We start from the raw sequence: 144,179 nt of genomic DNA, 5'->3' as shown, positions 1-144,179 counted from the left end.
CAATAACACATATCAGTATCAAATTCTACATCCACATATGATCACATGATCTTTTTTTATTTGGATAAAAGTCTATACATGAATATTCATTATGTTTTTTTTACAATGAAATCTAAGGTTTTACAGTGAACATAGCAAATACGTGAAAATAATGAATTCTGGTATTGTTTGCTCATTCAGACCAATCATATTACAGCATTCGCAGTGAAAATATCCATAGTTCTAGTATGTGTTGTGTTACTAGGTTTTTTTAAGGAAAGACAACTCCTGTAAAGACTTAAGAGATATCTCTATAATATGGTAGAAAACCTATTATATTCACATCATTTTAAGATCATCATATTTTTTTGTAAAAATTTATTATCTAATAAAGCATGCCGATAAATCACAACAAATTCAAACTGGTGTTTAACGAAATATAGGGGAAAAGTAAGGAATTCTATATTCTGCTTTTCTTGATGAATAAAATGTCTGCTGTTTATGATCTGCCCTGGACCAAGTCTTTTTAGTGAATTATCTGGATTACCCCTGTGAGGCCTTTTGTTTACAGTTTTATCCATGGTAGTCAAGACTGTCAAGATTGCAATGATTTAGACATCCAGGGACACTACACCTCCAACTCCAATTCCCTACATCCAGGGACACTCCACCTCCAATTCCCTACATCCAGGGACACTCCACCTCCAATTCCCTACATCCAGGGACACTCCACCTCCAATTCCCTACATCCAGGGACACTACACCTCCAATTCCCTACATCCAGGGACACTACACCTCCAATTCCCTACATCCAGGGACACTCCACCTCCAATTCCCTACATCCAGGGACACTACACCTCCAATTCCCCACATCCAGGGACACTCTACCTCCAATTCCCCACATCCAGGGACACTCCACCTCCAATTCCCCACATCCAGGGACACTACACCTCCAATTCCCCACATCCATGGACACTACACCTCCAATTCCCTACATCCAGGGACACTATACCTCCAATTCCCCACATCCAGGGACACTCTACCTCCAATTCCCCACATTAAGGGACACTATACCACCAATTCCCCACATTGAGGGACACAGTACCTCCAATTCCCCACATTGAAGGGCACTACATCTCCAATTACCCACATTGAGGGACACTTTACCTCCAATTCCCCACATCAAGGGACATTACACCTCTAATTCCCCACATCCAGGGACACTATACCTCCAATGCTCCACATCCAGGGACACTCTACCTCCAATTCCCCACATTAAGGGACACTATACCACCAATTGCCCACATTGAGGGACACAGTACCTCCAATTCCCCACATTGAAGGGCACTACATCTCCAATTCCCCACATTGAGGGACACTTTACCTCCAATTCCCCACATCAAGGGACATTACACCTCTAATTCCCCACATCCAGGGACACTATACCTCCAATGCCCCACATCTAGGGGCACTACACCTCCCATTCCACACACTGAGGGGCACTATACCACCAATTCCCCACATCCAGGAACACTGTACCTCCAATTCCCCACAATGAGGGACACTGTACTTCCAATTTCCCACATCCAGGGACACTATACTACTCCCCTATCCAGTTAATTCCACAACAAAGGTCTGGAATTTCCATCAGAAATCCGTGCTATTGACAAGCTTTACAATGTTTGCTGCAATCAAAGTGGTAGAAATCACCATAATTATCAGTAGGCATTATTACATCTACAAGTTAAAATGTGCTGCGTAAAATAAGACCTTGCTGAAGAATGTGCATGTATGCAAACCAAGCATTTCTAGCCTCTAAATGTTTCCCTAATAAAGTTCTAGAAAAATATGGAGTGGAACAATGGATGTTCAAAGAAATATCTATGATTTATTGTATAAAAACTGGTACAAATATACAAATATACAAATGATGAGTCAAAACGTCAAGAGAAAAAACAAGTTTCAAAGAAATTAAATGAAACCTGAGGAAAGACATTTTGACAAAATAAGATATAAATGTAGGGGTGCGGGCGGCTTGGGGGTGACTTGCCTTGCTCCATGGTATGCTTGTGGCTTGTGATTAAATCTAGCCTATTACTTTTAATGAAAATGTCAAAAAAAAACAGTTTTCATACTGAAGACAGCAAACACTGCACAGCAATGGAAGGAACACGATGAAATTACATCATGTTGACCCTACAAGTCGGATGATCTAAAAATCAAAGGGCAATAACTCCTTAAATATTGTTGAATCTAAATGCAGTATAAAAACAGAACATCATTTCAGAGTTATAGACAGTACAAGGGGAGTTTATCCTGGACAGATCTAACATCTGACAGTACAAGAGGAGTTTATCCTGGACAGATCTAACATCTGACAGTACAAGGGGAGTTTATCCTGGACAGATCTAACATCTGACAGTACAAGGGGAGTTTATCCTGGACAGATCTAACATCTGACAGTACAAGGGGAGTTTATCATGGACAGATCTAACATCTGACAGTGCAAGAGGACAGATCTAACATCTGACAGTACAAGGGGAGTTTATCCTGGACAGATCTAACATCTGTCAGTGCAAGAGGACAGATATATCATTAAAAAGGAACAGCGTTTTGAAGCAAAATATTACCACACTTACCCTTTTGGGGCTCTGCCCTTTACCCATCTGCAATAACATTTCAGACAAACTTTGGTTAAATCTACCCTGGCATTAAGAAGGAATAGCATTTCGAAGCAAAATATTGTCTAACTTCCTCTTTTTGAGCCCCGCCTCGTAGTCCCTAAGGGCCGAATTAACTTTCTGAATTTGAGAGTTAATTGCCAATCCCTACTGATATTTCAGCAAACATTTGAATAAAACCATTCATGTATTAAGGAAGAGCAGTGTTTTGAAGCAAAACATTATTGAACAACCCTTTTGAGGTCCCATCCCCAAGTCCTTAGAGGTCCAATGGGGTCCCCCAAGTCATTAGGGGTCCAATCAACTTTCTAAATTTAGGATTCCCCACTCCCAATGATGTTTCAGATCAAATTATGCCATGGTATTAGGCAGCAGTAATATCTAAAGAAAAAGTTTACAGCTAGCGGACAACGACGGATGATGCACGACAGGAACACTTCATTTTGACCCCTTCAGTCACATGACATATCAAGAGGGCCAAGGCCCTTAACAGTCATTCAACAACTGGTGGTTGGTTGGACAAACCACAAAATTCGCTACTGGTGGTCTTACAAATCTAATGAATTCAAATTCTGAACATCTTTTGAAATACATGGTAGGAGTTGTGCAATCATGTTACAAAATGGCTCCTGTGGTTACCATGTTGAAGTTTTGATCAGTCTGAAAATTAAAAATTTATCTCTTTCTTTTTTCTTGACAAATCCAACCCCAAATATTTTTCTCACTGATGTGAATTGAGGAGTTCAGACAATTTGTTCTAGATGATTTAGTTTGGATTTTGGACCAAAGTGAAAAAGTAATACCTGTTTGGTCAGGACAATCTCAGGATCATTCACGTTTGATATCATTGCCACTCCCTAATAATGTTGCAGGCAAAATTTAGTTGAAATCTACTCAGGCATTGAAAAGGAGTTGTATTTTTGAGCAAAATATTGTCTAACTTCCCCTGTTGGCCCCCATCCCCAAGTCCTTAGGGGTCAAATCAATCCTCTGAATTTAAGAATTAACTGACCATCCATACTGATGTCACAGACAAAACATTTTTCTTTTAAATGAATTCAACTTTCTGAATTTAAGAAAGGATTCCCCATCCAATGATGTTTCAGACAAAATTTGGTTGACATCCGAGAAATTAAGCAGGAGTAGCGTTTTAAAGGAAAAGTTTACAGACAGAGCACCACGCATGAGGTTGGACGATGCTCGCTAGCAATAGGTCAGATGACCTAAAAATGTATCCATTGAAATCAATATTCATAAGTTTTTGTTAAAAAGGTGCTAGACAGTGCTATATCGTTTTCAATCCCTCAGGAACAGATATTGTCATTAAATAAACACCACCAAATGCCACCAGTAGAGCATTTGTCCATATTTTATCAATTCATATTGATACCCTAAGTGAAAAGAATTCACTTTAACCAGACACACTTGTACAGTGTCTATTAAGGAAAATGGCATGTGTATGTATGGGGCTGAAAGAAAAATAGGTATGATGGGGATTTTTCAAATTTGATTCTAAAACTATGAATAAAAAGACTAAGAAGGAAATGAGATAATAAAACAGAAACAAAGAGTAAACATTTAATATAGCGTAAAAAAAAAATCTAAAAGTGGCTGATATATAAATACTAGTGAAAGAAACCACTTCCAAAAACAGATATTACAGAGAAACAAATTTTCAAAATAGATTATAGCAAAAACCCAACAGGTAACTATAGATAATTGGTGATAGTAAGAGGGCTAGCCTTGCCTGTTGTTCAGTGTTCTGATTAGCAGGGCTACGTGGGTTGTAATCCGTGTGAAGTGCAGCCGTACAACTGTCCAGATCGCGGATGGCCTCCTCCAAGTTAAGACGGAACAAGGACTAGTGTATATGTGTAACCAAGGTAACAATTGTAGCCATCCAGCCGTAAGCAAGGCATAAAAAACAGAAATGGCCAGAATTTGTTAATTTGAGAAACCTTATTCAATAAAACATGCTTTAAATAGTCAAGCAATTTTGCTACAACGCTGTAATAGTTAAGTTAGTGACAAACAATGTCTTGCTTTCTTACATCACATCAATCAACTTTAAAGTTCCATTTCCAAGTATGCTGACTTTGAGAAATGAAATGTGACTGGTGTTATTCACCTTTCACATTACTGTGATGATTTATACTGAATCATCCCAACGATGCTTCACATTAGATTTCATCAAATCCCTTTATCCTAACCCAAACAGAAGATTACGAAGGTGTTGAACTTGATTATGTCATGTTATGATGTAACCCTGGCAGATACAATAATTTACATATTCTTTAATTCTGACCTGGAATTACAAATTTCTCTATACATTTATCATTTCATTGTCAAGCCAAAATTTCTTACATTACATTTTAGTGACCTGGTTACCAAGGCAACCAATATTTTTGCAAAAAAAAAAAAAAAAAAAAAGGCAACCTTACCAAAAGTTACCAACTTTAGGAGTCTTGACATTTAAACCTGTTAAATCTATCAATTTTAAACTTTGACAAGTTACACCATTAGATAATTTTTTTTCAATAAAGTTCATCCAATAACTGAAGAGATATCAGTCATTTCACAAAAGCCTTTATATAGAGACTTGGTTACCATGGCAACCAAACCTGCATGCACATCTACACATGCTCCCTAACCAACATTCCTATTCAGATTCACTGTAAGTGATGAGCAGGGTTAGGCGGAGTTGTACAAACAATTTTTTTTTACGGACTGACAGACAAGCTGATTACAGTGTTAACTTCCTCATTCCCCCCTCCCCCCCATCCTTTACCCCAAAGGTGGGATGGGTATAATTAATCAATACAAATTGTTAGCATTTTAACTGTTCCATCTGTAGTGAATGTTTTTACTTATCAGTACAAGTAAGTTTCAATCACAACATACACTTAGCATCACCAATAAGTGGGATATTTATTGGTCTTTTACTAATTTAAGTTTTGTCGTTTGTGAATTTTTCACTAATTAATGGACAGGTTGGTGATCTACCTGATGAAACATAGTAGTAGGGGGGCTCCTCTCTGTGGGGGTTGTGTCACTGTCAGTGACTGCTTCCTTCTGCTGTTCCACTGCCATGTTAGCAAGGTCTGTCAGATTCACATAAAGTGCCTGGGTGTCTCCTGCTTAAACATAAAAATACAAGCTGAAGAACTGGCTGTCACAGAAACACAAACCTCTAAATATCAACAAGAAGTATAACATTGCCGCGGAGGAATACCACGTGGATATAGGAGTCTAACTTACTAAATTACTATTGAAATACTGCTGCATAGCTAAAAGGCACTTCCTCCTTCAGCAAAACTATAAACTCCAACTAAAGAATTTCTACCTTCGAATTTAATCACACAGAGGTAAATAGCCTAGATTGGCTGTCCAGGTAGCTTGCTATACTCTCACTAAAATAGTTGCCATGTTGCATACAAGGAGATTGGCTGCACATCACAATACTGTATCAGCCATTAACTGAATATTGTGTCAATATTTTATGTACCTTAGGGATAGAGAAATGATGTATTTTGTCTTGAAGAAGCTATTTAACAGACGAAACCAATCAACCAACACTGAAGACATTAAAGAACCTACTCTGATGCTGTTATTATTGGTAGTTCTTACTTGATGTTCTCTACTGCTCAATCACCCTTCATACCTGCGGGTATCCAGTTGGAGAGAAAAGGAACCCAACATCCATGCAATCACAGCGTTGGTTCTACTCTCTGTACCTCACTAAGATATCTAAGTATTTTGCCAAATCTCACCTGCACTTGGCACCTTAGGGGGAGCCACAGCACGTGACTTCGGTTTAGGAGCCAGCGGTGGCAGCATGGGCTGCAGCTTGTTGATTGTGGCTGACTGGGGACGTGAATTCGCTGAACTAGACGTACTGTTTGACCTCTCATTTCTTATAACTGGTTGTTCCTTCAGCTGGTCCTCTCCCTCCTGTAGCAGTGGCTCAAACAGTTTGGATGAAAGTGCTGGGCGTTTCTGAGACTTTTCATATGCTGAGGATATCGTGTGAGGACGTTGAGCCTCAGATTTGCCTTCCTGGTTAGGCGGGTTTGGCCACGTTGTCCATGTGGAGCAGGCAGAGGGCGTATTGTCTGAAGGTGTAGCATCCTCAGGAGTTTCTGCCCCAATGCTGCGACTATCTACATCCTGTAACATTCAGAAACATATCACAATGTAGGCATTACATACAATCAGGGTGTGATGACCTGATAGTAAAAATAAGAGCACTATAGGTATTGTGGGATAGAAGGATATATATCTGTCCCACACTATAGAAATATCTATAAATTGTTGTATCGAAAAGAATACAAATATGGAAACCGTAAAAATGAGTAAAAAAAAATGAGGAAAAACAGTGCTACATGTTTTAATGGTAAATTAGAGCATGCAGAGTTTTAAAGAGATGGGTGGAAAACAAAGAAATATCTGGACAAGATTAAAATGCTGAAAAGAACAAAGGGAAGTAACTTATTTGAAATAATGTTTAATTAAAATGTTATTCACAAGAACACAATATAATGTTTTTCAAGCCTACCAAGTTTGTAAGAGATCGATGAACACTGAGAGGAGATACTTGACAATAAACAAAAATAAAAGTAACGAGATACAGTAACTCTTTAAAATAGTCAAATCACATTTCCATTCAGGAAAAACATAACTTTATGTCAAGGTAATTAAGTCTATAAAGTTTGAAAGAAATCTGTTGAAAACTAAGAAAGTAGTTCTCCAGACAAGAAAAATATTATGAAAACAACAAGGGGCAGTAACTCATGCATGCAAATCCCACTACCACTCAGGATTGGAATATTGAAGCTAGAACGACATTAAAACTAAACAATGTATAAATGAATGACAACAATAACTCATTTTAGCTTGTTTTCCAATCCCCAATAGGTAAAACCCCTTTAGGAATAGGATTTTACATTTTCCCCTTTTGAACCCCACCACTCCCATCCCAGGGGGCTGATACCTTTCCTTTATTCAAAATTGATTCCCTTTACAAAAGAAACGTGCAGACCAAATCTCAGCAATATCCAATAATTCTTACAGGATTTTCAAGAATTTGGTCTATTTATCCTATTAGGCCCTGCCCCTCCCGCCCCAGGGCGACCATCCAAGACCTACCAATTATTGACACTGCTTCATACCTAATTTGGTTAAAATGCAATCATTCTACAGGAAGAGTAGGCTTATAAAAAAAATTGCTCTACTTTCCCTATTGGGCCCCACCTCTCCCACCACATGGGGTCAAGAACTGCCTTGTACACAAAACTTGTTTTTCTTTTCCCAAGGATGCTTTTGACTAAATTTCCTAAAAATCCTGTAAGTTGTTTTATGACAAGTAGTAGACACTTCATAGAAAGTGACAGATTGACAACAAGCGCCGCGGTGTGCCATAAGCTCACTTGGACCTTCAGGCAAGGTGAGCTAAAACACTTCCAAATACTTATCCCTCTCAATTTTTGAATACCCAACAGATTCATGGAAATATATTGAAAATTACTTCAGTAAAGTAGTGATCAAGACTCAAACTCCAAGGAGCGGACTGCGAAATCAAACAAAGGTCCATAGTGACAGTTGAAAGCTTTGTGCCCTGGCACATACCTGTCATGGGTAGGCTTTGTACACAATAACTACCCTGATTGGGTGGTTATAATAAACAGTACAAATAGTTGTCTCCAAATGAAACCATATCACAAGAATCTATCAACTGTTTCAATGAAGCTAGAAAAGTGAAAATAAGTACTGATACAGAGCTGGAAATCCACAATTTCGCTAAGTTCAGCCGAATGTAACACAAGTTTCGAGGTGACAGAGCAATGCAAGCAGATTGTATACGAGTTTTCTTCTGTATTCAGTTGGACATGTACAATGTACATACTGAAACGTTGATGTATTTACAGAACTCTATCAATTCTATTGGATTCTGAACTGGTTAGTTTGTTCATTTCTACAAACCCTTCCTTAACCAGCCAAATATCCATGTCCACATGTATGGTTCGTTTGGAGAAGTTCCACTAGATTAGTTTTCCATGAATTTACATCAGCATGATATACATCAATCAACGATATTTTGACGTTATCATGGCCATCTTTTCTTTGTTGTTACATGTCAGGTGACCCTGTATAACCACTGTTCTGTCAGATAATCTCTTTATTGTCTTTGCTATGAGTGTTCTTGTGGAGTCTAATAATGATTATAAGTATTTTGAAATAACTTTACAATGTTTTTCAAATTTTTTGACATGTTTGGGATTTAGACTATTTTGGGTTAAAGTTTTGGAGCGGGCCACTTAAATCTGATATGTAATGACTTTAGTGTTAATTTATGGTTACTTAATGATTTAACTGAGGAAAATAATCTGAGCTTTTTTTTTCAGGTAAAGATTTTTTTTCTTCAGTGGTCCAAGTTTCAGGCACATAATGTGTTAGTCTGGCAATGACGTTATGGATTTTGTAACAAGGTAATATTAATGAATAAAAACATTTTGTAATAATTATGATGAACATGTATATGACTTACACTAATGCTAATTGATGTATATTCAATTGTCAGTACAATAATACTAAGTGTAAAATAATTTCTACTTTCACTTTCAGTTCCGTTTCAAAGAACTGAATTAAACTGTTGTTTTTTTTTATTCTTTTAAATTATCTTACACAATAGTGACCAATAACATTTCAGTACATAGCTTGCTAAGTACTGCACATTAGTAGTTTTTTTAAATACAAAGTGTTTTAAAATTATGAGTCCTAGTGATACTAGAAAAGTTTAGGACACTCATGGAGGTAAAGCTTACAAAAATCACATTCTAATCAGACAAAAAAAAAAAACAGGAAAAAAAAATCAATAGCCAATATTTCATGTTGGACGATATAATGCACATTCGTCATTACTTATGTAGGGAATATTTGGTACATAGAAAGAATAAGTGAGATATAAGTAGGTTTGTACTGTATATATTACATGCACAACCCATTCCTCCACCATTACACTAATCTAATACATGCAATACATACTAAAATATCTACATTAGCAAACACATACAAAGTTAATATACAAACAGCTAACTTGATAATAAAGATACAAGATACTGTTTGTAACATGGTCCTTCACGGTTATATGACAGTCAAACCATTCCATCAGAAATTTCTTCTTTTCTCTTGACATGTTTCAAGCAAACTGGTTGAAATTCATTTGAGCATTGAGGAATATATCATTTGAAAAACAAAATTTTTGTTGAAAAGAAAACCTGTCCCTAGGGGTCAAATCACCTTTATGAATTTAAGAAATGATTTCCCACCCCAGGTGATCTTTCAGACCTAAAATCCACCCATCTTAAATCAAAATTTTGTCTAACTTCCCCTTTTTGGCCCTGCCCCTAATTTCCTTGCTTGGGATTGAAAATACTTTTTTAATTAAACACCCCTAATAACATTTCAGACACAATTTGAATGAAATCCACCGAAGAATTAAGGTAGTGTAGCATTTTATAACAAAACATTATCTAGTGTTTTATAACAAAACATTACCTAACTTCCCTTGTGAGATCTCGCCCGCAAGTCCTATGGGTTCGAACCAACTTTCTGAATGAAAGTAATGATTGCCCACCTCTAATGGTGTTTCAGACCAAATCTGGTTGAAATCTACCCAGGCATTAAGGAAGGGTAGCTTTTTAAAGCTAAATACTGTATAAGTATGGGGGCCCAATGTCCAGGTCCCTAGGGGTTAAATAAACTTTCTGAATATAAGAAATGATTGCTCTTACCCACTAGACTAGATTGGGATAAAAAAAAATACAACCTAATATGCTGACACAAGAGGCCACTGGCTCTTAACGTCCATCTGACTGTAAAACCTATTCAAAAGTTCAAAATATTTCAGCAGTAAAGGCAAAAAAACACCCCTTATTTCAGTTTCTTAACATTCCCATAAAATTTCATGGCAGACATATTGAAATATGGATCTGGAAATCAACTCTTTGTCAGGATAATTTCTGGTGAGTTTCAGCTGAATCCCACTAGTGAAAGGTTCTCAACTGTCATCTGAGTGAATTCATTCACAGAAAAAATTGGAATGAATGTGTAGTGTAGAGAAAATGAAAAATTCTATTTGTACAGGGACAGAAGACTTCTCACATTTAAGACCTATCCACCGATGAAGAGTATCTGATTCTAACATTTTTTGGATATTAAGAAAAAAAAAGGTTTACAGACAGGTGCTGGAAAACGCTGGTCAAAAGGGTATCACAATAGGTCACCATCATAACCTAAATATTTTGGTGGGTGGCAAAAGACAACAGAAGAAAAAATGATGGTTAAGAAAAATTGACTGACAGATCCACAAAATGGCAGTGAGCTTAAGTTGATCGAAGCGAGCTGGATGCCAAGGCATTGCATGAGTTCACCCTGGGTTCTTTGCACCAGGTAAGGTAAGATGTTTGAGAACACACAACAGATGTACAGAAGACAAACCCAGACCATGCCAGATGTTCACTTACCCTTTGTATCAAGTGAGATAAAAACATGGGGGTAAAGTTGATAAGAAAAGATGCCCCTAGGGCCTGTATCGCTCACCTTGTTTAACTTTCTGAAATTGATTTATCTAAACAAAAGTAAAAGTATTCAAAACACTTGTATTTATTTCCTTGTAACAGATTCGCCCCCTCCTCTGAAAGGGGATACAGGTTTGTCAAAAAACTTGATTCTCTTCACTAAAGACCTTATCAGTCCCAACATAAGGAAGATTTTACAGAATGTATTCTATTTCTGCTATTTGTCTCCCACCCTCCCATCCTGTAGGCCGGAACCCACTGTTAATACAAAATTGATCCCTTTTGACCCAAGTATGTCTCAGACCAAATTGGGACAGAATCCAGGCATTCCTGCATAAGAAGAAGGATTTTACAGAATTTGTTCTCTTTCCCCTATTGGGTCCTGCCCTTCCCATCGGCAAGGCCTGAAACCAAAAGTTAATACAAAATTGATTTCTCTTCAACAAAGGATGCTTCAGACCAATTTTGATTCAAATCTGCTCAGTCACTCATGACTAGTTGTGATTTATAGAAAAAGTTGAAAGACGACGGACGCCATGGTATCTAACTTGGCCTTCCGCACAGATGAGATAATAAATGATTTAGGGTAAATGTGTAGGTTGTAATACATAAGGTTATAAATAGTGCCAGGGGTTTGTCATAGACTAGCATGCTGCATGGTGCCCAATCCCTGCTACAGGGGACACCTACCTTCTGTCGGATACTTAAAGAGTTTGGGGTAGTTGGTCGCAGGAACAATGTATCTTGAGATGTAAACCCGGAATCTTGTGATGATACACTTGTCAGGCGTACAATGCCACTTACTTCTGGATGCTGTTGGACATGAATAAAATGGAGACATGCATGTATAACAGTTCTGAATATCATCAAAGATATAACACTACATGCAAAGCTGACACTTTGGTCATCAGGACTTGGAGAAAGGGGATGTGGGTTTATCAGGAGAAAGGGGATGTACCTTTATCAGGAGACAGGGATGTGGGTAGTATCAGGAGAAAGGGCATGAATCTTTATTAAGCGACAGGGATGTAGGTAGTATCAGGAGAAAGGGCATGAATCTCCATCAGGAGACAGGGATGTGGGTTTATCAGGTGAAAGGGCATGAATCTTTATACGAAGACAGGGATGTGGGTTTATCAGAAGACAGGGATGTGGGTTTATCAGGAGACAGAGATGTGGGTTTATCAGGAGAAAGGGCATGATTCTTTATCAAGAGTCAGGGATATGGGTAGAATCAGGAGAAAGGGCATGAATCTTTATCAGGAGATAGGGATATGGGTAGTATCAGGAGAAAGGGCATGAATCTTCATCAGGAGACAGGGATATGGGTAGTATCAGGAGAAAGGGCATGAATCTTCATCAGGAGACAGGGATATGGGTAGTATCAGGAGAAAGGGCATGAATCTTTATCAGTAGACAGGGATGTGGGTAGTATCAGGAGAATGGACATGAATCTTCATCAGGAGACAGGGATATGGGTTTATCAGGGAGGTGGGTAGTATCAGGGAGGTGGTAGTATCAATGAGTATCAATGAGGTGGGTAGTATCAGTGAGGTGGGTAGTATCAATGAGGTGGGTGGGTAGTATCAGTGAGGTGGGTAGTATCAATGAGGTGGGTAGTATCAGGAAGGTAGGTAGTATCAGGGAGGTCGGTAGTATCAGGGAGGTGGGTAGTATCAGGAAGGTAGGTAGTATCAGTGAGGTGGGTAGTATCAGGAAGGTAGGTAGTATCAGAGATGTGGGTAGTATCAGGGATGTGTGTAGTATCAGTGAGGTGGGTAGTATCAGGAAGGTAGGTAGTATCAGTGAGGTGGGTAGTATCAGGAAGGTAGGTAGTATCAGAGATGTGGGTAGTATCAGGGATGTGTGTAGTATCAGTGAGGTGGGTAGTATCAGTGAGGTGGGTAGTATCAGGAAGGTAGGTAGTATCAGAGAAGTGGGTAGTATCAGGAAGGTAGGTAGTATCAGAGAAGTGGGTAGTATCAGAGAAGTGGGTAGTATCAGGAAGGTAGGTAGTATCAGAGATGTGGGTAGTATTAGAGATGTGGGTAGTATTAGAGATGTGGGTAGTATTAGAGATGTGGGTAGTATTAGAGATGTGGGTAGTATTAGAGATGTGGGTGCTGCTTTTTGGTTTTTTTTTTTTAAATTGATCTTTAAAATATTGTACATGAAGGTCCAGTATATGTACCTCTAAGGCATCAATGTAAATGTCGTTTTCTTGCTGAAAATTTTATTTTTATTTCATTACTGAAAATGTTTCGTAAATAAGTAGAGATCCCAGAAGAAGCATCAACCATTGTTTGTTTCCATCTTTTCTTTTCTTTGTTCTTGCTCTTAATTACAGAAGACAGAAAAAATCATCCTATAAAAAAAAAGATATATTCTTTCATTGTCAAACTTAACATGTCAGCCATTTTGTTTTTCTGATCAGTCTCAAAATCAAAAGGCACATACAAGGTCAAGGTGGTAAAATGGTAACAGGTAGGAGGGTGGTGGGGTGGTGGTAAAGTGGTAACAGGTAGGAGGGTGGTGGTAGAGTGGTAACAGGTAGGAGGATGATGGTAAAGTGGTAACAGGTAGGAGGGTGGTGGTAGAGTGGTTACAGGTAGAAGGGTGGGGGTAGAGTGGTAACAGGTAGGAGGGTGGTGGTAAAGTGGTAACAGGTAGGAGGGTGGTAGTAACAGGTAGGAGGGTGGTGGTAACAGGTAGGAGGGTGGTGGTAAAGTGGTAACAGGTAGGAGGGTGGTGGTAAAATGGTAACAGGTAGGAGGGTGGTGGTAAAGTGGTAACAGGTAGGAGGGTGGTGGTAACAGGTAGGAGGGTGGTGGTCAAGTGGTAACAGGTAGGAGGGTGGTGGTAGAGTGGTAACAGGTAGGAGGGTGATGGTAAAGGGGTAACAGGTAGGAGGGTGGTGATAAAGTGGTAACAGGTAGGAGGGTGGTGGTAGAGTGGTAACAGGTAGGAGGGTGGTGGTTAAGGGGTAACAGGTAGGAGGGTGGTGGTAAAGTGGTAACAGGTAGGAGGGTGGTGGTAATAGGTAGGAGGGTGATGGTAACAGGTAGGAGGGTGATGGTAACAGGTAGGAGGGTGGTGGTAAAGGGATAATAGGTAGGAGGGTGATGGTTAAGTGGTAACAGTTAGGAGGGTGGTGGTAGAGTAGTAACAGGTAGGAGGGTGGTGGTAAAATCATAACAGGGGGTTGTGATGTTACAGGGTTGTTGAGGTGGTGATAAAATGGTATAAGGTAGGTTGGTTGGATGTTAACATGGTAAATGGTGACCTCATTGATGAGGTAATCTGTCCCTGGGTTCTTGTGAAAGTCTGACTACAAGTCCTCATTTTACAAACTGATTAAATCATAGATCATCATTATACACTATAAAGATGTGACAGTGACCGGTAAGGGATGTATACATCATTATACACTATAAAGATGTGACAGTGAGGGATGTATCCACCATTATGCACTATAAAGATGTGACAGTGACCGGTAAGGGATGTATACATCATTATACACTATAAAGATGTGACAGTGACCGGTAAGGGATGTATACATCATTATACACTATAAAGATGTGACAGTGACCGGTAAGGGATGTATACATCATTATACACTATAAAGATCTGACAGTGACCGGTAAGGGATGTATACATCATTATACACTATAAAGATGTGACAGTGACCGGTAAGGGATGTATACATCATTATACACTATAAAGACCTGACAGTGACTGGTAAGGGATGTATACATCATTATACACTATAAAGATGTGACAGTGACCGGTAAGGGATGTATACATCATTATACACTATAAAGATCTGACAGTGAGGGATGTATACATCATTATACACTATAAAGATGTGACAGTGACTGGTAAGGGATGTATACATCATTATACACTATAAAGATGTGACAGTGACCGGTAAGGGATGTATACATCATTATACACTATAAAGATGTGACAGTGAGGGATGTATACATCATTATACACTATAAAGATCTGACAGTGAGGGATGTATCCACCATTATACACTATAAAGATCTGACAGTGAGGGATGTATACATCATTATACACTATAAAGATGTGACAGTGACCGGTAAGGGATGTATACATCATTATACACTATAAAGATGTGACAGTGACCGGTAAGGGATGTATACATCATTATACACTATAAAGATGTGACAGTGACCGGTAAGGGATGTATACATCATTATACACTATAAAGACCTGACAGTGACCGGTAAGGGATGTATACATCATTATACACTATAAAGATCTGACAGTGAGGGATGTATACATCATTATACACTATAAAGATGTGACAGTGAGGGATGTATACATCATTATACACTATAAAGATGTGACAGTGAGGGATGTATACATCATTATACACTATAAAGATGTGACAGTGACCGGTAAGGGATGTATACATCATTATACACTATAAAGATGTGACAGTGACCGGTAAGGGATGTATACATCATTATACACTATAAAGATGTGACAGTGAGGGATGTATACATCATTATACACTATAAAGATCTGACAGTGAGGGATGTATCCACCATTATACACTATAAAGATCTGACAGTGAGGGATGTATACATCATTATACACTATAAAGATGTGACAGTGACCGGTAAGGGATGTATACATCATTATACACTATAAAGATCTGACAGTGAGGGATGTATACATCATTATACACTATAAAGATGTGACAGTGACTGGTAAGGGATGTATACATCATTATACACTATAAAGATGTGACAGTGACCGGTAAGGGATGTATACATCATTATACACTATAAAGATGTGACAGTGAGGGATGTATACATCATTATACACTATAAAGATCTGACAGTGAGGGATGTATCCACCATTATACACTATAAAGATCTGACAGTGAGGGATGTATACATCATTATACACTATAAAGATGTGACAGTGACCGGTAAGGGATGTATACATCATTATACACTATAAAGATGTGACAGTGACCGGTAAGGGATGTATACATCATTATACACTATAAAGATGTGACAGTGACCGGTAAGGGATGTATACATCATTATACACTATAAAGACCTGACAGTGACCGGTAAGGGATGTATACATCATTATACACTATAAAGATCTGACAGTGAGGGATGTATACATCATTATACACTATAAAGATGTGACAGTGAGGGATGTATACATCATTATACACTATAAAGATGTGACAGTGAGGGATGTATACATCATTATACACTATAAAGATGTGACAGTGACCGGTAAGGGATGTATACATCATTATACACTATAAAGATGTGACAGTGACCGGTAAGGGATGTATACATCATTATACACTATAAAGATGTGACAGTGAGGGATGTATACATCATTATACACTATAAAGATCTGACAGTGAGGGATGTATCCACCATTATACACTATAAAGATCTGACAGTGAGGGATGTATACATCATTATACACTATAAAGATGTGACAGTGACCGGTAAGGGATGTATACATCATTATACACTATAAAGATGTGACAGTGACCGGTAAGGGATGTATACATCATTATACACTATAAAGATGTGACAGTGACCGGTAAGGGATGTATACATCATTATACACTATAAAGATGTGACAGTGACTGGTAAGGGATGTATACATCATTATACACTATAAAGACCTGACAGTGAGGGATGTATACATCATTATACACTATAAAGATGTGACAGTGACTGGTAAGGGATGTATACATCATTATACACTATAAAGACCTGACAGTGAGGGATGTATACATCAGTATTTAGATTACCTTTGATTTAATCAGTTTGGACATGAGAAGTTGATACAAGACAACTGTTTGTTAATTGTTAAAAACAAATTAAGTTAACATTTCTATAGTTTTTTCATGACAGAATTTTAGCACCAAGATTTCTTCTTGTCCATTCTTTCAAATTACTAACCAGCCAGAAAAAAAAACTTCCCAGCAAACCTTGCAAGAATTAAAGATTACTGATGTGGTGACATCTACAATAACTATTCTAAGGTGTTGTACTATCAAGATGCATTCAATTCATAATCCAATAAAGCAAACATGCTAATACAAATAAAAACCATCCACTCCTTGTAATATCTAGGATATAAAACCACACCACGCAATTTTTCTTTTATTTCAAATTCAAACTCTACAAAAAATAGTGTCATGAAACACATTTTTTCTTCAATCCCCGATATACGCATGAGTTGCAAAGTTGTTAATATTACATCATTATTTCTGCCACTAGCCCAAATATGTCAGCCATATTTTTCGTTGAGGAAAATGATCAATGACCATTGTAGAAATATATGATAATGATATGCTCAAACACGTCATTAGATAAGAGATGGAGAGTATGATGATAATTTTCTTAAAGCTTATTAAAATTCAATTTACTCTGATTTGCCAGTAATGACAGACTGTCCAGGAATAAAATTAAGACATACAGTTGGTAGTAATTTCAAATCAGGGATTAATTTCAGTTATAATATCACAACTATCTTAAATCATATTACGTCGTATTTTCGTCTACCTTTACTGTATAAACCTGTACAGAATGATACATTAATCCCAAACTTCATTGTAAAAAAAAACCGTTGACATCTGGGTAGGAATCTTCCATCATTGGTCGATGTTCGTTGTTTTACCAATATCAATCTACTTTATTGAATACCATTCAGAGATAGACATGATAAATGTTGGGTATGTAGACTAGCAATCAATATAAACAATAATTGTGGCAAATAATCCATGCAGACAAACTCTGAAAGTATTTGGTACACCTCTCCCTACAATAGTTGAAAAGAGTGATTTGCTTGGCTAAGAACATGTGAAAGACTGTTTCAAATAAAATAGTGCAGATCTTAGCTTTTGTTGAATGTCGTTGATATTATGTAATTTCATCACTTTTACAGTAAAATTTTGGTGCACCTTTGGCAATGGAAGTTTTCTGTTAACCTTCATTGAAATTGGTACAGGAGTTTTCCAGAGGAAGTCAAAATGTTAAAAAGGTATCACAACAGGCCACATCGAGACTTGCCTGATCTAAAAATGAATCTCAATAGTACATGTAGATTTCACATACAGAGATAATCTACATTATTTGTGTAATATAAGCTTACAGAAAAGTTTTACCCGAGTTTTGATTAATAACAGTCCAAGATCAGGGATTTGGATCTCTCTCTCTCTCTCTCTGACAAACTTTTCATTGATGCCTGTGAGGTCTGTGCTATATTTCAGTTAAAACAAGAGGCCCCTTCGGCCTGTACTGCTCACCTAGTTTCACTTGGCTGAAATTGCTTTATCCAAACAAAAAAAAAAGAACTTCTAAATACCCAAGCATACAAAACACACCATATCTTCCATAATTACCTATTGGGCCCCACCCCTCTGTACCTAGGGGGTCAGTCAAATCATTCATGCTTCAGACCAAGTTTAGACAAAATCCTGCTATCCTATAGGATAAGAATTTTCTAGAACTGGTTTTATTTCACAAAATGGGCTTGACCTATCTTGACCTAGGGAGCCATGAAACCCACAACTTATCCCCACCAATCCCCATGACCTAGGGGGCCATGGAACCCACGACTTATCCCCACCAATCCCCATGACCTAGGGAGCCAGGAAACCCACAATTTATCCCCACCAATCCCCATGACCTAGGGAGCCATGAAACCCACAACTTATCCCCACCAATCCCCATGACATAGGGGGCCATGGAACCCACAACTTATCCCCACCAATCCCCATGACCTAGGGGGCCATGGAACCCACAATGTATCCTCACCAATCCCCATGACCTACGGGGCCATGGAACCCACAACTTATCCCCACCAATCCCCATGACCTAGGGAGCCATGAAACCCACAATTTATCCCCACCAATCCCTATGACCTAGGGAGCCATGAAACCCACAACTTATCCCCACCAATCCCCATGACCTAGGGGGCCATGGAACCCACAACTTATCCCCACCAATCCCCATGACATAGGGGGCCATGAAACCCACAACTTATCCCCAATCCCCATGACCTAGGGGGCCATGGAACCCACAACTTATCCCCACCAATCCCTATGACCTAGGGGGTCATGGAACCCACAACTTATCCCCACCAATCCCCATGACCTAGGGAGCCATGAAACCCACAATTTATCCCCACCAATCCCTATGACCTAGGGAGCCATGAAACCCACAACTTATCCCCACCAATACCCATGACCTAGGGGGCCATGGAACCCACAACTTATCCCCACCAATCGCCATGACATAGGGGGCCATGAAACCCACAACTTATCCCCAATCCCCATGACCTAGGGGGCCATGGAACCCACAACATATCCCCACCAATCCCTATGACCTAGGGAGCCATGAAACCCACAACTTATCCCCACCAATCCCCATGACCTAGGGGGCCATGGAACCCACAATGTATCCCCACCAATCCCCATGACCTAGGGAGCCATGAAACCCACAACTTATCCCCACCAATCCCCATGACCTAGGGGGCCATGGAACCCACAACTTATCCCCACCAATCCCTATGACCTAGGGAGCCATGAAACCACAACTTATCCCCAATCCCCATGACCTAGGGGGCCATGGAACCCACAACTTATCCCCACGAATTCCCTTTCATCCTAGGAGACAATGGTAAGATTGTTTAAAGAATAAGTTCTATTTCCCATATTGGACCTCAACCTGGATAAAAATCAACCGTCTATACAAAATTGATTCCCTTTCATCAAAAGATGCTTAGGGCCAAGATTTATTGTTTATATAAAACTGATTTCCCCAAAAATGCTTAAGAAAAATTTAGAGGTAATCAAATCATTCAAACAGGAAGAGAATTTGCTCGGTTTGCTTTATCTGAGCACCACCATGCCCCTCCCCTTATAAACCACCATTTATACATCAATGATTCCCCCTCCCCCAGGAACGTTTCTGACCAAATGTTGACAAAATCATTACTTCTGCTACTGACCAAATTTGGTTAAAATCCTCTCAGTCATTCATGAGGATGGGCACCACATCACTAAGCCCTTTTCAGGCCAGGGCAGCTAATAAATAGGATGCATATAATAAATTACTTACATTGATGCTAGGCACATATTTAAGAAAGTGATATTAGGTTTTGAGAGATAACCACTCAAAATATATTGCTTATAACAGGTCTTCACCTACACATTCCTGGTAGAAATACAGTGTTTTAACATGTTTGGTGGACCAAGAGGTGTACCTCTTATGACATGCAGTGAAAGGTCAAATTTCTGTTGTTCAAGGTCATTCATTTGAACAAACTTTGATGCCTTTCATCCCAGCATGCAATTGGCCACATACTATTACCCTAAGCCTCTCAGTTATTGAGTAGTCATTTTAATGACGGACGTATGGACAGATAAACACAATTACACTGCATCAGTACACTTGCAGGACATCAACAAACAGGGTAATGGTGAGACACCAATACAGAGGTCTTTAGGGGTAATGGTGAGACATAAATATGGAGATTTTAGGGGTAATGGTGAGACATCAATACAGAGATTTTAGGGGTAATGGTGAGACATCAATACAGAGATTTTAGGGGTAATGGTGAGACATCAATATAGAGATATTTAGGGGAAATGGTGAGACATCAATACAGAGATTTTAGGGGTAAGGGTGAGACATCAATATAGAGATATTTAGGGGTAATGGTGAGACATCAATAGAGATCTTAAGGGGTAATGATAAAACACCAATAGAGATCTTAAGGGGTAATGGTGAGACATCAATATAGAGATATTTAGGGGTAATGGTGAGACATCAATAGAGATCTTAAGGGGTAATGATAAGACACCAATAGAGATCTTAAGGGGTAATGGTGAGACATCATTACAGAGATATTTAGGGGTAATGGTGAGACATCAATGCAAAGATCTTAAGGGGTAATGATAAGACACCAATAGAGATCTTAAGGGGTAATGATAAGACACCAATAGAGATCTTAAGGGGTAATGATAAGACACCAATAGAGATCTTAAAGAGTAATGATAAGACACCAATAGAGATCTTAAGGGGTAATGATAAGACACCAATAGAGATCTTAAGGGGTAATGATAAGACACCAATAGAGATCTTAAGGGGTAATGATAAGACACCAATAGAGATCTTAAGGGGTAATGATAAGACACCAATAGAGATCTTAAGGGGTAATGGTGAGACATCAATACAGAGATATTTATGGGTAATGGTGAGACATCAATGCAAAGATCTTAAGGGGTAATGATAAGACACCAATAGAGATCTTAAGGGGTAATGGTGAGACATCAATACAGAGATATTTAGGGGTAATGGCGAGACATCAATGCAAAGATCTTAAGGGGGTGGGTTATTAGATGATGAGAAATATTTGGGGAGTGTAACGGCAACTCACATCCACACAGACATATGGGGAGTGATAAAGCTTTCTGTCATTTGAGGAAAAATTGGCAGCTCCTCAACACAGACATCTTGAAGAAAGTAGGATTATGGTGCCTGACTTATCTGAAGTGTCTACTCACATGTGCACGATTCTTTGTAAGGTGACTAGGAGAGTGTGACTTGAGGGAGCCACTTGAAGAACTGTTGATACTGTTGATGCTACACATGCTGGATTTCCTTGAGCCTAGAGAGCTTGGAGAACTTGGTGGAGACTGTTGCTGCAAACAAAATATTGAGAAAGAATCATGCAGGGTGGAGTGTATTCCACGCAGAAATATCTAAATACGAGATAACTGCAACTTCACACTGAACCACCAGCTCAATAGTCAGAGATCACTACAACTTCACACTGAACCACCAGCTCAATAGTCAGAGATCACTACAACTTCACACTGAACCACCAGCTCAATAGTCAGAGATCACTACAACTTCAGACTTCAGAAATGGCCATTTTGTTTTTCTGATCAGTCCCAAAATCAATCGGGCACATCTAGGGACCAAGGGGACCTACATATGCAACTTGAAAAAGATCCCTCCCATCCTTCTCAAGAAATAGCGTTAACAAAATTTGTTTTCAGGTGGACAGACCAACAGATGTCGGACAGACGTAGGGCTAATAAAGCTATATTTTTCACTTATGCATATATATTCTGTCATACTTGTAAAATATGATATATTTATTACGAAATCATTTTCTACATTTTCACAAGTAAAAATAAATAAATGGTTTAGCTGACACAAGAGATGATTACTAATACTAATTATAAAACCACAGGACTGTCGGACTGTAAGATCCCCTCACTGCTCACTAGTCTAATTACCTGGAAATTCCAGGAGGAGGAGTCCTGTCCCTTGATGTCAATGATGCACTGCTCACTGGAGGTTGGAAGTTTCTCTGGCTCACTTGCCCCCAAACATAAGCTGTCCATGATTTCCTGTAGGTGTGTGATCTCTGTTAGCAGGCCTATCTCGTGTTCCTGTAATTAATACCACAAAAGATAAAACAAGGGTACACACAGTTATATCTGTGTCCTCTTTAACAAGATACATTTCAGAAAAACTACTTCCAGTAGGGGAGGCTGTTCATGAAGACTAGGCAAATACAAGGGCTAGGACATTCAACTGAAAGGCTTTTTTGCAATATGTAAATGGTAAAGGTAAAAAAAATTTGTATCCAGTGAAATAACTGATGCCTACTAAGTTTGATCTTCAGAAACTGTGTGAGGGGATGCCATACTGATACATTAAAGACAGACAACAACCCCATACCATGTTTTAACCAAATTACTGACAGGCATATAAAAATGAAAGTTATCTCAAAACTGAAATGATGTATTTTAACATGTTTAAAGCCCTGAAAATACTGGAAACATTGACAAAATTTGACCAGTATCATTCAATATCTCACTGATACACTGACCAAACTTCAAATCTGACGGTAAAAATTTAAGTTACTTGACAGAAATGAAGAAATCCTCTATTTTCAGTCCTTTAACTCTGGCACATCATATCATAAACGTTCACAGATTTTGATCAAACTTAGGCGAGACCCTATTAATGCAAAGCAATAAACAAATTTGGTTCAAAGCTAACAATAAAATTTAAGTTATTTAATGAGAAGAAAAAAATATGAAGATTTTGAAGATTTTAAAGTCATCCAGTTGATAATGGATTTTGACCAATGTCATCCAAGATCTTATTGATGCATTATACCAAATTTGGTTTAAATCTCATCAAAACATCATCAAGAATCATTTTATTATCTTTCGTCTGTTTTTACTCAAAATTGCATAAATATGGCAAGTTCTAAGGATGGTTGCATGTCATCCATTTTGTTTTTCTGATCAGTCCAAAAATCAAAACAGCACAGCCAACTGTGAAGTGTAACCTACATATGAAATTTGAGACAGATCCATTCAGTAGTATTGAAGAAAAAGTCACAACAAAACTTTCATACATCAAAATCCAAGACATAGTGCAATCTGAACAGCAAACAATCTGAGGAGAGCTAAAAATACATTTAAAATTTGTTGCTGCAGACCCTGTATCTACACAGCCAAGATGTATACATACAGATGTTCTACTGGCCCATTATTATAATCCTCCACCTCTTAGTTACTAAGAAAGCTTCAATTAAAAAATTGCATCTTGAAATATGTAAAAAGTAAAAAAAAAAAAAAAAAAAAAAAAAAACCGACCCCTGTGACAATATTGACCTTGAAAAATTGTCATGGTCATTCATTTAGAGTAGGCTTAGTAACTCTCCATCCAAGCATGCAACCGGTCCAATATCAACACCCTGGGTCTTAAGGTCATTGAGAAGAAGTCTTTTAAACATTTTGACATATTTGACACCTGTGACCTTGAAAGTGGGTCAAAGTCATTCATTTTGACTAATCTGGTAGCCCTTTATCCCAGCATGCTACAGGCCCAATATCAGCACCCTGGTGGCCCTTTATCCCAGCATGCTACAGGCCCAATATCAGCACCCTAGGTCTTTTGATTCATTTGAATAGAAAGTTTATGTATGTATCTTTTGGTTATTCAGAAGTTGTTTGAAGATTTCTTTAGACATTTGACCCTTGAGATATTAAGAAAAGGTCAATAACATTCATTTGAACAAACTAAGTAGTCAGCCACCCAGGGTACTAATGGTCTAATATTAGTAACCAGGGACCCTTGGTTATCAAAAATAAGATTTTTTAAACTTTAAAATTTAGTTTTTTAGCTAATATCCAATTTTGATGGATGGATGAGAGATGGACGACACAAGAGTGATGTGAACTATCTGATGAAATGAAAATGATTTGCCAGTTTCACTCTGAAACCTTAATGTTAACTTCTTAAAGAACTCCTATGTAAAGTATTGGTATCAGTGGACACCATTAAGAACCTATACCAAAGGCTTTAGATTTACCTACAGGAGGTTATAGCCAACATCAAAATTTATCAGTAGGGAACTCAAAACTTCTAAAAATAGACTTATACTGTACACTTAGGGAACTCAAAACTTCTAAAAATAGACTTATACTGTACTCTTAAGTGTAATTTGGAAATAATTACCACAAACGGCCGCAAACAACTGATGAAGAGGCAGAAGCGCCCTCGCTCCTCAATGAGAGCCGTCCGTACAGCATTTTTTTCTGTCTCCTCTAACAGCAAGTATTTGTCATTCACATCTTGCATGGCACTGTCAAGCTTCAGTTGCATTTCATTTTTCACTGAAAATAAAAGTGAAAATAAAAATAACAGACACAATTCCCTTCACTGTTAACACTGTAACATAGACACAATACCCTTCACTGTCCCCACTATAACATAGACACAATACCCTTCACTGTCCCCAACATAACATAGACACAATACCCTTCACTGTCCCCACTATAACATAGACACAATACCCTTCACTGTACACACTATAACATAGACACAATACCGTTCACTGTCAACACTATAACATAGACACAATACCCTTCACTGTACACACTATAACATAGACACAATATCCTTCACTGTACACACTATAACATAGACACAATACCCTTCACTGTCAACACTATAACATAGACACAATACCCTTCACTGTACACACTATAACATAGACACAATACCCTTCACTTTCAACACTATAACATAGACACAATATCGTTCACTGTCCCCACTATAACATAGCCACTCCACTACCCTTCACTGTCCCCACTATAACATAGACACAATACCCTTCACTGTCCCCACTATAACATAGACACAATACCCTTCACTGTACACACTATAATACAGACACAATACCCTTCACTGTACACACTATAACATAGACACAATACCCTTCACTGTACACACTATAACATACACACAATACCCTTCACTGTCAACACTATAACATAGACACAATACCCTTCACTGTCCCCACTATAACATAGACACAATACCCTTCACTGTCCCCACTATAACATAGACACAATACCCTTCACTGTACACACTATAACATAGACACAATACCGTTCACTGTCAACACTATAACATAGACACAATACCCTTCACTGTACACACTATAACATAGACACAATATCCTTCACTGTACACACTATAACATAGACACAATACCCTTCACTGTCAACACTATAACATAGACACAATACCCTTCACTGTACACACTATAACATAGACACAATACCCTTCACTTTCAACACTATAACATAGACACAATATCGTTCACTGTCCCCACTATAACATAGCCACTCCACTACCCTTCACTGTCCCCACTATAACATAGACACAATACCCTTCACTGTCCCCACTATAACATAGACACAATACCCTTCACTGTACACACTATAATACAGACACAATACCCTTCACTGTACACACTATAACATAGACACAATACCCTTCACTGTACACACTATAACATTGACACAATACCCTTCACTGTCAACACTATAACATAGACACAATACCCTTCACTGTCCCCACTATAACATAGACACAATACCCTTCACTGTCCCCACTATAACACAGACACAATACCCTTCACTGTCAACACTATAACATAGATACAATACCCTTCACTGTCCCCACTATAACATAGACACAATACCCTTCACTGTCCCCACTATAACATAGACACAATACCCTTCACTGTACACACTATAACATAGCCACTCCACTACCCTTCACTGTGGTACATATATTAAAGAAAAATTAATTCTGAACTTTATCTGCTCTATATTACATAATTAAGGAATTCTAAGCTATATCTGGTCTATATTACAGAATTAAGGAATTCTTAGCTATATCTGGTCTATATTACAGAATTAAGGAATTCTAAGCTATATCTGGTCTATATTACAGAATTAAGGGAATTCTAAGCTATATCTGGTCTATATTATAGAATTAAGGAATTCTAAGCTATATCTGGTCTATATTACAGAATTAAGGAATCTATATTTCTGGTCTATATTACAGAATTAAGGAATTCTAAGCTATATCTGGTCTATATTACAGAATTAAGGAATACTAAGCTATATCTGGTCTACATTACAAAATTAAGGGAATTCTAAGCTATATCTGGTCTATATTACAGAATTAAGGAATTCTAAGCTATATCTGGTCTATATCAGAATTAAGGAATTCTATTATTACAGAATTAAGGAATACTAAGCTATATCTGGTCTATATCACAGAATTAAGGAATTCTTAGCTATATCTGGTCTATGTCACAGAATTAAGGAATTCTAAGCTATATCTGGTCTATATTACAGAATTAAGGAATACTAAGCTATATCTGCTATATTACAGAATGGTCTATATCTGGTCTTACAGAATTAAGGAATTCTAAGCTATATCTGGTCTATATTACAGAATTAAGGGAATTCTAGCTATATCTGGTCTATATTACAGAATTAAGGAATACTAAGCTATATCTGGTCTATATTACAGAATTAAGGAATTCTAAGCTATATCTGGTCTATATTACAGAATTAAGGAATTCTAAGCTATATCTGGTCTATATTACAGAATTAAGGAATTCTAAGCTATATCTGGTCTATATTACAGAATTAAGGAATTCTTAGCTATATCTGGTCTATATTACAGAATTAAGGAATTCTAAGCTATATCTGGTCTATATTACAGAATTAAGGAATTCTAAGCTATATCTGGTCTATATTACAGAATTAAGGAATTCTAAGCTATATATGGTCTATGTCACAGAATTAAGGAATACTAAGCTATATCTGGTCTATATTACAGAATTAAGGAATTCTAAGCTATATCTGGTCTATATTACAGAATTAAGGAATTCTAAGCTATATCTGGTCTATATTACAGAATTAAGGAATACTAAGCTATATCTGGTCTGTATTACAGAATTAAGGAATACTAAGCTATATCTGGTCTATACTACAGAATTAAGGAATTCCTAGTTAGTTACCTGTACTCTTTTTCACTTTTTTCTGTAATCGCATTGTGTCTGAGGCAGCCTTCTTTATTTCTTGTCTGGCACGTTTGTATTCTGGAGTCAAAAACAAATTCATTAATGACATATAATGTAAGTAAAGATTCAGGAAAACAAGAGGTCCATTAGGCCTGTATAACTTGATATTGAAGCACATTTCTGTCAACTTTCAGAAATCAGAACATTGGGAGAAATGAGTGTGACCAACTTTGTCAACACTACACAATAATTATGTGACTTGTTAAATATGTATTACACTAAAAACTTTGTATCTAATTCCATCAAAATAGATCCCAAGTATGGTTTCTTCTTCATGATATCCAACATGATGAAGAAAATGTGATCGAAAAAATTAGATGAAAGTGGTTCACAGGTTTGAGAAGTTAAAAATGTCAATTGTTTACCAACAGACATAATGTATCCACACTTCCTGATGCTTCCTTCTAGGGGACCTAAATGTGAACCAGAAAAAGGATGAACTTTTGGGTAAAGCAAAAACATCTCTACTAGGAGAGTTCTCTGTACTACCCCAAAGCTAGTTCCTATCAATGCTGGTCACCTTTTAATCCTACCTACCCTTCGCATGTTCTTTATCTAGTTGTGCAACTGTTTTCTTCCAGTCTTCACCTTTTTCCTGCAGAGGGTTCACCAAGTTGTCGATAATTGACCTGCAGAGTATTAAAATTCTTACTTAGATATCTAGCAATAAAACAAACACACACTTTTATAATTAAAGATTCTCAAAATTACAGAAAAAACTACAAAAATTCAAGACAGTACTCACAGTCAGTTAAACAACAAGGATTCTAGTCAGTACTCACAATCAGTTAAACAACAACAAGGATTCTAGTCAGTACTCACAATCAGTTAAACAACAACAAGGATTCTTGTCAGTACTCACAATCAGTTAAACAACAAGGATTCTAGTCAGTACTCACAATCAGTTAAACAACAAGGATTCTAGTCAGTACTCACAATCAGTTAAACAACAACAAGGATTCTAGTCAGTACTCACAATCAGTTAAACAACAACAAGGATTCTAGTCAGTACTCACAATCAGTTAAACAACAACAAGGATTCTAGCCAGTACTCACAATCAGTTAAACAACAAGGATTTTAGTCAGTACTCACAATCAGTTAAACAACAAGGATTTTAGTCAGTACTCACAATCAGTTAAACAACAAGGATTCTAGTCAGTACTCACAATCAGTTAAACAACAACAAGGATTCTAGTCAGTACTCACAATCAGTTAAACAACAACAAGGATTCTAGTCAGTACTCACAATCAGTTAAACAACAAGGATTCTAGTCAGTACTCACAATCAGTTAAACAACAAGGATTCTAGTCAGTACTCACAATCAGTTAAACAACAACAAGGATTCTAGTCAGTACTCACAATCAGTTAAACAACAAGGATTCTAGTCAGTACTCACAATCAGTTAAACAACAAGGATTCTAGTCAGTACTCACAATCAGTTAAACAACAAGGATTCTAGTCAGTACTCACAATCAGTTAAACAACAAGGATTCTAGTCAGTACTCACAATCAGTTAAACAACAACAAGGATTCTAGTCAGTGCTCACAATCAGTTAAACAACAACAAGGATTCAATCAGTTAAACAACAACAAGGATTCTAGTCAGTACTCACAATCAGTTAAACAACAACAAGGATTCTAGTCAGTACTCACAATCAGTTAAACAACAAGGATTCTAGTCAGTACTCACAATCAGTTAAACAACAACAAGGATTCTAGTCAGTACTCACAATCAGTTAAACAACAACAAGGATTCTAGTCAGTACTCACAATCAGTTAAACGACAAGGATTCTAGTCAGTACTCACAATCAGTTAAACAACAAGGATTCTAGTCAGTGCTCACAATCAGTTAAACAACAACAAGGATTCAAGTCAGAACACACAATCAGTTAAACAACAAGGATTCTAGTCAGTACTCACAATCAGTTAAACAACAAGGATTCTAGGTACTCACAATCAGTTAAACAACAACAAGGGTTCTAGTACTCACAATCAGTTAAACAACAACAAGGATTCTTGTCAGTACTCACAATCAGTTAAACAACAACAAGGATTCTAGTCAGTACTCACAATCAGTTAAACAACAACAAGGATTCTAGTCAGTACTCACAATCAGTTAAACAACAACAAGGATTCTAGTCAGTACTCACAATCAGTTAAACAACAACAAGGATTCTAGTCAGTACTCACAATCAGTTAAACAACAACAAGGATTCTAGTCAGTACTCACAATCAGTTAAACAACAAAAATTCTAGTCAGTACTCACAATCAGATAAACAACAAGGATTCTAGTCAGGATTCTAGCCAGTACTCACAATCAGTTAAACAACAACAAGGATTCTAGTCAGTACTCACAATCAGTTAAACAACAACAAGGATTCTAGTCAGTACTCACAATCAGTTAAACAACAACAAGGATTCTAGTCAGTACTCACAATCAGTTAAACAACAACAAGGATTCTAGTCAGTACTCACAATCAGTTAAACAACAACAAGGATTCTAGTCAGTACTCACAATCAGTTAAACAACAAGGATTCTAGTCAGTACTTAAACAACAACAAGGATTCTAGTCAGTAAACAATCAGTTAAACAACAAGGATTCTAGTCAGTACTCACAATCAGTTAAACAACAACAAGGATTCTAGTCAGTACTCACAATCAGTTAAACAACAAGGATTCTAGTCAGTACTCACAATCAGTTAAACAACAACAAGGATTCTAGTCAGTACTCACAATCAGTTAAACAACAAGGATTCTAGTCAGTACTCACAATCAGTTAAACAACAACAAGGATTCTAGTCAGTACTCACAATCAGTTAAACAACAACAAGGATTCTAGTCAGTATTCACAATCAGTTAAACAACAAGGATTCAACAAGGATTCTAGTCAGTACTCACAATCAGTTAAACAACAAGGATTCTAGTCAGTACTCACAATCAGTTAAACAACAAGGATTCTAGTCAGTACTCACAATCAGTTAAACAACAAGGATTCTAGTCAGTACTCACAATCAGTTAAACAACAAGGATTCTAGTCAGTGCTCACAATCAGTTAAACAACAACAAGGATTCTAGTCAGTACTCACAATCAGTTAAACAACAAGGATTCTAGTCAGTACTCACAATCAGTTAAACAACAACAAGGATTCTAGTCAGTACTCACAATCAGTTAAACAACAAGGATTCTAGTCAGTACTCACAATCAGTTAAACAACAACAAGGATTCTAGTCAGTACTCACAATCAGTTAAACAACAACAAGGATTCTAGTCAGTACTCACAATCAGTTAAACAACAACAAGGATTCTAGTCAGTACTCACAATCAGTTAAACAACAACAAGGATTCTAGTCAGTACTCACAATCAGTTAAACAACAACAAGGATTCTAGTCAGTACTCACAATCAGTTAAACAACAACAAGGATTCTAGCCAGTACTCACAATCAGTTAAACAACAACAAGGATTCTAGTCAGTACTCACAATCAGTTAAACAACAACAAGGATTCTAGTCAGTACTCACAATCAGTTAAACAACATCAAGGATTCTAGTCAGTACTCACAATCAGTTAAACAACAACAAGGATTCTAGTCAGTACTCACAATCAGTTAAACAACAACAAGGATTCTAGTCAGTACTCACAATCAGTTAAACAACAACAAGGATTCTAGTCAGTACTCACAATCAGTTAAACAACAACAAGGATTCTAGTCAGTACTCACAATCAGTTAAACAACAAGGATTCTAGTCAGTACTCACAATCAGTTAAACAACAACAAGGATTCTAGTCAGTACTCACAATCAGTTAAACAACAACAAGGATTCTAGTCAGTACTCACAATCAGTTAAACAACAACAAGGATTCTAGTCAGTATTCACAATCAGTTAAACAACAAGGATTCTAGTCAGTACTCACAATCAGTTAAACAACAAGGATTCTAGCCAGTACTCACAATCAGTTAAACAACAACAAGGATTCTAGTCAGTACTCACAATCAGTTAAACAACAACAAGGATTCTAGTCAGTACTCACAATCAGTTAAACAACATCAAGGATTCTAGTCAGTACTCACAATCAGTTAAACAACATCAAGGATTCTAGTCAGTACTCACAATCAGTTAAACAACAACAAGGATTCTAGTCAGTACTCACAATCAGTTAAACAACAACAAGGATTCTAGTCAGTACTCACAATCAGTTAAACAACAACAAGGATTCTAGTCAGTACTCACAATCAGTTAAACAACAACAAGGATTCTAGTCAGTACTCACAATCAGTTAAACAACAACAAGGATTCTAGTCAGTACTCACAATCAGTTAAACAACAACAAGGATTCTAGTCAGTACTCACAATCAGTTAAACAACAACAAGGATTCTAGTCAGTACTCACAATCAGTTAAACAACAACAAGGATTCTAGTCAGTACTCACAATCAGTTAAACAACAACAAGGATTCTAGTCAGTACTCACAATCAGTTAAACAACAACAAGGATTCTAGTCAGTACTCACAATCAGTTAAACAACAACAAGGATTCTAGTCAGTACTCACAATCAGTTAAACAACAAGGATTCTAGTCAGTACTCACAATCAGTTAAACAACAACAAGGATTCTAGTCAGTACTCACAATCAGTTAAACAACAACAAGGATTCTAGTCAGTACTCACAATCAGTTAAACAACAACAAGGATTCTAGTCAGTACTCACAATCAGTTAAACAACAACAAGGATTCTAGTCAGTACTCACAATCAGTTAAACAACAACAAGGATTCTAGTCAGTACTCACAATCAGTTAAACAACAACAAGGATTCTAGTCAGTACTCACAATCAGTTAAACGACAAGGATTCTAGTCAGTACTCACAATCAGTTAAACAACAAGGATTCTAGTCAGTACTCACAATCAGTTAAACAACAACAAGGATTCTAGTCAGTACTCACAATCAGTTAAACAACAACAAGGATTCTTGTCAGTACTCACAATCAGTTAAACAACAACAAGGATTCTAGTCAGTACTCACAATCAGTTAAACAACAAAAATTCTAGTCAGTACTCACAATCAGTTAAACAACAACAAGGATTCTAGTCAGTACTCACAATCAGTTAAACAACAACAAGGATTCTAGTCAGTACTCACAATCAGTTAAACAACAAGGATTCTAGTCAGTACTCACAATCAGTTAAACAACAAAAATTCTAGTCAGTACTCACAATCAGTTAAACAACAAGGATTCTTGTCAGTACTCACAATCAGTTAAACAACAAAAATTCTAGTCAGTACTCACAATCAGTTAAACAACAACAAAACCACCAGATACTAGAGAGTAGTTACAATCAGGTCAACACCAACACAAGAATTCCACAGAAGTAAATGTGTCGCCTGCCCAGCGAGGTTTCTGGAGTTTCATGGAACAATAGCCATAGATATTCATTGTTTTTATCCCATTTATGTAATCTGTTCATTTGTTTGGGATGTGAGGAGTAAACTTGCGGAGTAAATGTGTAGCATTGGAGGGACCTGATTTTCCATATTAACACAACATAATGTTTTTATTTAAATTCTGATTTTTAAAGATAGTAACAGATATTAACACATTTATTTGAAATGATTTCAAAATACAGTGTATATATACCAATATTTGTTATGTGTAGATGTAAAAGCAGGAAAATAAATGTCATTTGCAGTATATCATTTGATTGTCCAACGAAAACCTTTGACCTTTTGATGTGAAAAGCAATTCCAAGAAAGTATCTTTAGCAAGATTATTGTACGAAAATAAATTTTCTATTTGCAGTTAGTGACCTTGACCTTTGACCTTCAAATCTGAAAAGCAATCCCAAGCAAGCCCGTTTGGTGAGGAAGCACTGTATGAAGTTTGAGTGAAATTGTCCAAAAGAAACCTCAATTATCACATGAAAACCAATCTCCTTTATATGGTAACACTGTCCTCAACCTTTGACCTAAAAACCTCAAAAGCAATCACAAAAGCACTTTTGGTTAGGAAGCACTGTATGAAGTTTGATGTTGATTGGCCAAAGATTGGGAACTAAGTTACCATGAAAAAAATAAATTCCTATTTATAGTAACAGTGACCTTGACCTTTGGCATCTGAACCAAAAAAGCAATCTCCCAAGCAAGCATTTATGATAAGTAAGTTTGAGATTGATCGGACAAAGGGAACTGAATTTAATTGCAAAAAACAAATTTTCTATTTATATAACAGTGACCTTGACCTTTGACAATCAGTGCTGAAAGCAATCATCACAAAAACACTTTTGGTGAGGAAGCACTGTATGAAGTTTGAGATTGCCATAATACCTATATGTTGCCTTTGGCAGGCCACACAAAAACCCACAGATACTCGAAGGTGATCACATTCAGATCAACACCAACAAAACTAAATGCCAAGAACAGTTAAAGAAATAAGAAGTAATGCCAAAAGACATGTCACCAAACATTGGATATGAATATTCCTTGACACTCACATAGTCAGACTCCTAAGCTTTGTCTCTATCGTTCTGTGGCGCATACAAAGTCTTGTCAAAGCTGAGCCAATATCCTTGGTAGCTCCTGAAAAGACACAAAGAGAAAAATATAACAATCCTATACAATGGCTAGCAACCTTTACTTACAGCTATGATAACAAGTATACCTTGAAATCAGAAATAGGCCTTAACATCAACTTAATACAAAGACATATGACTAAAACAGCTCCTGTATTGTAACAGTTGAGGTAACAAAAACAGAAACATAGCTTAATTCAGTTCCTAAACATTTTCGAAAAAATTTCAGCTCAACATACAGCACTTATGGAACTAAAGATGAGGTTCGAAATGTCTTTTTTAAGATGGTAGCCATCTTGGATTCCTAATGAGTTTCAACTGAATAACATCAGTAAAAGTATTACCGGAGAAGTTATATATCAGAAAAGTTAAAATGAATGTGCAGAATGAGGGATGAAACATGACGGTCATTTCGACCAAAGAGCCCTTGAGCCGCCTTGACAGTCACATGAGATAAACAATATTGAATATAAAGGTTAAAGCATAGATTTCAAGTGTCATGAAACAGAAATTGTGACATTGATGATAGTAAGCCAGTGTCAATACCTACATACCATCAAAACTGTCATCTTAATGTAAGAATTTTTACCAAGTTATTTCCAATGGAAAATAAGCATTATGCTCAAAACTGCAATTTTTCTATAAAATCTTTAGTAAACTTCACCTGTTCAGGATGAAATATGAGACCCTGTGGCCTTGGAATTCACAATTTTGGTAAAACACCTAATGGTACTTCCATCCATTAAAATCATTTGATTCTACCATATTTTATTAAGGACTGCTAGATCACCATACACAATTCACTTGATGGTAAAAGTATTATCTCAATAGTCTTCGATAGCAGGATGGTAATAAGATTATGGTTGCCATGGTAACATCTTGACTGTGAAATGGTTCCTTATTTAGTTAAATCTCTGTCAAGGGATACTAAAGGCACCCAGCATTGTTTGATCTGTATTTGTTTATTAAAAGCTGCACTACATTCTCTATATTATATAAAATTTGTTTGATCTGTATTTGTTTATTAAAAACTGTTCTATATTCTCTATATTATATAAAACTGATAAGTAATAGCACTGGATATCTTTTAGTCTCAAATCAAAGATGGTTGCCTCTCAGCCATTTTGTTGTTCTGATCAGTCCAAAACTCAAAATCCAGGGACCAAGGGGAAATTTTAAATGAAATCTAAAAAAAAACCATATTTCAAGAAATAGCACTAACAATATGTCTTATTTAGAGATACCGCCAGTCAGCCATTATGTTTTTTCCTGATCAATCCCAAAATCAAAAGTACAGATGCTTGGCTAAAATATCAAAATGTATATCATGCCTTCTGATTACTTTCTAACATGTACTGTTTAACACATAGTTGTTTTTTAATGTAACTATAATTGATTGATGATTTATAAGGATTGGGCATCATCTAATATATATACAGCAACAACATGCCTTTATAACTTACAGGAAAAACCAGATTTAGGAAGTTAAAAAAAGTTGAAATTTATTGAGTTACCTCTTGATCCTGTTGCCATGTCAGCGACCTTCTGGAAGGCATCCAGAAATGCACCAATAGCTCCTAGTGTGGCTCTGTAAACAGAACAAGATATCTGTAACAGTCAGAACAAGATATCTGTAACAGTCAGAACAAGATATCTGTAACAGTCAGAACAAGATATCTGTAACAGTCAGAACAGAACAAGATATCTGTAACAGTCAGAACAGAACAAGATATCTGTAACAGTCAGAACAAGATATCTGTAACAGTCAGAACAGAACAAGATATCTGTAACAGTCAGAACAAGATATCTGTAACAGTCAGAACAGAACAAGATATCTGTAACAGTCAGAACAAGATATCTGTAACAGTCAGAACAAGATATCTGTAACAGTCAGAACAAGATATCTGTAACAGTCAGAACAAGATATCTGTAACAGTCAGAACAGAACAAGATATCTGTAACAGTCAGAACAGAACAAGATATCTGTAACAGTCAGAACAAGATATCTGTAACAATCAGAACAGAACAAGATATCTGTAACAGTCAGAACAGAACAAGATATCTGTAACAGTCAGAACAAGATATCTGTAACAGTCAGAACAAGATATCTGTAACAGTCAGAACAAGATATCTGTAACAGTCATAACAAGATATCTGTAACAGTCAGATCAGAACAAGATATCTGTAACAGTCAGAACAAGATATCTGTAACAGTCAGAACAAGATATCTGTAACAGTCAACAGATATCTGTAACAGTCAGAACAAGATATCTGTAACAGTCAGAACAAGATATCTGTAACAGTCAGAACAAGATATCTGTTACAGTCAGAACAGAACAAGTCAGAACAAGATATCTGTAACAGTCAGAACATAACAAGATATCTGTAAAAGTCAGACCAGAACAAGATATCTGTAACAGTCAGAACAGAACAAGATATCAGTAACAGTCAGAACAAGATATCTGTAACAGTCAGAACAAGATATCTGTAACAGTCAGAACAAGATATCTGTAACAGTCAGAACAAGATATCAGTAACAGTCAGAACAGAACAAGATATCAGTAACAGTCAGAACAAGATATCTGTAACAGTCAGAACGAGATATCTGTAACAGTCAGAACAAGATATCAGTAACAGTCAGAACAAGATATCTGTAACAGTCAGAACAGAACAAGATATCCGTAACAGTCAGAACAAGATATCTGTAACAGTCAGAACAAGATATCTGTAACAGATATCTGTAACAGTCAGAACAGAACAAGATATCTGTAACAGTCAGAACAGAACAAGATATCTGTAACAGTCAGAACAAGATATCTGTAACAGTCAGAACAAGATATCTGTAACAGTCAGAACAAGATATCAGTAACAGTCAGAACAAGATATCTGTAACAGTCAGAACGAGTAACAGTCAGAACAAGATATCAGTAACAGTCAGAACAAGATATCTGTAACAGTCAGAACAGAACAAGATATCCGTAACAGTCAGAACAAGATATCTGTAACAGTCAGAACAGGATATCTGTAACAGTCAGAACAAGATATCTGTAACAGTCAGAACAGAACAAGATATCTGTAACAGTCAGAACAAGATATCTGTAACAGTCAGAACAGAACAAGATATCTGTAACAGTCAGCAGAACAAGTAACAGTCATATCTGTAACAGTCAGAACAAGATATCTGTAACAGTCAGAACAAGATATCTGTAACAGTCAGAACAGAACAAGATATCTGTAACAGTCAGAACAGTCAGAACAAGATATCTGTAACAGTCATATCTGTAACAGTCAGAACAAGATATCTGTAACAATCAGAACAGAACAAGATATCTGTAACAGTCAGAACAAGATATCTGTAACAGTCAGAACAAGATATCTGTAACAGTCAGAACAAGATATCTGTAACAGTCAGAACAAGATATCTGTTACAGTCATAACAAGATATCTGTAACATTCAGAACAATTTATCTGTAACAGTCAGAACAAGATATCTGTAACAGTCAGAACAAGATATCTGTAACAGTCAGAACAAGATATCTGTAACAGTCAGAACAAGATATCTGTTACAGTCATAACAAGATATCTGTAACAGTCAGAACAAGATATCTGTAACAGTCAGAACAAGATATCTGTAACAGTCAGAACAAGATATCTGTAACAGTCAGAACAAGATATCTGTAACAGTCAGAACAGAACAAGATATCTGTAACAGTCAGAACAAGATATCTGAACAGTCAAAACAAGATATCTGTAACAGTCAGAACAAGATATCTGTAACAGTCAGAATATCAACAGAGAACAAGATATCTGTAACAGTCAGCACAAGATATCAGTAACAGTCAGAACAAGATATCTGTAACAGTCAGAACGAGATATCTGTAACAGTCAGAACAAGATATCAGTAACAGTCAGAACAGAACAAGATATCCGTAACAGTCAGAACAAGATATCTGTAACAGTCAGAACAGAACAAGATATCTGTAACAGTCAGAACAAGATATCTGTAACAGTCAGAACAAGATATCTGTAACAGTCAGAACAAGATATCTGTAACAGTCAGAACAAGATATCTGTAACAGTCAGAACAGTCAGATATCTGTAACAGATATCTGTAACAGTCAGTAACAGATATCTGTAACAGAACAAACAAGATATCTGTAACAGTCAGAATAACAGTCAGAACAAGATATCTGTAACAGTCAGAACAAGATATCTGTAACAGTCAGAACAAGATATCTGTAACAGTCAGAACAGAACAAGATATCTGTAACAGTCAGAACAAGATATCTGTAACAGTCAGAACAAGATATCTGTAACAGTCAGAACAAGATATCTGTAACAGTCAGAACAAGATATCAGTAACAGTCAGAACAGAACAAGATATCTGTAACAGTCAGAACAAGATATCTGTAACAGTCAAGAGATATCTGTAACAGTCAGAACAAGATATCTGTAACAGTCAGAACAAGATATCTGTAACAGTCAGAACAAGATATCTGTAACAGTCAGAACAAGATATCTGTAACAGTCAGAACAAGATATCTGTAACAGTCAGAACAAGATATCTGTAACATATCTGTAACAGTCAGAACAAGATATCTGTAACAGTCAGAACAAGATATCTGTAACAGTCAGAACAGAACAAGATATCTGTATATATCTGTAACAGTCAGAACAAGATATCTGTAACAGTCAAACAGTATCTGTAACAGTATCTGTAGAACAAGATATCTGTAACAGTCAGAACAAGATATCTGTAACAGTCAGAACAAGATATCTGTAACAGTCAGAACAAGATATCTGTAACAGTCAGAACAAGATATCTGTAACAGTCAGAACAAGATATCTGTAACAGTCAGAACAAGATATCTGTAACAGTCAGAACAAGATATATGTAACAGTCAGAACAAGATATCTGTAACAGTCAGAACAAGATATCTGTAACAGTCAGAACACGATATCAGAGAACAGAAGATATCTGTAACAGTCAGAACAGTAAGATATCTGTAACAGTCAGAACAAGATATCTGTAACAGTCAGAACAAGATATCTGTAACAGTCATAACAAGATATCAGTAGCAGTCAGAACAGCACAAGATATCAGTAACAGTCAGAACAAGATATCAGTAACAGTCAGAACAAGATATCTGTAACAGTCAGAACAAGATATCTGTAACAGTCAGAACAGAACAAGATATCTGTAACAGTCAGAACAGAACAAGATATCTGTAACAGTCAGAACAAGATATCTGTAACAGTCAGAACAAGATATCTGTAACAGTCAGAACAGAACAAGATATCTGTAACAGTCAGAACAAGATATCTGTAACAGTCAGAACAAGATATCAGTAACAGTCAGAACAAGATATCTGTAACAGTCAGAACAAGATATCTGTAACAGTCAGAACAAGATATCTGTAACAGTCAGTATCTGTAACAGTCAGAACAGAACAAGATATCTGTAACAGTCAGAACAAGATATCTGTAACAGTCAGAACAAGATATCTGTAACAGTCAGAACAGAACAAGATATCTGTAACAGTCAGAACAAGATATCTGTAACAGTCACAACAAGATATCTGTAACAGTCACAACAAGATATCTGTAACAGTCAGAACAAGATATCTGTAACAGTCAGAACAGAACAAGATATCTGTAACAGTCAGAACAGAACAAGATATCTGTAACAGTCAGAACAAGATATATGTAACAGTCAGAACAGGATATCTGTAACAGTCAGAACAAGATATCTGTAACAGTCAGAACAGAACAAGATATCTGTAACAGTCAGAACAAGATATCTGTAACAGTCAGAACAAGATATCTGTAACAGTCAGAACAAGATATCTGTAACAGTCAGAACAAGATATCTGTAACAGTCATAACAAGATATCAGTAGCAGTCAGAACAGCACAAGATATCAGTAACAGTCAGAACAAGATATCTGTAACAGTCAGAACGAGATATCTGTAACAGTCAGAACAAGATATCTGTAACAGTCAGAACAAGATATCTGTAACAGTCAGAACAAGATATCTGTAACAGTCAGAACAAGATATCTGTAACAGTCAGAACAGAACAACAGAACAAGATATCTGTAACAGTCAGAACAAGATATATGTAACAGTCAGAACAGGATATCTGTAACAGTCAGAACAAGATATCTGTAACAGTCAGAACAGAACAAGATATCTGTAACAGTCAGAACAAGATATCTGTAACAGTCATAACAAGATATCAGTAGCAGTCAGAACAGCACAAGATATCAGTAACAGTCAGAACAAGATATCAGTAACAGTCAGAACAGAACAAGATATCTGTAACAGTCAGAACAAGATATCTGTAACAGTCAGAACAAGATATCTGTAACAGTCAGAACAAGATATCTGTAACAGTCAGAACAAGATATCTGTAACAGTCAGAACAAGATATCTGTAACAGTCAGAACAAGATATCTGTAACAGTCACAACAAGATATCTGTAACAGTCAGAACAGAACAAGATATATGTAACAGTCAGAACAAGATATCTGTAACAGTCAGAACAAGATATCTGTAACAGTCAGAACAAGATATCTGTAACAGTCAGAACAAGATATCAGTAACAGTCAGAACAAGATATCTGTAACAGTCAGAACAAGATATCTGTAACAGTCAGAACAGAACAAGATATATGTAACAGTCAGAACAAGATATCTGTAACAGTCAGAACAAGATATCTGTAACAGTCAGTGAGATTAGCAGTATGGATAGTGATAATAGTTTGACAGGAGTCAACGGTCTTATGTAACTTACTTAAGGGAAGAGTGCAGCTTGGCTGCTTTACTGGTGAAGTCTTCCCAGATGAAGCTGCTACCCTGAAACATAAATAAAAAGACCCCGGTAATAACAAAGTTTTATTTATATATGTAATCTAATAAAAAGACTATTGGTCAGATGGCTCAGTCGCCTTTCACCTAGATGTGCGGAGTTTGATTACCGCACAGACGTGAAAAGATATGGGTATGGGTTTTCCCTTCCCCTTTGTACTCCGGTTTTCCCCTTTGTACTCTGGTTTTCCCTTTGTACTCTGGTTTCCCCCTACAGTAAGACCCCTCCCACGCTTCCATAAGTTGGAGGAACTTGTTTTGCAATTGTTGTAAAAATAATAAAGTTTAGTGTTGAAATGTTGGTATCAGTTTACTGCAAATTTTAGTTTTTTTTAAATCAAAGTTCTTGAAGTACTGCAGACAGATTTTATAATGCTACAGTGTATCTTTGGTCTCTGTGCAGCTATATTAGACGCCCTGTACTGTAAAGAATGGTCACCATATCAGCAGTAGGCAGTGTTCTCCTTCTCACAGACACACACATGAATCACATTCTCTGTAAATCACACATTTTCTGATCTTGACAAGAACTACAGATGCAGATTTCTGGTTTTTGGTGTTATAGATATCTCCAAACACCTTTGATTTCAATGTAATATCCTTGCCAACTGGTGAAAGAAAACAACAAAACATCTGGGGTTTTTTTTTCATTCTGTAACAATAGATTTAAAATATCATTTCATCTGGATCATACTTGAAGCCTTTTGAATCCTAGAATCATCAACCATTCATTGGAATTTTAAAATGGTAAAATCATATCAAATAACACTACCAGGTCTTTGGGCATGCATCATGATTCCACTATTTTTCAAATAGTGCCACCGGCAGATGCTTGAAATTTTTTTTAAATCATAAGTTTGGTATTGATTCAACAAGTATATTGAAAGTTCAAGGTCTTTATTTCCATAACACAACTGTTATATTGATCCAAGCACTTCAAAATATGTAAATGATGTTCAGGATATATATATGTATTCAACATTCAGTCTGGATGATGTTACACATTTTTAAAATCTGATACTCCGATACTTACAATGTCATAAATATTCTTGAATCTAGAAGTCTTTTACAACCCAAGTGTGACTTGTACTAGTTTATACAGAATATGTAGAACATTTGTTGGCATGTTAAAAGTTGTACAATAACACAAACGATGACAGATTTTACATCACTGTATTATTTTGTATCAAATACATCCCTGACTTGACTATAAAAAAACACTTTGTTTCTTTTTTTGATCCGGTTACTACAGATGCTCAACGTAAAAAGCTCCGGCCCATTGTTTTTAGGTGAATCAGGCAGATCAGGCCTGGACACTGCCAAAAACTGATGTCTGTTCTCTGGATTGACTGAGGAATATTGACTAGAAGAGTCCTTGGAAATGTTGGCAGTATCATATCGTGTGAAAATGCTTGTATTTCTAGGACTTTTCAGCCATAGGTATAAATAATCCCCCGATTGCACTACAAGACAGCCATAACTACTGAACACTTCACAAGTTACAGAAAGTCTAAGGCGACCTACTACAATGAAAATTCATATAAAGAGTATACCGACAGATGGTTTTAACCATCTTTAATAAAATGTGAAATTGAGCTAACAATCAAATCGGCATACCACAATATCAGTGGCCCAGACGTCCGGAACAAATCAAGTCACATCAAGAGCTGGCTGCTATACAACCATTACTAGTGAGAAAATATTTAGTAACTTCTTTTTGTCAAATGTCATAAACATCATCATACCTGTGTTATAACTACAGTGATAGAGACCCCTGTGTTATAACTATAGTGATAGAGACCTCTGTGTTATAACTACAGAGATAGAAACTTCTGTGTTATAACTACAGAGATAGAAACTTCTGTGTTATAACTACAGTGATAGAGACCTCTGTGTTATAACTACAGTGATAGAGACCCCTGTGTTATAACTATAGTGATAGAGACCTCTGTGTTATAACTACAGTGATAGAGACCCCTGTGTTATAACTACAGTGATAGAGACCTCTGTGTTATAACTACAGTGATAGAGACCCCTGTGTTATAACTACAGTGATAGAGACCCCTGTGTTATAACTACAGTGATAGAGACCCCTGTGTTATAACTACAGTGATAGAGACCCCTGTGTTATAACTACAGTGATAGAGTGATACCCTCTGTGTTATAACTACAGTGATAGAGACCTCTGTGTTATAACTACAGTGATAGAGACCTCTGTGTTATAACTACAGTGATAGAGACCCCTGTGTTATAACTACAGTGATAGAGACCTCTGTGTTATAACTACAGTGATAGAGACCTCTGTGTTATAACTACAGTGATAGAGACCTCTGTGTTATAACTACAGTGATAGAGACCTCTGTGTTATAACTACAGTGATAGAGACCTCTGTGTTATAACTACAGTGATAGAGACCCCTGTGTTATAACTACAGTGATAGAGACCTCTGTGTTATAACTACAGTGATAGAGACCTCTGTGTTATAACTACAGTGATAGAGACCTCTGTGTTATAACTACAGTGATAGAGACCTCTGTGTTATAACTACAGTGATAGAGACCTGTGTTATAACTACAGTGATAGAGACCCCTGTGTTATAACTACAGTGATAGAGACCCCTGTGTTATAACTACAGTGATAGAGACCCCTGTGTTATAACTACAGTGATAGAGACCTCTGTGTTATAACTACAGTGATAGAGACCTCTGTGTTATAACTACAGTGATAGAGACCCCTGTGTTATAACTATAGTGATAGAGACCTCTGTGTTATAACTACAGTGATAGAGACCCCTGTGTTATAACTACAGTGATAGAGACCTCTGTGTTATAACTACAGTGATAGAGACCCCTGTGTTATAACTACAGTGATAGAGACCTCTGTGTTATAACTACAGTGATAGAGACCCCTGTGTTATAACTACAGTGATAGAGACCTCTGTGTTATAACTGTGATAGAGACCCCTGTGTTATAACTACAGTGATAGAGACCTCTGTGTTATAACTACAGTGATAGAGACCTCTGTGTTATAACTACAGTGATAGAGACCTCTGTGTTATAACTACAGTGATAGAGACCTCTGTGTTATAACTACAGTGATAGAGACCTCTGTGTTATAACTACAGTGATAGAGACCTCTGTGTTATAACTACAGTGATAGAAACTTCTGTGTTATAACTACAGTGATAGAGACCCCTGTGTTATAACTACAGTGATAGAGACCCCTGTGTTATAACTATAGTGATAGAGACCCCTGTGTTATAACTACAGTGATAGAGACCCCTGTGTTATAACTACAGTGATAGAGACCTCTGTGTTATAACTATAGTGATAGAGACCTCTGTGTTATAACTACAGTGATAGAGACCCCTGTGTTATAACTACAGTGTTATAGTGATAGAGACCTCTGTGTTATAACTACTGTGATAGAGACCACTGTGTTATAACTACAGTGATAGAGACCTCTGTGTTATAACTACAGTGATAGAGACCTCTGTGTTATAACTACAGTGATAGAGACCTCTGTGTTATAACTACAGTGATAGAGACCTCTGTGTTATAACTACAGTGATAGAGACCCCTGTGTTATAACTACAGTGATAGAGACCTCTGTGTTATAACTACAGTGATAGAGACCCCTGTGTTATAACTACAGTGATAGAGACCTCTGTGTTATAACTACAGTGATAGAGACCTCTGTGTTATAACTACTACAGTGATATAAACTTCTGTGTTATAACTACAGTGATAGAGACCTCTGTGTTATAACTACAGTGATAGAGACCCCTGTGTAATAACTACAGTTTAGTGCTATATTTGTAATCATACACACTTCGGCACTTGGATGGTGCTTTAATACTTTACATTAGTAAATGATTCATATCCTTGGCCGGTGGTTTTGTTCCTGTTGATAAGTTTATCAACATTCCTCATCAGTTCTCCTTATGCATACACATCAGCCAATGTGAGAGCCTTCTGTTCGTAGTCACAGATGTCAGTTGTATACAGGAAAAAAGGCTAATTCATTGTTGAAAACTTTGTGTACTTATATCGTGTGGCCTGCTGAACCATGTCTACTACTGTTGCTGTCTGTACTGTGCAGCAAAAAAATCCTGTCTGGTCATATTTTGTACTAATTAAAGCTTTAGTTTTTTAATTATGCCTGTATTACCTGTGTTGTCTGTAAGGAATATCATCAGATGTTGTACATCGTACTTACATCCTAACCACAGTTGTTAGTAATGATCAATTACTGGAAAAATAAGACAAATATTCTATTTCTTGTAAAATGTAAGGTCAAACAGTCGAGACTGAGGCACAATTTTATCAAAATGATAGATCTCCCGAGTGTATCTGAAGAAATACACCTCGTGTATGAACTCCTGCCAGTGACCACTTTAAACAGCTGTCACAACTACGCTTGACATCTTTGTTCACCTGGTACATGTGCACACATTCAATTAATACCTATTATTTTCACATCAGTCCTGACCTCGCAAAAGAGCTCTAACTAACTACATTGACTGTGCTATTGTGTAATGTTTTCAGGCAACCTCACCTATTCCTTCAGCTAGTTTAATAAGAGCTATCATCACAGCTTAAATGCTATGATAACACCATAATTTGAGCATGCCATGTTCATAAAAAAGAATTATCTAAATTCCTGGGGTTTGTGGGAGATGTAATCTCTATCCTAACCATGCCATCCCTGAGCCATATAACCTAATTATCGAACTACAGGAATTAAATTTGATCTTGAATTAAAATCAAATGATTAGTTACTTCAAATTTTCTACATATAAGTTAAACTCTGCTAATTAAAACTCCTCAGTATCCAGTCGATAGTATTCACGTAATCAGAGGTTGGTCATAGACCGTCAGGTAGCAACCATGTGTGACCATCCAGTGTGTGTTAATACCCAATGTCTGTGACCACCCAGTGTCTGTGAACTCACAGTGTCCGTGAACACACAGTGTCCATGACTGCCCAGTGTCCCTGAACGCACGGTGTCTGTGACTGCCAAGTGTCTGTGACCACCAAGTGTCCATGAACACACAGTGTCCGTGACTGCCCAGTGTCCGTGAACGCATGGTGTCTGTGACCGCCAAGTGTCCGTGAACACACAGCGCCTGTGACCACCCAGTGTCTGTGACCACCCAGTGTCCATGAACGCACTGTGTCTGTGACCACCCAGTGTCTGTGAACACAGAGTGTCAATGATCGCCCAGTGTCCGTGAACACACAGTGTCTGTGACCGCCCAGTGTCCATGAATGCACGGTGTCTGTGACCACCAAGTGTACATGAACGCACAGCGTCTGTGACCACCCAGTGTCCATGAACGCACTGTGTCTGTGACCACCCAGTGTCCGTGAACACAGAGTGTCAATAATCACCCAGTGCCCATGAACGCACGGTGTCTGTGACCGCCCAGTGTCCGTGAATGCACGGTGTCTGTGACCGCCAAGTGTAAGTGAACGCACAGCGTCTGTGACCACCCAGTGTCCATGAACGCACTGTGTCTGTGACCACCCAGTGTCCATGAACGCACTGTGTCTATGACCACCCAGTGTCCATGAACGCAGTGTCTGTGACTACCCAGTGTCCATGAACACAGGGTGCGTGTGACTGCCCAGAGTCCATGAATGCACTGTGTCTGTGACCGCCCAGAGTCTGTGAACACAGGGTGTCTGTGACTGCCCAGCGTCCGTGAACACACGGTGTCTTTGAAAGTCCAGTGTCTGTGAATGCACGGTGTCTGTGACTGCCTAGCGTCCGTGAACACAGGGTGTCTGTGATAGCCCAGTGTCCATAAATGCACAGCATCTGTGACCACCCAGTGTCCATGAACGCACAACGTCTGTGACCACCCAATGTCTGTGACTGCAAATTTATGTGAACACACAGGGTCTGTGACCATCTAGTGTCCGTGAATACAGTGTCTGTTACCGTCCAGTTTCCGTAAATGCACCGTGTTTGTGAAAGTCCAGTGTCTGTGACCGTCCAGTGTCCATGAACGACGGTGTCTGTGACCACCCAGTGTCTGTGACTAACCAATGTCTGTGACCACACAGTGTCTGTGACCGCCCAGTGTCTGTGAACACACAGTGTCTGTGACCAACCAGTGTCTGTGACCACCCAGTGTCTGTGACCAAGCAATGTCTGTGACCACCCAGTGTCTGTGACTGCCCAGTGATTATTGCATTGAAGTTTTGACTAACCAAAAAATTGCAATGTCATAAATTTTAAAATTGATCCAACATGGCACTTGTTCATTTTAATAACAAAATCTTGCATGCAACATGTGTTGCTGACAATGATGATAGAATAATGCATGGTGTGTATTGTCTTATTTCAACATCTTCACATGACAATTAATAAAATGTTGATTCCATGTCTAATGTACATTGGTTATTTATTAACCTCATCTACTAATTCAAATCAGTAAATGTAAAGGGAGAGAATAAAGCTTCTTCATTCATACCTTCCCACTAAATATGTGCCATTCTGTTGTTTTTTGTTTTCACTAAACAACTGAACTATGATGTCATAACTATATTGATACAAAATACATTTCATGAAGAGTATACAATGTATACATTCAGAACTAATTATAGATTTACTTTTCATTTGAGATAGAAGTGCTCATAACAACAACAATACAATATTGTGTTGCTGGTAGGACAGGTCCGTGGTGGTACTTGATGTGACAACAAGAACTTAAGAGCGTGCATATTTACTGTCCCTTACTCTAGTAGAAGTCCTTCATAGTGTATGTATTTTTGAAAACATAATTATTCAGCTTAATAAATGCAAACTTAATGTCCATGTGCATTCAGGTAGCTGCTTCTGTAAGACCACTTCACTACAACAAATATCTAGCTGTCAGTGACATGGTTCTCACTTCGATCCTTCAGCAGCTGTTTATGAACTTCCGGTATCCAAGCTCCTAGCCTTTCAGGAATCTTTTCCTTTCGAGACTTGGCTCATTTTCATTTGCAGCATACACTCACACATACATAAGTAAGAATTTCGAAACATTTCAGATATATCTCTGAATCCTTCACACTGTTTGTGACGGAAACTGATGAAGTTTTTAATATTTTTTGATGCCTCATTAACCACAGGGGAGTTAAGTACGTCTTATAAGTGCTAAAATCAACTCTTAATTATTGGTTTAGAACCAGTGGCTTTGAAACATCTTTGTTCAATATCGCTTCCTAAAAACGATTCTCCCCTCCCCATCCAACTCCCAGAATAGGCGACCCCTCTGAAAAGGGGCGGCACCCTGTGCAGTCAATCCCCCCGCTGTGCCAGAAGCCCCGTACTATGCATGGTTATACTAGAGGTTACGTAGTACATACCCTCATGTCGTTGACTATGGTTTGGAACAGTCCTCCAAGAGCTGTGCAGTCCTTGTCTATACCATCCATGGTAACTGTTATCAAATGAATGCTATAACGAAATCTTAAAGAAACTGTTGAGCCCCGTACGTTGGGTTAGTTGAATCCGTGATTATCTACACTTCCGTTCTAAACAAAGATGAAGACAACGGTGATTTTAAGTAATAATCCACTCCGAACCAGATAGGTATTTCATCTGCTAAGGGTTAGCATCACCCCAAGGTACTACTTCGCCAACACCGACAGAGTGACAGATCGGCCATATCTTCATGTACAAATAATCCACATTTTCTGAACAATCAGCGGTTCGTGTTCCTCCGTTTCCGCTGTGAGAAAAATTACACACACGACTAGATACCACGTGATACCGTCATGACGTTTTGATTGGCCGAGTCTAACAGTGACGTCTAGACAGACCCATTCATCGTGGCCTACTTTTCTCTAGACATGTTCGCGAGAAGCTCTGTGTTGGTGTGGCTGCGTTGTTGGCCCTGTTATAAATCATAAAATAAAACAATGATAATAGTAAGTAAGGAAGGACAACAGTAAAGTAGCAACAGGACATAAGACTGACTCTAAAAGTGTGCGGATAAGATCGAACGGCAGGAATCTCAAGGATATGCTAATAGAAATGAAAGTAAAAAAAAATCTATTTTTAATAGATAAAACACATGACCAGTACCTGCGGATTCTGAGAGAATGCAAATATTTTTAATCCACTATAACAATGGCGGATCCAGGGAGGGTGGGGCGCACCCTCTTAAATAACACATGAACTGGGTGGAGGGACGCACCCTCTTAAATCACAAACGAACTGGGTGGAGGGGCGCACCCTCTTATATCACAAACGAACTGGGTGGAGGGGCGCACCCTCTCATATCACAAACGAACCGGGTGGAGGGGCGCACCCTCTCAAATCACACACGAACTGGGTGGAGGGGCGCACCCTCTCATATCACACACGAACTGGGTGGAGGGGCGCACCCTCTCAAATCACACACGAACTGGGTGGAGGGACGCACCCTCTTAAATCACAAACGAACTGGGTGGAGGGGCGCACCCTCTTAAATCACAAACGAACTGGGTGGAGGGGCGCACCCTCTTAAATCAAAAACGAACTGGGTGGAGGGGCGCACCCTCTTAAATAAAAAATGAACTGGGTGGAGGGACGCACCCTCTTAAATAACACACGAACTGGGTGGAGGGGCGCACCCTCTTATATCACAAACAAACTGGGTGGAGGGGCGCACCCTCTCATATCACAAACGAACTGGGTGGAGGGGCGCACCCTTTCAAATCACACACGAACTGGGTGGAGGGACGCACCCTCTTAAATCACAAACGAACTGGGCGGAGGGGCGCACCCTCTTAAATCAAAAACGAACTGGGTGGAGGGGCGCACCCTCTTAAATCAAAAACGAACTGGGTGGAGGGACGCACCCTCTTAAATCACACACGAACTGGGTGGAGGGGCGCACCCTCTTAAATCACACACGAACTGGGGACACTATTTGTTAGTATTCATGAAAAAAATTGGACCCTGATTATCTGATACTTTGCAATTTCATCGACAAATTTCTTTACTGTTACTACCTTAAGATGCGCTTTAGCTTTCACTCTTTTAAGTAGGAAAGAACGGGCCTGAATATTGATTAATCATTCATATGTGGAGCACGGTCCCTTGTTATTTTCAATTGTTTCAATTTAGAACATGAAGTAGCGACCACAAGTTGCCTTTCCGGTTAGTCTCCAAATCAGACATGGATAAAAAAAGCTTCGACGAAAATCTAGCCTTTGAAATTTTGTTAGATCATTGGTCGAAATCCAAGATAATATGTATTCTATTGTAGATGTTTTTTTTTTTTTTTCAATTCACAATACCCAAAACTGAAAACCAAATACTCTGTACCAAGGAAAACCGAAGCGTACACATTTTTGAAAAGAATCCATACGTTTCTATCAAGATATAGCAGCAAAAAGCCTTTTCATTCAAAATCCAAGAAGCGATTTTATCTTATCAGATGTCGCAGTTTTAAAATTGCATTTGCCCAGCTACGGACAGAGGAAAATCTACAAATGATGAGAATTATCTCTAGAGCTCCTAGCAAGAAACAGCAATAAGAGATTTCGAGGGATATCGTTTTGAATGATATCAAAGGCAGACGAGGGGTCTCCAGGCGCGTAGTTGCCTTTACGCAAATACACTGCTGTATAACATCATTTTCAGAAAACAAACTATATATTACGCTATCCTGATTTCTGTCCATGATCAACCTCCCAAACCCTCTCCCGGGGCTTCACCCCTGGATCCTACAACCCCGATTGGCTACAAGTCCAGTTCAGGAATAGAGGTAAAATTGGAGCTGAAAGCGTGAAAAAAGAGGAAGGGAGTTTTCGAGTAAAAAAATGCCCCCCTCCCCCGACGAAATCCTGAATCCGCCCCTTGATTATTACCTTGATCGCTTGAAAAAGGGCCAACATCACACCATATGTTTAATGACATATACATATCATCAAAATAGTACATAGGCCTGCAGACCAATCAGTCTGCGGTAACAAAATGTGGAGTTTTTAAGGGGTTATGTATCAGTAGAAAGATAACTATATTCTGGGTACTCATACATATCAGAAGCCTGAATGATATAACAGGGTATTTACTACACATGTTACATGCTGACGCTGTCTCACATAACAAACTCGCCACGAAACGTAAGTCGGTCACAGGAGTGGGTAAATTTACGTATATTCTTGGAAAAAACTGGAATGAATAAATCGATATTCTATATGAGACCAAAAATTACCTGTCTGTGTTTCCTGTTTCTGCCTGAAAATATAGGGTCGATAAGATAGGGATTTTGTTTAAAAAATATGTTTGGTTGTTTTTTATACTAATTCTCATGTATAGCGCACCCTGATAAGAGAATGGTTTATACCCAGGTGTCATGTCAGGAATGTGTAAGTGCCGTGTTTGATTTAGACATATTTTATTGAACAATTTCAAGTGGATTGGGCACAAGTTTTCCAACTTATATCAAGCCGTTTCCCCCATAAAATGTGACAAAATACAAGTTGACAATACAAAACGACATGTATAAATACAAAATTACACATAGAGAGAGAGAGAGAGAGAGAGAGAGAGAGAGAGAGAGAGAGAGAGAGAGAGAGAGAGAGAGAGAGAGAGAGAGAGAGAGAGAGAGAGAGAGAGAGAGAGAGAGAGACAGAGAGAGAGAGAGAGAGAGAGAGAGAGAGAGAGAGAGAGAGAGAGAGAGAGAGAGAGAGAGAGAGAGAGAGAGAGAGAGAGTCATTCATACAATGTATGTTTTGTAAACTCTTCAATGCATTCGAGCTATTCTAAAGTCAATCACATCCAGTGCCTTATCCCACTTTCTCCTGTCATCCGGGTCCTTGGAATACTCACCACTAGTGGGTCGGAGTGAGTAGAGACATTTAACATTTTATTTTAGGTTACCATGTATTAGTAACTGCAGGTCTAGTGGGTTAGCTTTCAGTAAAGAATTACTCTCTGATCTCGCATAATTATTACAAGTGAAGAAGTAGTGATAAGTGTCTTCAAGAGGATGTCCGCATTGTAGTGACGGTAATCTATTAAATTGGACATGAAAAACGTCATTTTTTAAAGTACTATAATTATTCTTAGTCGAGCATGCAGTGTATTAGCTTTCTAATTACCAATTAAATAATAAGTTGGAACTATTACAGGGGTTCGAATGGAATTTCAAAAAACTGAATAAGAAACACATCGTCTAATTTCAAGGTCAAATTGGTTCCAAAGTCGGATAGTAGAAAAGTAAAAAAAAGTTCGGTAGATGTAGACGGAAATTTGACAAAGAATATTTTTGAACATCGCGGAGGTTAAACTGTGAATTTTCTGACACTAACTGAAGAAATAAAGAGGAGAGATGATTAGGTGTGAGTTTGCTACTTATTTTGTAGAATAGCTGAAGTTTTCTTCTAGAGCCTCGTTCTGATAGCGGTTCTAAATCACTTTCGATATAGAGAGATTCTCTGCTGCTATATGCTGATGAACCTGTAAACATTCGAGCGGATTCTATCTGAAGTTTTTCCAGTTTGTCCGCGTCACTGAGAGAACATCCATCCCGTACAACAATATTCTAATAATGGTAATATGAATGTTTCATAGATTTTGACTAAAGTTAGTCTATTCAACATGTGTTTATGTTTAAAGAGAATACTTACCTGTTTGGATGCATTATTACAAATATTTTCTAATCCATTTACAATTTTCATCTAAAATTACTCCTTTGTGCTTATGATGACCAACAAAGTCAACACCCACATAATTGGATTAGATATCAAGGACACGATCATGTTCAATGTTAGAAATAAGCAAAGCTTCCGTTTTAAAGGGATTAAATTTGATGAGCCACTTTTATTCAGTTATTCAGTTATCAATTTCAGTTATCAAGTTCAAAAGGGAACTTCCGGAACACAATAATGAAGTACCGTCGGTAAACAGTTTGGAGAGGCTTTCGAGGTAATCGGATATATCGTTAATAAAAAACCGACTAATCCGACCGTCCGTCGAGCGGCCGACCATGAGTTACCTCTCCTCGTAAAGACTGTCTAATCCGACCGTCCGACGAGCGGCCGACCACGAGTTAGCACTCCTCGTAAAGACCTACTAATCCGAAAGACCAAAGAGCGGCCGACCACGAGTTACCACTCCTCGTAAAGACTGTCTCATCCGACCGTCCGACGAGCGGCCGACCACGAGTTACCTCTCCTCGTAAAAAACCGACTAATCCGACCGTCCGTCAAGCGGCCGACCATGAGTTACCTCTCCTCGTAAAGACTGTCTAATCCGACTGTCCGACGAGCGGCCGACCACGAGTTACCACTTCTCGTAAAGACTGTCTAATCCGACCGTCCTGCGAGCGGCCGACCACGAGTTACCACTCCTCGTAAAAACCGATTCATCCGACAGTCTGAAGAGCGGCCGACCATGAGTTACCACTCCTCGTAAAAACCGACTAATACGACCGTCCGACGAGCGGCCGAACACTGTGGCGAGTTAAAACTTCTCGTAAAGACTGTCTAATCCGACCGTCCGACGAGCTTCCGACTACGAGTTACCACTCCTCGTAAAGACTGTCTAATGTGACTGTGGAATAAGACTGTGGAATAAGACTCCAGAATATACATTTGATAAAGCCGATATTTTACACATAAAGTTAATACCAGTTATATACCCGGTTACTTTTCATCGAATGGCGACCGCCATGTTGCCACATACATGAAGGTGACGATCTCGTGAAAATGATGTCAAACGTTTATGTGAATCAGTTGCCTCAAAGTACGTCAGCAAACAAAACACGAGTAAAATCAACACAGATCTAAACTTTCTTTGCCAAAACCTTGAGAAAAAATATGATCGGTAGATAGAAAAAGTAAAGATTGAAAACTACATCAAATTTCTGATGTATTTATGCATAACTCGCGATGATATAGCCCAATTGGTGTGACGTCACAAGTTCAAAGACGGAAGCAGTCACGTGCATGGAGGGTTACGCGAGCTCGAGAACAGCCATAAATATTTTTTCAAGTTTTAGGAATCAGATTAAACTGAAAATTACACTATGCATGCAGAACCGTCGGTATCCAGCCTTATGAACTTTACCAGTGTTTTCAGGCATTAAGCTTATATATCTAAGTAAATGATGGAAAAATAAGTTTGCAATCATTTTACTTATTAGCGACACCTCGTGCCCGTTTTTCTTTTGCAAAGTTATAAGATATAGAGAATTATCAGTGAAAATTAGAATAACTTAAACGTTGGTTTCTGTTGCTTTTAGACGAAGTATATCACATATTTACATGTATCATTACAAATTAACGACATTCTTAATGATTCACCAGCAATTCAAATACACAACAACATACATACAGTTATACATCTATTCTATGTTATAATCAGATGCTATTTTTTTCCCATGTTTATAGTTATCTCGTAAATATCAATTTACGTGAAATTCCATATTTTTTCTCCATATCATTAGATTTTTATGTGATATACACAAGTTGTGACTTATCATCGTTCAATTATGAAATCAGGTGTGTTACGGATAAATGTATTTTATTAACACACGAAATTAGGTGTGCGCCGTACCTTTTGTCTAGGTATGACATCAGCGGGACGTCAACAGGTGGGTAAGGTGTAACATGAACTTAAGGTAAGTATGTGGGTTGGTGTAAATACAACACCATCCTCAGGTATGATAACGAGGATAGGTATGGACTTTCAAGAAACATAAAAATTAATAAAATATGTAAGTCTGATCGTTCATCGACTACTTATTTTTGTGAGACTTGAGTGATGAAGCAGTAGAGTCACAAATCTTCTCAAATATCCCAGACAACTGACAAGGCAATTTGTGTCACAACTACTACATCGTGTCGGGCTTGTATAACAGGTATAAAACATGGGGTGCTGCTCATTATAAATACAGGTTATTGTCCTGTGCATTCTCTCTATCATAAAGCTGAAAGGGATGGGCTGAGCTTTCGTTTATTTCACTCATCCGGTTTCTTACAGTTGTATGTACTGAAGACCATTTAAAATTAAAAAAGTATCATATTTACAGTCACTAGAAAAACAAATATGAAAAAGAAACACACGGATTCATTTAGAAAGCAGCCACACACCATCACACCTACACCTACACACACACACACACACACACACACACAACCCAACGCTCCCGTAACCCCATCCACTCACCCACAAACACATGTAAATAGATATATGATCAATGATGAAGTAAAAACGACAGGTCGGACAGTGAATCGTCAAACCTGCCTGTTTATCAAGACACAAACATAAATTACATCACATACACAAAACATAAAACAAATACAAAGTTATCAACTAAAATCAAGTGCGGTAGGTGTCTCGATTATTCATGCAGGTCATCCTCAATACACCAGAGGTTACGATCTCTACACCTCTGTAACATGTCCTTGATACACCAGAGGTTACGATCTCTACACCTCTGTAACATGTCCTCGATACACCAGAGGTTACGATCTCTACACCTCTGTAACATGTCCTCGATACTCCAGAGGTTACGATCTCTACACCTCTGTAACATGGCCTCGATACTCCAGAGGTTACGATCTCTACACCTCTGTAACATGGCCTCGATACTCCAGAGGTTACAATCTCTACACCTCTGTAACATGGCCTCGATACTCCAGAGGTTACGGTCACTTTCTTTCTCTATACCTCTGTAACATGGCCTCGATACTCCAGAGGTTACGGTCACTTTCGTTCTCTATACCTCTGTAACATGGCCTCGATACTCCAGAGGTTACGGTCACTTTCGATATCTACACCTCTGTAACATGGCCTCGATACTCCAGGGGTTACGATCTCTACACCTCTGTAACATGGCCTCGATACTCCAGAAGTTACGGTCACTTTCTTTCTCTTTACCTCTGTAACATGGCCTCGATATTCCAGAGGTTACGATCTCTACACCTCTGTAACATGTCCTCAATACACCAGAGGTTACGATCTCTACACCTCTGTAACATGTCCTCGATACTCCAGGGGTTACGGTCACTTTCGATCTTTACACCTGTGTAACATGGCCTCGATACTCCAGAGGTTACGGTCACTTTCTTTCTCTATACCTCTGTAACATGGCCTCGATACTCCAGAGGTTACGGTCACTTTCGATATCTACACCTCTGTAACATGGCCTCGATACTCCAGGGGTTACGATCTCTACACCTCTGTAACATGTCCTCGATACTCCAGAGGTTACGATCTCTACACCTCTGTAACATGGCCTCGATACTCCAGAGGTTACGATCTCTACACCTCTGTAACATGTCCTTGATACACCAGAGGTTACGATCTCTACACCTCTGTAACATGTCCTTGATACACCAGAGGTTACGATCTCTACACCTCTGTAACATGTCCTACGAGGTTACTCTCTACACCTCTGTAACATGGAGGTTACGATCTCTACACCTCTGTAACATGGCCTCGATACTCCAGAGGTTACAATCTCTACACCTCTGTAACATGGCCTCGATACTCCAGAGGTTACGGTCACTTTCTTTCTCTATACCTCTGTAACATGGCCTCGATACTCCAGAGGTTACGGTCACTTTATTTCTCTTGCAGTTCCTACGTTGGCATCTATTATCCAGAGGTTACGATCTCTACACTTCTGTAACATGTCCTCGATACTCCAGAGGTTACGGTAACACTTACTCACCTGTGTAACATGAGGTTACGGTCACTTTCTTTCTCTATACCTCTGTAACTATCTCTACCTCTGTAACATGGCCTCGATACTCCAAAGGTTACGGTCACTTTCGATATCTACACCTCTGTAACATGGCCTCGATACTCCAGGGGTTACGATCTCTACACCTCTGTAACATGTCCTCGATACTCCAGAGGTTACGGTCTCTTCTGTAACTCTCTGCAATCTCTACATAGTAACATGGCCTCGATACTCCAGAGGTTACGGTCATTTCTTTCTCTATACCTCTGTAACATGGCCTCGATACTCCAGAGGTTACGGTCACTTTCGACCTCTGTAACATGGCAAAGAGGTTACACTTTCGATATCACTGGCCTCGATACTCCAGGGGTTACAATCTCTACACCTCTGTAACATGGCCTCGATACTCCAGAAGTTAACTTTCTCACACACATATAATTACACACACTTCTGTAACATGTCAACACAAATATAAAGTAAGTACACAACGACACAAAAACTATACACTACGATAACAAGGGGCAGATAATTCATACACAATAATACAGACAACACAAATACAATACACTAACAAAGGGCAGATAATTCACACACAATAATCACAATAATACAGACAACACAAATATAATACACTAACAAGGGGCAGATAATTCATACACAATAATACAGACAACACAAATACAATACACTAACAAAGGGCAGATAATTCATACACAATAATCACAATAATACAGACAACACAAATATAATACACTAACAAGGGGCAGGTAATTCATACACAATAATACAGACAACACAAAAAAATACACTAACAAAGGGCAGATAATCTATACATAATAATACAGACAACACAAACACAATACACTAACAAGGGCAGATAATTCATACACAATAATACAGACAACACAAATACAATACACTAACAATGGGGAAGATAATTCATACATAGTAATACAGACAACACAAATATAATACATTAACAAAGGGCAGATAATTCATACATAGTAATACAGACAATACAAATACAAAACACTAACAAAGGGCAGATAATCTATACACAATAATACAGACAACACAAATATAATACACTTACAAAGGGCAGATAAATCATACACAGTAATACAGACAACACAAATACAATACACTAACAAGGGGCAGATAATTCATACATAGTAATACAGACAATACAAATATAAAACACTAACAAAGGGCAGATAATCTATACACAATAATACAGACAACACAAATATAATACACTTACAAAGGGCAGATAAATCATACACAGTAATACAGACAACACAAATACAATACACTAACAAGGGGCAGATAATTCATACAAAAATAAGAAAACAATTATCAATAGTCATTTATACAATTTATTAACTCAATATTGCACATTTAAAATGAGGATCAAACACATTTAGATTCTTAAGACATATACCCAGTTAATTGTTTGCTGTGTTAATTTCATGAGGAAATCCCACCTTTCAGAATTTTTTTTATATATTGTAGGTAACAGAATGTTTCAGTAGATAACACATATCAATCAAATTGTTAGACATGATTTTAGCTTCACCTATAAAGAAGTGAAAATACTTTTACAGAAGTGATAGCCATGTGTAATTATAACATTTCATGTTAATAAAGTTTTTGTCTTTTGTTCTCTTACTTATTAAGTATACATCTAACTTTAACCCAACTTCGTTAGATTGTGAACACAACACATACACTATTTACGAAATATCTTCCAGATTTCATGATCCAGTAACTGAAAATTTGGGATGCTTGAAAGCTGGACTTTAATGTTTTATGTTTTCTTTAGTTTCTCATTAAATAAGTTTTTTTGTCACTGCAATCAAAACTGGAATACACTTACATTGTATTTCAGACATTAACAACCACTAAATATGTTATATTTTAGACATTAACAACCAATAAATATGTTACGTGAATTTTATCTTTTGGTGTAGTTTGGGACAAACTCAGATTTTTAGACATGACTACAATGTTGTATTTCACTTCAGAATGACAAGAGGCAAGTACTGTAAATTATCAGTTTTCTTTCCTCAAGGAGAGTGACACTTTTGCAGCAGAACTGTCATATTTGAGTGAATTTTGAAAACAGAATTGATCGAGTTTTAAGATTTTCAATACTATAGTAAATGGTCATATTTGTGTTGTTTATATAATATTGATTATCATTCATTAGGAAATGTGCTACGGTGGGAGACATAGAATTTAGAGTGCTCTACATTAAGAGGACATCACACTGAATTTTTTTTCTTTCTTTTTCTTTAATTCTTCTTTAACAAATGTTGTACTGGTCTATATGGTGAATAGTGAACTTTGTTGATAAATAAAGCAAATATTTAATACTTAGTTAAATAACACGGGAATTCTTTTTCATCAACCAACAATTTATAATAGGACCTTCCATTAAATCAAAGTTGACAAGTAAGCTAAAGGAGAAACTGAGATGCTAAAATGACAAATGTTATAAAATGTATAATTAAGGTTAAATTGTTATATACTGTGTATAAAGTTCTTAAGAAAATAATGTTCCATACCAAACTAGCATTTACAGTTTTTATCACTGCAGGCGATGCAAATTCCTTCTCTCGCCCACTGCCTCGTTTTCAAATTTATTATTTGCTATGAATATTTTTGGGGCTACATATTGGCATTTCCTGTCTAATTTGAGCAATCAAACTGGACATATATGATGGACAGTGAAAATTGTGATAACATCTACACATAATTAGGAGGGTAAACAATAATTTCTGATAATAGGTTTTTACCACGATGTCGATTCAAAAATGACCATACTGACAAAAGAGGAGAAATTTGACTTGTCTGATGTTAAGATGTGAGGGAGCAGTGTGTTTTTGTAGTTTTATGTTCTATACTTCTCCATACAACAATAGTCTATGATTAACATGATATATAACACAATCTGATAACATTAAGAAATTCTGTCTTTTTGTAAAATGAATTTTTTTGATACCAGGATTTCACTTGTATTTTTATGTAACGATACATGTTTGATTGAAGTACACCTGAAGTCTTTTTTGTGAAACTTTTGTTATAAATCAAATCCAGATATCAACACTCTAGCTACCAGTTTCATTTGATCAGTCAGGATTACAATGTCCTATCCATTGTCCTTGAATTCTCAAACCAATCACTTTGTATGGATCATTCGTCCTCTGAAAGCCATCTTATGGCGTGCTTCTCGATGCTTTTCCTGGACTTTTTGAAAATGTCTAAGGAGATCTGGAAAGTTAATTTTTGACACCAGAGGTCGCTGATCTTGAAGGTTCTTCCCTCTGTGCCTGTAAAAATATAGATACAAGTTACTATTTTTAGACATGTAAATTTGCTCATTTTCTTCAAAATTATAAAAGATTCAGGGCAGTTTTGTGTAAAAGTAAGTCTTTATGTATAAACATCACTGAATGAACTGAGTAAAAAACCAGCCACAGGGTCCACAGCCCCTGTAAGGCTAGCCTTTCTGTATTTACGTCAAAATCAAAATATTTGTGTAGGAGGTATTGCCTGGAAAAGAGAGTAAAAGGATGGAAGGACATATGGACAGACACAGCACACAACTTTAGTCCCCTCCAGTTGTAATGGTTGGCCGCCATCTCTCAATATGTCGTCACATTTGATATAAACATGATACAGGTATTCTCAGTTTGTATGTAAAAAAATGAGGGGAAAACAAGTTTTCAGAAAAATTCATATTACAGTATTTTATAGCTATCAAATGCAGTGATTATCTACACAGTTAATGGACTCGCTTGATTCTAACATGACGCCCAGAGGGCCTGTATCGCTCACCTGGATCTTTATGATCAACAGTACTATATCTGTACATATTCCAAGTTTAAAACATTTGACCCTGAGACCTTGATTATGGGTCATGGTCATTTTTTTTTGCAAACTTTCTTGGATTTCATAAAAGGAACATACTGGCCAAATATAATAATTCTAGGCTTTTCGATATTTCAGAAGAAATTGTTCAAACGTTTTAAGACATTTGACCCCTGTGACCTTGAATATGGGTCAAGGTCATTTCTTTTTTGTAGGAAACCAAACTTTGCTATTTGGAAAGAAGTTGTTTAAAGGTTTATACACATTTGACTTCTGCAACCTTGAATATAGGTCAAGGTCATTTCTTTTTGCAAACTTTGTTGTACTTCAACAAAGAAACCTTCCAGCCATATATAATGATTCTAGGCTTTCAGGTATTTTGGAAGAAGTCGTTTAAAGGTTTTAACACATTTGACCTGTGACCTTGAATATGGATCAAGGTCATTTCTTTATGCGAAATTTGTTGGGCTTCATCAAAGGATCCTTCCAGCCGAATATGATAACTCTACACCTTTCGGTATTTCAGAAAAAGTTGTTTAAATGAAAAGTTGAAAAACACAGGACGAACAGACGACGGACACTAAAAACAGTGCTTGTGATGTTCACAAAGCATGGTTTATTAAATGTAAAATGGGAAACATCACTACCGATACTGAGGAGAATAAATCATCTGTGATTTTGGACTTCAATCATTAACAGCAACTTTCACTGCCAAAATTTTGATTTGTATATAATTATTCATATTTACATAGACAGTAAAAGATATTCAATGATACTTGTATTCACAGTAAATACTATATAGACTGTCAATAATAAGAGTATCATATCAATTCTATAGTCATGTGATCAATAGTGATCAGGTGAGGTCCTGGTAACCTAGGCTTGTAGGGTTCGACAACAAACACACCTGAAAAGGTATTGGGTCACCTGCCTGACCCATGGGTTTTCCTCGGGTATTCTGGTTTCCTAAAACAGTTAAACCCTCATCATCTTCCATCAGCACCAAGAAGAGTGATTAATATAAGCTTAAAGCTTGTTCCACAGTTCATGCAAAATAAATTGAGTTTATTTATAAGGGAGATAACTCCTGTTAGTTTACGAAACAATGCAGCCTGGAAAACCATCATATGGACGATTTCAGCCGGAAACAAAAGTGTCTGGATTATAGAGGGTCCACTGTATTACTGTAGGACTTACTTTTCACTGATGGTGGCTAATTGATAGTGGGGTATACAATCAAGACGATACCGCAGTAGTTTGAATGCTTCCGACTGTGGCAGCAACATTAGCAGGCCATACAGACTCTTGATGAGCTCTTGGTTGTTGTGGACATCTAGCAGCTGCAGTCGTAGGTCTGATCATGTAACACATTCAATAACATTAGTGTGATGAGTCAAAAATTCTTTTGAAAATATGAAGTTACATATCACTAGATGTTTCAGATGAGTGAGAATCCCCTAGCATTACTACAGAAGAAGAATTTGCTCATTTTTCTGATTGGGCCCTACCCTGCCCCTCCAAACCCAACTCTTCTCACCTACTGTATGCCACAAGCTGACTTGGCATTCGGGCGCAGTGAGCAAAACATGAAAAAAATTCAAGACGGGGCTGAACTTGACGATTTATGAAGCTGCCCCTTTCTGTGATCCGTCTGATGTTCCATTATGGTACATTTCTGACTACTTTGGGTTTCACTATATAATGTATAATGTAGTATAGTTATAAGCTTGTTGTAACCATGGCAATGCATGAATCTAGAATGGTCAATACTTACATGCAAATATAGGAGATTCTATCAGCTGGACCAACTTGTCGATCTCTTTCAGGAAGTCAACTGTCACCTCAAGGTCACCACTAATCATGAGTCAAGGATACTAATCCAAAATAGTTTTATCTGAGTATATAGACCAAGCATGCCTTACTGGACCTAACAGACTGTAGTGGACATCTTATACTGTAAACAAGAGGTCTAATGAGCCTTCACTGCTCACCTGGCTAAATCAAATATTCAGTCATTTAAGAAAGAATTTGAAATATGACAAATGTGGTAATTTCTGAAATAACTTCCCTAATGGGTCCCCGCTTTGTAATCAAATAGAAGTCAGATTCACCATTCATAAAGACTCCTACAGACCAAACTAACACAATATTCTTGTATGGAAAAAGAATTTGAAGAACTTATATACATTTTCCGATTATCAGATTCCTGGTTGATAAAAATTTTCCTTTCAACTAAGTTTACTTCAGACCAGATTGGGACAGAATCAAGTCATTCCCACAAAAGAAGGATTTTGCAATATTTCCTCTATTTCCACTATTTGGCTTCACCCCAGAGGGTCAAGGCCCTTCATATATACAAAATTGATCCCATTTCACCTAAGTATGCTTCAGATCAAATCAGGACAGCATCCTGATACTTTACAGAGAAAAATGGATATTAAAGAACTTGCTCTGTTTCCCCGTATTGGGCCCTGCCTTTCCTACCCCAAGGTGCAGAGGCCGATCTTTTATGCAGATTGAATCCCCTTCCCCGAAGAATACTTCAGGCAAAATTTAGGCAATATCCATTGATTTCTACAGAAGTAGGACTTTAAAAATTTGCTACAATCCCCTTTTTGGGTCCCGCCCCATCGGCCCCTTGGGCTTAGAAACAATATTTATGTATACTTTGTCCCCTTCCCCTTAAGGACGCTTCTGGTCAAAATCTGTTTAGTAGTTCATGATGAGTAGTGATTTTCAGTAAAAATTCAGACCCTGGACACTGCACCATAGCATTAAAAAATAGGTAAGCTAAAAACCCCCTAAAAACTTTTAAAACACTCAGTTACAGAATAAACTTTGCGTAATGAGGACCTCGACTGGTTGTGACTTCATTAACACCATGTGGCTATACAAACCCAGGCTGTTAGAAGTATTGATGTAGATGTCAAAAAAAGATACAAAGACAGGAGAAGATCACAGGCATGGCGGTAGTTTTGAGATAAGTAGCACAATGACACTGTGGCGACCGGGCTGTGACACCAGGACTGGTACAAACAGCAGAACAAAACACAGCTTTCCTACAACATATCATACTATCATAGTTTTAACTCCTTATCTTACAATGTGCTAGGAAACTTCAAACTTATCAACATTAACAGATGATGAATTTTCTGGGAGGTGGAAATCTGAGAATCTAAAGGTGGTGACTTACCTGAGTACTGAGAGATTTGAGCTGATTCCTCATATCAAACAGTTCTGTAGACGTTAGGAGAATGGTGTTTAGGCTTTGTACCATCTTACAAGCAAAGTTTACGTCTACCTCCTCTACTAGAATCTTGGAAAATGACTGGAACACATCTACGGCATTCAACAACTGAGACAACTGTCTGAAAAATTCAACACTTAATACTGATAAAAGTTGAATCAAGGAGCCAAATGGTCATTCAAACTTGAGGCACTTTCCATAAAGATACTTCAGACCAAAATGGAAATAAATCCTGACATTTCTACAGAGGAACAATGATTTTAAAGAATTGGCTCTATTTCCTTTACTGAACCCCAACATTCTGGCTCAGACCCTCCATTTATACAAAATTAATTCCCTTTTCTCCAAGGATGTTTCAGACAAAACTGGTACAGAATTCTGACATTCAAACAGAAAAAGGATTTGAACACCTTCAGGAAGTGTCAAAATCAGTCCAAATATTCAATTCTGTTTTCTGTATTGTCAGCTTTATCAGTATTTACATGTATTTTATTTTTGAATACATTTCCACAGCTTACCTGATGATGAAGTAACCCCTCTCCTCTGGCTCGAGCAAATTCTGGTCTTTTTTAAACAAATCCAACAAAGCCTTCATGAATTTTGTGAAGAATCTGTTAAGTCCTGATTTACTGGGTTTTTCCTCTTTGGTCGTTTGTTCTCCTTTTGACACTTGATTTTGATCTGTGTGAACAAAATGTCCTGCAGGATTTGATGAAATTTCAGCAAGGGTTTCTAAATCGAGGAGCACAACCTGAAAGTAGATATGATATTCTGAGGGACCATAACAAGAGTCCCACAGGGCCTGTATAGCTCACTTGGCTTTGTTTGGTCATGATATCTTCAGATTTAACAGAAGGAGAAGGATTTTAAATAGTCTTCACTGGAGAGTTAAATCCTTAATTTATACAATCACATTAAATACAATGATACTTCAGACCAAAACTGGTCAAAATGAACCTTCCTTACAACACTAGAGACTGACTTCCAACCTACCTGATTCTTTATTTGTACAAATTCTGACTTCCAACCGACCTGATTCTTCATTTGTACAAATTCTGACTTCCAGCCTACCTGACTCTTCATTTGTACAAATTCTGACTTCCAACCGACCTGACTCTTCATTTGTATAAATTCTGACTTCCAGCCTACCTGACTCTTCATTTGTACAAATTCTGACTTCCAACCGACCTGACTCTTCATTTGTATAAATTCTGACTTCCAGCCTACCTGACTCTTCATTTGTACAAATTCTGACTTCCAGCCAACCTGACTCTTCATTTGTACAAATTCTGACTTCCAACCAACCTGATTCTTCATTTGTACAAATTCTGACTTCCAACCGACCTGATTCTTCATTTGTACAAATTCTGACTTCCAACCAACCTGACTCTTCATTTGTATAAATTCTGACTTCCAACCTTCCTGACTCTTCATTTGTATAAATTCTGACTTTCAACCTACCTGACTCTTCATTTGTATAAATTCTGACTTCCAACCGACCTGACTCTTCATTTGTACAAATTCTGACTTCCAACCGACCTGATTCTTCATTTGTACAAATTCTGACTTCCAACCAACCTGACTCTTCATTTGTATAAATTCTGACTTCCAACCTTCCTGACTCTTCATTTGTATAAATTCTGACTTTCAACCTACCTGACTCTTCATTTGTATAAATTCTGACTTCCAACCGACCTGATTCTTCATTTGTACAAATTCAAGTCCACATTACCTAAAAATACTTCAGATCAAATCTGGACAAAGTTCTATTATATAATAAGAGGGAGGATTTCAAAGAACTGCTCCAATTTCCCTGTTGGGTCCAACCCTCACACTCCATAGGGCTGAGATACATCCTTTTTAAACAATTTAACTTTCATTTACCCAAGGATATTTCAAACAAAATTTAGACAAAACTTTATCATTCCGACAGCAGCACTTTTAAAGAATTTGCCTCATTTTCCCATGCTCCATCCAATGCAGAACCTGGAATCACTGTTTTATACAATCTGGTTTGCCTTCACCTAAGCATCTACTCTATTTTTCCTATTGGTTTCAAGTCCTCCTGTTCCAAGGGACTGAGACTCATGCTTACAAAAAACTTATTCTTCTTCATCCAAGGATGCATCAGACCAAGTTTGAGCAAAATCAAATCAATCCTACAGGAAAAGAAGTATCCCATAATTTACCCTATTTGAGCCCCTGGGGATCCACCTTTTATACAAAATTTGTTCCCTTACCCCCCTAAAGGATGCTTCTGACAAAATTTGGTCAAAATCCTCTTAGTCATTTATGACAAGAAGCAATATTCAGAAAAAGTTGATCAAGGATAGCTGCATAGTGAAGTATGTCATAACCTCTCCTGTAATTCAGACCAATAAGCTGGAAACTGCAGTATGACATAAGCTCAACTGTCATTCAGACCGTTTAAGCTACCATAACCTTTGAAATATACTTAAATATATAACAGACTTAATTTGTTTTCACCAAGTCTGAAAAATAATTTGTCAAATTCATCACAGTGTCATTCTAGATCAAACTAAGGCATGAGTTTACTTCCCCTAAGGCAGGTGAGCAAAAATAATTTGCACAATTATGATAATGTGATGGTTACCCCAGTTATCATGTACAACACAGCATATCTACATACATATACAAGTTACATTACCTCTGTTGATGTGTCAGAAAGTGTGGCCAGAAGTACGGGGAAAAACCTGTCCACATGCTGGAATGTCTGTAGGAAAAGAAAAAAAAGTAGTAAAACAACAAATTTCCTGACAGAACTGGTCATCTACTGGTCACAGGGTGTTTATCCCTGATCTATAACCAGAGTTCCTGACAGAACTGGTCATCCACTGGTCAGAGGGTGTTTATCCCTGATCTATAACCAGAGTTCCTGACAGAACTGGTCATCCACTGGTCAGAGGGTGTTTATCTCTGATCTATAAACTGGTCATCTACTAGTCGAAGATTGTTAATTGGTTTTCACTAACTTTATTATTATGGGTATAATTCAGTACCATACTACAGTGTATGTACCATATATGGGAAGTCTCCCCACACTTCTACACCCTCACAGGTACATCAGTAACGCATTTTTACCTTATTTGGTACTTTGAGTAAGAGATGTGACAGCCACTCTAAGGCAGCTATCCTGGTCCTAAGGCTCTGATGTTGTATCATCCGGCATAGAACAGAGATCACATTGGCTATGTTTAGTCTGATTGTACTGGGGAAAAAAATAAAACACAAAAAATAGACTGAGAAAATGTGAATACCACTAAAAATATCAGGAGTACATACCTGAAGATTTCAAACAAAATGAACATCAAAGTGATCACAATAAGGGTCACCTTCCATCTTTGCTCAGTCTTTGTCAAAAACCCTTAATATTTCCATTTCCTTAGCAGGTAAGAGATAAGGAATGACTTTCAACAAATACAAACTCAGTCTGAGTTACATTCTAATATAATAAAACATCACGATTGTGATTGGAATCATGGAGTTCAACTTCCAGTGAAACCAAATTAATTGTTCTAAATAGATGTTAACAATAATTAAATGTTCAGAATTTGGTTACTTGAAGTCCAGCCTTATTGGTTCTGGCAAGTGAAAGATGTAACTAGGTTTGAAATTAGACTGGTTTACTATGATGCAAATGCTTTAACTACTAAAATGCAATGTGCATAGCATACATTTCAACCAGGACAACACGTACGCTGAACAACGCTGAAAAAGAGACCAAAGAGATCAGTATGACTTATCTGGATATTTCAGCTTTCACATCAAAGCACATCTATTCATAATTCTATTGTAATTATATTCCAATTTTATTTTCCTAACCTTCTGTCCTCAGTCAAACCTAACATCAATACAAAGATGACTCCCTTTTCCCAAAGGATGCTTTAGACTAAATTTGATCAGAATGCTTTCCCAAGTATGTTAGAAGTTGTTTTAAAGCTTTAATAAATTTGACCCCAGCAATCTTGGATAAGGGTCAAGGTCTTTTATTTTGGCACACATTGTTCAGTTTCATCCTAGAAACATATAAGTCGAATACCATGCTTCTGTGCTTTTTTGGGTAGACAGAAGAAGTTGTTTAAATATTTAGCAAATTCTGCTCCTGTGACCTACAATAAGGGTCAAGGTCATTTCTTTTTACAAAATCTGTTGGACTTCTGCAAAAATGAGTCCCCTGTTTCCAAGGATGTTTCAAACCAAATTTTGGCAAAAGACAATAAACGAGGAAGGACACCAGGGTAAGGCATAAGCTACCTTGATCCTTCAGACCAGGTGAGCGAAAAAGCAATTTACAGTCCCTAAGGACCTTCTACATTTCACAAAGAAATTATATATTGAGGTTGGTGTAATCTAAAAATTCTGCAAAGTTTTCAAATAGTTGGAGGGTGGTGGGTTTTGGAACCCCATCATTAAGAAAAAGAGACAACAACCTTTAACCTGTCAAGAATAGAAAATGCACAACAAGCATCCAAGAGGAATATTTTTTTAAGAAATTTGAGAATGATCCATCAAGAACTGCTTTAGAAATAGACTATCTGGCAAAGTACAGTCCAGCACCAATTTGAAAATATGTGTCAAAAATTAACTGCAAGTGAACCCTTCCTCCAAGTGTGACAAGTAGTGTAGGAGATAAATATTTCTTTGATGTAGGTCAAAGTTCAAAATATAGATAAAAGTAACCTACTGTTGATACACAACACAGCACCTCACAAAGGTGAATGTAAACCCCAAATTTGAAGTTCTAGTGACTGGAAGTGTAAGAGTAGAAGCCAAGACAAAATTTGTCTTCGATGTAAGTCTAAGGTCAAAATGTAGGTCAGTGATATGACATTTCACCTGCTCTCAAGCCCTGGGGGATTCATACTGACCATTTATATGAAAAGTTGTTTCCTCAAAGGATGCTTCTGACCAATTTTGTGAAAATCAACTTAGTCCATCAGAACTAGTAGTGATATTTAGGAAAAAGATAGAGATAGATCAAGGGAATAGTATTTTACTTCCTGGTTACAAATAACTATCACCACAAAATATTTTTTTGATTGGTTTAGCCATGAAATTGATTATTAACATAGCATCTACATAATCTTATTGATTAAAATTTACCAATTGCATTTAGACAATAGGCTCACTGATCAAAGTTCACTGTGATATAAGTCTCTAATCAAAATCCCCTTAGGCAATGAATAACTGCAGTCAATGCTTCTCAAGAGGTTTCAGATGGAATGCTTTAGTAAACAACCTGCTTGCTGTTGAAGTATTGTCTGGCTTGTGTTCCTGTGAAGATGGACTATCTGGTATACTGTTGACAGGACTTCCTAGTGTAGGCGTGGGCAGGTCGTCCTCCTCACAGATCAGGTTCAGTAGAGCAAGGTTTAAGTGTTTGGCAGCCTCACTGACACTTAAAAAGTTAAGATCATTTTATGTGACAGAAAACAAGAGGCCTACAAGGCCTGAGAGCTGGTTTTAGCAGACTCATGGGGATAATAGTGTTTATATTCAATCCAAAGATTTGTTTATATGTGGTAAATTGGTGAGATTGTTTGAAATTACTACTTTTTGTTTCACACTTACTGTCCAATGATATCTTGTTTGTTAAATTTATACAGATGAGGATGAAATTTTATCATTTTTCCACCTGAACTCTATATGTGGCAATACTTTGGGTTGGAGATTATTTTCCAATCCGCTGTGTTTGTTTTGAGTTACAATTGGCCAGTTATCTGTAAGTGTGGACTCCATTATTATATGTTGTCAGTAATGTTACAGGCTGCTGGGGTATAATGTATAACAACTCAGTTAGAACCTGGGTCAGTCCATACGCAACAAACCGTACACATCTGTAGAGAGGGTGAACATGTGAGTACACCCCTCCCATTACACAATAATATCTTTCAACATGTAAAAGTTTTTGTTATGTCCTATGTCAAAAATTGGGCCCAAGAGAATTACATAAGAGGAAAATCACAAGAGGTTATTATCTGTTCTATAAATAGATTACAGAGAATTTAACCAATCAAAACAGAATCTCCAACCAGGTTCAACAAATGCAAATGTCCTTTTAGGCATTAAAGCTATGAATGAATCTTTAGCAAGGATGTTCCTGGAAGGGACCAAGGAACAGGGATATTCCTGGAGAAGACCAGAGGGCAGGGATGTTCCTGGAGAGAACAGAAAGGCAGGGATGTTCCTGGAGGGGACCAGGGGGCAGGGATATTCCTGGAGGGGACCAGGGGGCAGGGATATTCTTGGAGGGAACAGAAAGGTAGGGATATTCCTGGAGGGGACCTTGAGGCAAGGATATTTCTTTAAGGGACCAAGAGGCAGGGATATTCCTTGAGGGGACCAAGGGGCAGGGATGTTCCTGGAGGGGACCAAGGGGCAGGGATATTCCTTGAGGTGACCAAGGGGCAGGGATATTTCTGGAGGGGACCAAGAGGCAGGGATATTCCTGAATGGGACCACGGGGCAGGGATATTCCTTAATGGAACAAAGAGGAAGGGATATTCCTGGAAGGGACCAAGGGGCAGGGATATTCCTTGAGGGGACCAAGGGGCAGGGATGTACCTGGAGGGGACCAAGGGGCATGTATATTCCTTAAGGGAACAGAGAGGCAAGAATGTTCCTGGAAGGGACCAAGGGGCAGGGATATTCCTTGAGGGGACCAAGGGGCAGAGATATTCCTTGAGGGGACCAAGGGGCAGGGATGTTCCTGGAAGGGACCAAGGGGCAGGGATATTCCTGAATGGAACAGAAAGGCAGGGATGTTCCTGGAAGGGACCAAGGGTCAGGGATATTCCTGGAGGGAACCAAGGGGCAGGGATATTCCTTGAGGGAACAGAGAGGTAGGGATGTTCCTGGAAGGGACCAAGGAGCAGGGATATTCCTGGATGGAATCAAGGAACAGGAATATTCCTTGAGGGAACAGAGAGGCAGGGATGTTCCTGGAGGGGACCAAGGGGAAGTGATATTCCTGGAGGGGACCAAGGGGAAAGGGGCCAAGGATATTACTGGAGGGAACAGAAATGCAGAGATATTCCTAAAGGGGACCAAGGAGCAGGGATTTTCCTGCAGGAAACCAAAGGATCCTAGGACACAGAAGACTGAATCTGACCCTTCCATTTTTCGATCTTTTAAATTTTACATAAGATGGCCCATCTGATAATTGAAGTATATTGCAAAGGAAGCTAAAGATAGCTTCCATTGAGGAACCTTCTATTTTCTGACAAGAGGAGTCTGGAAGGATCTTTAAATTGTTTCCCCTTCATAACAGATGAGTAGAAATAGTAAACAAAACATTTATTAGTCTTATTTCAAAATCTCAAAATAGACATTTTTATCAAAAACACAAAAGATGATCAGAATGAAATAAACAATTCCATTTGATCAAAGAATCTCTGGTCACATGTCAGGTCAATTTTAAAAACATTGACAGTAAAGTACTGTGACTGGTAAAGGATACGAGCGAGATATGTGACCCTCAGTAGCCAGACATGGCAGCACTGCATCTATGATACCAGAGGTATACTGTAACATGGTCCTTCCAGCCTGGGCAACAAACTCCTGGAGCCAACAGATGGCTGTGTACTGAATTAAAGCATCTGAAAAATGAATAAGTACATAAAGGTAATAGAATATTAAAGATACTGATACCCAGAGGACCACAAAAATACATCAACAACAGAGGAAAAATTATCATTTAACTACCATAGGGAGTAATGACATCAAGTACAACCAGAGATCTCACAGGGATCTTGTCATCAACCTTTTTCGGCATTTACAAGCTGGATCTTTTTCCTTTTATTTTCCTTCCCCCACCCAACCCTCTTTTTTGTGCTCTGAATTATATCAAAGATGAAAATTCCTTTTAGAAATAGTGGAAATAGTATTTAATTGTCGAATCCAAGATGGCCACCTTTGTTTTACAAATCAGTCTGAAACTCTACAGAGTATGATTAGGGACTGAGGGAAACCTATTTATAAAATTTTAGGAAGATCCATCAAGAACTCCTGAAGAAATAGTGATAACAAACTTTCGTAGTCAAATCCAAGATGGCCACCTACCAGCAATTTTCATTTTCTGATCAGTTCCAAATTCACAAAAGCACAACACATAAACAAAGGAAAGAAATATTAATCTAAAATTTTAGAAAGATCCATCTTGTACTTTTCCAAGAATGGTGAGTACAAATTATGACTGTCACAAAAAAAGATGGCCACCTGTCAGCCATGTTTCTTTTTACCCATCAGTTTCAAAATGATCTATATATAAAAAAAAAACAATGGGAAGCTACAGATGAAATTTGTGACAGATTCATCCAGCACTTCTCCAGAAATATCATTAACAAGAGTTGTTTAAGGATAGGCTGATTGACAAAGAAAGAGACAACAGACAGACATAAGGCCAATTAATTAGCCCAGAACCTGATGGATGTCGGCTTGACGTACTTGTTATACAACTTACACCAACAACAGTATTATCTCTCCGTCCAACAAACAACACATGAGCTGAAACCAAATTAGGACTAAATATCACGACACAAAATGGCCATACTTCATATTATAGTACAACCATTTCATGTCATCAGAACTATGACAGAATGCTATATACATCAAAGTACCTACTATCAGAAAGACTGTGAGTGATGAGGATGTTGGCCATTCCTTCATAGTTAACACCAGTCCTTGTCTTCTTTATACTATTCAGGAACTCCTGTAGAACATCTTGGCACCTTCACACAAAAACAAACAAGACAATAAAAATGTTTCTTATAATCCAGCATATCAAAAATAAACTTTTAACATCATGCCTACCATTCATTTTTGAATGCAGTTGTATAACAGATAGATTTCCAGTATCGTATAACAGATAGATTTCCAGTATTGTGAAAATTTTGAAGTCAATTTTTGATAGTTTAAAAGTCCATTCCCTATGCATGTTACTTCAACAATTATCATGACCAATTGGTTATTGAAAGGAAGAAAAAAATTATTTTTTAACATATTTGACCGTCTGACCCTAAAAGGTTATTTATATGAACAACTTCATGGCTCTTCATCCAAGTATGCTACAAGCCTTTTGGTAAATGAGATATTTTTTAAGGAAAAAGTTCATAACACCACAGGCACCACATCATGGCTAAAGTTCACATTCCCTAAGGCAGATGTGTAAAAATCACAGGTGGGACTGACAGACAGATGGACAGACAGATGAAAAGGAAATTGTCCATCCCCTCAGCCACCAGTAGGAGATTTATATACTTACATTTTGCTGATTTCGGTGTTAGAGTCTCCAAGGATCTCAAACAAGCCGTGTAGTATTTCGGGTAGCAGTACAAGCATATTAATATCAGGTACAGCATCTAGTACTGCAATCTACAAAATAACATCATGTGTTTGTGTTTACCAGGATAACACAAATCCCCTTCATCCCACCCCCCATTCCCTATTGATGCCAACTGTCAACCCCCCACCCATTCCCTATTGATGCTGACCGTCACCCCCCACCCATTCCCTATTGATGCCGACCGTCCCCCCCCCCATTCCCTATTGATACCGACCGTCACCCCCCAATTCCCTATTGATGCCGACCGTCACCCCCCATTCCCTATTCATGCCGACTGTCACCCCCCCATTCACTATTGATGCCGACCGTCACCCCCCCCCCATTCCCTATTGATGCCGACCGTCAACCCCCCCCCCCACCATTCCCTATTGATGCTGACCGTCACCCCAATCCCCCCATTCCATATTGATAATGACCAACTCCCCCTCAAATCATTTGTTAATGCATTTACGTGCAACAGTAAAATGGCTATACTGAATAGCTGAGCTGATAACAATTAGGTTACTTCTGAAGGAAAACTACGGCCTATATATTCTTTAAACATTTGATATATTCTGAAGGCCTTTCCTCAACTGTTTGATTTACTAAGTAATAACTAACTGTGTACTGTGTGATAGAATAAGCTGTTGTTCATGATTCTCATCATTTATTTAAAATTATTTTTGAATGAGATAAATCCATACACCAGTTAAGAAAGACGTCCCACAACCAATACTTTGATTTTGATTAACCTGGTTTATAAGGTTATAAAAATGTATTAACCATGTTAACTATTTTATCTCCACCTTCAGTCTCATAACTTTTGGTAAATCAGCACATCTCTGGTTACTATGTTTTTTAATGTTTGAACAAAATATTTACCAGTAAAGGAACAGAAGATGTGACTTTTATTTGAAATTGCTGACCTTGAACTTCAGGGACACAGCTACATATGGTACTAGTACTTCACATGAATTCTAAGAAATTCATTGAAAAAGAGCAATGCATAGTTGGAAAAATTTTGTCTACAGACAAAGACAGTGAGGCTGAAACCTGTAAACCCCCTCCCTAATCCAAATTAATTTCCTTGTGGGGCGACAGGAGGGGGAATTCACTGGAGTCAGCTCGTCTGTCTGTCTGTTAACATAATGTGTGTATTGAATTAGCAAGGATACATACCCAGGATACAATGAACTGACGTGGATACTGTTCTTTCACATACAATTTTTCCCTCAAAATTGGAATAAACGCACGTAGGTCAAAGGCTGAACTTTCTGTTACAATGTCCTGTGGACATAAATTATTAGATATCTCAGAGAAGTTACAATGTCCTGTGGACATAAATTATTAGATATCTCAGAGAAGTTACAATGTCCTGTGGACATAAATCAGGAGATATCTCAGAGAAGTTACAACATCCTGTGGACATAAATTAGGAGATATCTCAGAGAAGTTACAAGGTCCTGTGGACATAAATTAGGAGATATCTCAGAGAAGTTACAATGTCCTGTGGACATAAATTAGGAGATATCTCAGAGAAGTTACAAGGTCCTGTGGACATAAATTTGGAGATATCTCAGAGAAGTTACAATGTCCTGTGGACATAAATTAGGAGATATCTCAGAGAAGTTAAAATGTCCTGTGGACATAAATTAGTAGATATCTCAGAGAAGTTACAATGTCCTGTGGACATAAATTATTAGATATCTCAGAGAAGTTACAAGGTCCTGTGGACATAAATTAGGAGATATCTCAGAGAAGTTACATTATTAGATATCTCAGAGAAGTTACAGTGTCCTGTGGACATGAATTAGGAGATATCTCAGAGAAGTTACATTATTAGATATCTCAGAGAAGTTACAATGTCCTGTGGACATGAATTAGGAGATATCTTTACTTGAAATGACAAATTAAAAGAAATTACCTTGATAAGTCTATCGAGAAGCTCAGTTCCATTCTTAACATTCTGGTCTGTATCGGATGATAGCTGTCAAACAGTCAATGTTATCAATACTTCATACATTCATGTATTTCACTTCATTTTCAACCATTTTTCCAAAAGAGAGCTTTTTGTAATAGAAAATAGAAGTTTTAGTGCTCTGCATGCAAAATTGTATAGGATGTAGCTTTAAGCATGAGGGATTGGAAACATTAAATTTGTAAGCTCATCTTACCAAATTAAGCTCGGTAAGTAGTACAAATATACTTGTAGATAAAAAGCAGCCCAATAGCATGAATCATCCACTGTTTTGCAGCTTAAAAAGATTTTGTCACCTAAGTCCATTTTCTGACATGATAGCCCATTTCCCAAGCCTGTCACTACACAGAAAATGTAGCACAGGGCTTATTGGCTAGTGAAAAATTGATCTTCTTCATACATTTTACCCCTGTGACCTTGAAAGTAAGTCAAGATCATTCATTTAATCAGACTTTGGAGCCTTCATCCTCGCACAATACTGACCAAATATCAATCGCCCAATTGGTAAATGTGAAAAAACTTTAACTGATTTTGATCCCTGGGGCCTCAAAGGTCAATCAAGGTCACCCAATTGACCAGACCTTAACCGTAGGATACTACAAACAGATATTAATACTTTGGGCTTCTTTGTTCGAAGGGAAAAGGTAATGATAAACAGATAAGCAATTCCACACAATAGGGCACTGGTCAATTTTTTTTTTGTGTGAAACTACTGTGCATTTGGAGAAGTGTAACAGAGATCCCAGAGAGATCTTTGATCTACACTCACCAATGAATAATCCTCATTGTTTATTTGTAAGTCATGGGAAAGGGAACCATATAATTTTCAGTTTTGGTTCACCTTTGGCCATGAAATAATCCTGCAAATTTCCATTTAGATAAGTCAGAGGGTTTTTCAAAAGTAAATAATGATTCACAACGCAGGAGAAAATGTGATTGGAATAGGCTGCCACAAGACATTGGTGGCCCTAGTTGTATACCTTACTCAATCCATCGAAGATCTCGTTGAAGTATGGAAGCACAAAACCACGACAGACTTTGGAGATATTGTAGAGAGCTTCACAGGCATAGTACCGCACCCTGCTGTCCTGGTCAGTGAAGGAATCCAACACAGGTTTCACCAGTTCACCTACATAATTTGTTGACTCCTGTGAAAGGTAATAAGTTCTCAATTAAAGGCAGATTTGAATCTGCTCTATTTTCCATATTGGGCCATGCCTCTCCCATATAAGGAGATAAGAGTCAAGGTCCTTTCTTTTCACAAACTTTGTTGGGCCTCATCCTAGGAACCTATCAGATAGATATCATGCTTCTGCATCTTTTGGTCAGTCAGATGTATTATTTGAAAGTTTTAACAAATTTTGATTGGTCAAGGTCATTCATTTTAACAAACTTTATAGCCCTTCTTCCTATCATGCTACAAACCAAATATAAGAGCTCTCAGTCTTTTGGTTATTGTTAAGAAGTCATTTGAATGGAAAGTTAAAGACAACAGAAAACTTGGTTAAGGGGCTGTATGTATACCTGGTGATATATCGTTAATGTCAATGTTCATCATTAGAAAAAAAGCTGAAGTTACCAATTTGCTGTAGGAAAACACATGTCATACCGTCTGGTTGATTCCTACTCTGGGTGCTTTCATCCCTGTAACATACCTTTCCAAGAGCAATAGCCGTGGCTGCCAAACCAATGACACCTCCTTTCCTTGAGTTGGGGTTATGAGACAATGCAAGATCTTCACCAAGAACTTTAAGGATCCGCTGAATCTGGACAGTTTGACCAGATGAAGAGAAGTCTCTCACCATCCTGAAAGTAAACACAGATATACATGCATGAGTGACTTTCTGGCAGATTTCTCAGTACAGACTTCTAATCACAGCTTTGTTATGAATGCACTTCAATTGTCCTATATGAATAATAAAAATTTTGGAAAACAGTTTTAAAACTAAAATCTGCTTTCTAAGCTATTTCAGAACACATACAAGTGCATATGTGAATGAAAACTTGTTCATGTTTTATAGTTGGGTTGTCAACAATTAAAAAAAATCACATTGGTTTCTCTGTTGGAAGAGCAAAATCTGGATACAATATTCAACAACAGGCCCATTGGCTTTAAAGGCCTTCTAACAATAAAGACCTATATATAACAGCAGTTATCAAATGATTAAAAATATTCACATGTTTTAAAATGTCTTCACAAAATGAAGTCCCTATGAAATATGGTCCTTTCTTTGTCTAACTACCATAAATTACCGTATTAGGGTTTTCGTAGATGGATCTTACGAGAAAAAGTGATTGAACTTTTTTAGTTAGAAAGTGATAAATGAGTATTTGAAATCTTTAAAAAGTGTATTTTACTTCATCGTAGTGGTATTAGAAAGTCTGAAACAATAGACTGTTCCATGATGGCAGTTTTTAGACTGCCACATGGAATGTATCTGTTATTTTGTGTCTGTAAATTGATAAAAATATAATTGTATTTTCATGAAGAAAATTAACTTGAAAATATATGGATTACCGGCCAAAGGAAGGTAAAGCCCTTCATGCAAATGTAGACAAATGAGAAATACCTGGTAGTAAAACTCATGTGCACACTGCAAAAATTGGACAACAAATTTAGTGAGTTGATTACATGAAAGATTTTAGTCAAAAGACAAAATTTGTAGTTTTAAGTATTGCATTTTTTCATCCCTTTGCTGAGACACCAAATTTTTCTTATTTTATTAACAAAATACCACAGCTCACTTTTGTTTTCAGTCACACAATTCCCATTCATTGCAATATAATTTTTTGCATGGAAACATCACACACCTGAGGCCCAATTCTGCATCAAAGGGATCCTTATCTGCAGACAACACCATGATTGACTGCTCCTGTATATATAGTTAGTGTATGTGGATACCAAATACATGAAATTTTTGAAAATTGACTGAAATGGAATTAATCGGCCAAAAATTCCTTCCACTGACTCACTTGATAGGTCATTCATTTTTTCAAACTAGACAAGAAAAATGTGGCTGGACCTCACCTGTTCTTTTATATTCAATTTACCTAGTGTAGGTATAGTTAGATTGGACATTTATGTTGTACATACCAGGCATGACCAAATCTGCCTACATAAAGCCAGGACCCATTAACATTGCTGATGAAATAATCAAAATAAATTCTCACTTTTGACATAAATCATTAATTAAAGAACAGGATATACAGTAATTTTCCTAGAATATGATTGGTTTAAATCCAATCTTCTCAAAATTTCTATCAACATTTTGCTTTATTGCAATTTTTTAAAGCAATACTATCAGCTGATATCAATATATATGTATCGTCTAGACATTGGTTCCAGCTTGCTATATTTTTCAGTACAGCCATTTTGTTGACCTGTATTACATAAACTATTCATTAGAACCCGTGTGATTTTGGATACTGTAACATGTGACACTTCCCACAGGAAATAAATCTGTGATTAAATCCATCAAAATAAAAATTTTATGAATATTTGTTTCATTGGCAAATTTGGGTACTTTTTCTTAACATACATTTTGTCTCGTTAAACATCCTCCAAGATATCACAAAATATGCAATCAATCAATCCTCAGAACTCTGTATTTTGTTGTCGTCTATTCAAATCAATAAAAACTGACCATGAATAAAAGAATAGGCCAAGTTGCCTCCATGCATTTTTCAGAATTTCTTAGCCATAGAATTCAAAACATTCAAACATGCACATCTTATATTGGAAAAATAATGATTTCTGACTTGAATTAACAAGGAAGTTGTAAACTGGTATATAAGAAAATAACCTTATTTGAAAAGTTTGTGGTACAAAAAAAGTTCAGGAAGAAATTTGGCTCATTTGAAAGGAAAAAATGTAAACAATAAAAACTTTCATCTCACTATTTAGAAATGGTGCACACAGACACATACAGCCACCATTTCCCTTACATTATTTTATTTTGAGTTTTTTCATTGAAATATCATTCCCGTCCTAAGTGATGGTCTTATGTAAATTTGTGCATTTCTGGGTCACTGTTAGGTTAACTCAAGCGTCCCTGTGATTCAATGATGTCACACACGGAAGTATAGACAAGTTTCCTATACACATGTCTGTCATTTCAGGTGAGCAAATTTGAGGTCGTATTTGCGGATATCTTTCAGAAAAATGCTAGTGTTCACTGATCACTTTAATGAATAAATTGCAAAACATAAACATGTTTCAATACATTTTTGTATTTGTTTGGTTGTAAATAATCGACAGAGCGATGCTGTCGAGATATGATTAATAACAAGCGCAGCAAGCGCTTTATGGTATTGTGTGTGTGTGATAACTCAACTCCAACAACCTGCCCATACCATCAACTTTAAACGGAAGTGTGGCTGGAACTTCATTACCCACAATACACTTGCCACAGCACGCAATGAAAACTACCAAGCTGTTGAATGGATTAAAATGATTTTGACCGACAAAATATCTTTTTAAGCTTCTGTGTGAAAGTGAAATCATACTAAAAGTCTTAAATAGTTCTAAAGCATTTTATGATTTGTTGATTAACAGAACGAAAACTCTCAATAGCAAAGAGAAAAGAAAAGGATGGGAGAGAACATTCTGATTTTAAAAATGAAAACTTGTTAAACATATAAGCACCGCCTTTACAAATCTGACTAAAACTATAATATATTATCTTTCACCATATTTTGACAACAAAATCCTTTCTATTTTAAAGCAAATATGATAGATAGTCCTCTCTGCAATATCTATAACTCTAAAAAGGAAACTCTTGTGCATTTATCTTTTTTATCAATTTTTATAGTCTAGATATGTTTATTAATACATTCATTGTTACCAATGAAACCGATAACCATCACAAATTTCAGTTTTTCTGAGCCAGTACTCTGACAAGGTAATTGCTTAAAACTTTTCACAATTATTAAGCTAGTAGTATCTTTTGCTATGGGGAAGTTCTCTATTTAAATACTTTTTATGTTACCATGGAAACAGATAGGCCAAATCACAAAGTTCAGTTTTTTCAGACCAGTTCTCTTAAACCATTCAAGGTAATTACCTGTTACTCAAAGCTTTGTACAGGCATCAAGCTAGTATTATAGCAGAAGTTCTCAATTTCAATACTTTGTATGGAACAATTAGAAAAATCAAATAGAAATTAACTTGTTGTGTGTTTGTGTGTGTGTGCGTATGTGCATGCGTGGGTGCATGTGTGCGTGTGTGCCTTTCTTTTAAACAGCTGGGCAAAGGGAAAATACCACATTTTGCGTTATCTTGGCGTCTTTTGTTTTATTTTTCTTTGTCTGCCTTCATGGTGTGTGATTGTATGTGCATGACTTACTACACATATGGAAACTTTATTATTTCAACTTATGAAAATCACACTTGTTGTAAGCATGAGAAGGTTCTAATTTTTGGTGGAAATCTGCATCTTCGGGAAATCGAACCCCAAACGGCTAGGTGAAAGACAAATGTGTTACAACTGGTGCACCAAACCATCGCCTGATCACGGTGATGCATTATTTTCTAGAAGAAGAAGACGTGTTGTTGCTGCTGATAATGATATATTCGTACATTTGTATGTGCCGATGTTTTGTTAAAATCTTGCGAAATATATAACAAATTAAAAAAAAACACGCTTCAGTGCAAACATGGATCAAGCTGTATAAAATGTGCATCTTGTTGGCCAGTGCCTATTTCATATTAAGAGGTCTTAAAGATGCGAATTACCAATGCGCCAAGGATGAACCATAGGCGAATTGGTGTCAGTTGACTAGTAGCCTACCTTTCTACTTCCAGGGCCCCCATTTTGCGCTTCTCGTATAACTTGTCGTTCAGATTTCGAACACATATTGCTGTCAAAGGGGCAAAATCTCTATCGTTTCCACTCATAGTCCTTTTTACACCATATCTCGTCGCTTCCACCTATTTTGTGATGACAGTTAAGCGTCAATATTTTGACTCATGGAGGCAGCCATTTTGAATATCACGTGATTAATCGAGCCGATAGCTCATTGAAAATAAATTACTGTACCCTGTTTTAAAAGACAGAAATAAAATAAAATGAAATTTCACAATAAATAATTTACTAAATTGGTAGAATATGTACTTACTAAACGAATAAAGTGAAGTGTCAATTCAAAAACGATAATCATTGTGTACTTAAGCGACGCATGACGGCCAGGATGAATTGCTGCGGAAGCTGAGCATGTGAATTACATACGTGAGCTTGGGAATATGGTAAAAGGTGTGCATAGGCTAGTGAGTTTATAAACAGCAGTGATTTGTGTGTGTGTGTGTGTGTATTTATTTGGCTTTATCTTAACATCGTCCGATTTGTCCGGCTCACTGATCCCCGATGGCTTAATTTTTTACTTAAATATGAATATACATTAAATTACAAATCAAATTCACAGAAAAGATTTATCAAATACCAGCAGATTTCTTTTAGTTATTCTTGTTCTATGTCTAACGTGTAGATTGAGTCTAATTTTTGTGTTAAAACCAGGAAAAGGCAACAAGGACTGAGGGGAAATAACTCAATTGTAATGTAAAGGGGAGTAGTATAATGGAGAATACAGTAATTATAAGGTTATACAGTTGTACCTGTAACCCTGTATCCTCAAATTCTACAGCAGTACCATTGATTCACAACAAAATCTTATCAAATAACTAAATAATATGAAATAAATCTTGTTTTATGTAAAGGGATAGAGCATTTCTAATTTTTATGCATTTAGGTCTATAGGCATCTGCATATTGATGCTGTCCTGCTGGCCAAGACTATTTTCTGATTGGTTGGAAATTTGAAAGATTACTCATTCTCCATCTCTTGGCAGTGTATGGAACGAAAATCAATAAGTTTTTCAATCTGATATTTGGTTTATACTCGGACTGATGATTAATGACTAACATCAATACGATTTACATACTGTACATTTGTGTCATTAAGTGAACAAAATCTGTCTTAAATGTGACCAATAATGGCTGCCGATTTTACTTCTTTTTCGAACATCCTGTAGTTTCTCTTATTTGCCTTTGAAAGCTCATAATCACCAACATTCAGTGTTGAACGACAAAATGCGCTATGGAAAACAGCTGACTTTCATATACTTTGTTTCCATCTTTCAAGACTTGAAAAGACTTAAACAATCTTTACTTGTTTAAGGAATATATATATATATAATGAATATATCTGTCTCAGAACATAGAAATTAAATCCATTTTTTTCTATTATCTAACTGATGCACAACTTTACTGGTTAAACATATATGTGTTGGATTACCTGACTGATAAGAATTGTTTATATTCTATTTTAGGTTACTTTATTAAGTCTAAGAAGATGCATAGATTTGAGAAAATGAAGCGATAAAAAATGAAGAGAAGCTTGATATTATCACACTGTCAGTAATACTAATTTACACAGGTAAGTGTTGATACCTTTAAACTAGTCATATGATTTATTCAAATGTTAGCATTATGTATGACTAACAGTGTTCTATAAATAACAGACCAATGTTATATATTTTATTGTGTTACTGTTTCACAGCTCATACTACTTGTATATACTTGAGCAGTGACAAAATTCAACATGTTACTGGGTTCAATACATATCAGCACCATAGGTAGAAATTGCCTGTGCTGAAATTGGTTCACCATCCTCACCTGATGGATTGTTGGTGAGGTCATCGGGCAATTTTCCAAATACGAAAGCAAAATTTTCAAATGTAAAGGAATTTTGTAAAAAAATATTCCCTGTAAAATTTCCCATTGGAAAGAAAATTTACTTTAATCTAATAGCTAGAAAGACTGGATTTCCACTAATTTTGATCTGAAACAACATTGAGGTAGAGCAGTCATTTCTTAAAAGATAAGGTTGGTTTGTTTCTGTGGGAAAGAAGGTAGAGTTCAAAGAAAAAAACTGTCTAACATATGCTAAACCTTCATAAAACCTTAATGGATTTCAACAAAGTTTGGTGAGAAACATAATTTGATCAATATTGCTTTGTGAATAAATAACAGCTTGACCTGTTTCAGATTCTAAAGTTACGGAAACTTTCTTTTTCAGATAAACATGGATGTCAATGATCTTGATTTGAGCCCTGTACAGGAACGGACAAGTCTGTGTGACTCTGAGTCATCTAGTGTTGCTAACATGAACTATTCTGGCCCAGACTCCCCCAACAAGGCAGTCAGATCTCACTCCAGGGGAGGCTACCACAGTAAATCCGATCAGAACAAACCTCCAGAGTCTACAGAGGTGGTGTTCATCTTCTGTAACAAGCCATTCATTAAATCCTGTACAGGAATGCTTCGTATACTTCAGATTGTAAGTGTCTCTTATCATCAGATGTTAGGTTCTTCTTCTGTTCCCGCTTGGAGATCAACAATCCATTATTATTGGTTAGCATATGTAAAAATCTTAATCAGAACACATCTCCATTTACTTATACCATACATCCATGAGACCTTTTTCTTTCAATCAAATAAAAATCCTCACTGTTTGGTCAAAGGTCTAGAATTTTTAATCCTTTTCAGAAAAATGTTGTCATTAATTGCTTGAGAAGGGTCAGAGTTACCTATAGCCATTATGTTGTGTCTGTCATTGTGTGCCGTGCGCCTTCTGCTATTCATTAACTGTCTGCATGTTTAAATTATTCTCACATCCTGTCTGTGGGATTCCAACTTACCAGAAATGATCTTGAGATGACCCAAGTCTTGTTATTTGTCCCCAAATCATTTCTAACATGTTTGAAGTAGGTATTGTGTGCAGAAAAATTGTGATCATGCAATCACTTTGCAAAATTACCTCTGAGGTTACCCTGTCAAAGTTCCAAACTATCAATGTAGCAGCCATAGTGGCCATTTTTTAAGGTGATTGCACAATCATGGCTTTCTTGAACAATACTTTTTTTAAACTCAAGTTTCACTGGTGAGATCCAGCTCATCCTTAACTGAAATGATCATAAGATCGCTCAGACCATGTGTTGCTATTTTTCACATCTGTGAAAAATCTCATATTGCCACCATGGAAGAAAACTACAATTTTGAGTATAATTTGCTTAAAGTCCATTGACAATCATTAAAATCTTGTTAGAAAGATTTGCATAGGATGACATTTGGATGATATGCACATATATAAATCTGGATGATCCCCAGGGGCTGATGGGCATGGTCAAAAAGGATGAAATTGAAAAAAGACAAGTATAGTTTACTCAGAAAACTTCATTTTTGAGCAAAATAAATTCAGACATGGTTAGACTCCTTTACAGGGATTGCAGTTAATGTTATGCACAGTCGACATTAGTTTGTAAATATTGTAGATGTCGTCTTTGTTTTATCTTGACCATGTGTAAGACAAACTATATGCTCAACATGTTATGAAGTATAAAATAAAGCCAATTATTCTTATTAACACACATGCAATATGGCTCAAGTTATATTACTTTGTTATCAAGTTATGTTACAAGAACAACATTTATAGAACTCATGTGACGAATGAGGCACATCTTGTTATATCACTGGTGAGGCTGGGCTGGAAAAGGAAATTAAAAACTAATTCTTTGAAATTCATCTGTAGAAATGACTAGATTTTGTTTAAGTGTGTATGAGCACATCCTTGGATGAAGGCAACTTGATTTGTATAAATTATGGCAGAGGTGCTAGGTGCAGTTCATTCTTCATTGGTATAGTCTAGAGCAAATTTTGGTAAAGAATTAATTTTGTATAAGTATAAACAGTGTATGGGGACAGAAGGACAGGACTCTTGTATGCAGTATGTAAATGAAAGATAAAGCTTTGAAATCCTCCCTCTTAAGAAGGAAGGATTTTTGACCAAAGTTGTCCTAAAACATCATTAGGTTGAGGGAATTCAACTTGGTATAAATCAATGGTCTGGCCCCCCTTGGGACAGAAAGAATAGGTCAGATAAATGAGATACTGGGTAAAATATCTTTTCCTTCCGTTTGTACAGAGCAATTGTGACCAAACCTAACAAGGCAAGTGATAAAAGCCCATTGATCCTCTTCATTTCTTAGCTTCAGTTAATTTAATTAAGACCATATTTGGAAGTCAACTCAACCCAATGCTGTGAGATGTCAATGAGCAAAATGATGTATTTATGAAAAACCGTTAATACATGTACCAAGTGAGAGGTGCATACAGATCCATTGGACCTCTTGTTTATTTACTTTCCTGCACTCCTTATTAAATTTATCACCAGATTTTATCATCGGTGTCCATGGTGGGCTTGACCTCTTCTTTTGGACATGAGGATGTAGACTTTCTCCGGTTACCCCTCAGTTGGCACTTTCGTGTGATGTTGTTTGTCCTCGTCCTCAGCCTCACCACCACCATTTTCATTTGGCTCATCCACAGCACAGGACTAAGCTACATGTTACCAGTCAACTGGTACTTCATAGTGAGTATGTGATATCAAGTAGTAAGACATTTGTATTACAAATAGACCATTTACCACAGTATATAAGATTTGTGGAATATTTAGAAAATCATCAAAATTTACCATTTGCCATCGAGGAGTTTTGGTTTTTCAAATCGTCCTCTGTCTGTGGTCAGTTTTCTGTAGTCCCTTTTTCAGTCCTTAAACTATTCTTGTTATCACTATTTTTTGAGAAGGACTGGATTAATTTTTTCAAATGTCATAAATAGATACCTCTTGTTCAGACTGATTTCAGGAAGAACATGGCCTACAGACCACTATCTTGGATTTCAACTTGTTATTGATATTTCTGGAGAAGTACTGGATGGATCATGTGCCCATTTGATTTTATGGCGGATGAGAAAAGCAAAATGGCTGACAGACAGCCATCTTGGATTTTATTATAGTTTCTTATTGCTATTACTAGAGAAGTTTGATATATTTAAGGTCCCATTGGCCATTGATCAGATCAACAACATGGCCAACAGGCAACCATCTTAGTTAGATGGGAGAAACAAAATGGCTGACAGGGGGCTTGTTGGATTTGTGACGTTTAAAGTTTGCTCTGGTTATTTTTTGAGAATGAATGGATATTTTTATACACCATCAAAAGATGAGATGTCCACTAAATAACTTGAATTATTTTCTACTGATCAACTTCAAACTTCATAGCGAGATTCATCATCATGATAGCTTGCACAAGTTTTATCACCATAATTTTCTGACCATAATTCATGGAGTTATGGCCCTTACTTAAGTACTAAAACAGTGTCCACGTGATATCTTCAACAGTTTCCAACGGATACACTTATAATTTCAGTGGGATGTTCATTACCACCAGACAAGTATGATAACCAACAGTATTCCCTTGTTATTTATTGAGTGATGACCTTTGGAAGACAGATCATCTCAGACTGTTATTACCATTGACGCTTGGTGATTTACTCAAGTTTCTTCCACCATGACACAACTGACACTGTCTGTAAATGACCTAAATGTGTTGATCAGACATCAAACATCACTGTCCTCCCACACCTTGTTGCAAAATGCTCATGTAACCTTTGATGGGCATATTATGCCGCGCCTCACAGAACTATATAGGTTTCGCTTGGCCTCTTTTTGTGCCCTTTTGATTTTGGTACCATTAGATATGGAAAATGGGCAACCATCTTAAATTTGACAGTTTGTATGGCCATGTGATCTCATTCTGTTTCTCTGGTGTCTATCTCCAGCTTTCCACTGCGTACAACTTCTTCTGAATAAACCAAAGGCGAAGTGTAATGTTATTTGTTTGGAAGGAGCTTTAGATGAAACTGAACAAAGTTTACAAAACATGAAAAAGACCATGAATTATTTTTTTGGGTCAGATTTGTAAAATATATCAAATGCCTTCTTCTGATTAATCAAAAGTACTTGAATCAAGACTTTTGGCTGGTTGGTTTCTGGGATGAAGCCTAACAAATCTTGCGAAAATAAATGACCTTGACCAATATTTAGTGTCACAGGAGTCAGTGTTTATTAAAGGATTTCAAGGACATCTTTATAGTAATAAAAAAGGCCTAGTATTATTACATTTGGCTTGTAGGAAGGAACTAGATCAGGATTGTGAAGAGAAATGACTTCAACCCAAATTAAAGGTTACAGGTGTCAAATTTGTTAAAACATTCAAACAACCTCATCTGATCAACCAACAGGTCTAGAATTACATTTGGCAGTTAGACTCCAGGCAAACCTGACAGAGTTTGCAAAAAGAAATGACCTGGACTCATATTTGACATCACAGAAGTTAAATTTCTGAAAACAACTCCTTTCCATTATCTAAATGGTATTTGACTGGACAGTTACTAGGATGAAATTCAACAAAGTTTGCAAAAAGAAATCACCTTGGCCATACAAAGGTCTTGGGAGTCAAATATGTTGAAACATACATGCAACTTTTTCTCAATAACCAAAAAGCCTAGAATTATTATGTTCAGTTTGATGAAGCCTGACAAAGTCAGCAAAATAGTGCCCTTGAGCCACATTGAAGGTCACATGGGTCAAATATGTTATGATCTTCAAAAGTCTTCTTTTTACCACACGGCCTATTGCTAGTATCATGTTTCTTAGCTGGTATATTCCTGGTATGAAGTTCAACAAAGCTTGGGAAAAGGAAGGATTTTGACCCATATTCAAGGTTACAGGGGTCATATTGTTTAAAACCTTCTCTATATGATATGAAATGTAAATGCTTGATTTTTCTTTTTTAGGTCATCATGTTTCATTAATTATGCACTGTCTGTCATATCAATTTTTCTTACTTTTAAACTTCTTTCTATTTCCATGAGTAGGAATCAGCTTAAACTAACAGGAATAGTCCTGGGATGGTCACCATCAAGTGTTCTTAATTTTGTGGTTAGTCTGAAATCCAATATGGCCACTCTGGCTGTCATCTTGAAAATTTTTTTTTTAAACTTCTTATCATGTTCCACTGGTGAGGAACTCAAATATGTATTTTAAGTAAGTAAAACAAGTGTTTTTGTCGTTGCTGCTTAAATAATCATAACCATTTTAATACCTTAATAACTACAGCTGCTGTTATATCATAGGTGTTTATAGTCAAATGACAGTTCAGGCTTCTTGTTAACTTTTTCATGTTCCATTCATGGTGCCACTCAGCTGACCATTAGTAGGGATGTTAAGGACAGCTGAATCTCAGATGGTCCTGAACTAGTGTTATTTTTCTGATCAGTTTGAAAATCAATATGGCTGCCTTGACTGCCATCTTGAAAAACATTCTACCAATTTGTACCATTGAGCTGAAAATTGGTGGAGATGTCAAAGAGAGGGAGCTAAGAAAGTATTGTTTTTTTTTCAATCTCATCAAAAAATCACCAGAAATTTAGCTGAAACTTACTTTAAATGATCCTGAGATGGTCCTGTCCAAGTGTTCCTTTTTTTTGCTACTTTTGTTCGAAATTCTTCATGTTTTTACATCTTGAATCACACATGTTCAAATTGACTTCAGTTCCACTGGTGTAACTGTACTGAAATTTTGTAGAAATGTTGAATTGAAGAGTGTTGTTTTCTCTGTAGCCTTTACTGCTGAAGTATTCAGAACTGCCATAATCATTTAATTCCCTCTACTACTATACAGCTGTTATAGCCAGATGACATTATCATTTTGAGACTTTTTAACTGTTTTATTCCAACAAAAGATATATATTATGTCAAGGAATATATATATAGCTTGGACAAAGTGAGACAAAATTATTCCTGGGGTCAGAAGGGTCGGATCTAATAATAGGGGATGTAGAGAAAATGCTTGAAAAATCTGTTTTTGATTAGGAATTCCAGGTTTCTGTCCCCATTATTATTGGATTATCTTAGATGACTCGTGTCACTTAGTTTACTTTAAACAGATGAATGATGAATTATCTTAGATGACTCCTGTCACTTAGTTTACATTAAACAGATGAATGATGGATTATCTTAGATGACTCCTGTCACTTAGTTTACATTAAACAGATGAATGATGGATTATCTTAGATGACTCCTGTCACTTAGTTTACATTAAACAGATGAATGATGGATTATCTTAGAACACTCCTGTCACTTAGTTTACTTTAAACAGATGAATGATGAATTATCTTAGATGACTCCTGTCACTTAGTTTACATTAAACAGATGAATGATGAATTATCTTAGATGACTCCTGTCACTTTGTTTACATTAAACAGATGAATGATGGATTATCTTAGAACACTCATGTCACTTATTTTAATGTGGTACCTTGTTACTCAGTGATACTTGGCTCTTAGATTTATTTATCTGTGAAAGAATGGGAGGTATGACAAAATTTTGGCACAAGAACTTGCCAGCAATATGAACCATGTCAGATGCTGTTTTCATGTTACTGATAATGATGTGATTTTCTCCAACTCATCAGAAATACAAGGGAGACAATCCAAATATTAATCAACCAATTTTCATCAACCAATTTTCAAGTTTCCAATAATAGTTTGTGAGTCACAAGTAGGTTGGAAATATCCAAAAAATAAACCACTGTTGACCGCTCCAAATCAGATCCTAATGATCAACACATGCTATGATAAAGCTTTGGAAATGCAAACCGTACACTAGGAGGACGCTATGATAGTATAATGATGGGAAAATGTAAAGAAAGTACTCCAGGTGACATATAATGATTGGAAAATGTAAAGAAAGTACTCCAGGTGACCATTTTTTTGCTATGAGAAAAAAATGAGGTTTTGAAAGAGAAACCAATTTTCATGATGTAATACTTACCATAACTTAAGTATGCAAATACAGTACCTGCATACATCTTTGTAGCCCAAAGAACAAAGATTCAAATATCCTGCCCTCCTACCATCATATGACACATATTTTGATGAGAGAGCCAAAGAGTGATCTCCCTTCCTCAAAACATTTATGGAGCTGAAAAGGGCAGTCAAGATGAGGAGTAAAGGGGAGGAATAAATTGTGGGACTTCGTAAAGTTATGGTAAGTATTACATCATGAAAATTGGTTTTACATAAAAAAAACTAACTAAAAAAAAACTATTGTAATGAAATTATTTTGACCAAATGAATTTTGTTTGGGATATCCTTTAGTGAAGGAGACACAATGACCTCATGTAGGCTGATGTAGGAACCAATATTTGAAATAAAGGTAAACATAACAAAATCACTCTGTTTGGATGAATGTATTGTGGTGAAATTTTGTTTGGTTCTTTAAAGTATCTTATCTCTAGGGGAAAAAAAATACAATTGTGAATAAAAATGTGGAAGCTAAAAAAATCAGATGCACGATGCAGGCCATATGGGCCTCTTGTTGTAGTGGATGTGTTTTGATTTTACTTTAAATGACTACTCTCAGGCTGCTGTAGCTGTTTGATGTTATAGACCAGAATAATATCTAATATATGTAATGATTATTGAATCAATATACAGGTTGCCAGAGACGTCTTTTTTAACTGTTTCCACTTAATATTATTTATTCTTACTGCATATTTCACACCTTCACAATACAACAGTGTGGGTAATAAATCAGTCCACTGTACATCTCATCCCCTTTAATAGGAAATCAGGATTACATGGCCATGAAAAGGGACTGTGTGCAGTGGACCATGGTAACACACCTGTAAGAAAAGGGGAGATAATCAATAAGTTAATGATCCAGTCGCAGATACAAATGAATTCATCAATTTGAATTGTACTATATATACATGTACACTCATCACTATGCCTTACAGTTTGTTGGATTTTCACATATTTCACATCCACAGTTGGCAACACGTCATTTTTTACAAATTCTGTGTTGGGGAATGTTAAATATCCTCTTCTTTTTCTGCGAAAGTCTGCGATCTCTTCAAAATTATTTCTTTGTTCACCAAATGACATTCTTTGATAGATTTTTACAGGAAGTAATTGAACAGGTGTAATTAATTCTTTGTTACTGGAAAACACAACTGAACACTGATACATGTCCTTGACCCCTTTATCTCACTGAACACTGATACATGTACTTGACCCCTCCATCTCACTGAACACTGATACATGTCCTTGACCCCTCCGTCTTACGAAACACTGATACATGTACTTGACCCCTCTATCTCGCTGAACACTGATACATGTCCTTGACCCCTCCGTCTTACTGAACACTGATACATGTCCTTGACCCCTCTATCTCACTGAACACTGATACTTGTCCTTGACCCCTCCATCTCACTGAACACTGATACATGTCCTTGACCCCTCCATTTCACTGAACACTGATACATGTCCTTGACCCCTCCATTTCACTGAACACTGATACATGTCCTTGACCCCTCCATTTCTCTGAACACTGATACATGTCCTTGACCCCTCCATTTCTCTGAACACTGATACATGTCCTTGACCCCTCCATCTCACTGAACACTGATACATGTACTTGACCCCTCCATCTCTGACTGGTAGTTATATATAGAGTGGAACCTCAGTCATCCGGACACCCATCATTCATCTGGATGATGAGTTTTTGGACTGCCAAGTTTAGTCAACCAGTGAATCTGATCAGAGTGACCTCCCTTGGTTATATAATAGCGAAGTTGTACGTAGGATGATGCGGATTTTTTTATGAATTTCTCTGTCGTATTGACTGTAAACACATTGTTTTATTACATGTTTCATTTTTATAAATAATCACATACATGTATGCATTAAAATCACTGGAGTTAAAGTTGTGTTATTAAAGTCCAATATTGTAGGCAATTCATTGAATATAAAATGTGAATGTTATTTTTTCTCAGAAGCTCTAAAAGTCCATGCTTTCTGAATAAGACAGGCATTGTATATGTGTTTACATGTCTTTTAGTTGTTGGTTGTTGGTTTCTCAATCAATATTATGATTTTGCATTTGTCTGGAATTATTCTTTTTTTTTTAAACCATGAAGATAAGATGGTTGGCTTTTCAGATTGCCCTTTATCAATGGTAGGTCCATCAGTAAACTTACTGACTTCGCTGTTTTTGAAAAATACTACATGGATATTTCTCAAACTTCATGTTGAGGTTTCCCTTGGTACCTAGTTCTGCCCATTGCTTTCTGGGGCTGATTAGAAAAACAAAATGGCTAACAGGTTGCCATCTTGGATTTTAGCAGTTGAAGTTTGTCATCACTAGATCTCAAAAAGTACTGGAAGGATCAAACTTCATAGTCACGTTTACTTTGGTCCCTGTTTTGAACCCATTGAAATTTGTTATCTAATCGATTCAAATATTTTTCTGATACAATCACAAATCTGAAACACATTTTCCTTAAAGAAGGAATTCCACAAATTTTATTAAGATTTGATGGGTAAAGTTTTCAGCTGAACATTTTACAAACACTGTTTTTTGGACACAGGAGACAGAAGAGTTTCAGATTAAACTGTTTGTAAATGGTACGGAAATTTGTAAATGGTACGGAAATTTGTAAATGGTACGGAAATTTGTAAATGGTACGGAAATCGGAAATTTGTAAATGGTACGGAAATTTGTAAGTGGTACGGAAATTTGTAAATGGTACAGAAATTTGTAAGTGGTACGGAAATTTGTAAATGGTACGGAAATTTGTAAATGGTACGGAAATTTGTAAGTGGTACGGAAATTTGTAAATGGTACGGAAATTTGTAAATGGTACGGAAATTTGTAAGTGGTACGGAAATTTGTAACTGGTACGGAAATTTGTAAGTGGTACGGAAATTTGTAAATGGTGCAGAAATTTGTAACTGGTACGGAAATTTGTAAGTGATACGGAAATTTGTAAATGGTACGGAAATTTGTAAGTGGTACAGAAATATTTCTGAAGCTACTACCAGAGAAATGCTTGAAACATTTAAACTGAAATAGAAAAAATTGTAACAAGTTTGTAGTTTAAGGGTTATGTGTGTCACAAATGAAACAATGTATCCATTTTATTTATATGTGAATTGACAGTATTCTTGTATAATGTGTTTGTCAACAGGACATGGTTGTGTACTCGGTGCTTTCCTTCCTGTATCTCGTCGGATCCTCACTGGTGGCCAGTGCTTTTGACTTTTATCAGAAAATGGGCAGTGATGTTCCTAGCTCCACCATCCACAAACTCATACTATGTGTGGTACGTTCTCACGCAATCATCTACAACCTTCTGTATCATCACTTTCTTTAAGTGTTTGAAATTTAATAAAAATCGATATTTTCATCCCTGGTTTATTTATTCAGCTTTATAATTCTTTATTTCTTTCATCATGACTGAGTTATGATTAAGCAAGATGTTTTTGTATCAAAACTGCAGTAAAATTGACAGTTTCTTCACTGTTTTTGGCACAGAGTTGCTCACTTAAGTAGAGGTTATGTGACTGGGATGTATAAAGCAGGATACAAACCCTTCAGATCCCATCTTATAAAGGTCAAAGGACACACATTATTGTTCCCATCAAGGGAGTTTAAAGGGAAACAGATGAAACTCCGGAACCATTCATGATGACAAAATTTCATGTGATCATTGAAATGTAAAACAGCCTTTCTCTAAAATGTGATGTTTATTTTGTGTATTTACATAAGCCATCATATCATGTGTTTCTTTGTCATCTATTTGTGATTCTTCAAACTTCTAACTCACCTGGTTCAAATGACTGATGAGCTTATCTAATATCGTACAAGGTGTGTTTAAGTATCACTACAGGTCATGAATGACACAGGAGATTTTGACCAAATTTGGTTGCATCCTTTGGGAAAAAGGGAACAATTTTGTATAAATGGAGGGTTTATAACCATCAGAAATACTTTGATCACTTTTGCTATAGAAGTCAAGGGATTTTGACAAATTTGGGTATTGAAGTGTCATTGTGTAGACAGAATACAGTATTTCTATAAACTATTGATATGGGTTAGACAAAGGGGCAGGGCCCAATGGGGAAAAGAGAGGTCGAACCTTTTACATCCTTCTGTTTCAACAAACCAAACCAGGTTAGAAATATAGGTCCATTGGCCTCTTATTTTTAAATGAAGGGTTCTGGCACCTTTTAAGGTTCAAAGGTGGGGTACATTAGGGGAAATAGAAGGAAAAGTGGGGCACATTAGGGGAAATAGAAGGAAAAGTGGGGCACATTAGGGGAAATAGAAGGAAAAGTGGGGCACATTAGGGGAAATAGAAGGAAAAGTGGGGCACATTAGGGGAAATAGAAGGAAACATTTAAAATTATTCATCATTATGGGAGTTTGAACCGTTTGATTACTTAGGTATTTGTAGTCAGATGTTCTTATGTGAGGGTTGATAGAAATTACACTTCACATGATGTTTGATAACCAGTGTCATCCATCAGAATTTGCAAGAGTTATGGGACTTTGAATGCAGAAAATATACCATACAGTCAGATTTTCACCAAATTTGGTTTGTGTGTTTCTGTACATGAGATATCACTTTGATTCAATAACCATTGGATAATGCTGTAAATCTACTACTTAATTACTTTCAGCACACTGTGTGTTTGTAATCAGATTTGTTCATATCCACAAGAGTTAAGGGGTTTGAATGCTGGTACAAAGGACATTTTCTCAAGAACAGCTGGTGCGATTGATTTCTAACTTGGTATAAATTATTCTTATGGATTTTTGGGACAAAGTTACCCTTATTAAGTCAGTACCATGCAGTTCCACTTTTCATGTTGCACTGGTGTATGAAACCTTTTGTGTGCTAGCTTATAGACAGGGCCGTTCCATCATGATGGTCTTGTTGACTTTTTACCATTTCAAGGTCACAGGGATTGAATTTTTTAAGCTTCTTAAACAACTTCGAACAAAAATAAAAAATCTCAGAATTCAGATTTATATATAAATGACCTTGGCCCACTCTGGAGGTCACAGAGATTAAATGTATTAAGAAGTTAATGTTTCTTGTTGGTCATGGTATTTTTGCATGCTTGGGAAAAAGGCTTTCAAGTTTTCTGATGTTGACTTAACTAACAAACTGATAAAGTTCCTGTTAAAGCTGCAGAACAGCTGAGCAACTCAGTAATTCAGTAATTTCAGTAATGTTAGGCCTGTGCATTTCTAGGTTGAATAGGTAAGCAATTGATAAAATTGACCCAGGAATGCTATCATTGAAAACTTTAATACAAAAAACCAAAGGTCCAACTAAAAATCTTCAAAAATTCCCCAAGTTACCAGCAAGGGGCACCATTTCCCTGCAAAATAACTGTACAAAGTCATGTGTCAAATAAACCTGATAATTAACAAACCGTGATTGTATGATGATCTGTTTCAGGTGGTTGGCTATGTCTGTATGTTTATATACGGTCTCACAGCTCTGATTGGATACAGACGATGGAGAATACAGCAAAGATTGTTCAAAAGAAAACGCTTGCTAGATGATGAGGAAGATATGGAGATTTAGCCATAGAAATCCTTGGAGGAAAAGAACGGAACAGATGAGGTTTCAAGATCTAGCCATGAAATTAACTCTCCCTCAAACGAAGTTGGGTGGATTTCTTATTTTTTTGTTCCATTCCCCTCAAATGAAGTGGACAACAACACATATGTTACAATTAGGGTGAATACTGTTTCCGGGACGATGCAATATTTGAAAGATAAAAACAATGGAAAACGGCACTGTGATGTGAATATCAGTTTTGTAAGCAGATATTTTTCTGTGGTAAACAACAGAAAAGCATGTAAGTCATGCCACTTTTGTAAAGACTGTGGCGATTTGGTTGCTGGTCATCCAAGTTAGATGTCCATACCTGCCTTTACAGACTTACTGAGAGCTGCGAGAAAATCAATGTAACAGCTGGATTATCTATTGCTAAAATCTTCTTCTTATGAACCAAAAGTCTTTTCTGATGGTAAACATATCATTACTACTTTCAGACACTCAAATGCATTTCATGCACCAGAAGCACTGTTTGTTTAATCATGAAATGCTAACATTTCCAGGGTTTGTACAAGTTAACCAATTCAAGCAAAGTACATGTGATTGCTTGAACTGAGAATACACATCCATTTTTTAGGATTTGTTTCAGACAGGTCCACTTGTGTTGGTATTTAATATTTTTCTAGCACAAAAACAAAACAGATATTTGCAGAAATGCAGAACAGATTGTCAAATTGTGCATAAAAAAATAAAATTCCTATATGGAATATACTTGTTTGGTTTTTATTTTACCCAGCAACTATATTTGTGTATTGAATTGAATAATTCCCAAAATTTTCAGTTTTTCAGTTTTAGCTCATTTGATTCATATTGTTTCTGGCTGACAATATCTTTGTCGAGATTGTTGTTAGGATCTTCCAACAGACTATTGGCATACCTAACTATGCCCCTTTGTTTGCTGACTTGTTTTTAGATCACCTGAGAGGAAGTCTCAAGTGATGTATTGCAATCAGGTCATCTGTCCTAAACAATATACATTTTCAACTTCTTATCAATAACCAGAAAGCCCAAGGTCATGGTGTAGGCCAGTAGCAGGCTGGGATGATGGGATAGTAAGTTTGTTCAAAGGAATGACCTTGACATATTTTCAAGGTCACATGGGTCAAATGTGTTAAAACCTATAAACAACTTCCTCTCAATAACAAAATGACCTAGTGTCATGATATTGGACTAGTAGCATACTAGTGATGAAGGGCTATCAAGTTTGTTCAAATTAATGGCTTTGACCTATTTTCTTCTCAATAACTGGAAGGCCCAGAATCACCATATTGGTCAGGTTTGTTCAAATGAATGACACTGACTTTCATTCAAGGTCACAGGGGTCAAATATGCCAAACTACAACAAACGTCAGTCCTGTTTAATTGAACATTAAGACCTTAAAAACAATAAAAACTTAAAGTATGGGTATATAAGTTCTGTTCTGTCAGTCCCAAAGCTGGGACTGATGGACAGGTTCTAAATCTGCCCAAAGACCTGAAGACCTCAGGGGACTGTTAAGGCCACGGGCCTCTTGTTGTTTTCTTTTGAGGCCCAATTTAACGAAAAGCTAACGAAACAAGTCACAAAGACCTTGCCAAGACACTGATTTTCACTTTCAGATATATGAATGTCGCCTTGTCTTCAGATACGAAATTGATTTACCTTGTCCATCGTATATACCTACCAGAAATGTGAATCAAAGACAGGTCAGACTTTTCTACATCAGCCGCTTATCTCGATCTTTTCCTACAACGAAACCAACTTTGACATCTTTCCGCCAAGCTGTATGAGACGCATGATGATTTCAATTTCCCTATTGTGAATTTTCCATTTCTGGGTTGCAACATTCCTTCTTCCCCAACCTATGATATTCAAGAGCCTGTTTCCATTATCACAATTTCAGGACAAGAAATTTCTAACTGACGGATAAACTCATAACACAGGGTTTCAAAAGATGCAGATTGATGAAAATTATAGGGAAATTTTAAGGTCGTTATAGTGATGTCATTGAGAAATATGCTATTTCTTGTTCCGATATGAAGCTGGACCTGTCCAGTGCTCATTGGTTTGACTGATGGTTCCGTTGTTCTTTACCTTGTTCTCATTTGAGAACGCGGCATTACTTACTTAGACTAACCAAGGTTTATATGGCGGGTGTAAGCGGTGAAACAGAAGACGCTCGCTCTTCCGAACACATAGTCTTATTTTAATTGTAATTTTTAAGGAGTCTTCGTGTAAACTTTTTTTGTTCATATTTTGCCCGAGGTTTGTTGAATTTGGGTTTGGATTATAATTAAGTTATCATGTTGTATTTCCATGTGTTTTAGTCTCTGGTGACCAGGCTTCAAAAAGTGGTGTTAAACAGGAATTGAGTAAAGACTAGGGTACATTTTGATGTATCAGCTCCAAACCTCTATAAAGTATAATGATAACCTTAAGTATTTGAATGCTGTTTTAACTGCATTGAAATTAAAGCCGTCATCCTGAGGTTAACTAATGCCCCCTCCCCCGGTGATCTGTCACCATGGCAACCAAATTTTTTTCATGTCTAATGTTTTGAATATAATACGGTTAATATTTTAATTACCATCTTCAGAGGCCTTATATATCAATTTTCAGCATAATCAGACAATATTTCAATTTCAACCAATCAGAAGCCTCCATTACACATAATGTGTCACGTGACAGGCTTTAATTACTCCATTTGATCAAGTTTCATTAAAATTGAGCTAAGTTAATTACTCAAAATCCTGTGTATAGCGACGTGGTTGCCATTGACTTGGACCATTATTTTTTTAAGCTAGTGCCCAGCACAGTCAGAAACACTGAATCTTTGGGTTCTTCTTCATGTTGGTTGTTTATAAATAACGGAAGATCAGCCTTTGGAATGTCCTCTTTTAACTCAAAACGACCTGCCTATTGCGAGGACGTGAACATTATTAGCAGGGATGTCGACAGTACGGTAATTTTCCCCCCGAGACACACCCTTTACGATAATCTATCCTAGTTTGAGACGCATGGGACCCTTCCATTTGTCCTACCTTTTGAACCATGACATTGTGTGCCCACGACCTATTTTTTAGAGACATGTTAACGAATTTCGCACACGTGCTTTTGAATTAAGGGTTTGCTACTATGTCTGGTCTAGTAGTTTTTAGAAGCGGTGTACTAGCATCTCATAGGCACGACTCATGCCGCCCATCCTTCTCTTCATTGGTTTTAGATGATTTACATATTTATTAACCGTACTTCGTTTGTCCCCCCGTCCTTCTCTAGCTTGGTTTTAGATGATTTACATATTTATTAACCGTACTTCGTTTGTCCGCCCGTCCTTCTCTACATTGGTTTTAGGTGATTTACATATTTATTAACCGTACTTCGTTTGTCCGACCGTCCATCTCTGCATTGTTTTTAGGTGATTTACAGGGTTTATTAAGCGTACTTTGTTTGCCCGTCCGTCCATATCTACCTTGGTTTTGGATGATGCCTGGAAGTTTTCATCGGTCATACATCAAAACTGTAGTAAAATTGTGAATTATGACATATCAATGTATTTTAACCAGATAATAAGAAGCATTTTGTAATATAATGTTGAAAATAAGAATGACAGTGTGAAAAACTGTGTTTTGAAGAAATAAAGTTGGAAACCAATTTTGTCTTAAAATGAGTTTTTAATGCAAGACCAGTGTATACATCCGGTGTGTAAATGAGGAGTGACAAATATACGCCTGGCATAGATCTCTTTTATTCTGTAGTTGGGTGACAGCATACAGAGGTTAGATAAAGTGTAACATTTTAACCTAGGTCTAAGGACACGTATAGGTACATAGAACAGTATTTCTCTACTAATAACATAGGCTGACCTGTGTACTACAAATGAACTATAATGTTATGCATAAAAGATTGCTGACCATGTGTAAGGATGGTGTGTAAGTTAATATCTGGTCACTGAGGACCTAAGGTTGGTATACACGTGTGAATGTTAATATCTGGTCACTGAGGACATAAGGTTGGTATACACGTGTGTAAGTTAATATCTGGTCACTGAGGATCTAAGTTGGTATACACGTGTGTAGGTTCATATCTGGTCACTGAGGACCTAAGGTTGGTATACATGTAAGTTAATATCTGGTCACTGAGGACCTAAGGTTGGTATACACGTGTGTATGTTAATATCTGGTCACTGAGGACCTAAGTTGGCATACACGTGTGTTGGTTAATATCTGGTCACTGAGGACCCAAGGTTGGTATACACGTGTGTAAGTTAATATCTGGTCACTGAGGACCTAAGTTGGTATACACGTGTGTAGGTTCATATCTGGTCACTGAGGACCTAAGGTTGGTATACATGAAAGTTAATATCTGGTCACTGAGGACCTAAGGTTGGTATACACATGTGTATGTTAATATCTGGTCACTGAGGACATAAGGATGTTATACACGTGTGTAAGTTAATATCTGGTCACTGAAGACCTAAGGTTGGTATACACGGGTGATATTTAATATCTGATCACTGAGGACCTAAGGTTGGTATACACGTGTGTTGGTTACTATCTGGTCACTGAGGACCTAAGGTTGGTATACACGTGTGCAAGTTAATATCACTGTGTGTAGGTTCATATCTGGTTGAGGACCTAAGGTTGGTATACATGTAAGTTAATATCTGGTCACTGAGGACCTAAGGTTGGTATACACATGTGTATGTTAATATCTGGTCACTGAGGACCTAAGGTTGGTATACACGTGTGTTGGTTACTATCTGGTCACTGAGGACCTAAGTATACACTTGTGTTAGATAATATCTGGTGATTGAGGACCTAAGGTTGGTATACACGTGTGTTAGATAATATCTGGTGATTGAGGACCTAAGGTTGGTATACACGTGTGTTAGATAATATCTGAGGACCTAAGGTTGATATACATGTGTGTAAATAAATATCTGGTCACTGAAGACCTAAGGTTGGTATAAGGTTGGTATACACGTGTGTTAGATAATATCTGGTGATTGAGGACCTAAGGTTGGTATACACGTGTGTTAGATAATATCTGGTCACGGAGGACCTACGGTTGGTATACACGTGTGTTGGTTAATATCTGGTAACTGAGGACCTAAGGTTGATATACATGTGTGTAAATAAATATCTGGTCACTGAAGACCTAAGGTTGATATACACGTGTGTTGGTTAATACCTGGTCACTGAGGACCTAAGGTTGGTATACACGTGTGTAAGTGAATATCTGGTCACTGAGGACCTAAGGTTGATATACACGTGTGTAAGTTAATATCTGGTCACTGAAGACCTAAGGTTGATATACACGTGTGTAAGTTAATATCTGGTCACTGAGGACACACGTGTGTGGAAAAATCCCGTATATAATGTGATCGATTGTTTATGTTTGATTACAGTTGCATACTATTCACAACAACATGTCAACAATTACATATCAGTTATAAAATATGTCACCTGATCAACATTGTAAGAGTTCGTAGGCGACATGTTATATATTGAAGTTCGCTCCAGTTCACATCACGACACTCAACCACAGTTCGTAACACTGGTTGGTTTCATTACTTTTGAATGTCTTTGAAATAAAACATATCTTTTCCTAACCGTCTCGTGTTTCCATCCAAACCGTCAATGATTTTAATAATATACATAAATCTCTTGTTCTTTCTTGAAAGTTTCATCCATAATGCTCCTCTTGAAATGACATCGATCTGGTAGTGTACACACGAATCAATTACATTTTTTATATTTATTTTTGACACAATGTTATTCACCACATATATACCGTAATATTATGTATTTGTCAGCACGTAACAATCATGCATATGATGATATTTACATATATGGTTTGCTAGTTCTCACGATCAGGATAATCAAAAGGATTTATCTCTGGAGGTGGTACATAAATAAATATTAACTAGACTTCATAAAAAACATTATTTAACAACAAAGACTTCAATCAGTTCCACCTACAGCTTAGATATCAGTTCCTCCTACAGCTAAGATGCTTGTTCCACCTACAGCTGTCAGTTCCACCTACAGCTGTCAGTTCCACCTACAGCTGTCAGTTCCACCTACAGCTGTCAGTTCCACCTACAACCGTCAGTTCAACCTACAACCGTCAGTTCCACCTACAGCTGTCAGTTCCAACTACAATTATCAGTTCCACCTACTGCTAAAATTTTGTTCCACCTACAGCTATGCTGCTAGTTCCTCACACAGCTAAATTTTTAGTTTCTCCTACAGCTAAGATGTCAGTTATGCATTTTTAATGTAAATGCTAGCTTCTAAATATTTACCAAACAAGTTTGTAAAAACCATTGGTAGTAAACCCACAAAGAAACTGATCATGGTTTGCTATCTGTCTTAATAATCGTAGTGATCTGACCATACTGTATCTAATCAACCCGCGATCAAACTAATCACATTATTACAGGTGTGATACCATAAAACAATTACATTGTAACACCTGTGCGTGGTATTACATAACATGACACCTGTAGTCAAGCGTGTGAGGACCTGAACGTCAACATAGTCTATTGACATCATTTGATATGTGATCGGCCTAACCTCAACAGCGGTCTCTTTTCGTGAACATAGTCTACTGACATCATCTGATATGTTATCAACCTAACCCGAACAGCGGTCTCTTTTCGTGAACATAGTCTATTGACATCATCTGATATGTGATCGGCCTAACCTCAACAGCGGTCTCTTTTCGTGAACATAGTCTACAGACATCATCTGATATGTGTCGACCTAACCCCAACAGCGGTCTCTTTTCGTGAACATAGTCTATTGACATCATCTGATATGTGTGGACCTAACCTCAACAGCGGTCTCTTTTCGTGAACATAGTCTACAGACATCGTCTGATATGTGATCAACCTAACCCCAACAGCGGTCTCTTTTCGTGAACATAGTCTATTGACATCATCTGATATGTGAATGACCTAACCCCAACAGCGGTCTCTTTTCGTGAACATAGTCTATTGACATCATCTGATATGTGAATGACCTAACCCCAACAGCGGTCTCTTTTCGTGAACATAGTCTATTGCCATCATCTGATATGTGTCGACCTAACCCCAACAGCGGTCTCTTTTCGTGAACATAGTCTATTGACATCATCTGATATGTGTCGACCTAACCCCAACAGCGGTCTCTTTTCGTGAACATAGTCTATTGACATCATCTGATATGTGTCGACCTAACCCCAACAGCGGTCTCTTTTCGTGAACATAGTCTATTGACATCATCTGATATGTGAATGACCTAACCCCAACAGCGGTCTCTTTTCGTGAACATAGTCTATTGACATCATCTGATATGTGTCGACCTAACCCCAACAGCGGTCTCTTTTCGTGAACATAGTCTATTGACATCATCTGATATGTGTCGACCTAACCCCAACAGCGGTCTCTTTTCGTGAACATAGTCTACAGACATCGTCTGATGTGTGTCGACCTAACCCCAACAGCGGTCTTTGCTTTTCGTGAACATAGTCTATTGACATCATCTGATATGTGTCGACCTAACCCCAACAGCGGTCTCTTTTCGTGAACATAGTCTATTGACATCATCTGATATGTGTCGACCTAACCCCAACAGCGGTCTCTTTTCGTGAACATAGTCTATTGACATCATCTGATATGTGAATGACCTAACCCCAACAGCGGTCTCTTTTCGTGAACATAGTCTATTGACATCATCTGATATGTGTCGACCTAACCCCAACAGCGGTCTCTTTTCGTGAACATAGTCTATTGACATCATCTGATATGTGTCGACCTAACCCCAACAGCGGTCTCTTTTCGTGAACATAGTCTACAGACATCGTCTGATGTGTGTCGACCTAACCCCAACAGCGGTCTTTGCTTTTCGTGAACATAGTCTATTGACATCATCTGATATGTGTCGACCTAACCCCAACAGCGGTCTCTTTTCGTGAACATAGTCTATTGACATCATCTGATATGTGTCGACCTAACCCCAACAGCGGTCTCTTTTCGTGAACATAGTCTATTGACATCATCTGATATGTGAATGACCTAACCCCAACAGCGGTCTCTTTTCGTGAACATAGTCTATTGACATCATCTGATATGTGTCGACCTAACCCCAACAGCGGTCTCTTTTCGTGAACATAGTCTATTGACATCATCTGATATGTGTCGACCTAACCCCAACAGCGGTCTCTTTTCGTGAACATAGTCTACAGACATCGTCTGATGTGTGTCGACCTAACCCCAACAGCGGTCTTTGCTTTTCGTGAACATAGTCTATTGACATCATCTGATATGTGTCGACCTAACCTCAACAGCGGTCTCTTTTCGTGATTTACATACATCCAATAGGCAGAGCAGGTTGGTACTCTGAAAGGCTGGTGTTGATATTGTCAATATCATTAATAAAAAGCAAATAAAACTACATTCATCACCACCTATTCCGATTAATAAAAAGAGGTACGTTAAAAGTAACAACAGATAAACAACAATACTTCACAATTTTCAGTCAAATCTTAAAAAATATCCGTCGTAAAACTATTAATTCAAAACTGGACTTCATATTCGCAAAGACTGAAAACGCCAAAACGAGTTGGAATCAATGACACTCTGAAACGTTATTATGGTAGTATTCTCAATATTGGACAGTGCACGGAGTGAAATGGCTTGCATGACTGGCTCGTGGTTATTGCTTAGACAGAAGAGGGTGGCGTCGTATCTCTTTTGTACACAACTTTATAATTAATACGCAAACCAATAGTCTCAGTCGTGTCGAATGTTCTTTTCCTTGTCATAGCTGTTTCGCCGCTTTGGGCGAAGACAGAACAACAGTAAAAAGAAAATAGGGAAAATATTTGACGCCTAAATTTCCGACCGGAGATACAATAAAGAAAGAAGTTGATTGTATGGTTGAGATACATTAACAATTCTGATACTGTCTTTGCCAGGTAAAACGCTGCCTTTTGCTGCTGATTCTGTTCATTCCAGGACTTAGTCATGATGAGAATGATATTCATCGGCAGGGTCGTAAGTAAAAATGTAAAGGATACCATCAGAAGCATTATGGTTAATTTCCTGTTTACTTCACATGAGGAATGTTTCATTTTCGAATTACATCCAATGTCGGTTCTTTCTTTACTTAGTAAAAGTGTACGTTCATTTTTAGCTATGCACACTTTCTGAATTATACGTCCGTTGAGCAATGATAAAATTACAAATGGAACAAACGAATATATACCGGCATCCACCCATACCCACACATCGTTGACCAAGTCCGTGAAACTCTGTCCGGCATCACAGATATAGACTGTATTTGTTGTGTTTGTTTTTTCGTGTCGCAATTGTACGGTCCAAAAAAAGTGCGAATTTACAATGCAAAGTGACAGAATTGGTATAAGCACGGTGAACCGCGCTTTTTTGAGTCGACAAAGATTAGAGGCTTGCAAAGGGTAGCAAACTGCGATGTACCGTTCTACTGTAACTGCTACTATGAGCCATACGGACGAATCGCTGCACACGTAACCCAGGAAAGCTACAAGCTTGCAAGTCCAGTTAGTTTGGTCCTTTATGTCAAAAGAAGAAAGCTGAGCAATCCAAAGTCGCAGCAAGCCTATGTAGATTACAAGAAGGTCCATCATAGCCAGCGCCCCCAGGTAGGTATATGTTGATACCTTACCACTGTAAGCACGAAAGACAACGAAAGACAGGATGTTCCCGATGGTACCAATGAAGATCATCACCGGCGGGACATAGAGAAGTAAATACTTGTGAATACGGAAGGCTGTGAAGTCTTCCAGTGGAATACTCGGCACGCTAAAGTAGTTGAGAAGTTGTTCCTCACTGGACAAGTTGAGGCTGGATAAGAGGAGGCTGCGTTCGTCCTGATTCATCTGCTGAATCTGGTATAAAATGTGCTGAATGTCCAGCTCCGGCTTTGTCATTTCGTCTCTGTTGATGAGAAAACATAAATTACATCAGTTTATATCAATTTTATCAGTAAGGAGTGATCGGTGTTGACGCTGGTGTTAAGTTATCAGTAAAATTCCCATAATTCCGAGAGAATGCCCAGCAATAGAATCCACAAAAATATAGCCAAGTGAACGAGAACAAAAATAGTTTTAGGGACCCCCAGAGACTTGTGTGTGCACCTACCCCAAGGGACTTGTATGTGTCTTACCCCTAGTGACTCATGTGTGCCCCCACCCCTCGGGAATTGTGTGTTCCTCCCCCACCCCTACTGACTCGTGTGTGCCCTCGCTCCTAAGTACTTAGTCTCTGGCTTATATCTTTGAATAGTTGAGCTTTCCACCCAATACCCATTATAATACTGTAGAATCATGTATTATCATAAGGTTCAATTTTCACAATCATGATGTCTGGCACAACGCTATTTACTCGGCAACATCTGTGAAACAGTTGAGAACCCCACCCTATAATTATATATAGCATTGCTAGGCATCAATAAATAACACAATCGTAATGTCAAAATTTGCCCTGGGGTGTGCCCCACCCCTCGGAACCTTGTTTCTGGATTATATCTTTGAAACGGTTGAGATCCTTACCCCATAACCGTATATAGCAATGATGGGCATCAAGAGACAGAACTGGTCCTTGTGTGTGTCTACACCCCTCTTGACGTAACATCTGAGTTATGCCTTGCAAATGGTTGAGACTCCTACCCCATAACCATATATAGCATTTCTAGTCGTCAAAAGATAGATTCAATCAATGTTACAATTTGCCATGGGTGTACGGAATTAATATCTTGGTTATTACTTGGAAACAACTGAGATCCCCAAACCATAACTTTATATAGCATTGCTAGGCAGCAAGAGATAAACTCAACAGTGATGTAAAGAGTGACCTTGGGGTGTGGCCCCACCCCGCGGGGCTTAGTTTCTTGGGTTGCGGTGTGGCCCTCCCCTCGGGTCTTAGTTTCTCGGGTTTGGGTGTGGCCCCACCCCTCGGGGCTTAGTTTCTTGGGTTGGGGTGTGGCCCCACCCCTCGGGGCTTAGTTTCTTGGGTTGCGGTGTGGCCCTCCCCTCAGGGCTTAGTTTCTCGGGTTGGGGTGTGGGGTGTGGCCCCACCACTCGGGGCTTAGTTTCTTGGGTTGGGGTGTGGCCCCCACCCCTCGGGGCTTAGTTTCTTGGGTTACATCTGCTAGGCAGCAAGTGGTAAACATATCTGTGATGTAAGAATCGACCCTGGAGTGTGGCACACCTCCAGGGACTTAAGGTCTGGGTCATAACAATTGAGATCTTAACCGATAACCATATAAAGACAATGGTGATATAAGAATCTACCCGTCCTCGCCTACCAAAGAGGTAACAATATCCGTTTTAATTTGATTCCAGCTGTCAATATTGGCTTTTATTTATTTTTAATATTCACTCTTTCTGTTATTAGAAGCAAAATAACAATTAGGATCTGTTGGCGAAGAATTTGAATGGCTTTTCACGTATACACAACTTCTCAACTAAAGGTCAGTCATTTCCACAAACATGATGGCTAACCGTTCAAGCAATTTAAGACTCTAGACAACGTCAGATGTTTTTATTTGTGCTACCCGTAAAAGAACTTTCTTAATGATCCTAAAAGTTGACATTAGACACAATATTTTCTTACTATCAATATCAATTGAACGCAATATACAATTACCAAACATGATCACCGTGTACCTCCTAATACTGAAAAGAATCTACATGTATTTTAAAATTCTAACAAAATTGACCCCTGTGACCTATAAAATGGGTGGTCAATGTCATTATCAAACCTGATAGCTAACGACCGGGACATGCGAACTTTCAAGACTCTAGACCCGGTGGAACTTAAAAAGAAGCTTGTTACCCAAAATAGCACATCTGAATTTTAACTCCAATCGAAAACTGGAAGTTGACCAAGTACAACTCTTTTACTTACAATTTTCGATAGCAATTGGTTGTAGTCTGCGACTTATCAAACAGCAGGATCCTGGGACTCTTGGTTATTTCGAAGAAAATATTTAAATATTTTATTAAAAAAAGACCGTTTTGATCTTGAAAGAGAGTCAAGGTCATTTATATTAACAAACTTGATAGTCAATGACTAGAACTTCCTGTCTATTAAATATCAAGACCTTAGACCTTAAATAAACTTGAGAAGATTTTTTTCACTTTGACACCTATCGATAACCAGTAGTTGACGAAATACATGTTTTTCTTATCATTGTTGATAGCAATTTGTCTCAGTATTCAACTGATCAAATATTGTCATCCTATGCTTCATGGGCACAGGTCGGAAGACATTTCAAGATTTTAATATAGAGGACCCGTTTGACCTCCAAAGTGGGTCGAGGTAATTTACATCGACAAGCTTGATATTCAAGGACCAGTCCTTCCCATACATGAAACATCAAGGCTCTAGACTTTAAAGAACTTGAGAAGGTTTAAAAAAAATGTTACCCAAAATAGCAATTTTCAAATTTAACCCATGCCAAAAAACCGGAAGTTGAATATTCAGGCATGCATTCATTAATACACTCAGTAGCAATCGATCACAGCATGCTACTGTGAAAGTTTCATCACTGTATGCCTCTTGGTTATTGAGAAAATGCTAGTGAAGTTTTTGACAAAATTGACCCCTGTGAAAGTGTGCCAAGGTCATATATACATATTAACAAACTCGATAATCAAGGTCAAGAGCTTCCTAAATATAAAATATCAAGGCTCTAGATCTTGTACAAAATGGGTTGGTTAACCAAAACAGCAATTTTCACAACAATTTTGAATAAAAACACAAAAATAACCATATCAGTAGATTTTAAGTTCTTATACCACAACCTGTAGAAAATCTAAGTGTGATGTAATTACAACACTGGCATCTTGGAAGGCAACAATGTTGTCGAAACGTCACACTTAAATCTTCTACATAATGTGTTATAAGAACTTCTAGCTATATCATGAAGAATTTATGATAAAAAGTGTTTGATTTCAACATAAACTTTTATACAATTTTATCGATTATTTTACTGTTTTCTTTTAAACTTTTTGTATTTCTGTTTTATTTGGTGATATTTTGGTAAGCTAGAACTGTTTAAGCTACATTTACAGGCCTAAATTTGTGATTTCCTGTGTAGTCTTATGGATTCATTATTGTCAGTATAAGTTTTGTACGAACCAAATCCATTACAGCTAATACATTTTAAAACCTACCGCTCCTAAGGAAAGAGGATGTAAGACATCGTATCTAGTCTCAGCAGAATGGCAGATTAATTGCCTAACCTGTATTTGTTGTTAGCCCCACAAAATGTCACTAGAAAAGTTTTACGTGTCACCTGTCAGTCTAACTTAATTTTTAATCGTAAATGTAAACATGTAAAAAAAATTAATAAAACCAATCACACTGGAGTTCGGCGTGAGCGATAGTGTTGTAGGTTTATACCAGAGACCAATTAGCGGCCTAGAAATCGTCAGTAGATTCATATCTAGACGTTTTATACAATTTCCGGTGGCATTTATATAACTATATATACATATGTAACCGAACACCGCCAGAACACTGACTGCATCGGTGAGAAACTACCCGGACACGGGAGGAGTCACGGAGACGTGAAACCAACACCGAACACCGCCAGAACACTGACTGCATCGGTGAGACGATACCCGGACACGGGAGGAGTCATGGAGACGTGAAACCAACACCGAACACCGCCAGAACACTGACTCCGTCGGTGAGACGATACCCGGACACGGGAGGAGTCACGGAGACGTGAAACCAACACCGAACACCGCCAGAACACTGACTCCGTCGGTGAGACGATACCCGGACACAGGAGGAGTCACGGAGGCGTGAAACCAACACCGAACACCGCCAGAACACTGACTCCGTCGGTGAGACGATACCCGGACACGGGAGGAGTCATGGAGACGGGAAACCAACACCGAACTCTTAAAAGATTGATGTTATGATTTGGTGGAGTTAATACCCAAATTTTTACAGGCTTCGAATCGAACAATGAATACGTTTTATCATCAAACTCCTCAGGGTTTCTAAATACCACCGTAATAGGAAGAAAAAGCTGAATATTACAGACAAAGAGAAACAGCACTCGATGCGACTACATCTCTAACTACGGTCAACGTAGCGTCCCGCACTACCAGCATAGTATGGTACGTAAGTATTGGACACTTTTATAGATTCTGTTTCTCGTGAAACTTACTTCGTACACAAGAAGTCGATAAAGCATACATTAGTCATGATGCTACCTAGTAACCAGTCACAAATACTCAGGTAACATGTCCATGTCAAATCTCAAGCGCCATTCAGTGACATCATGGCAACCAGGGAAACAGAAAAGTGAAAGAAAATGTAAATCCCAAAAGAAGGATTGACAAAGAAAGAATATCAGCGTTCAAGGAAGAAAAACATCTCCAACAATTTCCACGATTTTCTATCATTACGGATAACGAAATACCCAAACCTTATGTCACAACTATATTCACACAAGAGCAAGTTCATTACAACGATTGAACAGAAAAAAATTGGACCTAACCAAGGAAATCGAACTACAATGGGGCGAAGTATAAAGTGTCTCCAAATAGCCGAAAGACCAGAAGTGTTGAGAAAAGACATCGCCAGCTTACACGTAGAAGAAAATCTGAAAGATTACGAATAAACGAACACAGCACGAGCTTCAGTGAATGAAGCTAGAGAGATGAAAAATCATTCTTCACGAAAAAGTGGAAATAGAAAAAAAATGGAAACCGCAAAACTACTAGGAATAGAACTTTGTACTCAAGTTACTCTCGGATCTAAACGAAAAACTTAAAAACTAGCAATCTGACATGAAGAAAAGGTTAGTACAGATCCACCCACACCACCAGCTCTTAATCGCGGGGTTATAAACAACAACACTATACCAACGTAGTCACAATCCAAACCCAAATTCAATAAAAAGAGGGCAACCTATGAACAAAAGAGAGATGTACATGGTGATACATAGTTTATACCGGCGATCAGCATTGTAGAGGGGTGGATATTTGAATGCAGCACTCAAACGTGAAATTGTAAAGAATTTATTCAAAGGCTTCTAGAATATTGAAATAGCTTATTAAGGAAAATTGTTAATTGATGTGTGTGTTTTGTTGTTTTTGTTTTTTGTTTTTATTATCATTTTCAGATATTAATTACTTATAATCCTAGACTGAGTTTTGGGATCCACACTGAAACGGCATACTCCAGTACAACATAAGAGAAAACATGATGGTTAAAGGTTAGAAAAAGAACGGCGTGATGTATATTTGGAAATTCTACAACCTACGACACATGACAATATTAAAGGTCACGCCATGTGGACAAGGTCATGGTACCAAGCGTAAATTTAGCGATTTCGGCATAGTTATTGATGTACCAATTAGAGACGTAATTCCACGGATAGGGTAATGTCTACCTTGCCATGTGTACCAATATATCCTGATTCGTCAAGTCATGATTTGCTTTATGCTTGGTTAATACTTGGTCAGTTTCGTTCATCAAACACTCATGGGAAAGATTTCTCTTTAATGTCAAGTATGTGTTACTGCAGCCTAAGATCTAGTTAAGCCTTTCTTGTTATAATACACATATATCGATCGTGGGTCGAGAACTCATGCCGAATCCCTGTACACGGAGACTCCTGAATAAGTACAAGGAGAATAAGACCATACGTTGCAGAAAAATAAGCGTCTTCTGCTTCATCCACGACATCATCTATGTAAACATTGGTCAATCTAAGTAAGTAATGGCACGTTCTCAAAATGAGATACAAGGTATACAAGAACGGAACCAACAGGCACACTAACGAGCACGTCCAGCTTCATATCACACAAAGAAATCGAATATTTCTCAATGAGATCACTATGACAACCGTAAAACTTTCCCATAATTTTCACCAACCTTCATCTATTGATACCTTGTGTTACGCGATTGTCTGTCAGTTAACGACTTCTTGCACGAAAATCATGATAATGGGAACAGGCCCTTGAATACGGAATAAACTGCGACATGTAAACCCTATAGGATGAGGATGCAGGGATAACTATGGAAATCACGAACTCGGCAGGTATTATTATTGAAAATAGCCGCGGGACATGTCTTTACTGGAGCCGGACCAATTATCATAGAGAAGTTTGTAGAAAAAAATTGTGCTGGATTTTGACATTTAATTTCATTTTATTGATTATTTCCTTTTTCTAGCATCCTTAGTTAGCTTAGCGACATTTCAATGATTTTGTACCTTTTTAGTTACAGCCCTGTATTTGTACCGTAGCAGATCAAGTTCTGGTGTAAAAAAATCGTTACAGCAGACGATACAGATCTCACTGTCTGATGGGGAGGCCATCGTTACAGCAGACAGATCTCACTCTCTGATAGGGAGGTCATCGTTACAGCAGACAGATCTCACTGTCTGATGGGAAGGTCATCGTTACAGCAGACGATACAGATCTCACTGTCTGATGGGGTGGCCATCGTTACAGCAGACGATACAGATCTCACTGTCTGATGGGAAGGTCATCGTTACAGCAGACGATACAGATCTCACTGTCTGATGGGAAGGTCATCGTTACAGCAGACAGATCTCACTGTCTGATGAGGAGGTCATCGTTACAGCAGACAGATTTCACTGTCTGATGGGGAGGTCATCGTTACAGCAGACAGATCTCACTGTCTGATGGGGAGGTCATCGTTACAGCAGACAGAGATCGTTACAGTAGACGATACAGATCTCACCGTCTGATGGGAGGTCATCGTTACAGCAGACAGATCTCACTGTCTGATGGGAAGGTCATCGTTACAGCAGACGATACAGATCTCACTGTCTGATGGGAAGGTCATCGTTACAGCAGACAGATCTCACTGTCTGATGGGGTGGCCATCGTTACAGCAGACGATACAGATCTCACTGTCTGATGGGGTGGCCATCGTTACAGCAGACATATCTCACTGTCTGATAGGGAGGTCATCGTTACAGCAGACAGATCTCACTGTCTGATGGGAAGGTCATCGTTACAGCAAACAGATCTCACTGTCTGATGGGAAGGTCATCGTTACAGCAGGCGGTACAGATCTCACCGTCTAATGGGAGGCCATCGTTACAGTAGACGATACAGATCTCACCGTCTGATGGGAGGTCATCGTTACAGCAGACGTTACTGATCTCACTGTCTGATTGGAACGTCATCGTTACAGTAGACGATACAGATCTCACCGTCTAATGGGAGGCCATCGTTACAGCAGATCTCACTGTCTGATCTCACTGTCTGATGGGAGGTCATCGTTACAGCAGGAAGGCCACAGATCTCACTCTCTGATGGGAGGTCATCGTTACAGCAGACGATACAGATCTCACTGTCTGATGGGATCTCACTGTCTGAGGGGAGGTCATCGTTACAGCAGACAGATTTCACTGTCTGATGGGGAGGTCATCGTTACAGCAGATGATACAGATCTCACTGTCTGATGGGGAGGCCATCGTTACAGCAGACAGATCTCACTGTCTGGTGGGGTGGCCATCGTTACAGCAGACGATACAGATCTCACTGTCTGATGGGAAGGTCATCGTTACAGCAGACGATACAGATCTCACTGTCTGATGGGAAGGTCATCGTTACAGCAGACGATACAGATCTCACTGTCTGATGGGAGGCCATCGTTACAGTAGCATACAGATCTCACTCTAATGGGAGGCCATCTGATGGGTCTGATGGGAGACCATCGGCCATCGTTACAGCAGACATATCTCACTGTCTGATAGGGAGGTCATCGTTACAGCAGACAGATCTCACTGTCTGATGGGGAGGTCATCGTTACAGCAGACAGATCTCACTGTCTGATGGGAAGGTCATCGTTACAGCAGACGATACAGATCTCACTGTCTGATGGGGTGGCCATCGTTACAGTAGACGATACAGATCTCACCGTCTAATGGGAGGCCATCGTTACAGCAGACGATACAGATCTCACTGTCTGATGGGGAGGCCATCGTTACAGCAGACAGATCTCACCGTCTAATGGGAGGCCATCGTTACAGTAGACGATACAGATCTCACTGTCTGATGGGGAGGTCATCGTTACAGCAGACAGATCTCACTGTCTGATGGGAAGGTCATCGTTACAGTAGACGATACAGATCTCACTGTCTGATGGGAAGGTCATCGTTACAGCAGACAGATCTCACTGTCTGATGGGGTGGCCATCGTTACAGCAGACGATACAGATCTCACTGTCTGATGGGGAGGCCATCGTTACAGCAGACAGATCTCACTGTCTGATGGGGTGGCCATCGTTACAGTAGACGATACAGATCTCACTGTCTGATGGGGTGGCCATCGTTACAGTAGACGATACAGATCTCACCGTCTGATGGGAGGTCATCGTTACAGCAGACGTTACTGATCTCACTGTCTGATGGGAAGGTCATCGTTACAGCAGGCGGTACAGATCTCACCGTCTGATGGGAGGTCATCGTTACAGCAGACGTTACTGATCTCACTGTCTGATTGGAACGTCATCGTTACAGTAGACGATACAGATCTCACCGTCTAATGGGAGGCCATCGTTACAGCAGACAGATCTCACTGTCTGATGGGGTGGCCATCGTTACAGCAGACAGATCTCACTGTCTGATAGGGAGGTCATCGTTACAGCAGACAGATCTCACTGTCTGATGGGGTGGCCATCGTTACAGTAGACGATACAGATCTCACTGTCTGATGGGGAGGTCATCGTTACAGCAGACAGATCTCACTCTCTGATAGGGAGGTCATCGTTACAGCAGACAGATCTCACTGTCTGATGGGGTGGCCATCGTTACAGTAGACGATACAGATCTCACTGTCTGATGGGGAGGTCATCGTTACAGCAGACGATACAGATCTCACTGTCTGATGGGGTGGCCATCGTTACAGTAGACGATACAGATCTCACTGTCTGATGGGGAGGTCATCGTTACAGCAGACAGATCTCACTGTCTGATGGGAAGGTCATCGTTACAGCAGGCGGTACAGATCTCACCGTCTAATGGGAGGCCATCGTTACAGTAGACGATACAGATCTCACCATCTAATGGGAGGCCATCGTTACAGCAGACGATACAGATCTCACTGTCTGATGGGGAGGCCATCGTTACAGCAGACGATACAGATCTCACTGTCTGATGGGGAGGTCATCGTTACAGCAGACGATACAGATCTCACCGTCTGATGGGGAGGCCATCGTTACAGCAGACGATACAGATCTCACTGTCTGATGGGGACGTCATCGTTTCAGCAGACGATACAGATCTCATTGAGGACTATCATATATGTATCATCCTATATGTGTGATAAATATTGTTCTCCCCGGTATACTTTTCTGACTGCCATAAATAGTCATATAATGAAGAACATGTAATTAAAAAATGAGCAAAACACTTGTATTTATAGAGATGTTGGTGTGTCTTTTTGTACACGGTGTTGTAGTTTAGCCCTATCTCCTCGATGCTAGACCAGGTATAATGAACTAATTACCTATCTAATAGTATTCTATGGCTATTTTTGTGACATTCTTCATAAAATTTCAAATGTGAATGAAAACAAAGATGTTGAGGGGGTGTACAAATACCATAGATTAGGGGAAAGGGGCTGTGTACTTTCGTGGTGGCCAGTAAAAGTATCCGGGTCCGGATAGGGGGTACAAATTTGATGTGACACCGGTACTCCAATATAATCTTATCTTTACTTACCGTTTCCTTTCGACTTTTTTTTTATGAGTACAAAGTTAACAGTTTAGTTTGAGGTATCCTCCTTCATGTACACCGTTATTAATGTGACATGCAACATAGTTGGCATTCACTGACGCCATGTTTTAGATTGGAAGTCAGTAATAATTCCGTTGTGCTACCTACGCGAGGCTGTTTCTGAGAAAACAAAGCGTATCACGCTATGTTTCTTCCAGCCAACAGGATAATTGTAGCTCTCATCAACATCACACTAACATGCTCAGTCCTGTTCCTGTGGATATGGAGTGGCATGTTTCCATTTCGTGGCTATTTGATGATGGCAGGTCTTGCTGTGACACGCGATATGTTTTTATAATTGCCTACCAACAGCTAATAGTCTCCATTAAAATACTTTTTTTTCTCTCTCCAAGCATTTGTCTTTGGTTCCACATACACAATATTCTAACATCGAACATTTGGTGTCAATGTACATACTACAATAAAGGGTGTGTCACGAAAAAATGCTTATTATTACCAAAATTTCTATCAATACTGTACGCGACATAGGATGAAAAAATTGAAAATTAAGTATTTATGCCATAGATTATATTTACCTCGCAATATAAGACTGAAAATAAAGCAGACATATGATATCAAGTGCCTTGTATGAAGTGGATGCAAGTTTGAAATACATATATTTCCGATGAATATCTACAAACAACATCAACATCTTTAAATCAACAATGTCATTATTTTTTGCTTCACTTACCTTTTTCTGACTTTTTCAATGCTTAAATAACATAAAATATTTCGCTCTTGCACTGAAATTACTGACACACAGCACTCAAATAAGTACTGTTTCTCCGATACAAAGGGTCCTTAAATTGAGCTGAATGCCATCAGAATGAAATGTTATGTCATTTCGTCAACTTCTACTCATATTTGATCAGCCATGAAGAACTCCAATAACGATTTAGAAGGAAGCGTAAAATGTCCTTTGCCATGTTGTTCGTCTGATGGCAGCACACGTATCTAACATCATAGCACACACGCGCTCAGGACTACACTCACGCTTACAGGGAAGGAAGGCTTACAAGGTTTATCGTCACTGTTCTTTTGTATAACGACACAAAATAAATAAATGTAAGTAGATAGATCAGGCAAATAATGTGATAAGTCAAAAACTGAATAATGAGTAAACAAAGAGAGTGAATAATGAGTAAACAAACAAAGAGAGTGAATAATGAGTAAACAAACAAAGAGAGTGAGTAATGAGTAAACTAAGAAAGTTTATAATGAGTAAACAAAGAGAGTGAATAATGAGTAAACAAAGAGAGTGAATAATGAGTAAACAAACAAAGAGAGTTAATAATGAGTAAACTAAGAAAGTTTATAATGAGTAAACAAAGAGAGTGAATAATGAGTAAACAAAGAGAGTGAATAATGAGTAAACAAAGAGAGTGAATAATGAGTAAACAAACAAAGAGAGAGAGAGTGAATAATGAGTAAACAAACAAAGAGAGTGAATAATGAGTAAACAAACAAAGAGAGTGAATAATGAGTAAACAAACAAAGAGAGTGAATAATGAGTAAACAAACATAGAGAGTGAATAATGAGTAAACAAACATAGAGAGTTAATAATGAGTAAACAAACAAAGAGAGTGAATAATGAGTAAACAAAGAGAGTGAATAATGAGTAAACAAACATAGAGAGTGAATAATGAGTAAACAAACAAAGAGGGTGAATAATGAGTAAACAAAGAGAGTGAATAATGAGTAAACAAAGAGAGTGAATAATGAGTAAACAAACAAAGAGAGTGAATAATGAGTAAACAAACAAAGAGAGTGAATAATGATGAGTAAACAAAGAGAGTGAATAATGAATAAACAAAGAGAGTGAATAATGAGTAAACAAAAAAAGAGAGTAAATAATGAGTAAACAAAGAGAGTGAATAATGAGTAAACAAAGAGAGTGAATAATGAGTAAACAAACAAAGAGAGTGAATACTGAGTTAACAAACAAAGAGAGTGAATAATGAGTAAACAAAGAGGGTGAATAATGAGTAAACAAAGTGAGTGAATAATGAGTAAACAAAGAGAGTGAATAATGAGTAAACAAAGAGAGTGAATAATGAGTAAACAAAGAGAGTGAATAATGAATAAACAAAGAGAGTGAATAATGAGTAAACAAACAAAGAGAGTGAATAATGAGTAAACAAACAAATAGAGTGAATAATGAGTAAACAAAGAGAGTGAATAATGAATAAACAAAGAGAGTGAATAATGAGTAAACAAAGAGAGTGAATAATGAGTAAACAAACAAAGAGAGTGAATAATGAGTAAACAAACAAAGAGGGTGAATAATGAGTAAACAAAGAGGGTGAATAATGAGTAAACAAAGAGAGTGAATAATGAGTAAACAAAGAGAGTGAATAATGAGTAAACAAACAAAGACAGTGAATAATGAGTAAACAAACAAAGAGAGTGAATAATTAGTAAACAAACAAAGAGAGTGAATAATGAGTAAACAAAGAGAGTGAATAATGAGAGAGTGAATAATGAGTAAACAAACAAAGAGAGTGAATAATGAGTAAACAAAGAGAGTGAATAATGAGTAAACAAAGAGAGTGAATAATGAGTAAACAAAGAGAGTGAGAGAGTAAACAAAGAGAGTGAATAATGAGTAAACAAAGAGAGTGAATAATGAGTAAACAAAGAGAGTGAATAATGAGTAAACAAAGAGAGTGAATAATGAGTAAACAAACAAAGAGAGTGAATAATGAATAAACAAAGAGAGTGAATAATGAGTAAACAAAGAGAGTGAATAATGAGTAAACAAACAAAGAGAGTGAATAATGAGTAGGCAAACAAAGAGGGTGAATAATGAGTTAACAAACAAAGAGAGTGAATAATGAGTAAACAAAGAGAGAGAGTGAATAATGAGTAAATGAGTAACAAAGAGAGTGAATAATGAGTAAACAAACAAAGAGAGTGAATAATGAGTAAACAAACAAAGAGAGTGAATAATGAGTAAACAAACAAAGAGAGGTGAATAATGAGTAAACAAAGAGAGTGAATAATGAGTAAACAAAGAGAGTGAATAATGAGTAAACAAACAAAGAGAGTGAATAATGAGTAAACAAACAAAGAGGGTGAATAATGAGTAAACAAACAAAGAGAGTGAATAATGAGTAAACAAACAAAGAGAGTGAATAATGAGTAAACAAACAAAGAGAGTGAATAATGAGTAAACAAAGAGAGTGAATAATGAGTAAACAAAGAGAGTGAATAATGAGTAAACAAACAAAGAGAGTGAATAATGAGTAAACAAACATAGAGAGTGAATAATGAGTAAACAAACAAAGAGAGTGAATAATGAGTAGACAAAGAGAGTGAATAATGAGTAAACAAAGTGGGCGAATAATGAGTAAACAAACAAAGAGAGTGAATAATGAGTAAACAAACAAAGAGAGTGAATAATGAGTAAACAAAGAGAGTGAATAATGAGTAAACAAACATAGAGAGTGAATAATGAGTAAACAAACAAAGAGGGTGAATAATGAGTAAACAAAGAGAGTGAATAATGAGTAAACAAAAAAAAAGAGTGAATAATGAGTAAACAAAGAGAGTGAATAATGAGTAAACAAACAAAGAGAGTGAATAATGAGTTAACAAACAAAGACAGTGAATAATGAGTAAACAAAGAGAGTGAGTAATGAGTAAACAAACAAAGAGAGTGAATAATAAGTAAACAAACAAAGAGAGTGAATAATGAGTTAACAAACAACGAGGGTAACGAATAAGCAGACAAACACAAAAGCTGAGAGTGGGACCGATCGCCAATTCCAAACAGAACTTTTTAAAAAATTAATGACGTACACTTGTTTGTGTGAAGTACTTGCAATATAAAAAAAACTTCATCTGCGACAAGAAATCTGTGACGGCATACAACAATGAGACGGCTAGATTTAGCTGTGACTACTGATTCTATACATCAGAATAGTATTGGCTTTCTCCTATAATATTTATTCGTAATTATAGTGAAATAGACAATATGCTGAACAATTTTACACTAAACAGCTACAAGTAGATACAGTACGTAAAAACGTATCTCATGTTTCGATAAACGACATAAAACCTAAAGGCTTCAATCCTGTATTTTATTAAGAAGATAGAGAGGAGTACAGGTAAATTTGTGTGTTTTCGCCCTCGAACCTAAAAAATTATGCGCGAAACTCAAACTGTAACGATTTATTTGTCTATTTTATTTCTGTGAAAAAATGGCCAACGTCTCTGTATTATTGTGCACAAATAAAATGTCAAGCTTTCAAGGTATGGGACAGAGACCAAGGTTCCAACTATACTTCAAACCTGAACCCTTCTGCTAAGCACGAACACTTCACCCGCATCTCATACCATTACAAATTCATAATTTACTTTAAATATCATAGTCGATTTTGCTTTGATGCCATTAAAAGTGGCGTGGGAACAATTCACCCGATTCGATCAAGTTACAAAAATATAGGGGTGCCCAGTAACACTGATGATGAAACACTTTTTATTCAGGTGCTGTGTCCTACACAGAAAGTATGCATCCAAGTACATAGCATTGTTACAGGCAAGCGGCAGTCTCGTCTCTTTCAGAGTTGAAAATGGCAGACCCGTTTGCTTACAACAAAATACATGTAGATTCACAGAAGCTAAGGACGTGTTGAAATTGAAAATGATAACTCGGATAAACGGTTGGTAATCAGAAAATCTCCAAAGTTCTTAAAAAAAAACTATTTTCCGACATGATATCAAGTATTTTGAATGGTGATTTTATCACTGTTATGGTTGAGTGCCTGTATACCTACAGTCACACCTCTTTAATGGGGAGGGGGACATAATTACCGACTCTATGTTTATATCTTGAGATTAACAATTTGGACTGGATCTTCATTTGCCATTTCATGTTTTGTATATACATATTAATTTCGACATTAAAATCTACAGTTATTTTGTTGTAAGTGAAAGAATCTGTCACAATCTCCACAATTTTACTATAGAGAGATATATGAATACTGACGAATTTCAGATAACGTGTAATTTCTTTTTTTCATGTGAAATCTTCAGTAGACCAATGGAACGCACGCTACTTAGCGTTATTAAGCCTCCTGAGAAAAAATCTATTTCTGGATTCATAATCCGTTTAAAGCTATTCTGCCTGAAACTCGCCATATAGGCTGTTTTTGCGAAAGCAATAAGCTTCATATGAACATGTTCGTTTATATCATGTCCGTTTAATCGGTCAATGTGTTACGACAAGAGCCATCGACAAAGATGACGTCACATGAAGAGTTCAATTAAAGATGACGTGACTTGAAGAGTTCCATCACTGCAACTTTTGACTGTCGATTTTCAAATTCGCTGTATCTTGAAACCGCATCGTATGGTATTTCAAATTATGATTTTTTTACCAATTAAAATGTATATCCGTCAGGTTTTTAGCTTGCCTATGGACATAAACGCTTCGAAGTTGTGCACTGTATTACGCCATTAACTACAGGTTTCCGCTGAATGGACTCATTCAGACGTCTGAAGAGCTGTTTACAGCGGGAGTCCTTGCGAAGCTGACTTTTTGTGTATATATATATCTCCAATTCCATTTTCCAGCAATATTTTGTTGAGTGACGGTGATCTGTACATATACGTGTAGTTCTACTTGAAACAAATGAGAGGCGGTCTGATAGGCATCCTGTTTTCCAATTGATGAGTTCGTCACGTAATATAATACAAGTATATCGATGGTGTTGACAACACAGTGATTTATTGATGATTTTGATATCATATGGTTACGTGTTTTTGATTTCAATCAATCTAAATTTGATGTTTCTAGATTTCATAAACGATTTGCCATTAAATGTGAAGGCTGATACAGATATGTGAGCAGACGACACTACTTTATCTTCTGCTGGAAAATCATTAGACGATATTAAAAGCAATTACATTCTGATTTAACCAATGTTCATATATGGTGTGTTGAAAAGAAGATAATTTGAAATGCAAAGAAAAAAAAACAAACAAAAATGCAAAAAAAAAAAAAATGTATATTTGTATAGGTTCTAAACAGAAAGTAGAAATCGTTTAATTCTAGATCTTACACTGTGTAATGAATCTCCGGAACAGGTTGTAAGAGGTTAAGTACTGGGTTATTGATAATTCTTTGACATTGTCAGATCATAATTCGTCTATTTTGGGCCTGTTGCGTCGTATAAGTCCATATCTACCCATGGAAGGAAAACTCGGATTTTTCCAGGCTTGTATTTTCCCTCATTATATATACATTGTAGTACAGTACGGTCAGGGCGCTTTGATTTTTAAAGGGTAAGCTCCTGAAGGCTCAGAAACAGGTAGCCACAATGATTCTTAACGTACATTGGAAATTTTACAGTGGACGCCTATCGATAATTACTTTAAATTTAGAAAACTATGTATGATTTTAAACGTCTTCACGAAGAATTCACGGACTACTTATCCAGCAATGTATTTTAGTTAGAAGTAGTCACAGTAGAGCTACAAGATATGTCTGTGATGACAACTTTTTAGTGCCAAAACACAAAACTGTTCTTTTACTCAAACCAGTTTTTACATTTAGTGTTAAAGACTGGAATGTTTTACCTCTTGAATTTAAGGAGATCAACTATTTTTACCGCTTTTAAAAGAAAATTGGTCAAATATTTACTTGAATTTAAGACAATTTCCTAGATTCTGTTTTGATCACATCTTTCAAATAGATAATAATGTATGTTTGTGTATATAAAATTAAATATCTATATATTCTTATTATTTTTATCCATATCTGTTGTTTTTGCATATCCATTTATGTATATGTATGTTTTACTAATAAGAGGACCGTGTTCTTATTATTATTATCATTATTATTATTATTATTAATCAAGTTAAATTTACGACAAATTGGTGACGGTTTCAATACAAGATTTTCCGTTATTATGAAACATTAGAACAATGGTAATTTGTCGTTAAGTGGACAGGGTACACATACCTGGACATCAAGTGTACATACAAACTGTATGATATTACCGAAGCCATATGTTTGACAATTCTGCGTCATTTATACCGAAAAACCTTACCTGAGGTTATCAAGGTACACACGGCCCAAGAGAACTGTAGGGATCGTGACGGACTGACGGGTTTACTACTAGCCCTCCAGGGCTCTACCTTATTGTTTGCCGTCGTCAGTCTTCTGTCTGATGGAGAATCGTACATCTCAATGGTAAGTTGACTTTGTTTTCTTGTCATAATTAAGATAAAAGATAAGACAAACTGATATTAGATAAAAAAATATCAAATTATCGTGAAAATGTATTTGTGTTACGTAAACAGTGTACAATGAACGTGAGTCATTAAACACCAACCGTAGCCTTGGCCACAGCCCAGGTGTTACACAACGATTGATATACTACAGACTATTTCGGCCACTGGAGTGGTCATGCACTGGTCAACATATTGTTAACCGGACTGTACAGGTCAATTACTAGTCACAGGTCACTTACTGGTCATTCTACAGATCTCTTCACAGTTAACCGGACTGTACAGGTCAATTACTAGTCACAGGTCACTTATTGGTCATTCTACAGATCACTTCACAGTTAACCGGACTGTACAGGTCAATTACTAGTCACAGGTCACTTATTGGTCATTCTACAGATCACTTCACAGTTAACCGGACTGTACAGGTCATTTACTAGTCACAGGTCACTTCTGGTCATTCTACAGATCACTTCACAGTTAACCGGACTGTACAGGTCATTTACTAGTCACAGGTCACTTATTGGTCATTCTACAGATCACTTCACAGTTCAGTGATTATCATTGTAAGGATCATTCTGATTACTTTCCAGCTTACTGGTCGCTACACTGGTCACTACACTGGTCACTGTACTGGTCACTGTACTGGTCACTACACTGGTCACTACACTGGTCACTGTACTGGTCACTGTGCTGGTCACTACACTGGTCACTACACTGGTCACTGTGCTGGTCACTGTACTGGTCACTACACTGGTCACTGTACTGGTCACTGTACTGGTCACTGTACTGGGCACTTCTGGTCACTGTACTGGTCACTACACTGGTCACTGTACTGGTCACTACACTGGTCACTGTTATGTTCACTGTATTGGTTTCTGTACTGGTCACTGTTGGGTCACTGTTGTGGTCAGTGTTGTGTTCACTCTATTGGTTTCTGTACTGGTCACTGTACTGGTCACTACACTGGTCACTGTACTGGTCACTACACTGGTCAGTGTTGTGTCTAGTCACTACACTAGTCACTGTACTGGTCACTGTTGTGGTCACTGCAATGGTCACTACACTGGTCACTACACTGGTCACTGTACTGGTCACTGTACTGGTCACTACACTGGTCACTACACTGGTCACTGTACTGGTCACTGTGCTGGTCACTACACTGGTCACTACACTGGTCACTGTGCTGGTCACTGTACTGGTCACTACACTGGTCACTGTACTGGTCACTGTACTGGTCACTACACTGGTCACTGTACTAGTCACTACACTGGTCCCTGTTATGTCTAGTCACTACACTAGTCACTGTACTGGTCACTACACTGGTCACTGTACTGGTCACTGTACTGGTCACTACACTGGTCACTGTACTAGTCACTACACTGGTCCCTGTTATGTCTAGTCACTACACTAGTCACTGTACTGGTCAATACACTGGTCACTGTTATGTTCACTCTACTTGTCACATAATTCGTCGCTACACTGGTCACTACACTGGTCGCTGTACTGGTCACTGTACTGGTCACTACACTGGTCACTACACTGGTCACTACACTGGTCGCTGTACTGGTCACTGTACTGGTCACTGTACTGGTCACTACACTGGTCACTGTTATGTTCACTCTACTTGTCACATAATTCGTCGCTACACTGGTCACTACACTGGTCGCTGTGCTGGTCACTGTACTGGTCACTACACTGGTCACTACACTGGTCACTACACTGGTCACTACACTGGTCACTGTGCTGGTCACTGTACTGGTCACTACACTGGTCACTGTACTGGTCACTGTACTGGTCACTACACTGGTCACTGTACTAGTCACTACACTGGTCCCTGTTATGTCTAGTCACTACACTAGTCACTGTACTGGTCAATACACTGGTCACTGTTATGTTCACTCTACTTGTCATATAATTTTTCGCTACACTGGTCACTACACTGGTCACTGTACTGGTCACTGTTGTGGTCAGTGTCGTGGTCACTGTTGTGGTTACTGTACTGGTCACTGTACTGGTCACTGTACTTGTTACTGTACTGGTCACTTTCGTGGTCACTGTCGTGGTTACTGTCGTGGTCACTGTTGTGGTCACTCTTGTGGTCACTGTACTGGTCACTGTACTTGTTACTGTACTGGTCACTGTCGTGGTCACTGTTGTGGTCACTGTACTGCTCAATGTACAGAATATAGTAATGTTTACTGTGCTTTGTAGTGCTCACTTCAGAAATATGGATTATCAATCAAACTACAAAATAATGAAGTGTTGATACAATGATCTATACAAAGATTGAGTGAATAAATTTTGATGGTAATTTTTTCTGTTGAAATGTATTAACTGTTTTACTGATACAAGTAACATCAATTAGCTAGATAGTTTACAACCATGCCAATTATCACTTGAAAGCGTTCAACATGTAAGTACTTGTTTTCATCTTTCAGTGATAACACTGAGGATGTTGTCGGTGGTAGTAAGAGTCGTCACTGCTCTGGTCCTGTTAACTCTAGCAGCGCAAGGCAAAATAGAGGAAATTAACATTGACGAGAAAATTCTGCAGTGTTACGACACCTACCGGCGGACGTCGGAAATCACTCGTTCTGTCGGATATAATATACACTGGAAATGTATGCAAATGTATATATGGAATCTCATAGAACAGGACAGTCTAAATATAACTCTCGCAGATCAGCACTGGATAGAGAGCATTACGTCACTTCCTGCCTTAAAAGGAAGAACAAAGCGACAGAGTCCTATGCCACGCGTACGTCGTGAATACAGACGGATGAGCAATCCGGAGCGGGAAAACTACCATCGAGCTGTGAACTTACTGAAACAAATACCTGTAGGTTTTCAATCAAATACAAAGTCCAACGTTAGAATTAGTACGTATATGAAGTCAAATATAAAGTCAGGAAATCTGTTGTAGATATAGGAGTCACGGAACCCTTTAGTAGGTAAAGGAGTCACGGAACCTTTAGTAGGTATAGGAGTCAGGGAACCTTTAGTAGATATAGGAGTCACGGAACCTTTAGTAGATATAGAAGTCACGGAACCTTTAGTAGGTATAGGAGTCACGGAACCTTTAGTAGGTATAGGAGTCACGGAACCTTTAGTAGGTATAGGAGTCACGGAACCTTTAGTAGATATAGGAGTCACGGAACCTTTAGTAGATATAGAAGTCACGGAACCTTTAGTAGATATAGAAGTCACGGAACCTTTAGTAGGTAAAGGAGTCAGGGAACCTTTAGTAGATATAGGAGTCACGGAACCTTTAGTAGATATAGGAGTCACGGAACCTTTAGTAGATATAGGAGTCACGGAACCTTTAGTAGGTAAAGGAGTCACGGAACCTTAAGTAGGTATAGTAGTCACGGAACCTTTAGTAGGTATAGGAGTCAGGGAACCTTTAGTAGATATAGGAGTCACGGAACCTTTAGTAGATATAGAAGTCACGGAACCTTTAGTAGGTAAACCTTAAGGATATAGGAGTCACGGAACCTTAAGATATAGATATAGATATAGAGTCACGGAACCTTTAGGAACCTTTAGTAGATATAGGAGTCGGGGAACCTTTAGTAGATATAGGAGTCACGGAACCTTTAGTAGGTATAGGATTCGGGGAACCTTAAGTAGATATAGGAGTCGGGGAACCTTAAGTAGATATAGGAGTCACGGAACCTTTAGTAGATATAGAAGTCACGGAACCTTTAGTAGATATAGGAGTCATGGAACCTTTAGTAGATATAGGAGTCACGGAACCTTTAGTAGATATAGGAGTCGGGGAACCTTTAGTAGATATAGGAGTCACGGAACCTTTAGTAGATATAGGAGTCGGGGAACCTTTAGTAGATATAGGAGTCACGGAACCTTTAGTAGATATAGAAGTCACGGAACCTTTAGTAGGTATAGGAGTTAGGGAACCTTTAGTAGATATAGGAGTCGGGGAACCTTAAGTAGATATAGGAGTCACGGAACCTTTAGTAGATATAGAAGTCACGGAACCTTTAGTAGATATAGGAGTCGGGGAACCTTTAGTAGATATAGGAGTCACGGAACCTTTAGTAGATATAGGAGTCACGGAACCTTTAGTAGATATAGGAGTCACGGAACCTTTAGTAGGTATAGGAGTCGGGGAACCTTTAGTAGATATAGGAGTCACGGAACCTTTAGTAGGTATAGGAGTCGGGGAACCTTTAGTAGATATAGGAGTCACGGAACCTTTAGTAGGTAAAGGAGTCGGGGAACCTTAAGTAGATATAGGAGTCACGGAACCTTTAGTAGATATAGGAGTCACGGAACCTTTAGTAGATATAGGAGTCACGGAACCTTTAGTAGATATAGGAGTCACGGAACCTTTAGTAGATATAGGAGTCACGGAACCTTTAGTAGATATAGGAGTCACGGAACCTTTAGTAGATATAGGAGTCACGGAACCTTTAGTAGATATAGGAGTCACGGAACCTTTAGTAGATATAGGAGTCGGGGAACCTTAAGTAGATATAGGAGTCACGGAACCTTTAGTAGATATAGGAGTCACGGAACCTTTAGTAGATATAGGAGTCGGGGAACCTTTAGTAGATATAGGAGTCACGGAACCTTTAGTAGATATAGGAGTCGGGGAACCTTTAGTAGATATAGGAGTCACGGAACCTTTAGTAGATATAGGAGTCACGGAACCTTTAGTAGGTATAGGAGTCACGGAACCTTTAGTAGATATAGAAGTCACGGAACCTTTAGTAGATATAGGAGCCATATACATTCGAAAGAACATGTATGTTGGAATAGATGCCCTGTGTCTTAATTTCTCTAGAATGTTATAATATTTTAGATGTTATGCCCCGAAATATATCTTGCAATGAATGACATTAGACATAGTAAAGTTGTTCTTCCGTAATATTAAGTTCCATTTCTATAAAGAAATCAAAATCCAACTTAAATATATCTAATGTCGTTTTTGTAAACGGATTCCTTAGGAATACAGAGTCTAGTTTGAAAACTACCTGAAATAGGGGAAGAGATAACTGAACTTCTGTCAGAAGACAATATAAGTCTGAAGGAGACAGACCTACTATACTATAATTATGCTGATATCTTCCGACGAAAGTTGTCCAGTTGTCTCTACCTTCAACTTCTATTTCATAACATAATTAACTTACTAAAATTTAATGAAAATTAGGTAGCTATGTCTTGCTATTTATCGTTACATTGTACTTTCGCTTGAAGTTAACGATCTCCGGTCAATGTGCCAAAATGTTATTTCTTACAGATAGCAAACACCACAAGATATGACTTCATAGCCAATATTCACCGAGGGGACGCTATTCCACTATCTCATAGGGGTCCAAACTTCCTCGGATGGCACAGAGTCTTTCTCATTATGTAAGTAACCTTTAAGTTTATAAAAATAATCATACTTATATTCCCGTGTAGTGTAATGCAGATTTAACTTCATGTAATTGTATTTTCCAATAGTATTATGTATACTAACGATAGGACATGTTATGTTCTTCATTGTTTTTCCCTGACGACTGCTGTCAGAGACAAGATATGGGAATTCTCCGTAACGTAAAACTTATCCTCGCCATCACTTAAGTGGGTTTTTTTTCACGGGATTAAACTTCACACATTTACGAAAGTATGTTATATATCAAACGAGCTCGAATTTCCGTGATGTGAGGTTAAGGTAAATGTCACATGTACTATTTTTCCTTGTTAGTGGTTTTTATTCCCGAGGGATCTTGATCCTATCTTTAAGGCGTTGAAATCCCGACGCGAAGTGTTTATATCGTTTGTGAATCTGTTAGAGTACGTATGTCATTGATCAAGAAAATGCCAACAACTCAATATAATCCTAATCCAAACACAAATTCAATCAAACGAAATATGAACAAAATAAAGAATTACACGAAAAACTACAAGTAAATAAGTCCATGTGTTCCGGAAGAATAAGCGTTTTCTGCTTCATCGATGATACTCGCCATATAGATCTTGGTCAATCCAAGTAAGTTATGTCACGTTCTGAAATGAGAACAAGATATACAAAAACGCAACCAACAGGCAAACTAACGAACATCAAATATGTCCATATTCATATCGCGCAAAGCAATAGAATATTTTTTAATGACATCACTATTACGATTGTAAAACTTCTAAATAATTTTTCATCAACTTGGATCACGAAAATCGTGATATTGGGAACAGGCTCTTGAACATCGAACCAAAAGTAGTGTGTAAATACCACAGATTTGGAGTGCAGGAATGTTGCTAACCAAAAATGAACAATTCTCAATACGGAAATTGAAAGCATCACGCTTATCTACAGGTTGATGAAAAGCTGTCCATGTTGGTTTCCTTGTAAGAACAGATAAATTTAAGCGGTTGACAGAGAAAAACCTGCTGTGTTCTTGATTTCCAGTTCTGGTGGGTATATACGATGGACCTGGTCAATAAATGTCTTGTTATTTAAAGACAAAACGTCATTAGTAGATCTAAAAGTAACATGAAAAGACTTTGCAAGGCTTTTGTTGCCAGTCTTGATACGCTCTTCGATAACTTCAGTGGTTTGGCATTGTCTAGGTCGATCTGCCAACAGATGGGTATCGGAAAGCAGATCAATAAAAAATCGGAGGATCTAATCGTTGTACTTCTGCCTGATTAAAGTTTCGTCAACGACAAGGAAATGAAGCTTTCAATTTAGAGAAAAAGCTTCCCTTATCAGAAACGCCAGCACCAAATGCTGTCATTCTGATGATATGCCGTATTTGTTGGTCTGTCTGGTAAAAAGTAGGTTTCATCAGACCGGTGGAATATTGACCTAATATTCCATATCCGGCGATCACGTGTCCTTTTCAGTCATGGCTATGTTTGCCGTTCAGTCAACAGATGACGTTTTGTTAGTCGGTGAGAGTGAATTCACCTATTGTTCAAACGTCTCTTGACGGTACTCCTCCCAACGCGGACATCAACGTTCCACCGTCCTCTGAGCCTTTATGAAATGGTGGATGGGGCTCGCCTTGCCTGTCTTCAGAGGATTCCATCTTCTCTATCTATAACCTTTCAAAGTGAGACATGAGACACTCGTTAACACGTTCGGGGTAATTCAGGCGCTACATCAACCGATAAATAACAGAATGGCTGACATTAAAACGTGCAACTACTTGCCTGTTTGTTATAACCGTTTTTAACCATTCCAGAAGCTTGTCATTTGCAACATTTATCAATTTCATACTTGCCATTTTATAAATAGTAATATCCGTGCAAACGCTGCTTTAGGTAGCTTTAAGTGACAAACGGTATCCTATGTTTTCACGAATATCCTTAGAAATTACATGTTCTATGAAATCAACACTGAAGAAAGCAAAATTTGGTTTTAAATTAATTTCTGTTGTATTTATATTTGAAGATACGAGAATGCATTACGACAGGTAGTGCCAGGAGTTACCATCCCCTACTGGGCTTCATCCTTAGACAACGAACTAGATATAACTGAGCGGACACAGTCAGTGATCTGGTCTGATCTTTTCTTCGGAAATGGAGATGGATTTGTTACATCCGGCCCGTACGCTAATTGGCAAACGCAAAGTGGACCACTTATTAGGAACATTGGCCTTATCGGAGAACTGTTCAGTAATGATGGAATCGGTCGAATTCTAAACAAGACGAGAACTTCCGAAATCACCTTTCCGAGTGGAGCTCCAGAAAATCGACTGGAGGATGCACACGATGCTGTACACATATGGATAGGAGGAGGAAACGGACAGATGAATGACTTGAACACTGCTGCTCAGGACCCCATTTTCTTCAGTCATCACGCATTTGTGGACTATCTATGGGAGGAATTCCGACAAAAACAGGTACAGCTTGGGATAGATCCGTCCTTGGATTATCCAACCTACTTTGGTCCGTCACAACATGCCCCACAAGCTGCTATGCGGTTTGGCAACCTGAGGAATATCGATGGTTACAGTAACCTTATAACAGCCAATATTTACCAGTATGAGGCATCGCCAACGTGTCTGAGACAAAGGCCGACATGCGGGTCGGACTTCCTCCGCTGTAACACCAACAAAGCGGTACCGCGCTGTGTCACGTTACGAACAGACGAGGTGGCAAAGGACAATAAATCGAGGTTTAAACGCCATGTATCAGTACAGACTGTCGAAAGCAAACCAGGCTGCTCTGTACAAGGGGCTGTACAGAACAAGTATTTGAGTGGCAATAGCTCAGATATCAGGGAGTGGACATACATTCCCATAGATATCGTGTACAGACGTCCGCCGGAGTTCTTGCGTTACCACTCCTACCCTGTGTTTAATGGTCAGGGTATGGTCAACAGTGACATATACTCACCCACCTCATACGTCGGGCTTGCGTCTTCTCTCCCAGTAGGTAATCCTGCCAAATACAGCGAATGCATTGACCCACACAACAACGCCGGCAAAATTTTTATTGAATCAAATGGCCTGAATAACTATGGATCGTACAGTGAATTTGTCATGGTAGACCACCGCTTGGCAATCTCGAAGACAACTGGGTATGTTGCCGTGAAGTCGCCCGATACCGGAATGACGGATGTGCATGTGTCTGCCCATGACTCTTGCGGACGTGTCTGCCGTCCATACTGTAGAACACCCGGTTCACCAACGCAGGAGTTTCATCCCTGCACAGGGGCCATTCGAATCACGACCAGTGAACCAAAACTGTATAGCAGAACATACGGTGAGATAATCCTTGATACATGGCATTTTCCTAACGACGGAAATTGTCCAAAACCCGATGATAGCTACGCCCACCTGCGCTTCTTCTGTGACTATACGAACCAATGGCCGTGGGCAGACGCCCGGCGGACACTACAACTCAAAGCCGTGGCACCCTCCCTACAAATCGCCGTCACTAAATCTCCCACAACGCAGGCGCTTGACGCTGGAGATGCAGCAGTGCAAGGTAGTGTGAGATAAAGACATGTCCATATTATCCTAAGCATGTATTGATATAAAGTTCCTTCCTCGTAATGGTGATTCATTGCTTTCTTAAGTTTAATTGCACAAACACATCTCGCCCCTACCATAACTTTTAATTAGTATATGTCCTTGTCAATAAGGGTCGGTGCCTTTATGACCTGCCTCACTCGTTTTAACAGCAATTTACATGTTCTATATTTGGTGTTGGTGGCTCTCGCGCGCTCTCTCTCTAATGGCTTTTCTCCTTGTTCCTGTCTATATTTGGGACTCATGGCACCATGACCCTGTCTTCCGTAAATCGCGTTATCTATTATGCAAGTGTTTCTTTAAACCTCTCCCTTTGTATATGACTCGGGGTCCATGGCTCAATGATATGTCTTTTTATATAAAATTTACAAAATACGTCTTTCTGGTTGGTGTGGGTTTTTTTTATTACTTATTTATTACATTTTGAGGGGTTGGGGTTAGGGGAGGGCTTCGAAGAGGAAATTGCGAGTGAGTGGGTTACTGGATCTCTTAACTTATTTTCAAATATTGCTATATCTAGTTGTAATCCCTATAGATATCAGTGTTTTCTCTAGTTGTAATCCCTATAGATATCAGTGTTTTCTCTAGTTGTAATCCCTATAGATATCAGTGTTTTCTCTAGTTGTAATCCCTATAGATATCAGTGTTTTCTCTAGTTGTAATCCCTATAGATATCAGTGTTTTCTCTAGTTGTAATCCCTCCCTATAGATATCAGTGTTTTCTCTAGTTGTAATCCCTCCCTATAGATATCAGTGTTTTCTCTAGTTGTAATCCCTATAGATATCAGTGTTTTCTCTAGTTGTAATCCCTATAGATATCAGTGTTTTCTCTAGTTGTAATCCCTATAGATATCAGTGTTTTCTCTAGTTGTAATCCCTATAGATATCAGTGTTTTCTCTAGTTGTAATCCCTCCCTATAGATATCAGTGTTTTCTCTAGTTGTAATCCCTCCCTATAGATATCAGTGTTTTCTCTAGTTGTAATCCCTCCCTATAGATATCAGTGTTTTCTCTAGTTGTAATCCCTATAGATATCAGTGTTTTCTCTAGTTGTAATCCCTATAGATATCAGTGTTTTCTCTAGTTGTAATCCCTATAGATATCAGTGTTTTCTCTAGTTGTAATCCCTATAGATATCAGTGTTTTCTCTAGTTGTAATCCCTATAGATATCAGTGTTTTCTCTAGTTGTAATCCCTATAGATAACCCTAGATATCAGTGTTTTCTCTAGTTGTAATCCCTATAGATATCAGTGTTTTCTCTAGTTGTAATCCCTATAGATATCAGTGTTTTCTCTAGTTGTAATCCCTATAGATATCAGTGTTTTCTCTAGTTGTAATCCCTCCCTATAGATATCAGTGTTTTCTCTAGTTGTAATCCCTCCCTATAGATATCAGTGTTTTCTCTAGTTGTAATCCCTATAGATATCAGTGTTTTCTCTAGTTGTAATCCCTATAGATATCAGTGTTTTCTCTAGTTGTAATCCCTATAGATATCAGTGTTTTCTCTAGTTGTAATCCCTATAGATATCAGTGTTTTCTCTAGTTGTAATCCCTCCCTATAGATATCAGTGTTTTCTCTAGTTGTAATCCCTCCCTATAGATATCAGTGTTTTCTCTAGTTGTAATCCCTATAGATATCAGTGTTTTCTCTAGTTGTAATCCCTATAGATATCAGTGTTTTCTCTAGTTGTAATCCCTATAGATATCAGTGTTTTCTCTAGTTGTAATCCCTATAGATATCAGTGTTTTCTCTAGTTGTAATCCCTATAGATATCAGTGTTTTCTCTAGTTGTAATCCCTATAGATATCAGTGTTTTCTCTAGTTGTAATCCCTATAGATATCAGTGTTTTCTCTAGTTGTAATCCCTATAGATATCAGTGTTTTCTCTAGTTGTAATCCCTATAGATATCAGTGTTTTCTCTAGTTGTAATCCCTATAGATATCAGTGTTTTCTCTAGTTGTAATCCCTATAGATATCAGTGTTTTCTCTAGTTGTAATCCCTCCCTATAGATATCAGTGTTTTCTCTAGTTGTAATCCCTATATATATCAGTGTTTTCTCTAGTTGTAATCCCTATAGATATCAGTGTTTTCTCTAGTTGTAATCCCTATAGATATCAGTGTTTTCTCTAGTTGTAATCCCTATAGATATCAGTGTTTTCTCTAGTTGTAATCCCTCCTAGTTGTAATCCCTATAGATATCAGTGTTTTCTCTAGTTGTAATCCCTCCCTATAGATATCAGTGTTTTCTCTAGTTGTAATCCCTATAGATATCAGTGTTTTCTCTAGTTGTAATCCCTATAGATATCAGTGTTTTCTCTAGTTGTAATCCCTATAGATATCTGTGATATCTGTGTTTTCTCTAGTTGTAATCCCTCCCTATAGATATCAGTGTTTTCTCTAGTTGTAATCCCTATAGATATCAGTGTTTTCTCTAGTTGTAATCCCTATAGATATCAGTGTTTTCTCTAGTTGTAATCCCTATAGATATCAGTGTTTTCTCTAGTTGTAATCCCTCCCTATAGATATCAGTGTTTTCTCTAGTTGTAATCCCTATAGATATCAGTGTTTTCTCTAGTTGTACTCCCTATAGATATCAGTGTTTTCTCTAGTTGTAATCCCTATAGATATCAGTGTTTTCTCTAGTTGTAATCCCTATAGATATCAGTGTTTTCTCTAGTTGTAATCCCTATAGATATCAGTGTTTTCTCTATAGATATCAGTGTTTTCTCTAGTTGTAATCCCTATAGATATCAGTGTTTTCTCTATCATAGATATCAGTGTTTCTCTAGTTGTAATCCCTATAGATATCAGTGTTTTCTCTAGTTGTAATCCCTATAGATATCAGTGTTTTCTCTAGTTGTAATCCCTATAGATATCAGTGTTTTCTCTAGTTGTAATCCCTATAGATATCAGTGTTTTCTCTAGTTGTAATCCCTATAGATATCAGTGTTTTCTCTAGTTGTAATCCCTATAGATATCAGTGTTTTCTCTAGTTGTAATCCCTATAGATATCAGTGTTTTCTCTAGTTGTAATCCCTATAGATATCAGTGTTTTCTCTAGTTGTAATCCCTATAGATATCAGTGTTTTCTCTAGTTGTAATCCCTCCCTATAGATATCAGTGTTTTCTCTAGTTGTAATCCCTATAGATACCAGTGTTTTCTCTAGTTGTAATCCCTCCCTATAGATATCAGTGTTTTCTCTAGTTGTAATCCCTATAGATATCAGTGTTTTCTCTAGTTGTAATCCCTATAGATATCAGTGTTTTCTCTAGTTGTAATCCCTATAGATATCAGTGTTTTCTCTAGTTGTAATCCCTATAGATATCAGTGTTTTCTCTAGTTGTAATCCCTATAGATATCAGTGTTTTCTCTAGTGTTTTCTCTAGTTGTAATCCCTATAGATATCAGTGTTTTCTCTAGTTGTAATCCCTATAGATATCAGTGTTTTCTCTAGTTGTAATCCCTATAGATATCAGTGTTTTCTCTAGTTGTAATCCCTATATATATCAGTGTTTTCTCTAGTTGTAATCCCTATAGATATCAGTGTTTTCTCTAGTTGTAATCCCTATAGATATCAGTGTTTTCTCTAGTTGTAATCCCTATAGATATCAGTGTTTTCTCTAGTTGTAATCCCTATAGATATCAGTGTTTTCTCTAGTTGTAATCCCTATAGATATCAGTGTTTTCTCTAGTTGTAATCCCTCCCTATAGATATCAGTGTTTTCTCTAGTTGTAATCCCTATAGATATCAGTGTTTTCTCCCTATAGATATCAGTGTTTTCTCTATAGATATCAGTGTTTTCTCTAGTTGTAATCCCTCCTCTAGTTGTAGATATCAGTGTTTTCTCTAGTTGTAATCCCTATAGATATCAGTGTTTTCTCTAGTTGTAATCCCTATATATATCAGTGTTTTCTCTAGTTGTAATCCCTATAGATATCAGTGTTTTCTCTAGTTGTAATTTCAGTGTTTTCTAGTTGTAATCCCTATAGATATCAGTGTTTTCTCTAGTTGTAATCCCTATAGATATCAGTGTTTTCTCTAGTTGTAATCCCTCCCTATAGATATCAGTGTTTTCTCTAGTTGTAATCCCTATAGATACCAGTGTTTTCTCTAGTTGTAATACCTATAGATATCAGTGTTTTCTCTAGTTGTAATCCCTATAGATATCAGTGTTTTCTCTAGTTGTAATCCCTATAGATATCAGTGTTTTCTCTAGTTGTAATCCCTATAGATATCAGTGTTTTCTCTAGTTGTAATCCCTCCCTATAGATATCAGTGTTTTCTCTAGTTGTAATCCCTATAGATATCAGTGTTTTCTCTAGTTGTAATCCCTATAGATATCAGTGTTTTCTCTAGTTGTAATCCCTATAGATATCAGTGTTTTCTCTAGTTGTAATCCCTATAGATATCAGTGTTTTCTCTAGTTGTAATCCCTCCCTATAGATATCAGTGTGTTCTCTAGTTGTAATCTATAGATATCCCTATATATATCAGTGTTTTCTCTAGTTGTAATCCCTATATCAGTGTTTTCTATAGATATCAGATATCAGTGTTTTCTCTAGTTGTAATCCCTCCCTATAGATATCAGTGTTTTCTCTAGTTGTAATCCCTATAGATATCAGTGTTTTCTCTAGTTGTAATCCCTCCCTATAGATATCAGTGTTTTCTCTAGTTGTAATCCCTATAGATATCAGTGTTTTCTCTAGTTGTAATCCCTATAGATATCAGTGTTTTCTCTAGTTGTAATCCCTATAGATATCAGTGTTTTCTCTAGTTGTAATCCCTCCCTATAGATATCAGTGTTTTCTCTAGTTGTAATCCCTATAGATATCAGTGTTTTCTCTAGTTGTAATCCCTATAGATATCAGTGTTTTCTCTAGTTGTAATCCCTATAGATATCAGTGTTTTCTCTAGTTGTAATCCCTATAGATATCAGTGTTTTCTCTAGTTGTAATCCCTATAGATATCAGTGTTTTCTCTAGTTGTAATCCCTATAGATATCTGTGTTTTCTCTAGTTGTAATCCCTATAGATATCAGTGTTTTCTCTAGTTGTAATCCCTATAGATATCAGTGTTTTCTCTAGTTGTAATCCCTATAGATATCAGTGTTTTCTCTAGTTGTAATCCCTATAGATATCAGTGTTTTCTCTAGTTGTAATCCCTATAGATATCAATGTTTGTTTTCTCTAGTTGTAATCCCTATAGATATCAGTGTTTTCTCTAGTTGTAATCCCTATAGATATCAGTGTTATCTCTAGTTGTAATCCCTTTAGATATCAGTGTTTTCTCTAGTTGTAATCCCTATAGATATCAGTGTTTTCTCTAGTTGTAATCCCTATAGATATCAGTGTTTTCTCTAGTTGTAATCCCTCCCTATAGATATCAGTGTTTTCTCTAGTTGTAATCCCTATAGATATCAGTGTTTTCTCTAGTTGTAATCCCTATAGATATCAGTGTTTTCTCTAGTTGTAATCCCTATAGATATCAGTGTTTTCTCTAGTTGTAATCCCTATAGATATCAGTGTTTTCTCTGTTTTCTCTAGTTGTAATCCCTATAGATATCAGTGTTTTCTCTAGTTGTAATCCCTATAGATATCAGTGTTTTCTCTAGTCCTCTAGTTGTAATCCCTATAGATATCAGTGTTTTCTCTAGTTGTAATCCCTATAGATATCAGTGTTTTCTCTAGTTGTAATCCCTATAGATATCAGTGTTTTCTCTAGTAGTAATCCCTATAGATATCAGTGTTTTCTCTAGTTGTAATCCCTATAGATATCAGTGTTTTCTCTAGTTGTAATCCCTATAGATATCAGTGTTTTCTCTAGTTGTAATCCCTGTAAGTGTTTTCTCTATAGTATATCATATCAGTGTTTTCTCTAGTTGTAATCCCTATAGATATCAGTGTTTTCTCTAGTTGTAATCCCTATAGATATCAGTGTTTTCTCTAGTTGTAATCCCTATAGATATCAGTGTTTTCTCTAGTTGTAATCCCTATAGATATCAGTGTTTTCTCTAGTTGTAATCCCTCTAGTTGTAATCCCTATAGATATCAGTGTTTTCTCTAGTTGTAATCCCTATAGATATCAGTGTTTTCTCTAGTTGTAATCCCTATAGATATCAGTGTTTTCTCTAGTTGTAATCCCTCAGTGTTTTCTCTATAGATATCAGTGTTTTCTCTAGTTGTAATCACTGTTTTCTCTAGTTGTAATCCCTATAGATATCAGTGTTTTCTCTAGTTGTAATCCCTATAGATATCAGTGTTTTCTCTAGTTGTAATCCCTATAGATATCAATGTTTTCTCTAGTTGTACTCCCTATAGATATCAGTGTTTTCTCTAGTTGTAATCCCTATAGATATCAGTGTTTTCTCTAGTTGTAATCCCTATAGATATCAGTGTTTTCTCTAGTTGTAATCCCTATAGATATCAGTGTTTTCTCTAGTTGTAATCCCTATAGATATCAGTGTTTTCTCTAGTTGTAATCCCTCCCTATAGATATCAGTGTTTTCTCTAGTTGTAATCCCTATAGATATCTGTGTTTTCTCTAGTTGTAATCCGTATTGAGATCGATTTCATCCATAGTAACTGTTATTACACTAAATGTTTGTGAAAGATCGACTGATACTTGAACATGTGTATTTTGTCTTGCATTAGGTTGCCTTCTCGGACACGGATGTGTTGTGAAGACACCGTGTGGTCCTTGTAAACACAGCAGTAAACAGGCTTGTATCAAATCCGGTACCAAGTTTGCTGTATGTAACGGAGATAAGTACACCATCAGAAGATGTATCGCCAACAGCAAGTATGATGACGTCACTGGTACCTGTAAAACAGCCACAAAGAAAAAATAAAGTTCACCTACCAACGCTGTATTATTGTACTTCCTTATATAGATACGACAATTACCATCAAACCAACCATCACATACCTACATTTGTAAATTTCGTTAGGTTAAACATTGATATGCTCTATTGGGTAAAAGTATCTTGTTACGGTTCGGTAGTTACAACCTCATTATTACCCGATACACTAAGGTAGAAGCACTGACTATATATAGAGTTATGAGGTTATAGTTCCTACAGTATATCAGATGGTAACAATGTACGTATGTAACACGAGCCTGCGGACGTTCTGATACAACGTATACGGACATTTTCCTTTCTTTCTGCCCACCACTTTGATCTTTTGAAATATATTTCTGGATTTCATGTTTTGTTCTGCCCATCATTAAATTGGTACCAAAATCTCAATACAATCTCCAGTCCTCGGCGGTCTGACGTTCTGTACACGCATTGTGGTTGTCCTGTGGGAAGTCATTGTGGTGTCGTTTTGCCTGGGGGTGATCTTGGGTAAACATACGGCGTCAATGCTTGATTTCCCATTCCATGATGATTCGCCTCTCATCAAGTTGTTGGCTGATGCTGTTTATTGCCAATGTTCGTTAACAGCTTGTGGCCAAGACAAGATTGAATGTTGAGGTATTGGTGAATATTTGTCTTCTTACAAAAGACAATCACTGAGTAGAATTCGGAGGGGAACAGCAACTCCAGATTCTCTTTATTAACACGGCGTCGGTGGTTTGTTACAAGTAAGATGTTTTCTTTTTGATCACTGACTAAAGTGTATGAATATAGGATTAACAGCCAACGAGACAATATATTTCGATTCTAAAGTGTGTCTCGTAAAAGCTTAATTCTTAACACTAAAGTCCTCAATGTTCTTTGGTTTCTGGGGTTTCCCCAGTAATCTTTGGTTTATCGGAGACTATCCGTGACTTTTGGTTTCTAGAATGCCGTTGGTGACCTTTGGTTTATCGGAGACTATCCGTGACCTTTGGTTTCTGGCAGACTCTCGGCGACCTTTGGTTTCTGGCAGACTCTCGGTGTGACCTTTGGTTTCTGTCAGACTCCTGGTGACCTTTGGTCCTGGCAGACTCTCGGTGACCTTTGGTTTCTGTCAGACTCCTGGTGACCTTTGGTCCTGGCAGACTCTCGGTGACCTTATCTGTTAGGAAAATGGATATAACTCTGGTGTATTGTCATTTCAATACAGTAGGAACGGTTTTGTAAAATGACTGGTAAAGCATAGTTCTCGTTTGCATATCACCTAAATTTGAAGATATTTGACGTACATCAAGAAGGAAGTGAAGGTTGAAAATTATGTATGGTTATTGAGTATTTCTAAGTCTGCATAAATCACAATTTCAGACTCCCAACATCTAATTTATACCCTCTTTGGGAAGTTCTAAGATCCATTTGTACCTACCCTTTAGTAGTACAATGAAAATTTACACAAGACAGAAAAGTGACGATAGCCCTAACATTCCGAGCACAATATCCGACGTACTGGGACATTTTACGTACACCACTGGTAGGTAGGTGGTCTCTAGACGGCGCCTATCTGTAGAGGAAAATAATACGATAGAGTTTGAATCTCGTTTGTAGGTTAAGTCCTTAATCAAGTAAGTTGCAAAAGAAACATTGTCTGCACAACCTGATCCGATCTTGGACTTTCTATAGAAATACCGTCAACAAGCTGACACTTAGTATTTCTTTGACCCAAGTTACCACTTACACGTTCAATGATTATAAGCATTTCATTAAAAAAAACCAAGATACTTTGATGCAATTTACTCCAATCTACATTTATAGCAGTATAAATAAGGAACGGATAGCCCATTCATATCCTCTCTGTCTTTTTTGTAAGATAAAAATAAAACAATTGGCGTTAAAATTTAACACAAGCACTCAAAAAAACTATAATTTGCAAATGTAATCTTTTATCAACAATAAATAATGCACCTTTCTAACGACAAAGACTTACAAGAAGAGTTCATTAAAATCAATGTCGGTCAAAGAAGTTATTTTCAGTCCTGTGCCTTTATCCATGATGTCTTTTATAAACAGCTTCCATTTTGAACGAGTCCTTGAAATCCTAATATTCTTCCGGGGTAATGCGAGACTCGACCGTGAATCTCCAGATTTCTTGTCCATTCCAGCGTGACCAGAAGAGTTTGAACAACGAGACTGAATCAGTGACCACAACCGATTTCTTAATTCAACTGAAGTTTTAGTATTTAAATCCACCAATTGAACCTCTTTGCCCCAGACTCTCCGTTTGACATCTTTATACTGACTGATCCAGAGGTTGATGAGAATCATGCCGTCTTCAATGAGAAACCCAAAGAAATCGAAGTCTCCAAATATCATTGAGAAGGATCTTCGGCTAACCCGTTTAGTCATCCCCAAAAGTCAAGGGGTTACGTCCACTATCGGTGGTCGTTACCACAGAATTTCATGGATGCCTTCTAGAAGGGGTTCGGCATTCACGGAACACAGTCCGTAATCAGGAAGCGATAACTTCTGTGTTATCATTTTCAGAGAGAATCTTATGACCATTTCGGTCAGACGCTTGAAGAAAAGATTGGACTGGCGGTAGAGGTCCGTATAGTCAGAGCCAAGAGCCATCAGGCGTCATCCACTTACATGACAATCTCACCAATTCTCACATATCAACTGTAAAACATCGTTCACAGAGGCTCGAACGTTGGAAACATCAGGGTAGTTATCAGGAAGACTTCCACATGTCTTGACAAGGTCCTGTTTAGAAGATTTAATTACAAAATGGTTGATCTTAAATGTTGAGCCGTCCTTAGAACGATATGTGAGTATAAATTGGTCCCTATTAAAAACCTAAGTAAATACCGATATGTCAACGTAATCATAATTCAAACTCAAATGAAATAAAACTGGGGCAAAATATGAAAAAAGAAGGATTTACACTGAGACCCGTGAAAAAATACAAAGAGAATAAGACCAGACGTTCTCAAAGAGTAAGCGTCGTGTAGATGTTTTTTCGACTGGTAGGATATATAAGACCCTGCAGAACGTGACACCAATAGTTTTCATACCTGATGATTCTAGAAAAAACTTAATCCACCTTTCACTGTAGTATTAACGCCAAATCCAAGGAGCATTGTACAACAACCTACTAAACGGCCAACACATCATTCTACACTACCAACACACAGTAACACACAGTACTACAGTACCAACACACAGTACTACAGTACCAACACACAGTACTACAGTATCAACACACAGTACTACAGCATCAACACACAGTACTACAGTACCAACACACAGTACTACAGTATCAACACACAGTACTACAGTATCAACACACAGTACTACAGCATCAACACACAGTACTACAGTACCAACACACAGTACTACAGTATCAACACACAGTAATACAGTATCAACACATAATACTACAGTATCACAGTACTACAGTACCAACACATAGTAACACACAGTACTACAATATCAACACACAATACTACAGTATCACACACTAGTACAGTACCAACACACAGTACTACAGTATCAACACACAGTACTACAGTACCAACACACAGTACTACAGTACCAACACACAGTACTACAGTATCAACACACATTACTACAGTATCAACACACAGTACTACAGTATCAACACACAGTACTACAGTATCAACACACAATACTACAGTATCACACACTAGTACAGTATCAACACACAATACTACAGTATCACACACTAGTACAGTATCAACACACAGTACTACAGTATCACAGTACTACAGAACACACAGTACCATCACACAGTACTACAGTACCAACACACAGTACTACAGTATCAACACACAGTACTACAGTACCAACACACAGTACTACAGTATCAACACACAGTACTACAGTACCAACACACAGTACGACAGTATCAACACACAGTACTACAGTAGGATTTTTTAAGAACATTCTATGACGCAGTATTGACAACGCTAAGAGGTCACACCTGAGGCGAGTCACATGAAGTTGTACAAGGTACCATTTTTTAGTAATAAAAAATAACCACGTTGATAACAGTAGAATTTCACGTATCGTATCGACTTAAGACGATGTGAATACCGACACGAAAGCCTACAGGGTTAATGTACTGGAATCATGTAATTAAGTGACGTGAGTTGCCGATCGGGATGAAGCAGTCACGAAACTGGTTTCAAGAATGCAAACCTGAAGGTAGACAGACATAACGGTAGGCTTTGTAGCCTAGGCTCAGAACACGGTGATATATATCACTACGTTTGAACTGTCAAATGATAAAGTATCGAGCTCCGAAGAGATGTCAAATTTATGTGTCTACTCACGAACATTATTTAATACCGTAACTGCGAAATCTTACCGAGAGAGAGATTTCATGTAGCATGAAAGCTGTACCGTACATGCCTGTATGAGAAATATATATCAGATCATTGCTGTGATGTTTTGAAGTTTTTTTTGTCGTTGTATATATTTTCAGAACTGCTTGAATTAAACGGACATTATGCCATGACAGTAAAACCACGGGAAACTACAGTATCAACACATAATACTACAGTATCAACACACAGTACTACAGATCAACACACAGTACCAACACATAGTACTACAGTATCAACACACAGTACTACAGTATCACAGTACTACAGTATCAACACATAGTACTACAGTATCAACACACAGTACTACAGTATCAACACACATTACTACAGTATCAACACACATTACTACAGTATCACAGTATCAACACATAGTACTACAGTATCACAGTACTACATTATCAACACACAGAACTACAGTATCAACACATAGTACTACAGTATCACAGTACTACAGTATCAACACATAGTACTACAGTATCAACACACAGTACTACAGTATCACAGTACTACAGTATCAACACACATTACTACAGTATCAACACACAGTACTACAGTATCAACACACAGTACTACAGTATCACAGTACTACAGTATCAACATACAGTACTACAGTATCAACACATAATACTACAGTATCAACACACAGTACTACAGTATCAACACATAGTGCTAAAGTATCAACACACAGTACTACAGTATCAACACATAGTACTACAGTATCAACACACAGTACTACAGATCAACACACAGTACTACAGTATCACAGTACTACAGTATCAACACATAGTACTACAGTATCAACACACAGTACTACAATATCACAGTACTACAGTATCAACACACAGTATTACAGTATCAACACATAATACTACAGTATCAACACACAGTACTACAGTATCAACACACAGTACTACAGTATCAACACACAGTACTACAGATCAACACACAGTACTACAGTATCAACACATAGTACTACAGTATCACACACATTACTACAGTATCACAGTACTACAGTATCAACACATAGTACTACAGTATCACAGTACTACAGTATCAACATACAGTACTACAGTATCAAGACATAATACTACAGTATCAACACACAGTACTACAGTATCAACACATAGTACTACAGTATCAACACACAGTACTACAGTATCAACACACATTACTACAGTATCAACACACAGTACTACAGTATCAACACATAGTACTACAGTATCACACGGTACTACAGTATCAACACATAG

The 144,179-nt window shown here is 37.6% G+C and overlaps 5 protein-coding genes across 8 annotated transcripts in view; 2 read left to right on the top strand and 3 right to left on the bottom strand.

Moving 5' to 3' along the window:
- LOC132551495 (protein MTSS 2-like) overlaps positions 1-48,886 on the bottom strand; it is a 62,317-nt gene extending 13,431 nt beyond the window's left edge. Inside the window, exons 1-12 of one of the 4 annotated variants that reach the window (XM_060215639.1) lie at positions 48,539-48,886; positions 41,102-41,163; positions 35,822-35,895; positions 34,230-34,314; positions 28,274-28,365; positions 27,674-27,754; positions 24,805-24,962; positions 22,563-22,718; positions 21,822-21,959; positions 11,927-12,049; positions 6,431-6,827; positions 5,664-5,797 (exon numbers count right to left, since the gene is read on the bottom strand). In XM_060215639.1, coding sequence (XP_060071622.1) covers positions 5,664-5,797; positions 6,431-6,827; positions 11,927-12,049; positions 21,822-21,959; positions 22,563-22,718; positions 24,805-24,962; positions 27,674-27,754; positions 28,274-28,365; positions 34,230-34,314; positions 35,822-35,895; positions 41,102-41,163; positions 48,539-48,607 — 1,569 coding nt within the window. In that variant the 5' untranslated portion in view covers positions 48,608-48,886. The remainder of the gene's footprint in view (positions 1-5,663; positions 5,798-6,430; positions 6,828-11,926; positions 12,050-21,821; positions 21,960-22,562; positions 22,719-24,804; positions 24,963-27,673; positions 27,755-28,273; positions 28,366-34,229; positions 34,315-35,821; positions 35,896-41,101; positions 41,164-48,538) is intronic. The other 3 variants (XM_060215641.1, XM_060215642.1, XM_060215643.1) reach the window with 3 other exon arrangements.
- Positions 48,887-58,256: 9,370 nt separating this feature from the next.
- LOC132551488 (protein VAC14 homolog) lies at positions 58,257-81,253 on the bottom strand. Its single transcript, XM_060215633.1, has 17 exons — positions 81,090-81,253; positions 76,956-77,106; positions 76,281-76,448; positions 75,247-75,309; positions 74,502-74,609; positions 73,263-73,372; positions 72,623-72,729; positions 71,460-71,598; positions 69,240-69,398; positions 67,082-67,208; positions 66,648-66,713; positions 64,498-64,730; positions 63,926-64,100; positions 63,673-63,791; positions 62,507-62,586; positions 61,930-62,086; positions 58,257-60,191 (listed from the first exon to the last, which is right to left on the bottom strand). Exons 1-17 carry the CDS (start codon positions 81,194-81,196, stop codon positions 60,041-60,043), a joined length of 2,220 nt encoding a protein of 739 aa, XP_060071616.1. The 5' UTR covers positions 81,197-81,253; the 3' UTR covers positions 58,257-60,040.
- Positions 81,254-81,478: 225 nt separating this feature from the next.
- LOC132551485 (uncharacterized) lies at positions 81,479-96,383 on the top strand. The gene is made up of 6 exons (XM_060215630.1): positions 81,479-81,551; positions 82,624-82,730; positions 83,373-83,633; positions 85,527-85,724; positions 93,229-93,363; positions 95,512-96,383. The coding sequence occupies exons 3-6, from the start codon at positions 83,379-83,381 to the stop codon at positions 95,638-95,640; spliced, it is 717 nt and encodes a 238-aa protein (XP_060071613.1). The 5' UTR covers positions 81,479-81,551; positions 82,624-82,730; positions 83,373-83,378; the 3' UTR covers positions 95,641-96,383.
- A 7,979-nt stretch (positions 96,384-104,362) lies between these two features.
- LOC132551483 (growth hormone secretagogue receptor type 1-like) lies at positions 104,363-105,610 on the bottom strand. The gene has a single exon (XM_060215627.1). It carries the CDS (start codon positions 105,608-105,610, stop codon positions 104,363-104,365), a length of 1,248 nt encoding a protein of 415 aa, XP_060071610.1.
- Positions 105,611-107,931: 2,321 nt separating this feature from the next.
- LOC132551482 (tyrosinase-like protein 1) lies at positions 107,932-131,652 on the top strand. Its single transcript, XM_060215626.1, has 4 exons — positions 107,932-107,992; positions 125,137-125,537; positions 127,962-128,074; positions 130,098-131,652. The coding sequence occupies exons 1-4, from the start codon at positions 107,932-107,934 to the stop codon at positions 131,650-131,652; spliced, it is 2,130 nt and encodes a 709-aa protein (XP_060071609.1).
- The last annotated feature ends 12,527 nt before the right edge of the window (positions 131,653-144,179 follow it).

This window comes from Ylistrum balloti, unplaced genomic scaffold (assembly GCF_031769215.1).
Source record: "Ylistrum balloti isolate Yb309-2 unplaced genomic scaffold, AGI_CSIRO_Ybal_v1 Utg370202, whole genome shotgun sequence".
Classification (NCBI taxonomy): Eukaryota; Metazoa; Mollusca; class Bivalvia; order Pectinida; family Pectinidae; genus Ylistrum; species Ylistrum balloti.
This window is presented reverse-complemented; position numbering and strand designations above follow the sequence as displayed.

Excerpts from the sequence above, each read along its gene's own strand:
- LOC132551485 (XM_060215630.1), top strand. The coding sequence starts at position 83,379 with ATGGATGTCAATGATCTTGATTTGAGCCCTGTACAGGAACGGACAAGT. Across the intron at positions 85,725-93,228 it reads CAGTCAACTGGTACTTCATA|GACATGGTTGTGTACTCGGT; the intron begins GTGAGTATGTGA and ends GTTTGTCAACAG. Across the intron at positions 93,364-95,511 it reads ACAAACTCATACTATGTGTG|GTGGTTGGCTATGTCTGTAT; the intron begins GTACGTTCTCAC and ends GATCTGTTTCAG.
- LOC132551482 (XM_060215626.1), top strand. The coding sequence starts at position 107,932 with ATGGGCACAGGTCGGAAGACATTTCAAGATTTTAATATAGAGGACCCG. Across the intron at positions 107,993-125,136 it reads GGACCCGTTTGACCTCCAAA|TGATAACACTGAGGATGTTG; the intron begins GTGGGTCGAGGT and ends TTCATCTTTCAG. Across the intron at positions 128,075-130,097 it reads CACAGAGTCTTTCTCATTAT|ATACGAGAATGCATTACGAC; the intron begins GTAAGTAACCTT and ends TTATATTTGAAG.
- LOC132551483 (XM_060215627.1), bottom strand. The coding sequence starts at position 105,610 with ATGACAAAGCCGGAGCTGGACATTCAGCACATTTTATACCAGATTCAG.
- LOC132551488 (XM_060215633.1), bottom strand. The coding sequence starts at position 81,196 with ATGAGTGGAAACGATAGAGATTTTGCCCCTTTGACAGCAATATGTGTT. Across the intron at positions 76,449-76,955 it reads CGGCTATTGCTCTTGGAAAG|GAGTCAACAAATTATGTAGG; the intron begins GTATGTTACAGG and ends TACCTTTCACAG. Across the intron at positions 67,209-69,239 it reads AATACTTCAACAGCAAGCAG|TACAATCAGACTAAACATAG; the intron begins GTTGTTTACTAA and ends TTTTTTCCCCAG.